Below are 102,532 nucleotides of genomic sequence, written 5' to 3' on the forward strand. Positions count from 1 at the left end.
ACTCCAAAGTGATATATATGCGGTGCCACGCCCTGACGACCCAGACATCGGCCCCACTACCCAAACGCCCAGCCGCCCAACTGCCCCACCGCCCCACTGCCCCACCACCCCACCGCCCAACCATCCAGCCCAGGGTCCCCTAAATGGCAATGTATTCAAACATTTCAGTTTCGGACTGGATGGCAGCTCGGTATCAGCCGTAATTGAAAGCACATCACCACCGCGCTAGGGATGGCAGCCCATGGCGATCTTAATCCTGCTGATTTCTCGCGGAGCACTATCAAGTTAAACACTGAAAATCACAACATGGCACATAGCCCCGCTTGAGAACCGGTAGTGCCGAACATGGCCTTCTAAGTCTCGGCACAATTTGATATTCTGATATAATAAGCAAGCAATACCCGTGGCCCGTCACGTTGTCATCTTTGGAGGAGCGAGAGAGAGAGGCGGGGCAGATTCAGATTCGCCCTGATAGATGGGGTCATATGCATGCGAGGACACCGAGGGACATGTGTAGTAAGCCATTTTCAGTTTAAGTGGCAATACGATTTGTATTCTTTATGAGCGGGGGGCGTGCGTGTGTGGGTGGATGGGTGCGCCAGGATAATGCCGTGAGTGTGTGTGTCTGTGTGTTAGTTAGCGATCCCTTGGGTAGTATTGGATTTGCTTGTTGATTGCTTTGCAGTTTTGCGCTCTGCCACTCTGCCACTTCTACACCCACTTTCCACTTCCCACTTCCCACCTCCCACTTCCATTTGTATTCCCATTTTCATTTTGTATGGCGCGCTGATTATCCTCGAGCCACACCCTGCCCATCGCCCCCCCAGCGGGGCAAAACGGTGGAAAAGTCTAGGATATCCTTCGCTCTCGGGGCAGCTGATGCTGGGAGTTTAGTTTCATTTTATTGCATATTTTTGGGAGCCGGCACATGAATGTTATGGCCTTGGCTGTAATTTGTGTGTCAGCAGCAGAAGCAACAGCAGCCGAGCAGCAAATTATGTAACTACACTTGAAATACAACTACACAATGGCCAGATATTACCCAAGCATGTGTGTGTGGGTGTGGGTGTGTGTGGCGAGGCATTGTGTGTGTGGATTATATTACCAGGGCGTATGTAGGGACTATTTCTTGGCCCAACAAAACGCAGTGGCTCTGAAAGAGCGATTTAGCCCAAGCGTCTAGATAATCCTCAGAGTCAACTGCCACCTGCGGATACCCTCTAAGAGGTGAAGCACTTCCCTAGCACTTTGAGTGATGAAATATGGCCCACTCTCATCGTCAAATCACAAACAGCGTGGATCTAGAGTCCACGATTTATCGAAATGGCGAGCAAACTAATATACCCAGAACCAATAGAGGGTATTCTGAGCTCGCCGACGGCATAAGAAGGCTAAAGGCAAAGCTAGGAGCCCGCATATGTTTGGAAGCTCAGGAGAGGCGAGTGGCGGAAAAGCGGGAAAAACGGGAAAAGCGGGAAAAGCGGGAAGGCGGGGAAAAGCGACAGCGACAACAGCTTGCATAAATTCGTATTGACAGAGTGCGGAATGGAATAACTGTTAACTTCCATTCGGCATTCTTTGGCTCACAGATTCATCGCCGATGTCTTTGTCAAAAAGTGGGAAAACTGAAAGGCAGCCCTTCAATTTTGCACTCCTCGATGATTTGTCATGTGAAAACGAGAGGAAAGCGTGGGGGAAAGCGAGGGGAAAACTCGAGAAGAGCTCAAGTTAAATGTATGGCGTTCGTAAGTAGCTCGCAAAAAGGTGATGGAGCATCCCACCAAAGTTTGTCGAGTGGCCCCAAAAGGGAGCAAAGTTTTTTCCAGGCGGCCTGCAGAATTGAGATTGAGATTTACACTGTTCTTGCGGTTCGGTTCGGTTCGGTTTACTTTACGTCTGCTGACTTATCAATGAGGTCAACAATTGTTCAGTGAAATTGAATTCGTATTTGTGTCTCACGCTCTCCTCCATCCGACTTCAACTTAGCTCAGCTCAGCTCAGTTTACGGGTAGTTTTATCCAGCGAATGGCGTAGTTTTTACTTCTGCTTCACCATTGTGGGCAAACAAAAGGTGCTTAAACGCGTTATGAATTAGCATAAGTGAGCTCAATGTCTTGGAATCTGCTGGCATTAGGCCAAACGATATAAATGCATATATCACGTGTACGCCACGTTGTCCTCTGACTCGCACGCCCCTGATGCATTGCTTCCGGTGGCCGCAGCTCGTGTGCTGGAGACTTTGCGTGCTCGGCACAAAGTTTAATTGCGATTTAATGTTTTTCGGAAGACATCTAAGCCAGTGAATTATGCAGATGGCTTTTAATGCGCGCTTAATATGCTTAAGTACACAAAAATCACACTCGCGCATAACGCGCTGCACGCATAAAAAATAATTTAATAACAATAATGAATGCGGAATAATAGCACTCGATACAACGGCAACAAAATGCCATAATGAAATGCATGCCGCTCTGCCAACAGCAAATAATTTTCAATAGTTTCCACGCCATAAAATGCAAACAAAATGAAGCCTTCAGCGACACACAAATCAGAATATACAGAATGCCAGAATACAGCATACAGAATACGCAGGGAAATATAGGGGGAAAACAAAGGGAGCGGTCTGAAACAACATGAACAACATCAACAACATACAGCAGCAGCGCTGCAGCGGCGAAATAAGAGCACAGTGAAATCAATAATAACCATTTATAAATGTTTATTTAATAATTTATATTACCACTCTCCGTCACTCCTCCTCTCTGCCCCTCGCTTTCGACGGCGCCAACAGGAAGTTTATCGGGTATGTGGACACAGGGGGTCAGTTGGCCAACGGATTAAGGGGCAAGTTATCTTTGGCCAGCATTAAGCGTTCGTTTTATTAAGCGTGAGTGCATGCCACGCAGGTGTCGAGGAAAATCCATTATGCAAAGCGAGTCACAAGGAAATCGCTAATTAGTCATGCCCTCAAAAATAAATCCAAATAAATCCACACGACGAAATCAATACGGCTTACAGCTAGTCGCCGAGTGGAGATTTCGATTGAATCCGATTCTTTCATTCTTCCGGATGCACAAATTGAATTCGGTTACTCCTAATCCCCATAGATTTTGCCATCTGAAAAGTTGCAACTGCAAGCTGCACGCTGTAAGCTGCAAGCTGGCTTAAAATAGTTGTAACAGCATGCATAAATAAATCCTTCGCAAATTTTCTGCTGATTAAGTTGCTCCGGAATATGCCGGGAATTCCATGCGTTTCTTTGCCAACCCATCCATTCCACAGTCTCCCGTCCAAGGAGGTCCAAGGGCATGGAAATGGGAAATGGGAAATGGGAAATGGAGTACGAATGCCAAAGCGACGAAGGGCTGTTGGCCTACTGGAGGATGTCTGAGGCTAATAATAGCCGAATACCTAATCAAATAACATTCGTGTGTGGCTCTGAAGTGCGCACGTGAATCGTTGAGGATTAGCGCTTAGAAAGGACAGCGATTTGGAATATTTGGTGAAGCACACTTTATACTTTTCGTTGGCTCTTCTTGTTGTGCTGATTCCGTTTACTGCTGAAATGTGTATTAGTACAGTAATGCGAAGTGATTTGTATGTGCGAAGCTTTCGAATAATTCAGCCAGCTATCTGGACAGCGTTTCTCGAATTTCACAAACACGGTTTGTCGTTTCTGGCCATTCATCGCAGGCATTTCCCTTAACAGGATATTCAACGGTCGCCATTCAAAAACTGTCAATTTTCCGTGGCCCATTTCGGCGTTTGTTCGCATTTTCCGCTGTCTACTTCTGCGCCTCTCTCTGCCCACATCACTCTTCTTCGCTGTCGCTTTATATAAATGCAATTTTTGCGATTCGCCTGCTATGCAAAAACAATTACGCGCTTAAATGGCATACAATTTCTAAATAAATATATTGGGCTCTGTGAGCCGAGTGCCAGCGAGATGGCGACATGGGCACATGGGGATATGGGGCGCACAAGGACTCGAGCGCCCAGTCCTGCGTCCTTCGTCCTTCGCGAAAACAGAGAGTGTGACTCTCCATGTCCCCGTGTTCCCGTGTTCCCAAGTCCCCAAGTCCCCAATTCCCCGCGCTTGGGAATGCGGATAAATCGAGTTAAAGTCGCTACAAAATCGATTGGCAACAAAAATGCTGCAAGTCGAGGGAGCAAAGGGGGTTTCAATGCTGTAAAACTAATTTTGTGCATCATAAAGTTTTATGACAAATATTACGCCACTTTTTCGGCAGTCTGCGGGAATGTCAAGAGCAGATCGTAACTGAAGTGAATGGAAAAATTGCTGTTTAAGCGGATTCCTTGCCATTATTCTCCACTCCCATCGCTCGTTTTCCGTTCCGTTCCATATTTTAATAACCAGGCCAAGAGGAGCAAGCCAGCCAGCCGCTGCTGCTCAAATTAAACGAAATGGAACAAAAATAATATTCGCAGAATGAGAAAAATTAATTTTCCCTCGCACTTCGGGCGAGGAATGCGACGACAAAAAAAGGGGAAGGAATTCGAGAATGCGGCAGGCCGCCTGTCACCGGATGACGTCACTGCAGGTACAGTGAGGCCTGTGCGCAGCAGATGCAGCCTCCTTTTAATTGGAGCCACCAGTTGCGGCAGTGGAATACCCTTGTTAAAGATCGGAACACAAAGGCAAGGAACCTGTGTGCGTATTTAAATAACTGAAGGTGTAGAGCCGACTTGAAGCAATTCATTGTGGTTCTGTGGCACACATCAAAGTCAGGCCGCTGATGAGGACATGAGTAGTGCCATCGGCAGGTGACAACTGATCATACAGCGGGCCAATTTCCGGCTTACACGCGAAGAAAGAGGGGCCAACTTGCCGCTTGAAGTGCCAAAGATGCGAACCCTTTCGCTTTCCTAATGTCCCCCTGGAAACCCAGTTGCATAGACTCGCCCAACGCGTCTGTCCCGGCAACTGTCGCTCCCTGAGTGTCCTGCGTCCTGCGTCCAGTGTCCTGGCTGAATGTCGTTTTCAGCCACTCCTCGGGCGTCCGGTATGAATAGTGAAAATAATTGCGAATACATGAGAGTGTCACATTTCACTTGAACAACATAATATTTTATCTTGCCTCTCCCTCGCTCGGTGGCGTTTTTTATGCTTCCCTGCCTGGAATCCTTGCAGCGCCAAGGATGTTCTGGACCCGCTGAAAACATGTAACAGGCTGAGCAACTTTATAAGTTGATAGATTGCTGGCCAGGATTGCCAGCCGATTCGAACTTTTAGTTGTCGATCCCATTCGCTACATAGACTTCTTTTGGAGTCGTACTTCCTCTTCAATGTTTTGGGTTGAAAAGACTTCGCGAGAACATAGAATTCCATTAGGGTAACTGATGGTCGAGTCCATCGGCTGGCTCCTCTTGTTTCCACATACATTGTATTATCTGTTTGCCACGTACGGCAGTTGTGCGTTGGCTCTGCGAGTGTGTGCGTGATTGTGGGTGTGAGTGTGAGTGTGAGTGTGCGTAATGAGGAAAAAGTTTGCGAATTACGCCGGAAACGCCAGCCGCCTCGACATTGTCGCCATTTGGAACGGAAAGGCGAAGCGGAATCGGAATCGGATTCCCAATCCTATGAGCTTCGAAAAGGCGTGGCCCTGTGGTCCGCTCACTTTTTTCACTTTTTTCGCCTGTTTGCACTGGGAAAAACGCATGGCTTCCAATTGCATCGAAATTACGACATTACGACATTTCTGTTCTAAATACAGCTTCATAATTTATGTAGTTTCAGGTATTTATGACCCAGTAACGATTGCTTTTTATTAACCAGTAATATTTGCCGTTAATCAGTTTTGATTAATTTTCAACTATTCCCGGTTAATTGGCTGCAGAGGCATAAATAATTGGCCGACCGAAGGACTTTCGCAAATGTTTTAGCTGCACACGTGCATAATAAATCAGTCGCTTTTTTGCGCATAGCTGAAACCTTTAATTAGACTCGACGACTTGGAAATCCAATTCATTCTCCTCCTGATATTATCATGCATTTTTAATGGCCGTGCGAGGCTTTGACCAACTTTTTTTTTGTCGTGCAGTGAGCTTTTGTTTTCGCTCCGACCTTGCAATTCATGCTCGCTAATTAATTTGTAATTATGTATGTTAATGTGTGTATAAGTGGCACTATCGCCGTCTCTATCGCCTTTCCTGCCCTTCTCTCTCTCTCTTCCCGCTCCCCGCTGCCCGCTGCCCGCTCCACATTCCTCGGCCAGTGGCGGCCACAAACAATGTTCTTAATTTAATGAAAGATTTCGATTATAAATGTCATTACATTTGCAGTCAGGCCATTAAGTGGGCGGCGCCGTGCAAGGGGGCTTAGGTTCGGGACTCCGGGCAGTTCCCCATGTCAATTCAGCCTGCAAAACGCTGATGATTCTTTCGTCCTTGTTCCTGGTTTCACCATGTGCTCCTTGAAAAATGGCCTTTTTACTGTGAGGCCCGAGCATTAATTCCAGTGGTGAGGTCCACTCCACCGCTAATTACATCGATATCTCCTGGCGGCGAGTCCAGCCACTTGGCCAGATGACAAAAAGTGTTTACGAACGAGCCATCTCGTGGCAAGTTAGCCGTGCAAACAGCGCCATTGAAGTGAAGTAAACAGTTCGTCTTAGTGCCACAGTTCCCCAGTTCCCTCGAAAGGAAGCTCCACGCTCCCCGAGAAACGCTGGAGAAACGGTCCACTGGAACGCACTCCTGGCACATCGGTACATCGGTACATCGGTAGAGCGGGCAAAAAGGATAATGGGCGGAGGACTCCGCTCCGAACATGTCCTCTGCATTATTAATGAGGCTCAGGACGAGGCGTGCGACAAATTTAATTAAACTGCCACAGAAGATGTCCGCCGAATGATGATGTGCGAGACTCGGCTAAGACACGCATACAGTTGCAGGCTCAGATTTAACCAGAAAATGAAAGGGGACGAGGGAAATTCATTTTGGATGGAAAAATGCAAATTGAATGAAAGGAACGGGGATGGAGATGGAGAGTCCTTCAGTTCGGTGGCAAAATGATCTTTGGGGAATGTTTCTTGAAATTAATAAGCGGCTTAATCCCCTTTGAAAGCAGTCTTGTGAAGTATTCAACTTCATTCGAGAACAAAGAGGCTGTATTGTCGCGCCCGAACTCAACATTCCCACTTGCTTTGAATGTGACGGGTGTTTAATACGAGTTGATCAGCAAATGTGTCTCAAGTTGTAAAATGTCCAGTGCAAACATTGTGTAGCTCGTTATTTGTGCGCTTAATAATTGATGTCTGTGCGGGGGAAATTGAAGTAACTTATTGAATGAAGCGTGGCCATAAAAGTTTTATGATTGACGTACTCCAGTTGAATTCGGGCTACCTGGCCCGCGTCTGCAATGGGTTAAGGTTAAGGCAGTTAACCGGCTTTAATGACTGCGATTCTGGGGATGGCTCGGCTTCGTTGGCCTGGCTTATGGTAAATGGCCATAAATTTGCCTGCATTCAATTGGCGTTCTTGTGTTTTTCTGCCCTTTTTCGACCTCGACCGGTTTTATGACCAATCAATAAGAAAAACTTTGTGAGTGCCTTGTTTTCAAGAGATTTTTCTTTGTTTCGCTCTGCACCGAAATCTGCCTTTAAAATGGCTCGATTATGACTTCCGTTTAGCTGATTTATGAAAAAATGCCATCAAGGCCATCTTGGCTGTTGGGTAAAAATATGTTTGATTATATTTTCGAGTGGCTGATTGTTATTTATGACGCAGGGTGGTGATGCTGGGTGATGTTGGTGGTGGTGACTCTGACCTTGTCTACTGTTTATTCTCCCTGAAGGGGAAACAGTTCATTAAATAAACATAACCTCTCATAATGATGGCAGCACGCTTACACGAGCAGGCACACACCCAGGCACACACATATGTGTGTGCCTACGCACCTCCCCATTACATTACACTGCGAGAAAACGCCACCAACTGGGCCGCCAGCCATTCGTCATTCAAATACGAGTGCGACTCAACTCTTAAATGCAATTCGAAAAACGTAGCTAGGCAACTGAAAGTGGTGCGTTGATTGGCGAGCTGAGCTGCGGAAGTTATGCAATCAATTATGAAATTAATTGTTTTGCATAAGAGGTGCTATATATGTAGGTATGTACATTACCAAGGACTTCCGGCGATAAAAATGATAAAGCTGATTTTTTGTTTCTCTGCACCACAAAAAATCCCTTTTCAGAGATCGTAAAGCCAACGGGTCGCGACCGGGGGGCGGGGTGCGGAGGGGCGTGGCATGTGGGGCTTCTTAGGGGCGGTAAGTGCGCATGGGACACGGAGGGGGTGTGCGGTGTGCGGGGTAGGAAGCTGTGCCAATTTATGAGTGAGCGCTGCCTAAAAGCATGCAACACTTCTTTACACTTGGTGCCCAGCGTGTGTTTGAGTTGTGTGCGTTGGGTGCCTTTGTGTGCGTCTGTGTGCGTGTGTGCGTGTGTGCGCAAGTGTGTATGAATCAATTTGGCGCTCTGCTTTTGTTTTCGTTTCTTTTATAATTAATTGCATTGCTTACGCTTGCCTGGGCCTCAGCTGCGGGCTGCCCTTCCGCTCCCCGCTACCCGCTCCCCGCTCTCCACCCGCTTGAACTCAACATCCTGCCGCCTTCCGCCATCCCAACCGATTCACTCACCTTTCAGCAGCTCGTGCCCCCAAAGCCCCCGGGGGCCCTGAAAACCGCCCATGGGCAATGGAAAAACGGATGGTGGGCAAACGAGAGGTGCTTTGGGAGGCGGGCTGCTTGTGATTATTGGATCAAATTGTGCAGAGGCTTGTTTACATACGCAGCACACCACACACAGCATCAGTGCTAGGTGTTTTTCACTTTTTGCAAGTGCTTTGGGATGTACAATTGAATTGCCGTCTTTAAGCACAGAAAAATATGGATATTCAAAATCGATATTACGATATTTCGATATATTCAGAATGGTAAATCTTCTCTTAAATCATCCACAAAATGCCGGGGCAAATGGGCCACAAAAAGTACTCGTTAATTCGTCCTTCTCAACTTCGAATTGCGTCCGCACACTTCTGTGTGAATGGCTGAAATCAAACTCCTGAAAACTGGTGAATAATTGATGTATTGTTTTTTGTTTTGAGAGAATGCAATTAATCAAGGTGTAAATTGTTTGCTTACCTGTGGGAATATTGTGTCAGCATCAATCTGCAAATCCACCTTGCCAACAATAATAAATAATTTTCATTAGTCCTTTCAACAAGAAGCCATTCTCGTCACGTATTTACGCAGCTGTTTCGTTTTGTTTGCCCAACACAATGCCCGAATTTCGGGGCCCAAACTGTTAGACAAATTACTCCAGTGATTATGACGCTGCTCTGACCTGAGCAGCAAACATTCCTGGCCGATTCGCTTCCGTTGAGGTTATCAATTAGTCCATTCCTGCGGCTCAACCATCGTTTGTGCAACAGTTGGATTGTCTTCGTGCCTGTGGGTGTGCAAGTGCACTGGGAAAGTGTGATGCAAATTGTATTTACGAAAAGTGGATCCGAAACGGCAGTCAAAACTAGTTTTCTGCCTGTTTTCAACTAATCCATTCGGAACTAAAGCTGACGAGCGTTGATTGAATTGACTTACTGGCACACAAACTCGACGAGCGTCCCTGGGGCGCCGTATTTTCTTCGAGTGTGCGCCTGTTTGTCTCTCCGTGTGGGTAAATACTTTGGAGGCTTTTGCGTGCGGTTTCTGCAACGGCTGGCAGCATTGATTAAATGTCGTTTAAATGCGCAAGCAAATCAGGAGATGCAAACAGGAGGCGGGGACTTGCAGGAGGCGTAGCAGAAGGCTTCCAGGATGAGAACGAGGACGAGGACGAGGACCAGGACCACGACGAGGACCCCGATGGAATGTTATTGTATGTGCGAGCACATGTGGGTTTCGCCCACCGTAGAATGGCACTGGCAGTGGCACTGGCACTGGCACTGGGCGAATGTAAACGCATTGAACTCGATGCGATTGATGGAACTACGCACACAAATACCAAATTCATTGAGTGCTATACGGCGGGGGAATGCATGCAGAAGGACGGACGTGTGGCAGCCGTGGTTCAGTTCACATGCTCACATACTCACATGTGCCAGCGGTAGATAGATAGACATCGACACGCAGCTGGTGGTAAAGCTTAAAGCAACTTGCTGAGCTGAGCTGAAGCACTCAACCTCAACCTCCTTCGCCCATACAATGCCATCGAATTGAATCGAATGGAATCGAAGCGAGCGAAATTAAATGTGTCCACAGTGGTGCAACAACCTCATTAAATAGTCCCAAACCGATCTGAATAAGACTATGTAAGTGCAGCAAGGTCCTGTTCAAAACAGGACATACATTCACTACTCAGGAAGTCCAAGATTCAAGCAAGCAGCAAACGAGTATCAACAAATCATTTGGCCCACAATTCATGTGCCACGTTGCCATCGCGAGCAAATTCAGCTCGGTGAGCGAACCCATAAACATGTCCGAAGCAATTGCATAAAAAGCCACACACGGTTAACAATGATTAGAGGGAAAATTGCGCTAATTAAAAATATATCAAAGGGGGGCTGCATTGGGGCTTACCCCACATCACTCAACCCACTTGGCCACCTGACGAGCTGGAGTTGCCCTCCAGGCATTTATTTATTCGATTTGCCTCTCGACTTTTGTTTCGCCTGGTGGCTTTTTTGACGCCGTGGATCAGAGACATTTGCAGGCACTTGCTCCATGGTGGTCAGCATTCAGTACAGTCAGTTCAGTCAGTCAGCAGGGTTGCCACCTGCCAGCGAGCAGAGAGACGCAGAGACTCGCACGTGTGGGTGGGCACCCTGAGGAGCGCAAATTTAATTAAAGTTGGGAAAACACTATTGACTCGAACGGTAAATTATGCAGCAGTCTACCCAGAACAAAGCAGCAGATGAACAACTGGAATGCCAGTGGGTGGAAAACGGTGCGTGGGGGGTGAATGATGCGAAGTGGGGAGTGGGGAGTGGGGAGCGGGGGGTGGCGGGAAATGGGCGAGTCGATATGGTTGTGCAGACAAATCGAGAAGAGAAGCGGATAGACAATCGCATAGATGGAGATAGATTGCCAAGCGTACTGCTTTCACACAGCGAAAACCTGGATAGCGACTATTTAATTCTATCCGAAATACGCTTTTATAGTGGCAAGTTTCACCCACTCAAATCTAGTTCATTAATCATCACATCAGCATATTGCCTAATATGCGTTCGACCAGTGCTTCAAGTACAGCTCCCTCCATATGGACAACTGTGTCCAGTATATGTATAATCGCATTTCTTCCAGTGCACCGCCTATAACTGAAAAGCAGAAGAAAAGAAGAAACGGCGTGTGCATTGCGGGAATGAAAGGGGGTAACCAAAGAGGCTTTAGCTATGCTTGCACATACGCTGGTTCAACTCCACTCCAGATGTGCATTCAAAACAAGCTGGGTGGGTATGGGTATAGGCGGAAAAGTCAGGAAAACCGGGAGAAGGAGGACGGGGGAAAAGGCAGAGGCACGAGTTTCCTCAAATTCGAAATCGAAATTGACGAAAAACGCCGTTCAAAATGCCAAATGAATCTCAGCTTGTGGCATGTGTGTTTTCGCCAAGCAACTGCAATCACCTGGCGAGGTTTATTTTGGGGTAGAAACAGGTGAAACCGGTAGCAAAGGACCCCCCCCCCATTCAAGGGGTTCGACGAGAGTGCCGGGAAAAGCGCAGGAGCCAGGGAAAGCAGTCGAGAGCGAATCATGAAATACGCTTGCAGATCACTACGATCGCCGTGAGTGGGACAAATTCGAATTACTTAAGTACGTTGCAAGTGGTGCAACCAAGGAAATCAGTAACAAATTGTATCATTTGTGACGGGTAACATGATGGAGTCTCCACCTGGTTGCACCTTTGGAAAGGGTATGTTTAGCCAAACGAGGTGGTGCCACGATTGCAAAGTTTTACGGCGGAATGAACATCGGACCGACGGTGTGCTTAGGGTGGCAGACACTTCAATTCCACTGCCACACTCCGATACCCTGTTTTCCGCCCCTTCCCACCTCCCGCCTCCCGGTTCTCCCCCGGTTCTCCCCTGCGCCCGCCCCTCTCAAATCGCGTGAAATTGCATCGAGAGTTGATTTCGCTGCGAGTGCCACTGCTTCTTTTTGCCTTTATTGCATTCGCGTTCGGTTGGCCTGATAAAAATGAATGACTGCATCAATGACAGTCGCAGGATGCGGCACCAGGGGACTGGGGACTGGGGGATGCAAGGACGCGAGGATGCACGGATGCAGGATGCAGGACATGAAATCAATGCAGTCGTGGTGGAAATCGAGGGGGGCAGGCGATCCGACATGCGACACTTGCTCATTTGCAGCGTTTAGGACTAAAGTGGCAGGAAGCAGAGCTTCTCCGCTGCGGGAGTGTGTGCACACACAGAGAAATGCGCTCCATTGCAAACTGATGTCCTCAGTTCACAAAGACACATCGGTTCTGTCGCAGAAATCTACGGGGACTGCCGTCCAATTTAAATGATTTTAAATTTCCAGCGTTCACTGGATACTTACCAAACCAAATTGATGTTTTGGGATTTATTTCGGGTGTCGCAATAAAAACCGTAAAGGATGTTGTTGAAATGTATTAATATGCGGCACTTTTTCTCAGTGTGCGTGGCGAAATGAAGTCAACAAGTTGAGCTCACGACCACTCTGACCGTTCTCTCACACAAACACACAAACACACATACCCACGCACACACGAATAGAGAAACACATTCGCATATCATATCTGTGTGCGTGTGTGTGTGTGCAAATCAGATACTTACAAAATCACATTATGCTAATGTCGTGTAATTTTGTGTGCACAAGGAGCGGCATTAGGGATGCGAAGGGGGCTTTCAGGGGGGTTCTCGGTGGGTAAAACCCATTTGAGGACGTATGCCAAGTGGTGGGTGGTTGGGTGGCTGTGGGCGGCTTCGGGTGGTGCAGCGACGGTGGTTTTGTAGAGAACCGTCTGTAATTACACGCATAAACCAGTCAAATGCTCGAGAGCTTAGAATTATTTGAAGAACTGCATCGGCAGGGGAAATCGATGGGAAATGTGGACACGATGTAGGGGGAACACACTCATCCGATTGAAGAAGGGCATAAACAACGTCAGCATTCGCCAACAATCCATGTACTAATGGCAAAGCACGCAAAACATTACTCATCAATATCAGCAATCGAGCGACGGAAAGCCAATTTGCAATCTACTGGCACATGATTGTAATTTTAAGAACGCAAGTCTCTTTAAACGGAAAGATAAGTAACCTTATTCGGGTGGACAAAGGTGGATGGCTGGGGATGGAAAAGGACAATAAAATTGGGAGAATATAATGGGCAAACTTGAATTGAAAGCACTCTATTACAAACCATTTGAAAATGAGTAGATTTTTGAGGGGGCAACGCAATCGGTAAATTGATGGTACATAGAATGGGATCGGCGCCTAATCATTTGTCAATTATACGTATTTGTCCAAGCCTTCCATCATCTGGACCCTCACCTCTTTGTGGCCAAATAACACGAGTAATCCATCAACCCCACATCCACCACATCCATCGAATCCCAAATCATACCTCTAAGCGTGCATGTCTAAGAATGTGATGAATCGAATGATAAGCTGTCGCATTTATCGCTTATCGATGGCTATAATTCAAAAAATCAGCGAGATACATAGTTAAGTATTCTGTGACAAAGACAAATGTCAAAGTTGAAGGCTGGTCGTCGACCCCTCGACGAGTCACAAGGACTCCGTTCTGCCATCCATAAGGACTCGCGGGGAATGTTGCCCCCGCCCACGCCCCCGCCCATCCAGTGAGCTGCCATATGTGTTCGGTTCGGATGCGCTCCCTACGCACATTCATGAAAATCTCATGGCATATAATCAGTGCCACATTCAGCGCAAATCTCCAGGTGCCGCGCCCACCCCTGCTTATCCCCCGGCTTATCCCCGCCCGCTAAGGCGGCAAACGCATTACATATGCCAATTTATTCATTATATTCATATTGTGCTGTCTCGCTCGTCCTTTCCCTCGTTTAGTCTTTTTCTTGATCCCGCTGCCTTGCCGAACTTTCTCCATTTGTTTTAATACTCTTTTTGAAGAGTACTCTGATCTGTGTCAGCACTTGAATGGGGAACGCAATGACTTTATAATATTTTCGTGGAGTTTTTCAGCTCAGATACATATTTACTAGCCCACGTGACGTATACGTTATCGAAGGTGAAAAATTAAGTATACGACCTGTGACGTATACGTTATCTAAGGTGGAAAATTAAGTATACGACCTGTGACGTATACGTTATCTAAGGGGAAAAATTAAGTATACGACCTGTGACGTATACGTTATCTAAGGGGAAAAATTAAGTATACGACCTGTGACGTATACGTTATCTAAGGTAAAAATTAAGTATACGACCTGTGACGTATACGTTATCTAAGGGGAAAAATTAAGTATACGACCTGTGACGTATACGTTATCTAAGATGAAAAATTAAGTATACGACCTGTATGGCGATATGACTACTATTGATTGCCATAGGCTTGCCTAATCCCTCCGAGGATTCCCTTTAATGTAAGAGCTGGAAATTATTATTAATATTTAGGGTATTCAAAGGCCAATCTGTTGGGGAAGTTTCCACTCTGCAGTGCCTCCGTTTCCTTGTTGTTTATCTGACTGCCTCGTTTTCTTGACTTGCCTGTCTCTGGGTGTGTGTGTGTGTGTGTCCTCCGTGTGTATGAGTGAGTGCTAGTGTCGCATTTTGTGTTTGTTTATTTGTTTATTTGCTTATTTGCTTGTTTGCTGTGCGTGGCTTGTCTCGGCGGTTTTAACTCCTTGGGAGGCTTGCCGCTTGGAGCTTGCCGCTTGGCAGGGACCCAACATAAGCAGCTGTCAATTTTGATGGGCCACTCACTCGTTTTGCCCATTTACCAACCGCGGGATGCCTGGAGACGCCCGTGCTATTTCGTGCTATTTACGTCAGCGTTTTCAATTAAGAATGTTCTGCGTGCAGCGAAGGAAATTAGCTGTTATTGTTGTCGAGCGCGACATCCTCCGCTCACGAGTTTCCCATTTCGCTGGTCATTCGCAAACTCGATTATTTCTGCACCTCCAGTTATGGCAGTTATGGCTGCAGCTCGACACCGACGTTGCAGGCGATAACCGACGTGCAAGCTACCCTGTGCCACAAGTACTTCGTGTTGACTGGTAATAGTTTGGTTCCGCGAAATAAGAAGGCTAGGGTGCAAGGAAAGAAGGTGGCATCCAATACTTATTTTAATGCTTAAATACTTTCATTAAATCCTGCCCAATCGATCTGAGCTCTGATTCTCTGATTCTCCTCCCTAACTCTCCGATTTGCGGGGCTGGCAGCGAAGTGAGCATAGGAAACGGCTGGCGGCAGTCGGAAATGGCTTTTTGCGCTGGGAACTGTTGCTGCCAGTGGCTGCAGCTGCTGCTGCAGCTGCACTTTCATTACGCATCACTCCCCTGGTGCCCCACTAGGTGCTCGCCGAAAGACTCAATCTCCCCTTGTGCAAGCCAAGGCCTGCGGGCGAGGAAGGGCGCAAGACGCGACTGGAATCAACGCAAGGCGCACTTTGAATTACAAATGATTTCGGGTGATTCTGGACCGGCAATGCCATATAAATGCCGATGCCATTGCCATAGCTATAGCCATGACCACGCCCACCGACCAGCCCGCAGTCCACGCCCCCGCCCTCGCCCTCGCCCTAGCAGTGGCAATTTGCTAATTTCGAATGCACTTCGAAATGTTTGCCCAATTTGGTTGGCCAACATTTTAAAACATGACTTGACAATCATGCCGCGGGCGATGCCGAGGAGGGGAGTACGAAGTGGTAGGGACTCCCCTGGAGCTGCAGGGGCTTAGAGGGGATTAGGGTTGGCGGACTGGTAACTGGTAACTGGCAACTTGTTAGGGGGCGTGGCAGGGACTTGTGACGTGACTGTGACTGCGCAGAAAGTTTTATTCATCAAGCTGATAGCGTCGAGCGTTGTTTAACAACAGTCAGGGGAGCTGGGCAGCAGGGAGAGGGCGGGGGCGGGGGCGCAGTAATGGAGGGGTGATGTTCCCGGAGAGGATGAAGCGACAACAATTCTTGGGCCAAGAGTTGTACACTGCGAGAGCAGCAGTTGCCAATGAATGCAGTTTATAATACACCTCTAGTGCAAAATCGGCGTAGTTTTCAAAACAACTTTTGACGGGTAAAAGTCTGGAGATCAGTGGAAATGCACACAAAATGCGCAGTCATGTGCAACTCAGCCTCGGCAGCTTTAGCTCTAATCCACACGTGTGATTTCTTCGAGTGTGCTTTATCGCACAGATATATTTTAATGGGGTCTCTGCTGGGAGTGAGCAGTCCCCTAAATACCTGCTGGTCAAGAGCGACAGAGACGGAGGCAGAGCGAGAGACAGAGACGGAGACAGGGCTTTGAAAGCAGATAGAGAAGGCAAAGTGGATACAGGATACAGGACGCCAGGAGGTTGGCGATAATTTACGCCTTAAAGTTTTGCATTTCTCTGATATTGTTGGAAATATAATTTTAATTAAATTCGAGAGTTTGCTCTCAGTCACCTTGACTGCCCATAGTGAGACCTCCGCCCCCTCAGCAACAACGAGAACAACAACACCAGCACCAACAGCTCTTTTTAAAGTAGTTTAAGGTGCTGAGCAGCGTGTTGCAGGTTGCAGGTTGCAGCTGCACACTGAACACTGAACACTGCACACTGTGCCCTGCAACTCATCTTCAACTTTAATTAAATGTATTGTTTTTCTATCCACCGTACAGAGATGTCTGCGTGTGTGTGCGTGTGTGCACGTATGTGTGTGAGTGTGCATTCTTTTCACACGCTTCATTTGCCTCCCCAACCACCACCACCCCCGCATCCGTTCTTCCTTCGGAGATCGCCGTAAAAGTTTGCCCAACTTTTGTGTTTGGGGCCACATGCTTGACGCACACTTCTCCAACCACATAGTTCGGCAAGCATGGGCGGGGGCAGGGGGGTTTCAGGGTACAGCCACAGCAGCTTTCAGGCAAATAGGTTCTTTCCCTCTAAGCTGCAGAAAGGCTTCTCGGGTGCAATGAACTAATGGGCACGAAGGCAGGTCCTAAACTGAAGACTGGCTAGCTAAAAACCTTGACCATATCTCGTGTACTAGAAACTGATGCAGTTCTACAGTTTTCTGCTGCCAGGAATCGCCTCAAGCCGTTCCTAGTAAGTTGACGCGTGCTGTACATCAAACACTTTGGTGCGCTTAAGAGTGCGCCATGCATCGCGATGAGTTTTACGGTAGTCAACATGCAATTGCGCGATGCTCTTCACTTTTGCTAACTAACAACTAACACAGAACATGGGAAATCCATTGGGTGCCCGGAAAAGGGGGCGGTCTCGGTCTCGGTCCAGAATGGGCGTGGCAGCACAGGAATAGGCTGCACGCTGTTTGGCAAAAGTTTGCCAGCTGCGCCAAGTTCTAATGAGCAAATTCTTTTGGGCAACAAAAGTGAGTTGAGTTTGGCCTGCAAATGAGAATGGAAAAGCGAAAGGCTTGGAGAATGTCGAGGAGAAACTCAAGGAGAAAGTGCGGAGAATTCCCTGGCAATCCGAGCTATTGCCAACGAACTTTTCTCTTTTGCAAGCTCATTTCTCTTGTATTCTGGCAATTTGTAAAGTGCTTCGAATGCTGCGCATTTTCAAAACATATTTCGTTTTATTAAAGGAATTATATTGGAATTATTTGTGGAATAGAATACTTGTTCGCTAATAGAAACTTGTTTGCTTTTCTCCGTGTATCTGAATCTGCAAAGGCGCAAATATGCGCACTCTTTTTCACATCAAGAACTAGATTTTGTTCTTAACCGCTTTAATTGCATTTCTCTGGTTTCTTTCTGCCATAATTTCCTCTGAAGCCGCCTTCTTCCCTTTCCTTATTCCAACTGTCATCGTGATTTCATCTTCTGTTTCATGTCGCTGGGCGATTTCCTTAAGTTTTAATCTATTCGTAACGCACAAAGAGTACGCACCACACCTTAACATTTCTTTAGCTTTCTTTTCCGGTTAATTTCCCATCATCTCATTGCCATTGCTTTCCTTTGCACTCTTTCTGCCGAGGGCGGTACTTTCTCATTTCTCATTTTCATTTCTTATATTTTTTTTTTGGCATCCCTTCATACATAAATTCCATCTGTAATCTGTCCTATCTATTCCATTTATCTCTATTTATTGCTCGCCTTCTTCTTGGCGTCCTTACCCTTTCGCCGCTTTCCTCTTCGATGGTCTTTAATCTGCTCCTTCATCACTGATAGTTTCGTTCATTCCATTTTAATTCGTTTCTCATATAAAATGTCTTACTTTAAATCCCACCCCAGTTCAGTTCTTCAGTTCTTCTGACTGCCGACTGCCGACTACCGACTCGCGATTTCCTTCTCCAGTGCAGCTGATTTTCCCCTAGCCAGTCGCCACGCCTCCCTACCTCTCTACCTCCCTGCCATCCGCGCTTTTCATTGTATCTGGATGAACTTCTTTACGGTTGCTTCTTCAACTTTCCTGCGCTTATCTCCATCGCAAGCCAAGCCACGGCTGCTCCACCATTCCATCTGGCCCCGTTTGCGGTGGCGAGCTGTTCGCCTCCGCCAGAAACGCCAGAGCCGCCACCACCTGGATCGCCTCGCACCACCCACATTCCACCCACGAACCGCCCACATTCCGCCCACGTACCGCCCCTCGTTGGCCTTTCATTCGCTTTCATTTCAGCTTGTCTAGCAGCAATCCACTCGAAGGATGCCACAATCTTTCGTCAGCTCCTGCTGATTCTGCTCTTGCTGATGCGTCTTCATCCTTGTACGCATCTCTGTGACGTCCCTGGTCCTCCGCCTCCTCCTCCTCCAAGTCCTTGTCTTGTTCTTGTTCTTGGTCCAGATCAGGAACAACATCAGCATCAGCATCAGCTCGCTGGGAAAATGCTGGAATCTATTAGCGAGTCTTTATCGGCCACATATTGATATCGTGTCTCACATCAGCCAGATACACTCACGTTTTATATCGCCACAAGGAAACTAATTTAATTTAATTTTAATTGGAAAAGAAACAATCTCGTTATCGATTCGAAGGTTTCTCCTTAAATGCCCACCACTTTTTAGCGCTTTTTTCGCTCAATGTGGCTCAAGAATAGCTCGCATCGGCATCAAACCACAACAAATTGCAAAAAGCATTTCCATGCGACTTACTTACATTTCTTTGTGGCTCCTGCGAGCTGCTTGATGTCGGTTGCCAGTGCTCCAGATCCTCCAGCGCCGGTCTTGTCTGCTCCTGCCGCACTTGTCTGCCCCACTTAATGCCTATTTATTGCCCCTTTAATCTGCTGCCTGCAAGGACTCCAGGGCGAACCGAAATCCGGGACGCATGTGGCACGGGGCATGCGGCATGAGGCACGAGGCATGAGGCATCGGCCATTCAAGTGAACGGACGACGCTGGAGATGGGAGCTGGGAGCGTCTTGCTTGGAATTGAATCTTCGGCATTCGGCATTCGGTGTTCGGTGTTCGGTGTTCGACAGTTTAACAATTATGCTAAGCACCAGCTCAGCAACGTCCTCAGCTCAGACAAGCTCACATGTGTTCACACAAGTGCAAACAATTATCTAATTGATTTTGGTATTACAAAATTTGCCCAGATATTCGATTTGAAATCATTTGAATTAACAGCTAAACGCTTGCATCTCTTTCCCAATTACACATGCAGAAATATGCACTTCTGGTACTTGTAGTACTTGGAAATGTAGGAATTTTATGCATTTTCCTCAAAACAAAAGAAAGTGATAATTATCATGCCTTTGTTTCATAATTAGTCATTGAGTTTTTGGAAGAAGAGGTAGCTTTTATAATATTTTTCATTTATTTTAACAATGTAAATGCCATTTTTGTATCTGTAAGTAAGTGCACTACATAAATGTATATCCACCGTACTTATACAACTGCGTAAATTTGCAAATGCATTTGCCTGACATTTATGTAATAGATTTCAGCGATTCCTCAATCCGATTCAAATCGACTTCAGTTGCAGTGGCAATTTCTTCGCCGACTTGCACTCATTGCTCGAGAAAATTCGACAATTTCATTAAAATGTTACACACAGCTCGAGTAAAAGGCGGCAAAAGGAGGCATTAAGGGGTTAAGAGGTTAGGGATTGGGGGTTGGGGGTTGCAGAGCCAAGGAAAAAACCAATATCAAATATTTAAGCACTTCAAACTGCTCGTTTGCACTTGCCAAAACAACTACGCAAAATTCAGGGCGACGACGATGGAGCTGCAGATGGAGCCTGACGATGCCGAGATGCGGAGATTCGGAAGGAGTTCAAGTGGAAGAGGCAGACAGGAGCAGGAGGAGGGGTTCCAGGACTGGCAGCAAGTGGAATGCCAGTGCGCTTACCTCTAATGCATATTTTTAGGCTAGATTGGGCAACTCTCCGCTCTGAGCTGACTAATTTCGAACGTAGAGCAGGTTTTTCTGGGCTTGGGATGCAATTTGATAATTATCGCCAGATCCTTGGACAAGGAATTTCAAAGCTTGGACTGCCAGCTGTAAGTGGAGTTTTATCTTAAATTATTTGCTCTTATCTATGTGGAATGGAAGAGGCATTGGCAAATAATATGAGACAGTTAATTCTAGGCATTCATGTAGACGGCACTTCGAGTTGCAAGTGGTAAGAGGATGACGGGGAACCAAGATATGGGCCCGCACACACATGTCGCGCGAAGGACGAAGGATAAGGGATGAAGGATGAAGGAGGAGCCTCTGTTTCTGGCTGCTGCTGCAACTTATTCTTTGGTGGTTGCCAAGCAGTTGACTCTGTTGCTGGCATTATCAAAAATTTTAAGTTTGCCATTATATTATATTTCCTTAAGTTGCAAATTAAACCCCTCAAGTGCAGTTGGCCTCTGAAGACGTATAGCTGCACTGCAAGAACCGATTAGTCACTTTCTCAGAATTATGTCAACTATTTGCAATTGTGATTGCGCCAAGCTGGACAAGTCCATGATTCCGAAACTGTCCCAAAAAGAAGTGAGACCAGAGATTAGAGACACCAAAAACAAAGGTCGTAACCTTTTCTTGACAACTAATCATTATACTAGTTTCACATTATTAATTAATTACTTGACTCGCCATGAAAACTTCGTTATAAAAACAATGGCTTGTCAAATTTCAAAACAAAAAAGTGCAAACATTTAAGGAGTACACGAGGGTACGCATTATTTTATTATTTTCCACGGTGTGCTGGTTTGTTTAACAAGAACAGGACTCAGAAGTCAGGCTCAGTCGGCTTGAGTTGCCGTCTCAGATGGAGCCAGAGAATTCGAGTCCTGCTCGTTGAAGTGACCCACTTTCTGGTCTTTGGCTAAGGCAGAACGTCGCCAGTAGAAAGTAGAAAGGACGGATGAAGCCCCCAAAGAAATCAAATGGAAGAGTTGGGCTACACAAAGCCAAAGGCATCAGCATCAGCATCAGCATCAGCATGAGATGAACCGACGACCAGATGAAATAAAGGCCAGCAGACGAGGGCCAAGCACGACGGCGCCCGAAGGTCCTCGGCTCTCCTCTCGGCTCTCCTGCCACTCACCGGCAGGATAACGTGAGTGTGCAGCAGCAAGGAGCGATGAGTGAAAGCTGCGCTGCAAGGACTCTGTGGTGAGTTCCGCTCTCGCTCGACGACGTCCTCTTTTGCACAGAAATGAATGCGAAGCTTCAAGCCAGGCTTAAAGCTGTGCTACTACAGTTATTAATTAAACCTGAAACCATGTTTTTCAAGTTCAGTGAGTCCTTGTGGAGATGGAACTTACATTTCGTGTTTCCCAAATGAGGAATTTGCGTAGTCTAGTGTCGTTCAAGCCCCAGAACTTGTTGGCTAATGCGAATGGAAACCGAAATAGAAATGAATTTAACAAGTCTTTAGTCCTTGGTGCGAATCACTTTAGTTATTCATCTTAGCTCTCGGTTTCGGGTCGAAACAGACTCGCCTCCGCTTTCGGGTTCTGAAGACATTTCAGCCCTTCTCAGACACTTTGTAAATCCCTTACGTTTTCGATATTTTAAGCTGCGTCGTCTGCCTGACTTCTCCACTTGGTTTTGCTGCGGATTTGGGCTCCAGCGGGGGATGATCCGAGTTGTCTTGCCTTGTCCCCTAGCCCCGTCGCCCGCCGCCCTTAACCCTTAAATGGTCGCCACTGGCACACGGACATGACAATTGTAAGCATCAGTGTGTGCGTTTGTATCCTGTGTGGGTGTGCGTTTGTATCCTGTGTGGGTGTGCGTTTGAATGTGGCTTTGTGTGCGTGCCAGCGAGTGTGGCTGTGTGGCGCGTGTTTGTTTTTCTAAGTTCGTTTGCTGCTGCTTCTGTTTCTTTGCACTCAGAAAAAGGGAGAATGCCTTTACTTCCAGCTGAGAAATACCTTTCCATTATTAGCACAAAAGTTGTTGAAGCTTCATCATTTTTCATACGTTCCTCAGCGCAACCAAATGTGTGCCTCTTTGACACTGCCCAGAACTCTCTTAGACATCTGTAGGTGACCAGCATTGTGAGGTCCTTAAAAGCGAATATTGTATCAATTCACATCGAAGACTTCGACTTCTCTGTCGTTTGATGATGCCTAAAGTTGACGCCCTCAAGTTGGAATATTCCTGGCGGAACCGCTTTTAAAAACGCTTTTAGCCTTCAAGTTGGCTTGGCAATTTTCTGGCGATTTTAGGAACATTTTTGCTGAGCGTACTCCCACTAACAACTCAGCGTTAAAGTTTTTGCGGTAATGGCGCTCTGGGACGTCGACGGATGGTCTGATGGACTGTCACGGGGAGGGCGGGGGCAGAAGTGGGCGGTACGGAGGGATTGTCCCAGGCATCTCTACAGCTCACCAACTCAGCACCCCGCTACCCACAACCCGCATACCACATCCCCGCACCCCGAAACAGCAGCCCATTAGGCGAGTGCGTATTACTTATGTAGCCTGTTAACTTGCCTCTCGATTGTTTGCCCCTTGCCGCAAGAGCTAGAAATGTACGCTTTTTTCCCTTTTCCCGCTTTCCCGGCTGTCTCGGGTGCGCCTCTCGTTATCCCCCGCTCGTGGAATAATTTTAATTGAAATTACGAAAAGGCGAAATTACACGCCGCCCCAAAAACCAGCAGGCATATCTATGAATTTATATGTATATCTATGCTACATATCTATGCTGGACTAGTCTGTTTGGGGATTGCGGGCCTAGGCTATAGACTCTCGCCTGAATTATCATTTTAAATCATTTTGTGTGCGACCACAAAAGTATGCAAATAAAATGCCGCAATACATTTGCGGGCCATTTACAGGGTACCACAAAATGGGAGTGACCAGCATATAAGCCACCAAAATCCGCTCATGGCGCCGACTGCATATTTGTTTTGGCGACACAAGGGCAAACAATTCAGGTCCCATATTCGCAATGGAGGAGGCTGAATGGCGCGGCTTTAAAACACTCGTGAAATTCGAGACTCCCTTTGCGTTTCGGTTTTGGCACCGCTGTTTCGAAAGCAAAAAAGCTAAAAAAAATGACAGTATTATTATTTCCTGTTTTGGTTTAATTAAAACATTAAAGAATATACTCGTATATCCTGCATGTTTATTTTTGGAGCTATTCTCCAGCCTCTCCTCTTCGTTGGGTCCTTTTTTCTAGAATGCCGTAGTTCCGCTGAGTGTCCGCAAGTCCACAAGTCCGCAAGTCCATCTGTCCGTTTTGTCCATTTTGTCCGTTTGTCTGCGCTGCTCCATCTTGCGCTTTGTTTTTATACGGCCGCTTTGTTTTGCTCTTTTTATGAAAATTATTTCGTGCATTCTGGCCTATAAAGCGAGAGGGCCGTAAAAAGCGGCACTCGGAATGAAAATCGCTTGGCAACTAGACCAGGGATCCTTCGCATTTCCAGTGCGGCTGTTGGGGATGGAGGGGATGGAGGGGCTGGTGGGGCTGCGGGAGAGCGAAAAATGAACAACTCGAAACTGAATAGAAAAAATGTATCACAAAATGGAAAGATAAAAATAAAATTAGTTTTAATAAAGTCAAAAAGCCACAGGAAGCGTACTGCTGGGGAAGATGCCACAATGGAAGTTAAATTTGAAAAGCAAATGAAACAGTGTGTGCATAGCAGGGGAATCGAATTAAATGTGGGCGATGAAAAACACACACACACACACACTGAAATTAAAGCAGAAAAACTAGGAAAAATGCGAAAAATGCCTGAGAAATTATTAAACATAACCAGAGGGGACCGAGTTTATAACCGACCAACGAGCTGCGAGAAGAGTCACCTCAAAGGCATTCACCAAAAGTCCCCAAAAAATCCAGGAAATGCAATAAATGTAGGCCAATCGATGAAGCAGAACTCTGGCACACAGCATGATAAACGATGCTTCGATTGAGCTCGAAGTGTTTACAGCGAGACATTAACTTCTTGGCCCCGAAACACACGAAACACACAGTGTCGGAGAAAGTGCTCTTACTTGAGCAGGCCGTTCCCTGTTTGAGCAACTCTTTATCACCAGCCATCGATTGTCTGGCTGCCAAAGTGAATGACCGACTTGGTGCGGGCGTGAGTTAGTGGATGAGACTAACTAACCGAAGCGAAGCCTCTGTGGACCCTCTTGTTCACATATTTGTATATAACTAACTAGCTACGCACACACCGCCGCACACATCAAGTCCGTGGAGTGCTCCACAAATAAGAAGGGAGCCATTTCGTTAAGCGTTGTTGTCTCGTTCCGCTGCTGAGCCCTCTGCTCCGAGGCTCCTCATCCTCATCCTCATCCTCATCCTTGCTCCACTCCTTGCTGACTCCCAGCCCATCGCAGCATCTCGCGTCCTGCACTCGAAAAATCTGGGCAGGTATCTGGATTGTGGATTCTGGAGTATGATATCTCAATTGATATGCCACGGGCACCATTCGATTGGCTACTCAGTGGAGTGGAGTGACAGGCAGAAAACCAAAACCCCAACTTACTTACTGGTCCACCAGCTTTCGGTTTTCACCAGTTTTCTCCAAGTGTGTGGAATATTTACCATTTTTTGGCTTTTCCCCGTTTCGGTGCCTGTTCCTGTTTGCCCAGCATGTTTGCATGCGTGTGTGCGTACGCTTTGTTACTCTTACTCCATATACGAAATACTAGTATGCTGGCAATTTCTAGGCCAGCATCGTCACCATTTGACAAGGCCTAGGGATCATGGCGACGAGATGTCAGGCGGAAGAGTTGAGTTATACTAATAAGACACACAACTGCCACAAGCAGCTCTAAAAGTCCAGGAACACCAAGGGAAATCCGCCGTCCAGAAAAAAGTGGGCGATGCCCAGTCAAGTGTTGAAAACCAAATGCACCCGGCGAAATCTCAATCGCAATCGCAATCGAATAATTGTGTAAAAAATTATAAAACGTCCACCGTGAAATGGATTACAATTGTAATTAAATATTTCAACAAATAGGGTCCGTTGAGCTAATTGTTTCTGCTAATTTCAGCATCAAATCGATTTAAAGTGCGTCAATAGAGCGCTTGCCTGGCAGAACACTTTGAAAAATGACTCGAAACCAAGGGGAAAGTTCCTGGTTCGTTATGTGCATAGCATGCAAATTTTCGCTCAGTGCAGCGCTGAATGGGTGCTTGGCATTTATGGTGTGACTGCTCTGGAAAAAGCTTTGTGCAACAATGGAGCAGGTCCGCAAGCTGGGGGCGAGGATCGGAAGGACTCGGCGGAGCGAAGTCCTGGCCACTTTGACTGCAGCACAAGCAGCACAAGCTGCTGCCGCGATTGTTGGCGGACTTAACGCAGTTCGCTTTATGGCACGCCAGTTGACTGCCGGAGTCGGGTTTCTGCCTCATCCGCTGTCGCCGCTGCACGGAGAGAAATACGGAGTGCGGAGTGCGGGTTAAAAACAAAAATGCGGGTTGAGCCCGAGGACATGTGGGAAAAAATGGCTGCTTCTGACTTATAGCACTGCTAGTTAACTTCGCCCCTCGGCGCCTTTCCTCTGCAACGGGGCAGACAAACAACGGAGGCCCATAATTCCGAGCCATATTTTGTTTCAAAATACTTATATATGAAAGCCTGCTGCTCTCTGATGCGGATGCCACTGCAATTATTTTCCAGTGCGATAGTTAATGCAAGTGCTGTGACCCAAGACGCCGAGGCGATGGCGATGGCAATGGCGATGGCGATGGCGATGGCGATGGCGAATCGGATTGGATCTGAAATGCTTAAGCTGAAAAGCTGAAACGGCTCTCGGCGGGCACTTGGCTCCCGCTCCTCGGCCCGTTGTCGCCGTCAGATGCAGTTAAGTATACAATTATTAATGGCTGCACTGCTCGTGCCCTGAACCCATTTACCTCTAAAAAATGAATCTAAGGCGATTTGACCCTTCAACCGGATCTAGAGCACTGGTGCTTAAGGAGCGTATTCTGCGAGAATGCTCAAACCAATTCGAAAGCTATACTTTGCGATGGCAACCTCTGTGGGTGACCCCAGTATGTATAATTCTTGAAAGCTGGACTGTTTTGCTTCTAATTCGCTTGGAAATGTTTCGTCTGAAACCCAAAATGGAGAACATCATTTCAAACTGGCTAGAGTTGTCACCAATTCTTCCCAGGCCTTGTGAGAGTTGGAAACCATCCATCGATAGAAGTTGCCTCGCTAATTATATCTGGTAACACTTTCAAAGCGAAAAATTCATTTGACAACCAGCCAGCTAAGCGAATCATTTATTTGACAACCAGCCAGCTAAGCAGAAGTAAGTCGCAAAATGTCTGGTGGAAGCAATATCGCGGGAATTAAACTCTCCAGTGGACCGACGCGTCTAAGGAGTAGGATCCTTGTGCGAAACCTACCGGCTTGCACCCGCCAGGAGCTGGCTAGGCTCTGCCATCCGTTCGGCCAAATCCTTGGCTCGCTGGTCCTCGGAAGCCACGGGTTTATCCAGTTTGCAAGGGAGAGCGAGGCCAAGACCGCCATAGAGATGCTTGACCAGTCCACCTTCAAATCGAAGCTCATTCTCGTCTCGAGTGCCAGCTTCCGTTCCCTCAGGGCCAGAAACCTTATCTAGGGCCCCTCGAGAAGGAGGAGCATGATCGAGTGGTCTGATGATGGCGTTGTCGTCGTGCCTCGGCACCAGCCCATGAGGACCGATGAGGACGAGCAGTAAGAATCGAAAGCGATGACGAGGAAGAAGAGGACGGGGTGACTCAGCAGAATCACGCAAGAGGAAGATTTAGAAGCAGGACAGCAACACGAAGAGAGAGAGAACGAGAGTCCGAACACAAGAACAACGACGAGGATGACAAGCAAAATCTCTCTCTCTCTTTCTAGAAGAAGAACACACCAACTCTACAAAAAAAAAAACACATCATCTCTCTCTAGAAGAAGAAGACACCAACTCTCTCCAAAAAAACACATCTCTCTCTCTAGAAGAAGAAGACACCAACTCTCTACAAAAAAAACACATCATCTCTCTCTAGAAGAAGAAGACACCAACTCTCTACAAACACACTCTCTACAGATTAACACACCAACTCTACAACTAGAACACACCAACTCTCTACAGGAAGAAAGCAGCAACTCTCTACAAAATGAACACACCAACTGTCTACAAGATGAACATAACAACTCTCGACAAGGAAAACACACCAACTCTACAAAGAGAACACATCAATAGGCCAAATAGTTTCGCCCAATTCACACAATCAAAAAATGCAAACAATAATAACAATTCTTAAAACTTTGCCCTCCAATCGGCCTTTTTGTTTAAAACTTCGTCACTGCCCTCAAAAATGGCGGGCGATGGATATCTCTTCTGTGCTCCGCGGACCAGATGCTATCTTTGCTGATCTATGGCGCTGGCGAGCATTGGATTGGATTCGCATTGCCCGCTGGCGAACTGGGGAACTGCCTAACTTTCAACTTTTCGGCCAACTCGCATTATACGCTTAATACGGTCACATAATTATGGAGATTTTCACGTGGCCCACAGCACAATTGCATTGACAGCGGGGAGGGGTGGGAAATGCGGAAAATGGGGAAATGGGGGAATGGGGAAAGCCGCTCCGAGCAAAATGATGATTATATATTTTGACGTAGTCTTAAGTGAAACAGGGAAGCCCCAGCTCCGTATAACTTAAGTCCGCTCCAAAGCGATTGCTACGTGCTCTGTGCAATGGATATTTCTGTTTTGCTCGTTGCGTTATTCCGCATTACTTTATTTTGCGCTCAATGAAAGTTTAGCTGCACCGAGCGAAATGGGGTGCGGTAATATCTTACTACAATAGCGATTAATGTGGCTGCCAAAAACCAGAGGTCACTGAGCTGCTTGAAGGCAGAACAAGCGCTTCCAAAGGCTACTCAAATTGGGCTTAGAAAAATAGAGTTTAAAATTAATGATAGATGAAAGACCTTTTTGGAACGCACTCTCTTTTTTGTGAGTGCACGCACATACACGGTGTGTGTGTGTGTGTTGGACTTGGCTATTAAATTTCCAGTTCAATGATTAACGAAATTTATGTTTCGGCTTATATATAACTAGGCGTCCCCGTGTGTGTTCCTCTGCCAGTGTGTGAGTGTGCAAGTGTGCTTGTGTGTGTGGGTGTAGGTGTGGCTGTGGGTGTGTAGGTGTAAGTGAGTGCGTGACGCCTCGAAGGTGCCGCTAACGATGCCCCAAGCGGAATGCCGAGTCGAGTTCATGGGCCACCGGCAACTGCGACTTGCCACTCCGCAATTAAATTGCTCGAAGGCGACTTATCCTGAAACCATATCCTGCCGCAGATATGTGTGTGTGATGTATGGCGCAGATAGCATATATGATAATTGAATTTGACTTTCGGATTCCGCGTTCGATTTCTGGCTGTAAATTGATCCTGTAGCTTTCTGGGCATCAAGCGAAATGTTTAATTATCCGTCATTAGGGAAGTAATTGTAATTGAAAAACAGCAAATTGAAGCGATTTCGCGAGCTGGAAGAAATGGCGCATCAGACTCATGCATCGTTAATTCCCTAGCAATTCGGGTAGTGGGTAGTTCCTGTAGTTCGCGCCGCATAAACGCTAAATGGGCGGTGCGTGCCTCGAAGGAGCCGAGAGGTGAGGGAAGGGAAGGGATGGGCTGCAAGGAGCGGAATGGACAGGAAAGGAAGGCACTGATGGCCTGACATCAGGCGGAGGAGCTGGCGAGGAGCTGGCGGAGGAGCAAGGATGCGGCTAGCAATGCGTCGCGACGTGTTGGTGGCTCATTAAATATGGATGTCTTGTACGGAGCAGCTGCGTGGCGAGGTCCTGAGCCCGAGCCCGAGCCATTCAATTAAGGCGCATTTTGTTGCCTCTCTAATCTGTTTGAAATATTGACCATGCGCAAAATGGTGTCAGCCAGGCCCAAACTGAAACTAAAAAGGAAAGCCTTCGCCGGAGGAGTTGAAGTGAAGTGAAGTGAAGTTTGAGTGGGTGCAGCGGCAAAGCAAATATGTTCAGGCATGCAAAATAATGAAGTTGAAGCGTAATTAATTTTCAGCTTGTGCTGTGCGCTGTGCGCTGTGCTGTGCTCGACCAAAACGGGTTCAAGATCCCTCTGGAACTAGTTCACACATTTAAGGCCAACATCCTGGGGCACTTCTGCTGAAGGGCTTCAAACAGGACCATCCAGGACCATCGTTACATGGAATATTCATGGATGTATTTAGTTTTCATGCATAACTTCATTTTGGAGTCTTCGGTGCAAGGGAGTTTGCAAATAGTCGCACCGCTTAAAGCTATTTGCACTCGTCTAATGCTCGAAATGAAACTCATTTCGGTTTGATTGCATCAAATTAGTTTTATTTGAAGATGCTCAGCTTAATCAATGAAATTAAACGTTTCCCATTTTTTTTGCTTGCATAAAACCAAGATGTATTTGCAATGCAGCACGATTTATTGTGCTCCTCCCTTTCTGCGCAAAATTGGCCAAAACTGAACATTAAACTTGGCCTAATAAAGCTTGCCTAATTTTAATGTGCATTATTAATCCGTAATTAAACCCTAAATGCATTGGCACACAGCGTACTCAGTGTATCAAAGGTTACTGCTAAATCATAATTAAGATTTGTTGTGCCACAGTTGATAAACACTATTATATATGTGGAAATTCGTATCGATATATTTGTCATCATTCCTGCCACATCACAAACTCCTAGTGTAACTTTATGGAATCCCATTTTGGGGAATTGTCAGCAAACAAATCTTGAAATGAATTTCAAGGAATTCCATTTCGTTAAATGCACAAAATACCTTGGTAAGCCGTTTTGCAACCGAGATTTTGCAATCTTTATTTTGGATTTTTAATTGACACACAACATCATGTGCACAGCTCACTCAGTAATATGTACAAATGCTTCTTTCAGTTAGCAGCGAATTCTTTGCGAAATTCCTTGCGTAAGTCGAATTCTGCAATTGAAAAATAAGACAAAGCACATTTTAATCTATAAAAGCTGAAATATTTCGTTTGACGGCACAGAATGCATCGAACTTTTGAAGGATAATAAACGTCGAAATGTTTGCCAAAACTTGAACAGCACTATTGCGGCTCTAATGAAAAACAAGATTATTTGCCACGTAAGTGCAAAGTTTCCGACTGGAAAGCAAGCCGACTTTTGGCATGCGGATTAGGCCAATTTTCTCCGCTTTTCCGGGGTAACCGGTACTTTTCACCTGGCTCGACGGTGCGTGTGGGATGTCAAACTGTTCGGACGGACAGAGGCTATAACCCGTTTAAATCTCAGTCCCCTCTCCTTTCTACACTCTATTTTTATTTTTTTTCGAGCAGTTGACTTACTTTGCTCAATGCCAAACAACCAAACAAACAGCAGGAACGGAACGAGGGAAAGCACAGAGAAAAGGAATTTTCTTGGCAGTAAGTTGAATGTTTTTGCTGCCGGACGGGGTCCACTGCATTGTGTGAGCACAAAAAAGAAGAGCCGGGCGACTTCATACAGCAACTAAGAGCAAGTCTGACTATATACTGTGTCCGGTATGTGCTGGGCGAGTTAGGGTGGCCCAACTGCAGCAGAAGTTAACACAACTCAAGGGTTAGCACATAACGATTGCCATGATGGGTCACAGTAAGGTGCTTCCTTTGATGTTATAGTTTAAATGGAAGAACTTAAAGTATGATGCCATTGCAAGAACCTTTTTCGCTTCGATAACAGCGGGCTCACCCTGCGGTACATGTATCTATATACTTTTACACAGATATGTGCTGGGTGCACATAAAAAGCCGTTTTTCTATGTCAGCTGCATTTCGGTGTGTGCCACAGTTGCGATGAGGGGCGCGGGACAGGTCGGAGGTCGGAGGTCGGGGGCGGAGATTGAGGTGCTCTATGACACCGACGACCCACAGAAAAGCCGGGGTCGCCCCCGCACCCGCCACCACCACCACCCCCACCCACCGAACGACAACGGACGACAAACCGAATTCGTTGTCGTTGTCGTTGTCGTTGTCGGTGGCGCGATAGGAAAAGCTTTTTTCAATTGTTTCCGTTTCGAGGTCATGACAAATGCATTCTCTTTATTTCTTCTCTCCAGCTGGTTAATTTTATCTCGGTCGCAGATTTTGCAGGCAAACAAGCGACACGCGGCAATGAACTGTAACCCCAAACCTCCCAGCGCGCCACGCCCATGCGGCGCACTGAATTCTGTTGGCCATATGCCACCTCCACCGCCACCGCCACCGTCACCGTCACTGCCACCTTTGTCTTTAATATCGAGACCTCAATAAAAAGTGCTTACCTTTTTGAAGAGACAGCGCAGGAAAGGCGAAAAGGAGCAAAGGAGCAAAGGAGTATAAGAGCATAGGATAAATAAAGTGGCAGAAAACAGGGACGACAACAATGCGTAATAAAACCAACAAGCATGCTTGAAAAGGCAAGAAACAATAACTTTGCTCCTTACTCCGCGTGGCAACATAAAAGCTGACAACAGTCAGTTGCCCCCGGAACAGTTGGCTAACCAGATCACTAATAGGTGGAAATGTAAGGGAAAACTTCTGCAGCAAATGTAATTACTTCATATTTTTAACAACACGAATATCCGGGCGGCGTGGATGGCATTTCAAAAGAGAGAAAAGTATGCAGTAAAAACTCGAAGTCAGCCAAAAAAGCGACCAGGCAAGTGATTTGCATTCGCTCTTGCGGATGCAGCCATCTCAACCATCTCAGCCATCGATGGGCTTCAAAGCACGTGCTTTACGGTGTCTGGACAATCAAAGAGTTCCGCCCACAGTCGCCGTCGATGACTCGGAAACTACCCAAATCATTCAACTTCTTTCATCGCCAAATGCGGAGGAAACTGATTTTTTACGGACCCAAAAGGGACAGATTCATCATGGAACACAGTTGTTAACACTACACTTGGAGGCTTCAATTGGTGCGCACCCTGATTCAAAAGAGAGCTCCTCGAAAATGTTCGAACATTGATTTTATGTTATGGTATGGACCAGAGAACTGCCACCCTAATCACACTCAACAAATTTGAGTGTCCGGTACTAACACACACCCGCTCAAAATATTCGGGTGTCTGCAAACACCCCTTTCCTCAAGCTCTTTCCACGTCAGAGCTGACAGCTGGTTGTAGCTCCTGGAAAATAGCTAGCTCAGGCACTTCCTCCAGTAGGTCGAAATCACATTATTGATATCCTCTGCTGCCATATATTACAAATCACTGCTCCACTCACTCACAATTAGTATTTAAAAAGAAAACATCGAAAAAGTGGTTTGCTTACGTAGGACTTTTGAGAAGCGCAGAGAAGGGCACCTATATTTTGGTATTATTTAGTATTAAGTATTTAGTATTATTTAGTATTAAGTATTTAGTATTATTTAGTATTAAGTATTTAGTATTATTTAGTATTAAGTATTTAGTATTATTTAGTATTAAGTATTTAGTATTATTTAGTATTAAGTATTTAGTATTATTTAGTATTTAGTACTTAGTATTATTTAGTATTTAGCATTTAGTATTATTTAGTATTTAGTATTATTAATTACATATTTCCTTTTAATGTAACGTAATACTTTCAGCTATCGTACTTATAATTTTATAATTTCACTTTGGATGCCAGATAGAACAATAGAAATAGAATAGTGTTAATTAAGTATCAATATTATTTAATAATATTATATATAATATTGTTTTTTGCACGACCTTTTTCTGGGATGTTCCCTTTCACCCTTCATTTGTGCAAGTAACAAAAAACACCCGGGTGTTTGATATTGCCGCAAATAGAGTGCCAACAAACAGCCGGGTGCTGAGACACTTAGAGTGCCGGTGGCTTGCTGCAGTCTGTCAGTCTCTGGTATGGACACGATTTCTCGCAGTGCTCTCGCAGCTAAAGTGCTACGCCGTTGTTGTCGCCAAACTGCTGACTTTTCCCCGGCTTTCCTTTGCTCAACTCAACTTTCCCGCGCGCGCTGGAAAAGCGCTTTGACTTTTGCCTCTTCTTCGAGTGGGGACGCTGGGGCGCTGGGCGCTGCTACTGCGGCTGGCAGTCGTAAAAAATGTAGTTTATATTCAAAATAAATGAGGTTGACTTTATTTACGCGCTTATGCTTTTTATGCGCTTTCCAGCAGCAGCCGCAGCAGCAGCGACAACGGCATGCCGGTGCAAAATGAAAATGAAATCATCGCAGCAGCGCAAATCAGTTAAATGCCTGTGGCCACAGCGGGTGGAAAATCGAGGGGCGGACGGGAAGCTCTGCGGATGGGCGGAAAATCCCATGGAAAGCGACTTTCGCTTTAGCGGCAGCCGTGTTGTAAGTTCGTGATTCCGTGCGGCCGTTGTTGCAACTAATTATTTGTATGTGCAAAATTGCAAAAGGAACCTCTGCCACGCCTACAGCCCACCGCCCACCGCCCAGCGTCCACTGTCGACACGCCCTCCACCGCCCAATATTTGGATAGCCGCAAAGTTATGCCGCATTGTTGTTGCCGGTGCGCAGTAGAATGTTCACCCATCTCTCGCTTTTGCAGCGTTTACAATGTGCATTGAAACTACATATAGACCATCCCTTCTACCCCTTTGCCGCCTGCTCTCATTTTCACAGGGTATTTCGAGGGTATTATAATGGTAATCAGGACCGAAAGCCCTGATTAATTCTAATGACATATACGTTTTGCTAGATGTGCAGAACGAACGTCGTTACACACGGCACTTCTACATTCAACCGTGTCGAAATGAAAATTAAAGTTCCTAAACAGAAATGCGTTCGGGAATTGCTCGCTGGATTATTTATATAAAAAAGTGGCAAAATCCCATTACATTACAGGCAATTGTTGTGTCTCGAAAAGTTTTTATTGAAAACTTCAACAGCTAAGCACACAAGCGAGCCACATTCACCCTTTATTTTTGTGGGCGAGATACACATTTTGGCCCTCCATTTTCCATTTTTCAGTTTCCACCCCACCACCCCCGTCCACAATGCCAAATTATTTCACTGAAAATTGCGAAAATTGCAGGCCAAAGTACTTCAAAGTTTGCTCTCCAACACTGCGCCTTAATTCGAATTCGTTTTTTGGTTATTTTTTGCAAAATTAATAGCGGCTAAAGTGTGTAACGTTTTGTCATTGTCCAAAGTCGTGGGTGGTGGCAGCGCCTCGGCAAAGTTGAAAGGGTTTCTTGGGGAGTCGGTTAGGGATTTGGGATTGGGGCTTGGGGCTTGGGGTTCGGGATCGAAATCCCTGCATTGTTCTCGCCCCGGGAGCTGTTGTTTCTGTTGTTACTGTTGCCGTTTTCATGGGTTTTCACGGGTTTTCCTGGGTTGTCACGGGTTTTTTGGGGCTTTCCGCTTTTATTTTTACCGCCTTGCGCCGGACGCATTTGTTTGTGATTAAACAGAGCATCGGTTTTGTTTAGTTTTTGCGGCGGGTCGCCATGCGGCATGCAGATAATGTTGTTTATCCAGCCGAGTCGGTTGCAGGCATCGAACGGATTGCTGCTGTTTTCCCTCGAATTTTCCGATGACCCTACTTTGCTTGCTCGCAGCGCATACACTGTGAAGTGAGTTGGACAGAAGGGCATATTTCACTCACTCATACAAATTATAGGTGGCTCGCGGATAGGTGCAAGTGTACTTCACACTTGAAATGTTGAGCTGGAGAATTTTAGAATTTCTGCCAGAAAAACCATTATGCTGCTACTCATGTTTCTCTGCCATGTCAGTGCATTTGCCTGGCCGCAGTTAGTCATTAGGCAATTATCTGGCGAAATGTGAAATGGAAAGGGCAGAGTGCAAAGTGCAAATTGCAAAGTGCAGGGGCTGGGAGAAAGTGATAATGGCTGCGTGGCCCGTTCGCCTGGAGGCATTTGGGGAATGCGAATCAATCATGGATCCATCATCATCCGTCGCCCTGAAAGGATGGCTCTACGGCTGCCACCTGCTGCTCCACTCATATGCAAGGTATTCCTCGTCATTAATCAATCTCCGATAAGCGGATGATATGCTCTCAAGGAGGGATTAAGTGTGAATTAGTGTTACAAATGCATTACTGTTAATCGCATATACATATCTTCCACTTGCAGTACATAAGCACGATTTAACTTTTAATCGACTAAATTGCCGCTTTCAACGTTTTATAAGTGCGCTTATGGGCATTGCTTTTAAATGTATATGCAAATCCTTTAAGTGCTTTCTACTTATGTGTGATTGATGCATTTTTTGTATTAAGGTTCCCCTTTACCGCATCATAGGAATCATATCATAGCGCCGTGTCGCCACCAATTTCCATCGCTGGCAATTGTATTCGCAATCGAATAAACAATTCAATTATCGAATCAAACACTCGACAAATCAATCACTCATTCACTCACTCACTCACTCACTGAATCGCGTGGTCTGGTCGAAACCAAAGCCAATTAAAATTATTTGGCCATCAATCAAAATGTCACCAATCGCAGCCTTAGTTTAAGTTGCCTGTGCATCCTTCTCCCCATCCCCATCCCCATCCTCAACCCCATCCTCATCCTCATCCTCATCCTGATCCCCTCGATGTCATGGGCATCAATTAGTCAATCCCCATGCTCTCCAACAAATACGGCGTCCCCATCATCAACTGCAGGACGAAGAAAAGCTGAGGCTGCACTCAGCCAAATACCTTTCACAAGTAAATGTGTACATAGATCATTAAGCTTATTCTCAGCCATCTCGTTTAGGAGTTTTATGCAAATCTGTTGAGGCATCTTTGAGTGGCAGCGCTTTTTTGCTTAGCAAGCTTCGCTTTTAGGTGGCCTTGGATTTCTTTCCATGTAATGCTGCTTGGACATGCTCATCTATTTCAATCAGCCCGGTCTGCCGACCTCTGAATTCCGAACTGCGACCTCTGCCCGAAATCCAGGCTATCGTCGCATCGTCATCGCATTCGCAGTCCCGAAAAACCCAATCTGCCCCATTAGCCATATAGCCCATAAGCCATAACCAGCAATCCGTGCCCCAAAATCCGTAGTCCGTAGTCCGTTGCCCGTTGCCCGTTGCCCGTATTCCGTATGCCGCAGCCCATAGTCCGTAACCCAGTTTCAATTGAACGCATTTTCGCATGCCATTGCACGGAGCCTTTTCTCCATTCGGAAGGGCATTTAACATGCATGTGCGGGGGTCAGGGGTCAAGCCCAGTTTTATGCCCGCCCATCTGACGACTTGGCTTATTATTTTTTGTGGCCAAGGCAATAACCGAACCAAATTGAAATCAAACACAGGCACCCACATCGGAAGTCATCATCAGACACTCGCATCGCATCGTACCGCACCGCACACGCACAACAACAGACGCGGTCAACTTGCTAGCTGCCTTTGTTAGCAAAGTGAGGAAGCCTGAATAAAACCACATTTAAGTGCTAGCTTTGGCAAACATCAAGGAAATGAAATGTATTGACATTTCCTCCTTATCCATAGACATTCAAGATTAAACACTATCAAATAGCGCTAATGTCTTGCACCCTAATCTTTTAATTTGTTTAAATTGAAGGATTTTTGGTTAACTAAATGGTTGGTCCCTATTATTTTGAGCCGCGTAGTAGATACTGCGAAGCTGTGACGATTCGAGTCCCGACTTTACGAGGCGACTTTAATTGCTTGGGCGGTGCAATCAAACGCGACCGAATGCGCCATCAAATCGCGCGGAAAACGCGTGTGCGCTTAAAATCACCTTAATCGCTGAATGGTCCGGAGTTTCGAAGTGGGCGCGTTTTTGGGTGGGACTTGGCGCTGCATGCGCTTTAAGTGCTACGCCGATGCGTTATCAAATGCTCCGCATGCCACATGCCACTGAGCCGCGGTTTATGCACCAAGCAGAACCGTGAATTGCTGGCGGGACGGTCAACCAGGCCCAAAACTCCGGGGCTCAATACAAAGGGGATGCTTGCAACGCCATAACAATGGTCCCACATGGCGGATACTCCTGAAATCACTGCTTGCCGTCAGCGGGCTTCCCTTTGCCATGCGGACAACGGTAGCGTGCGCCCTCGCGAAGGCTGATCCTTTGAGCAGCAGCCTACGCATAAACGCATTAATGTGTCCTTCTCCCCGCCCCCTCTCTCTCTCTCTCTGTGGCACTATTGGGAAACGCGGGGTGGTGGAAACCAGGCGGGGGGCGGGCAAAGTATGTAAGCTGCACTTTGTAGAAGTGTTTTGCCCATTTACGAGCCACTGAGCAGCGCAAGCAGTGCAGGCGAACGTTGGCAGCGACGTTGGCAGTTGCGCTGATTTTATGCCATGTTGTTTGATGTCGCCGCCAAAAGGGGAAAAGGGGAAAACGGGAAATCCCCTTTCTCTTTTCGAGTCTGTTACATTTTTGCTAGCTGCTTTGTCAATCAGCGTTGGCAAATGGGCGTGACAGCAAAAAACAAAAAAAACAAAAAACAGAAAGGAAGGCGTCACTTTTACAAGTGTTGTTTGCTGTACGTCTACTGCTTTCGCTGCCGTGCTTGTCGCCGCACTGCTTGCCTGTACTGCACTCGGAAAAATCAGTGGGGCTGTGCAATAAGTTTTCCCTTCTCTTTCCATTAATTGACTGACAAAGGCATTTTATGACCGCGTTATAGCCAAAACCAGCAAACTTAATGGCGTGTCACATAATTTTTGCCACGAAAAGAAGCTTGCGCCTAAGACTAAATAGTTACAATTATTCGCAGACAATTTGGTTACATTTTCATTTTGTTGCCAAACTCATAAAAATTACAGGCTACTAAAAACTACAAAGTTACCGCCGGAAAAATTGCGTTTTTCGAGTGTGTTGTTGTTGCTGTCGTTGCAACATTGCCAGAACTGCACACGCAGCAACCCCCATTCCCCAGCCAAACACCCCCACCCCCCACCGCCGTGCCGCTTGCATCTTGCCCCAAACCAACCAGCCCACCCCCCCCCCCCCCCCCCAGATATATGTTGACAGCTTGTGAAAATATGAGCAGCATTTTGCTGCTGCCAGCCAAATGTGTTGAAAAATTGAAAAATATTTCGCCATCGATGCGCTAAAATATGGTTCCCCTCACCCAGCCCAGCCCCCCGCCCCCTGCCACGCCCCACGCCTCTGAATCGAAAGCAAATCGCTGGCAAAATGCAAAAAGGTTGCTGGAAAACTGGGGGCAGACGGGTGGAAAACCGTTTTCTATGCCGAAAACTTTTTGGCTTCCTGCCAAAAGACGGAGGAGCCAAGGAACCGGGCAGCGTGTACTGCCCTGCATTTTACACCGAAAACAACTAGCTGCAGGTTACGGAACATCGATATCATAGCGGATAACCCCAGATATAAGATAGAGGTCCTCTTCAAACTCTTCAAGTGCGAGGACTGAGATGGTGGGCCGCCTATGTATACACTTCCGACAATTAAGAATTCAAATTGTTAACAAAATAGAGCCTCGGTGGCTGGATGGATAACCCTGTATTCTGTTTGCCCTTCCTGTCCGTTGCCAGCCAGACTCCCCTTCCTGTTTATGTCTTCTTGCGGCGTTTACTTTTGTCGGCAGCTTTTGTTATTTTTGCAGAGGCTCCGAAAAACGGGGCGAGTTGCGCGGTCCTCGGCCCAATGGCCCACACCCAACGAGCCAACTACCCAGTGCGGCTTTTACTTTGATTAACTGACGAGCGGCAGGCAATTGGCACAATTGACGGGGCGGAAAGCGGAAGGCGGTGGGCGGATGGCGGATGGCGGTGGGCGGTGGGCGGCAGCGGGTGGGAGGTCCAGTCATTGTTGTTGATTTAGGATAACGTCAGCCAGCGGCAAAAGGTTAACAAAAATTTATATTTTCATGGCCATGGGGCGGTGGCTGCCCCACCACCCACTGGAAAGCAAAAAGATGAGCAGCTGAAAATGAGCCTCCTCTTCAAAGGAGTGAGGCAGGAGATCTGCAGATTGTTGCCAATTTCCCTTTTCATCGAGTCCAAGGAGTGGAAAATTGAACAGGCGAAAGACCTAAGCCTGAAATGTATCCAAGTGCGTGCACTGCAAGAATCGGGTGTGTTCTATTATTAATTAATGCTAAGCAAAATATATTGTTACATACGTATGCAACAAGAATATATCTATTGGGTTTCGGAAGGTTCTTACAAAATGGCTAATATACGATTATTGGAGCCAACTTGCAAGCCATTAGGAGGCAGGGCAAAGGGCTCACAAGCCAGCAACTTGTTAACTTGGCTTTTTATTTTGACAACTCTCCACGGCTTTCGCCACCGCCACCGCCCCCGCCCACCCACATCTTGTACGAGTATCTCACAATCTGGTTAGCAGCTGTTGCGGCCCATGGCCCATTTGCCTTATTTATGGTTCGGGCCCAAAAGGCGCCATTTTCATAAAACCGGCTGTGAATGTGGCTGTGAATGTGGGTGTGAGTGGGGGTGTGCGTGTGGGTGTGCGTGTGGGTGTGGGTGTGTTTTGAAGCCGAATCCTCCTTCATCCTTCAGATCGCCACACTCGCCAGCTCGTTCTCATTTCACTTCAATTCAATCGAATCCAACTCAATGCATTCAACACAATCAAACGCACACACCTCCGCCAAATATGCAGCAGTTTGCACGTGGGATTGTGTGTGTCTTTCAAAGGGTAATGGTAATAGGGAAATATTATTTTTTGCGCACAGTGGGCAGCCATCTGATGCAGGTGCGATGCAGTTACCTGTATCTTCAACATAATGAGTAAAAACTGCTAATTTTGCACGTTAATATACATATATCTGCTCTGAAGTCTGAAACATTGAAAACATTGTGTATTCATGGCAGCTCAATTACTTTGTTCCACCATCAGCATTGTGTGGCCCATGGTGCACGGTGGAATAATAATAAGCATAGCTGCCACTGTGCAACATCCACGATAGCATCGATAACACCGGGGACTATGATAGCAACAACAAATAAACAGAACAGAACAGCACAGAACAGCACAGCACAGAGCAAATATCAATAATCTATTTTATATTAAAGTTGATTATTTTCGCGCACACACCAGGAAAAATCCACGAATTTGTTTACCCTTCGTGCAGGGCGGGGAAAACAAAACGAATTGTGAGCTCTGTTGGTTCCCGCCCCCAAAACGCCAGACCCAAAAGTGGGCAGCACCTGCTCCACTCGTCAGCACCTCGTCCAAGGACACCACCTCCTCACCCACATCCACATTCCCGCACCACACCCGCCGCCATGCCACGAGTTTCGTTTATAAATATTTAAGTGCTGCAAGCAAACTTTTGGTCCGCCAGCGAGGCGGCGGGGGAGAACAGCTTAAGCTAAGTAACGCGCCCACTTTGAGCTGTGCAACAAGCCAGCCACGCCCCCTGTGCCACGCCCCCAGCCGCGTACATGCACGGAAAAAAGAAACTGGCGTTGGTCTGGAAAGAAACAATTTCCAAAGGGGCATTTCAAGTAGGGATCAAAGCGAGCTACAACCTAATTTAGAAGAAAGTAATTCGAGAGCGAAACTGTTTACAGCCACACGGTATGCGATAGTCGATGCGTTTCCAAAGTTACAAAAAAATTTGCCCATAAAGCGATACTAATTTTGTGCCTTTGACTATTTTAAATGAGCCTCCATCGAGTCTGGATGGCTGCCTGTCTTCTGCACTTTTTCCTCCTGTGCAGACACTCTGTGGATGTGTTAATGAAAAGTTTCATGGGGGCTTCGGTGGGGTCTCAGTTTACATTTTGGGGCTTTGGGGCAACAAGCATAAGCCATGTCTGGATTCCGGTGGAGCTGGACTGGAATGGCAGCTGAGGGGTCGAGGGGTCAGAAATCTGTACTGCTGCTCATTATCGGAGGCATTTGGCACTCTGCTGGCATGGCAACTGGCTCTTTCCGAGATTCATCGTGCGAATCTCTGTGTGTGTCCCATTGTAGGACCCATTCGCACAGTGCTCATCGCTCATCTTCCACATGGCCACCGGGCTCATCAGAAGATGACAAATTGAATCTGGGTGCGGTGCGAGTGCCAAGACACAAGCTTCCTGCAATGCTGCTCTTAAGTTTGGCATCCTCTGCTTTGATAAACACGGTACCAGAACACAACATAGGGTATGTTGTGCTCGGCAGAAAAGCATCAAGCACTTGTCGTGTTCTTATTAATTCGCTTATAGACGCTCATGGACATCTGCATATGATATTGTGTGGTGAGGCATGTCGCGACAAACATCGCCTGTTTGGCTTGGGGGCTGCCTATCTTTAAGTATAAATACTCCAAGATACTGGAACCTTTGGGATTATTTTCATAATCAGATTACAAAGAATTGCATTCAGAATTGTATGCAGGAAGTCGCACAACCTACTTAGCAAAGTAAAAAAGCCTTTAAATGGCCAGCTCAGGAAAGCCACTTCTTGTCTTTGTTTTCGCAATCCCATTGTCGTGTTGACTTGTCCGAATCAAATGGAATTATTTACGACTTACGACTTAAGCACCTGCAAATGCCAGGTATCTGGATTCGTTTCAGCTTGCGACACTTTTCGGAACTTTAAAAAGTTGCTTGTTTTGTCACACTAATTGCAACAGTTTCGGCCAAACAATTCTTTCTCCTCCCCAACGCCACTTTCTCCCCTTTCTCCTCTCGCCCTCTCGGAGATCCATTCTCGGGTTTCTCTTGTCTGCTGGCTGGGACTGGTGCTGGTGCTGGTTCTGGTGCCATGTGCACAAATTGCTGCTTATTAATGTCAGAAATTCTAATTGCAAATTCTGCATACAAATTGGTTCAGCCAGAGCCACAGCAGCAGCGGTCATGGACTAATTTCCACAATAAATTTGAGTTATTTGAGCTGGTTGGGCGGAAAATCCGAACTCACGCTGTTCCTGAAGTGTTTATGTTTATGGGGCAGACTAAAAACTCCATCGCAATACACGCATTTCGATTGCCGCAAGGCATTGTAACAATCTAACAATCCAACAATCCAACAATCCCTTCTCGAGGCTGCGAGTTGAATGAAAGTGGGCCAGGAAGCTTGCGTGATAATTTAATCCTTGGCTGGCCAGGCAAACATAATCTTCGATTCGCTGTTTCCATTGCAATGGAACAACAGACGACGTACGACAGACGAGAGACTTAAAGCTGGCTTAGCCTTCACCTCCCAGAGAAACCGGAAGGAGCAAATTTCCTTGGCCATAATCAAGGGAGGCGAAAAAGAAATTTGCATTTCAGCAAACAGATGGCAGATTGGTAGGATGTGCTTTTCAGTCAGTTTTCGTTTCGCTTATTGCTCGCTTGCTCGCTAGCTTGCTTGCTGATTTATTACAGTTTGTCATTGAAGGACAATTAAATTGGCCGCTCTTCACTTGGGGCAGAGCAAAGTCTTCGAGGACCGGCTCGCAGTCTGTTTGGAAATATGTCGGAAAATTATAAAATCCATAACAGAGGCAAAAACAAGAGACAGGTGAACACAAAACAAAAACTTTCCGTACACAAACACGTAACCAGAACCCAATTTTGTGGCCAATGAAAGGACCCTGAAAAGTGGAGGAGGGCGCTTGGAGTGCTGGAGTCCAATAGGGGTATACAGATGGATATACAATCCACTCCACACAGGACATGCCGTACCGCACCGTACACGGCAAAAAAAGGGGCTGAAAATACAAACAGCAAGTAACCAACTCGATGCTCGCAGCTCAAAGAGATGTTTCAATTGTTCGTTTATTTGATATTACAATGACAATGAGAATTACAATGAGCATGAGGACGAAATACGCTCGGCCCGCTCATCGAATACTAATTTTAAAAAATTAAATTCGGGCTCTGATTCAATCGATAAGGTATTTTTGTAAGGTAAATGAACGATTCAAACGATTCAAACAGCCATATAAAGTGGCAAAGGTTTTTTCGCCTTCTGTATGAAGGGAGAGCATGGATTGACCATTTTGCATAATAATGATAAATTTTACATAAGCATCGAGCTGAAATAGTTTTTCCAAACGATCTCTCAGCAGCTGCGGGCTGCTGTCTGCTGGCCAAATGGAGAGAGAGAGATGGAGTTCAATTTTTTAGGGGCCCCAAAGTACACGTGTGGTGGTCGGTGGTCGGTGGTCGGTGCACGGTAATCTTATCAGAGCGTCCCGCCCCAAATCTCCTTAACTAGCAATTGGATATTATGTGAGATTTGCGACACCAAAATGGCAGAGAGATAAACTGCAAAATGAAATGCCAAACGACGAAAGGATGGCCAACAAGAATAACAAGAAGACCGGCTGACCGGCTGACCGGGTGACTGGGTGACCGGGTGGCCGGATGGCAGGATGGCCGGACACCCAAGCCGCATTCGAATGCACGGCACGCTCCACAGGATCCCGAACGGACCAATTTTTCGCCACACACACCCGGATACGAACAGCGGAGTGGGGTCATCATTGGGTCGGCAGCAAGGATGGAGGCGGGGGTAAAACTGCCAGCTGTGGGGAAAATTTGATTTACTTTAATTTGCCATCGACAGAGTCCCACTGCGATGGAGTGTTTATCGATGGCTTAATTATAAGTGCGGGGTTTAATCCGACATAAATTAGCCCCTCAACGGGAAGAATTGCCTAGAAAGAGTTAAGAGTTGAGAGTTGAGAGGCGGGGAGAACACTGACCACTGGCACATCTTCTTCAGTTGCGTTCTGCTCTGTTGCAAACTAAGAAGCCAACCGAAACCCCCTATCACTGCTCATTCCACTTGATTTAGTGTTCAAGGACCACCTGGTTAAGTCCAGCCCATTTGTATGGCCAGCAGTTGTTACAGACTACCAATAAGTACAACTCCGACGGTCCTTGAGCTTGAAAGACAAAATAAAAGTATGACAAGAATATGGCTCTTGAATGCTTATTTTGCAGCAGCAATTTTGCGAGCTTGTGGACGACGGGCTATGTGTCCCCTACATGCGGCGTATTCCTTGCCCCACTGTGCGGGGACTCGGACTCGACACTTGTGGCACGAGTGGGTAGCAACTGTGGCAGTTTGTTGTTTGCTGGCTGCTTGGTAGTGGGTGGTGTTGGGTGGTGGGTGGCGCTTGGCAGGCACGTACGCATGAAGAGCAGCGACAGGTGGAAAAAATGGGGGGAAAGGGAACAAATGCTTTTGGTTTGGTGCGCTCCGCTCTGCAATTGCAGTTTACCTTCTGATACATATTTTGTGCATTGGCTTTAGTTCTCGCTCTGTGTCCTGTTTTTTCTGTTCCCACCCATTTGCCCCGCTGCGTAGCTCCATCTCCATCTCCAACTCCATATTTTGTAGACTCCTTTCCCTCGCCCCCCGCCGACGGCCCTGCTGTCCTGCATCCCTGTTGCTCTTTATTACTGCTTACATATATTTAACAATTTCGTATGCTCGTGTCTGTTGCTGTTTGTGTGTGTGTGTGTGTGTCTGTTTCTCTGTATGTCTGTTTGTCTGTTTGTGTATGTCCTGAATGCTGTTTGTACTGCTCCGTTGTATCCTTTCCCCTTCGACAGAGCCCGTTCCTGTTTGCTCCTTTTTTCGGGGCTTTTGGCCGTTCTGCCGTTCTGCCTTTTGCCTCTGTGCTCTTTTCAGCTCTGCTCTGTTCTGTTCTGTTTTCTCTGTTTGCTGTCAGTAGGTAAAAATTCCAATAAATAATTGAAATGGCTGTTTGTTATAGCCCCTCCACAACCCCCTCCCTTTTAAGCCCCCCTCAAACGCACGCCCTTGTCCATTCGCCTTTTGTCCGCTTGATGTTTTTATATATCTTTTGTGACGCATCTCGCACATCGCATCTCCCATCTCGCATCTCCCATCTCGTATCTCCCATTTTGTATCTCGTATCTCGGTGGGTTCTGGTGTACGCGCTTGGCATTTTTATTGCTCTTCCAGCCCGACAGGAAGAGGAATCCCCACTCAAAAATGCATTGCAAAAATTATGGCCAAATTGCAATTATCATTTTTGGTCGCTGAATTAATAAATTGTTCGAAATTGTTTCTCAAAACCAACAGCTCCTTCCCTCCATATGCCACCAGCAACGTGGGTGCGCGAATTCTTGAGCCTCATTTACTCAACTACTTTATTTTATTTCGCCTCCTACTTAGTCAACAGCACCCTTGGCCTTTATGCACTCGCGCTTTTTAATAACAATACTATTGTGAAACTCTTTTGGTTTTGGGAGCTGCCACCTTCTGCATTTTCCCTGTTTTGCTTATAGAGACTGCGTTTTAGTCGCACTTTAGTCGACTTTTATGGATTGGAGGGGCGTTGTGGAACGTGATTTATCTGCTGGCTGAGAAAGCAAACGACGATAATTTTGATAGTCATGGCCCCAAAATGTTCGTTCAACGGGTAAAAAATGAAGAGCCATAGAATCGGGCTAGTTTACCCAACTTCAGTTGCACTTGCTATGCAACCCCATCCCACAACCCACAACCCACAGCCCACGACCCACAAAGAAGTGCGTTTTTAGTGCATAAGTTTGGCGCAATGATAAGTCGAAATGAAGCGAACGCATCTTGGAGATGGGAGATGGAGAGGGACTGAGGATGGGGTGGCTCCTCCGGATACGAGGGCTGATTTCGGGGGCTCCAACCTCCAACCGGCGAACGGAAAGCGAACCCGCTGATTTATGAAAGCATGGCGAAAGTTTTGCCCCGAGTCCTGGAGTTTAGCGCCTGGCAAGTGATAAACTGCAATGACTTTAAAGTTGCGGCGCCGCGGGCTGCGATTCGCTTATTAGATTGTATTTGATGACCGTTGGAGCCATCTCGCCCCACCACCCCCTCTCATTTCCAGCATCTAAGGAAGCAGGAATGGGGTCAACTGAAAAAGTTACCAGCCGTTGGAGTTGGAGTTTGGGCTGGAGTTGGGTGATTCAGCAGCGCGAAAAGTCGTGAGAAGTCGTTTTGCAGAAGATCAATTGAAAGCGGGGCCAGGCCAACACCCCTTTCCCATTTCCAGTGCCCAGGAAACTTGGCGTGCAGTCGTCTCCCTCGTTCCACTCGTGTCGCTCAGCCAACTAACCCCATCCAAAAGTGATAACCCGTAGTTTAAATAATTTACAAGCCATTAAGGAGCGTCCAGTTGGGCACTGTTTGCCGACAAAGTGCCCAAAGTAAGCAGCCCAAGTGCGTGGCACTTTGCAGCTGCTAAGATCGCCTCCAAGGGTGACCTCGAAACGCTGAACGGCGAACGGTGTACGGTGTACGGTGAACGGTGACCCCGAACCAGAGCAACTTTGCCAACTAGGAAATCTCATTAATTTAGTCATCTGGCTGCTTTTGTAGTGCAAATGAGGCGGCACGGCACAAAGTTCACGTTCCTGCGGTGCCAGCAAAAGCCTCGGGGAGCTTTTCTCGGACCATCCTATCACTAAAGTGCACTGCGAGAAATCGCGAACTGAATGAATTGCTAGGACGCAATAGCATGGCATCGGCCTAAAACAAACGTGGCCCTCACATCCCATTGGTTCACATAATTAAATAGTGTTTCTGGTCGGAATATGCTTTGGCCAAATATGTGGCTAATTTGATTGGCACAAAATCAGCAAATCAAATGAAAATGCGAACTATTCCATGTAGGCTTTATTTGTGTGCGGGGCAGAAATTAGCTCCAATTACTCTGTGTACATTCGGACACTTTTCAAATCATTTTGTCGCTTCGAAAATCGTAAAATAGTTTGGCCGCTCAAATAATATAGTACAACAGCTCCAAATGCACACCATTTCACCATTTCTACGTCCTAAATCAAACATAAGGCGGTATATACTTTACTGAGTCCTTGTTTCAACAACAGCCGTACTTTTTTCTCCCTCTGCACTCCCATTCCCGATGGAGCCTTGTCGCCATTTCGGCGACGGTGGCTAAGTGGGCGTGGGACTGCGTCTAGGCCCAGAACTCCAGGACTCCAGGACTCCCAGACTCTTGCGTCCTGGCATATGGGTTCTATGGCAACTCTGGGTTCAACGTCCGCCCACTTTTGCGGTGCGGAGAATACGTGACAGGTGGCAGTTGGAGCAGAATCCTCTGCGGGCACCGCGTTCCACTTGAATGCACTTTTCCGTGGCCCGTTTATGGAGGCGCTGTCAAATTAATTGGCTTTTCCGGCCTCGACTTGGACTTGAACAGGGACTGGGACTGGGTCTCAGTAATACTGCGTTTCTAGGGTCTGTAGTCTGTAGTCGGTAGTCTGTAGTCTGTAGTCTGGCCTGTGGTCGACTTCTGCGACTTTCTGGCCGACAACTCATTTCCTCGGGAGTCGCGGTCTTCGATTTGGCCGGATGCCGGCTAGTCGGCCAAGTTGGGGACCTTGTCGGACACGCTTTTCGGTCCTCTGACCGTTCGTTCGTTTGGGTTTTTTTACCAGGCCAGCTAAATTGGGGCAGACCGGGCCAGCAGAGTCGGTGGAGACTTTCGATCGCAGGTCCCTCGAAAGGACCATCCATCCATGTCCAAGTCTTGAGTGCTGCCGCTGCCAAGTACTTGAGTTGTTTTTAGACCGCCTCCAGCGTTTTGATGGCCCCTTTGGAGGGTGGGAAGGGGAGGGAAGGAAAGGGAAGGGAAAACGAGGAAAACGAGAAGCAGTGCTTGCCGGCAACGCCAGCGAAGTATTTGTTTTGAGTGAGTTTGTTCAGTAGTAAACTGAGTTTTACTCTATTTTTTCATTTTTTGTTTTTCCCCGAACAAGTTACTCACTTTGAGTTTGAGTAAGTCCCAAAAATTTCCCCTCCTTCTTGGGACCATTTTTTGGCAGACGCAAATGAAAACATTGGGAAATTCCTGCTGACTTCTGAAAGCGCTCTTATAAAGCATTGTAAACTAAGATACCATTTCAGCAATCAAAGTTGGTAAAATAAAAGAGCTTTAAAAGCAAATTGTAAACACATTCAATACTTACAAAAGCCCCACCTATTAGCAAAATATCTGTTATATGTGTCTATCCATAAAGAATGATCTAAATTGCGTAGATAAATATTTAACAATCTAGCAACGTACTAAGAAGTCGGGTTTGAGTCCGTGCTGCCACAAATGTGTTATATGAATCCTTAGATCCTTGCGCACTAAAAGGGGTAATTCATGGGTCGAGTCTGGGCTTGCGAAATACTGGGAATTTCAGATAAGCACAATAGCTTAGAACACTTTAGTATTTAAGAAATAGAGCTTTTAAAACCAAATTGATTGTGAAGAAGACACCAAGAACAGCTGTTTTAGAACCAAATCTACATTGTATACAGGCCCTGGAACTGTTAAAAATTGTAATAAATGATTATAATAATTATAAATTAGTGGCTGATTTTCCCACCGAACTTCCGTTCAGCATAATACCTAATGACCTACATAAGTTACCAAAATGAGAGATAATGTCCGTATATATTAGTTTTCTTGCCCCTGCCCTCCTTGTTCTTCAACAGAAGCACATGCGCCACTTGATTACCAGTGGGGAAGGTGAACCAGCCAGGAGGCAGCCTCCTCGCCTCCACCTTCGAATCGAAGCGGGAGAAGACCTTGAGTGCGTGGACTGTAGTTCCGGCGAGGTGGAGGTCCTGGTCTCGCCTCTGTCTGAACATGTGAGCCAGATGCCGAGGGCAAGGATAATATTTTCCTGCTTCCTGGCCGCCTTTTTGTTCTACATCCATGCCCCATCAGCACGGAAAAGGATGCGGAAGCAATACGCCCACACTGCGAATGCCAGGTGGCATTGAATCTAAGCTGGCAAGAGTAAGAGTTCATCAAGATTTCGCATTCCACTAACTGGGTCATGGGTTACCGCATTTGCGGTCGCGGTAAGTGTCTCCACAGTCTCCGCATCCGCATCTGCATCCGCATCCGAAAAGCCGGCATATTAAGTGCTGCTGATGTGAAGGTGGTCTGCGGCATGGAACTTTTTTAATTACAAGCGTTTTCCCCAGATAAGACCAAATAAATGAAAGACTTGAGGTTAGTTGCCAGCAACTTTCAGTGCGCTTTAATCGCTTTTTCCGAGGCAGGCGACGACTTTGACCGCATCGACCTGCAGAACCTCCTGCCCCTTGCGGAACTCCACATCCTTGAGGATCAGAGTCCACACATTGTCGCAGAACCTATAGGTCTGCAGTGTTCCGGCCGTAAAGTTGATCTTGCTCGTGACCTGTTTGCTCAAGGCATTCGTTACGCTCTTGTCGTACTTTTGCAGGACCGCATTGGCCAACTCGTAGGTTATATCGCCGCTCTGCAAGAGACACGTGTGAACCGATAATATAAATATATGGCTACCACTCACCTGAATCATCTCCTCCAAAGTCTCCTGGAGCGTAGTGCCCAACGTGGTGGCCCTGTAGTGTTGGTAGTTCATCGCGCAGTTGAAGATTTGGCTGAAGAGCTAAGAGAGTTGTACACAGGCGCAGTGGGTTTTCGCAAAGGAATAACTTTTGTGCGTGTCATTGACATGTGACACATTGACAGGCGATGCGATGTATTATCGATTTACTGGAAAGCACTGAAAATCGAACGCCAACTGGTTCAGAAAAGTCAAAATCGAAGTATACCGCTAATGTGGCCCTGAAATATACCGCTAGACCCCTGGGTATTCAAAATTGCCACAAGGACCGTTTGAAAGAAACACAGATTTCGCTGCTTAGTTTGCCATGATGAGAGTTACTCAGTTTAATGAATTCGTTTGCTAATTGCTTCTTCTTGACCATCGACTTTGTTGACGCACTTTCTCCACATTACCAGCGCCCATAATTTGAGTTTCACTTTATCTGGTGGCTCCACCGAAGATGACATCGCGCTCGTCTGGCTCCTCGTCCTGCGTGGCAACGCGTCGCGACTTCTTGACATATATATACAGATATACGAGAGTGGCAACGGCGCACAGGCCGACCACGAGCTGGTCCCTCAAATGATCATCTTTTTTCGGCTCCTCCTTCGGAGCACCAAACACAAAGTGTACGATATTTTCCAACATTTTGTCGATTGTAATTTAACTGGATCTTTTTTTGGAAGTGACTTCACTGCTACACATTTCCGAATAGAATGACTATTCCGGAGCTCGGTTCGGGCTAGTTGATCTGACACTGGGTGTCATAGATAGCTTGATCCGGCGTTTAGAATGATGTTTTGCTTTTAGGGTACATTTCAGAAGCTGCTAAAATAATGATATTTATATGGAGTTAAGAGGTTTTCTGAAACATAGCAGGCATCTCGAACTCGTTTGAGCACTCAGAAAGAGCGGCGATAGCTCCCCGAAAAACTTGTGAACAAGAAACTTTGAAAAATACCAGCAAACTCGAGCATGGGGGATCTGGTCAAGCAGAACTCGAACTCCGGCAGCGAAGAGAGGAGCGGGGAGGCCTCCAGGCTCGGACTCCTGGCCCGATTGGACCGCCTGCTCCGCCGCTGGCTGCCTGGCTACAGTTTCATTCGCGGCAGGCGTCACTCGCCGTCGGAAACGTCGATGATACAGGGCTGCTCCTTCGGCAGACAGGCGGTGCGTAGGCGTGGTGGCCGGAGGAGCGACAAGCAGGAGGTGTACCTGGACACGGGCATCGCCAAGTCGGAGTTCTGCGTCCAGCTGGAGACCTTGCTGCGCAACAAGCTGCTCAAGAAGCAGCAGGAACTGGCTCTGGCGCATCAGGAGGGAAATCGCGAGAAGGAGCGGGAACAGGAGCTCAACCAACCCGTCCAGCACTAGAAAAGCCCACTTAATGAGTTGTTTTTCACTTCAATTGAATATATATTTTTAAAACCATCATCAATCAACCGAGGCGCCTCATTAAAATTAATTAGAAATAATGAGCGGCGAAAACGATTTCCCCAGCAAAAGGGAATCCCCCAGGACACTTGCGGCATCAGGGAGCCTTTTCCGCTTCCCCCAAAGCCATTTCCATCATTTGCTAATAATTGCCAAGCTGATGGGGCGATGTAGCTGTGGACTGAAATTAGCTGGCTTACTATTAATTGCTAAGGTTCCACTTTCCATTGATCATCTATTATTCAAATGCCGCACACAAAAGTACAGTGTATTGATGGCACACAAACAGCGAGCCAGGTGGGTAGGCAGTGTAAATGTGCAATTGAAAAATAGGAAATGGGAAATGGAAAATTGCGAACTGACAACCACTTGTGTAGCCGCCTCGATGTCAATTGCGATGTCATTAGGCTCAACAGCAATTGTGTGTATGCCAAAGCCCTTCTAATGTTCCAATGTCCGCAGCATTAGCATAGGCTCTTTCACCACTGAACTCCAAGCCACTCATCGTGGCATCACGGGCTATTCCAGTCCATTTGAGGCCGTGACAAAGCCCCAACCAAAACATTGCGTATACGCAGAGTAGGCCCGTGTGTGCGAAGTGGATGTTAACATGTGTGGGACATGAGTGGGGGAGTGGGGCAGTGGGGAGTGTGGAGTGGTCCTCGGGGATGGCATCATAATTTTGCTGGCCAGGCACTTGAGCACTTGACCATTAACGCAACTTTTGTCTACGCAGCTTTCCCAAATGCACAGTGAAAAAAGCGAGGTATGTCTTGATAGTTTACGCATACAAAACTACGACTTCTTTAAGGCTGAATGAGCACCGTTGATATGCAAAATTAGTGTTTGCAAAAACACACTTTATAATGTAATATGCGCTCTTATTTCCGGATACTTTTCCTTTTTTTCTGTGCGCAAGAACTGATTTTGTTGACAGCAGCGGAGGAGCAGGACTCCTGGCCAGGGGATGGTCAAGTGGGGTGTGCCGGAAAGGAACCGCAGCTGGACCGCAATCTGTTCGCTTCAGTCCAGTCGTCCAGTCGTCCAGTCATTCCCAAGGGTTGGGGTTGGGTTTGGGGTCGGGGTCCCTTCCAATAATGCTGCTCGTTGGCAATCAGGAATGTCAACAGAAGTGTGGTCCTAAATGAAAACAACGCGTGGGAGTAAGTAAATGCCCAGCCCAGTAAGAGATGCTTGCGGGAGTATTTGAAATACATTATATTTATTTTAGGGATTTCGATTCAAAATTTGGATTAAAATGGCAAATTTTAAATTTCAGTAAATTGTCCGTTTAATACTTAGAAAATGAGCATAAGCTTGGTAATTTTATATTAATTAATATACTCGTATTGTTATGTTACGTTTTGGTATTAGTATTACGCCAGCAGCCGTAATTGAGCAAATACTCACTAAATAAATTGATTCGTTTTAGATGCTACAAGGAGAAAAGAAGGAAACAAGCAAGGAATGGAGAGCTAGGAGGAACTTCCACTTACGGGTGTATATTTATAAGGATCTAACGGGATTCAGTTGGATTTAAAAAACACATTTACAGAGGCGTCTTCAATGATATGTCTTGAAATATGTGTATTTGTGCTTCTAAGTTGGATAAGCCCACGGATATAGTAGATATGGTAAGTTATATTTATCGATTACACTCTAAGATTAGTTTTGATTTTGATTTGTAATTGGACTTGGACTTGGACTTGGGTGAAAAGGTAGAGCCAGCGATTTAAAATTGGAGTTAGTTTCCCTCAAAGATCGATGTAAAGTAAATCGTTTGTCGGTTAATTTGTCGTATTCGATTATTGAATAGCTATATATATATATATATAAATATATATATGAATGTATATGTTTATTTAATAACCTTTTCAATTTGATAAGCTGTGCGTTCATTCAATTAAAAGTTTTTAATTTGATAAGTTCTATTTAATTTGTTCGCCTAATACTGGTCAATCGACTCCTCCTCGATTAACTATGGCTTAGTAGTTGAAAAAAGTCGATAAGAAATAAACGACACCTTTCGAGTCTTTGCCGTTCGATTATTGATGAACATCCTTGTCGGTTCATATTATTGCAAGTCGGCAATTAACTTATTATGTGATTTAAACTCTGCACTCCCTCTCCTGACAATCAGCATGGACATGGAGCAAAGTCGGGTGGCCTTAGTCGTAGCTGAGGGAAATCGCCGATTTCGGTGTGGGCAGCGGCGACGTGGTGTTCTCCTCCTCATCGTCGTTTTCCTGCGAGTCCTCCGGTTCGCCCAGTGCATGAACAAACTCGTAGAAGTCGATGCGCCCGTCGCCGTCCACGTCCACCTCCTTGATCATGTCCTCAACTAGATGTGCATGGTTATGGGATTATGGAGCAATGCACTTGCTATGGTGTAATGGGCACTTACTGTCCTCCTCGTCCAGATCCTCGCCCAGGCACTGCAGCACGGCTCGCAAGTCGGAGGCTGTTATGTATCCCCGGTTGTGCTTGTCGAAGACGCGGAAGGCGTCGCGTAGTTCCCGCTCCTCCTGGTCGGCGGAGGATAGGCCCGACTTATCTTCGTACGTCATGTTGGACAGGATATCCACGAACTCCTCGAAACTGACGTTGCCGTCCCCTGAAAGTGAATTATGGCCAAAAAAAAAAAAACATTGCAAAAGAAGGTTTATAAGCCAAACACAAGTTAGTTCCTGTCGGAGTTGGAGCACTCACCGTCCACGTCGATCTCCTGCAGCATCTCCTGCAGCTCCTCCACTCTGGCAAACTGTCCCAGGGACCGCATCACTGTGCCCAGCTCCTCTTTGGTTATGCAGCCATCGCCGTCCTTGTCAAAGAGCCGGAACGCCTCCCGGAATTCGCGCATCTGTCCCTTGGAGATGCAGCGGCGCTTATCCAGGCTCTCGCCGTCGATTAGGTTGGCTCCGTCGCCGATTCCCAGCTCCAAGTCCGAGGAGGCATAGGAGATCTGACGGGTTTTCGTCTTTCGTCTGCTGCGGACGCTCAAGGCGGTTCGGCCAGCAGGTCGACGTCCTTCCGGTTTCGAGAACTGCTCGTAGTCGTCGTAGGATTCTTCCTCCTCTTCCTCCTCCTCCTCGCCGTCTTCCTCCCCCTCCTCGTCGTAGTCATAGTCGTCCATGTCATCCCCATGAAGATTTCTCTGCGCGTAGCTCACCCGCGTACTCCTCCGCTGACCCACTTTGATGCCTTCGCAGGAGCTGGAGTCTGTGTCCGCATCCGCCTGCTCTGGATGCGAATTGGCAGCACTTCGTTGTTGTTGCTTGTCCGTCAATTTTTTTCGCGGCCTCTGGCGACACTGCTCTGTCGATGGTTGCTGTTCGCTGCTGAGGTGGTGGCCCCCGTCTCCTGGCTGCTCGCCGTCCTGCATCGCCTGGTCCTGGCTCTCCTGATCCTCGCCTTCAGCGACTGCCGCTGACGCCTGCTCCTCGTCGGGTTCATCGCCACTCACCGCCGCGTTTCTCGTCTAGAAAAGATTCAAGAACACAAAATGAACGTGAGGAGTATGGAAGCCATTTTAATTCACTTTGCAGTCAAATTGAATCATTAAATTAAGGAAACAAGTTTTTAGCAAAGTGATAATCTTTAATCGCGTGTGTTTACAAATTCCATGTGCAAATAGAACACTAAATAACTAATCTCATTTTCATTTTGCTGCCTACACACAATTATACGAGTATATACTTGTATATTGGAATGTTTACCAAATTTGGCCCACAAACAGATTATTAAATATTTAAATTTAATTCTACGTTGCGTTTCCAAATTTTTTGTTAAAGGCAATGCTAATTACTTTTTACGTGAATATGTTAATGAGGTGAACTATATTTGCTCGGTTTTTCCTTTGGTCCACTAAATAGGTCTTTAAATATTTTAATAAAATATGCTCACCATTAGTTGGCGAAACTCGCGGGCAATTGTTGAACCAGTTAAAAATTTATTAACTGCCGTGAAAAGCCGTTTTCCTTCCAACGTGGCGGCCTTCCTCCCGCTTCAGGGGATTCAGGGGCGGAAAAGAGTCCTCCTGCTTCTCCTGTAATGGACCTGATCCTGTTCGTGGCGAGCGCTTTCGGTGTAAAGGATATGCAAATGCCAAATCGATTAGTATCTGAAAAACAGAGGAGCATGCGGGGCCACATGTTAATTAAGCAATTAATATTGAAAGCAATTTGCATATTGGACACGTTTGCAGATGTCAGCTGCAAAGCGCCAACGTGACCGACGCTACACAGCAACAAAATGTTAGTGAATTGATTAAACTGAATTATATAAGAACTATATACTTGAGACTTATCCTCCAAGACTTTCGTTGCAATTAATCAGATTTATGTCAAAAAACATGTTCAATTCAGAGTTGAAATTTTTATTCATAGAACCCACACTTAGCTCAGAGTTGGAACTTAAATGCTTTATTGACTTGGCACTGATTGTAGCAGTGCATTTCAAACGCAGCCGACGTGCAACACCCCAAATGGCATAACCAGCCTAATAATCCATTTGATTGGCACACATTCATGTCACTTTTCGATGGCAAAAGGGTGGGGCCAACAATAATGGCATGCATTGCAGTCAGCGGTCCGGAAAAGCGAAAATATGGAAAGCTGACTGCACGTGCGGAATTCGGAGGATGGAAGTTGCAAAACTATTTCTAATTTTGTGCAAGCAAAAATGCTCCAAATACCGAGTGCGAAAGTGGGAAAGCTTCAGCAAACATCCAAACTCGAGGCAATCCAATGTACGTATCCAAAATCCAATCCCATATACTTATGTACATATTGAATATGCATTTCTTTTATGGGGACTACATAATATGCACTGGAATTATGCATCATTTAAGTCGGGCCACGGAGAAATGAATTTTTTGAATTAAGTGGTGGCGTTTAAGGAAAATGTAAATAAGTCCACCAGCTCCGTGGGCAAAGAGGAAAAGCGGACAAGGCGCTTAATGGGCGGGCTGGGAAAAGGGGAAAAAAGGGAAAAAAGGGAAAAGGGGGAAATCCGATTATCACTGTGGCCAGAAGGATATCAACAGGACAGCCGGGGGATTCCTCTTTGGAGGCATTTTGTCCTTCTCTCGTTCGCTTTAAATTCCATTTCGATGGCTATCCTGGCGGTGTGCGTGGGCAATTTTTTAGCATATTTTTTCCCACTGCGAGCAAGCACCAATGGCCAGGAAGGATGTGGTCACATGCGGGTGAAAACCGCAATAAAAATGGCCGAAAAGGAAGTGCCCAGGCGAGCACAAGGACACCCCAGGTGGCCAAGGACACTTGACAGCGCATTTCCAGCAGAGAAGCATTTGAATTAAAGAGCCGTTCCCTAAATTCTTATTGCATTCTGCATTGCATACGTGCACACATTTAATTATAATTAACCAGTAACTTGTGCATTAAAATGCATGGTTGGACCAGGGAACAATGGCGGAAAAGCGGGGGAAGCTGCAATGAAACTGGGAAAACTGGGAAAAGCCATCCCATTAGTCCGTTCCACGTCAGCGGTTTATCGTCCTAGGTGTCGTTCCAATTTGCTTACTTCCCGAAACAAGGCGATGGTTCAAAAACAGACAGACGTACTGGGAGAACGGCCATGTACAAATATTTGACATCTTTCAACGAAAGATGAATAATTCGATGAATTTACGTTGGAACTTTAGGAAAACAGATATTCTAACTAGTACCTTCTGTTGGAGACACATTTTTCTCAGTGTTTCATCTCGGTCTCTATTCCCCAACATCTATTCACTGGCTGTTTCATTGCTCTGCATTCGCGTGCAAAGTTTCTGACATGAAATAAATGAAGACAACTTTCCACCCCCGTCTGTCTCTCTAATTTACCCATTTTCCCTATTTTCCCACATTGCCAACATTTTGCCATCCGTCCAGGCGACAAATGCGTTGCTCTGCATAACTTATTCCATGCCTGCAAGTTGGTCTTCGCTGCAGGGGTTTAAAATTTAAGCCACAGACTCGACTCTTCGCCGAAGAACCTTTCCGCTGGCTTGTCAACCTAAAGCTATAACCATGCACCGCTATTCGATTCGGATTGAAAGTTCGACGAAGTAGCTCTGAAGTTTTCACGGGAATAAAGTTCTACATTGCAGATTTGCCCGCATCACATTCCTTCACCAACCATTATGAGCTAACATTCAAGCACTTGTCCAACGCGAAAACACAAACCGCAAACGCTACGCTTCGCGTTTTATTGTTTAATTTAAATTGTTGGCTGCGTAAAATGGGGAGAGGGAGGTGGAGTGTGGGTGGTGGAATGTGGGTGGTGGGTTGTGGGTGGTGTCGGTGGACAGCGGTAACCGCGTGACCGCAGAGCCCGTAAATGGATAACAACGCCCCCACGCAATCAATTAAAGTGGACAAGGCACGAAAAAGTAAATATGATTTTGCAGGATGCGAAACACTCGCCCTGCAGCTTCGGACCCTTTTCCGAAATTGCCAACGCTGCGTATGCGTAATGTTTGCATTCCAATGAATGGGTGGGTGGGTGGTATGGTGGCACACATCCACGTGTACGGATGTTTTTTCTTGTTTCGTTTTTTGAGTGTGTGAAACGGTGGCTAAAGGAAGCACAATTCGTACATAAAAGCGGCAACAGAAAACTTTACGCATAAATCAAACAAAACAAAACAAACGAATAGGGGTCCCTCGTCCTACGGCCCCAATTTTCTTTTCTTTCTTTCGCTCTCTCCTTTCCTCCTTAATTTCGCCTGCACATAAATATTTCGTTAGCAATAAAAAATTTAACAACGCAAACAAGCCAACGCATTCTTTCAAATACGAGCAGCCAGGCAGGAAAGGCACTTTACAAAGCAGAATCGAATACAGAATAGATATTCCTGAAGAACTGGCGTTTAGTGCCAATACAATGTGGCGATGGTGTGGGCGATTTCAAATCGGTTACCATTTCTCTCTCGTCGATCTCCACTTACCACCGCGTTCGTGCCACAACTTTAGCTGTTGCCTCTTACATAATTCATGTGCCACCGCCACCTCCCACAGGCTGCTTGCCACATGTGCAAAAAGAGCAGCCAAAGTGCCATGAATGAATATGCATGATAATCAAGTGGCGACGTCGCGCTGCACCCCTAAACTCTTTTTCTCTCTCTCTCTGCCACAGTGGACACCCAAGTTAAGTGCACAAAACATAGCTTACTTTTCAGGGCCACTTCGTACTGTGCCGACTTTTAGAATGTACACTGAGTGCAAGAGAAAACGTCGAGTGCCGCGAATCAAAAACTGTGGCGGCTGTGTTTCTTATATTCGAATTGAAAATGCAAATTCTAAAAATCATCAGCAACATTGAATGTGCAACAATGAATTTGCGACATTGAAACATAGGTAACATCGAACGCAAAACATTAAACATACCAAAAGTTATTTTGCATACATTGTAACTTACTTAATTTACATAATTAATGTAATGTAAAAAAAATTACGTCTACCAATACTTCCAATTCCCAATCAGTTCTGACTCGATCCCCATGGGATAGCTGCTCTGACAGCCCATAAATCTTTTGACCGGAAGTTATGATGGGATAGTGAAAGTAGTAGTTTGTGTGTCGGTGTGTGTGATAGTGGTTCCAGAGGCCACGTGGGTATCCCCTCGTCATTCTGGATGCAGTGCATCATGGACCTGGTACGTTCCACACATAGGAGGATTAATGTAAAAAAATCTGAGTGCAATCGTTCAAGTTTTGAAAAGAGCAGCGCCTCCCGCAAGATATGTAATTAAATCAAAAGAGTTGGCTTGTTCTTTTGGTGTTTAAACTTTAAAACACGTATATGTGAAATCTGAATGCGGCTAACTCGCCTTCTCCAACGCATAAACGACTTCATCTCGCCCGTGGGCGTGGTGTTTGGTTCTTTGTTGGGTTCGTTAGTCACACAGAGCAAATCAAGAGCCCGCATTCACAGTCGCCTGTTTGTGACATTTGCATACGACTTATGAGCCTTTTGACCAGACCAAACCCCCATTCGCTCTTTTGCCTTTCCTGCAGTTGGCCAAAACTTGACCACTAGAGTGCCAAGTCTTGGCCCCCAAAACTTCGCCCCCTGAAAAAATTGGGCAAAGTAAGAGCAGTGAAAGGGAAATACAATTGATTCAAAGCAGAACTTTCGGAATGCGCAAACAATTAGCTACAAAGACGAAAGTTTAGGTCCAAAAAAGTTTGCCCCAGATGCTCGGCTGTCATATCAGAAAACTTGGGCTTTGTGGTGGCTGCGGAAAATCGGAGGAACATTACGAAAAAATTCAAGCAGGGGCGAAAACTTCTTCATTCCGTAGATCCAGATTGAGAATTGTTTTCGATCAGTGGCCTGCCGCGGAAACTGCCCATTTATAAGCTTACGTTTTAATTTAACTTTTACCATAAGCTTTAAGTACGGGACGCACCCACCAGCGATTTTTGAAATGATTGCTGTGGTTCAGTTCAGTTCAGATCAGTTTGCTTCAAGAGTAACTTTCCAAAGGAACATCAAGGTTTTGAACTTAAAGTTTATTTCATAACAAAAAAGGCGTATATTTTTGGTACAACGTGCAGATCTTTTCAGGACAAATAAAGCTGTAAACTTTTAAGGATGGCAAAGTGTTTCAAGGCGAATGCGAGACCAGTTGTTTGCGTGGTGTAGGTGGTGGTGACATAAATTATAGCAGAGCTACAATTTTGTCCAGCATCTCAAGACGCTTTGTGTAAACATGAAATGAGGAAAAAACTTAAATAAATTTATAGGGAAATATAAATGAAAAGCTGGAGTCGACTACCCGATGCCCTTTAACTGAGCTACTTCTGGTTCACCACTTCACTGTCTGTTAAACTATAGGGTATCGGGTATGGACTAATGCACATCGAAGATTCCGATGGTGTACCTAACTACGAGTAAGCAACGAAAATGCAAAATTGAGGACTGAAACGGAATATATGAATATCTGAGTGGTGATTTTGTTCGTGCAATCAAACGTGAACCAGACACAAAAGTGTTCATATATTGTTGTTGTCAGTATTGCCTTTTCGCCACTGTTCATGTGGGCTATGATCGGAAAGCAACCTGATTTGGGCGACAAGACTGCACAAGATCCTGGATCCTCTCGCTGAACGGCGACCATTTTATCACATCATGTACCATGGCATGTCTGTACTCCGGCCTCATGTCCTGGACACTCTTGCGTGGTGGGGGAGGAACTCGGATTCGAGTTTTTAATAGCGATTCTTGTTTTGGGGGCCGACAAGAACTCTGAGTTCGTTTAGCGGATGTGGATGTAGTCGGTTTAGGTCCGTTTGTGATGATCGTTGGACTGTGCCTTATCCCGTCATCTGATTTTAATAAGTTAGCAGTACCCATCGGTGGTGCACGTTGCTTTGGCTCCTCGTTAATAGCCTGATGTGTTTTGGTGAGAGCTAGAGGTTCACTGTGTTTTACACCATCACCTGATTCCAATAAATTATTATCAGTACCCATCTGTGGAGTACGTTCCTTGGGCTGTTCTTTAATAGGCGCATGTGTTTGGCTAAGCGTTGAGGGTTCACTGTGCCTCATCACATTCCCTGATTCCAATAAGTTAATAATACCCATTTGTGGTGCACGTTGCTTTGGCTCTTCTGTAATAGCCTCATGTGTATGGATGAGACTTGGGGGTTCACTGTGCCTCATCACATTCCCTGATTCCAATAAGTTAGCAGTACTCATCGGTGGTGCACGTTGCTTTGGCTCTTCTTGAATAGCCTCATGTGTATGGATGAGACCTGGGGGTTCACTGTGCTTTATCAAATTCCCTGATTTCAATAAGTTATCAACACTCCTCAGTGGTGTACGTTGCTTTGGCTCTTCTTGTTTAGCCTCAGGAGTTTGGTTGAAAATTACGGGTTCTGTCTTACGGGTCACCAACAAAATCTGGTCCGGAGTCTCGACAATATCAAAATTTTGCCCGGATGTTAGGCGCAAATTTCGCAGTGCTGGAAACTCTTCTGGAGGAGCGGAATCAGGAGAATTGTTCTCGTTCTCTTCGATGGGTTTGGGGAAACTAGTGCCTCTTTCCAGCAGCGAAAAGGTTCCATCCGGATTCCGTTTAAAAAATACTCCGGTACTCATTTTGATGCTAGAAAAACCCAATAAAATACGGCAATGATGAGGATGATGGAAATGATTAAAGCAAAACATGAAAATATAATTGGCAATAAGGAAAACACAATATTCAGCTGTGTAGTATGAACTGGATAATGAATGAGTTAACATAAGTGACGTAGTAGAAATATTAAAATACAAATTATTTTTGCTAGAACTCAACGTTTCGTTTCGTTTCGTTTCGTTTACCCCAACAGTAATTGCTGGGTACTCCCCGACATCCTCCAAACATTCTCACAATTGAATATACCCTGAGGACACAGCACAGTGCGAGGACGAGAAGGATCCCATGCATATGCATGTATGGAAGGCCAGGTCCTTTGCCCAGCCACCCCACCACCCTGTCACCCTGCCTCCCCTTTTTAGATGTTTATCCCCTGTTGTTGCTGCTGGCATTGTTGTTTTCACTGTAGCTGTTGCTTTTACAGCGTGGCTTTTTGGGTTTTTTATATGCTTTTCGGCAAGACAGACCTAAGCCCTTTATTCAGTGCTCCTTTTTGCAACGTCACCGGCCTCGACACTTAACCCCCGCCATTCGCCTTTTAGGGCCAAATTTACATTTCGTTCGCCTCATCTATTTTACGTATTCATCGCGCAAATTTATATGCGTTTGATTATCTTTTCTGCTCTCAACATGTTATTTGTTGCGTTTACATATTCAAGGATTACAAGGATTTTCCGGCAAGTGGATTTGCTTTGCCTTGCCGTGCCTGGCTGGCTGTTTTGGCCTTTTTTCGAGAGCGCCACTAACCAGATGTCTTTGGGCCCCCTTTTAGTCGTAAGAGTACGTCGCCCGCTCGTGCGGCTTATTTTAATATCAACATATTTATGATGTGTTTGAGCACAAAGGCAGCAGTCAGAGAAGTGGATGTGTGGCACTTGAAGACCGTAATCGGTGTGACAGCTTCAAAGGGGTGCAGGTGCAGGTGAAGGTGGATGTGGAGGCCAGAGGCAAAACTCGGGGAAAAATGACTTAAACTCCCCAATATTTTGGCTAAATTCCCGCTCAACGCTGGCTTACGTTGGACGGAAGTTCCGTGGAGATAAGACGCCGAGCAGTTTGCCTTTAAAGTTCCCCTTCGAAGGCACACTGACTTGACTCGGTGCGATTTAATTGTGGGGAAGTAGTAGTAGTAGTTGTCAGTAGCAGCACGTCCGAGTTACTCAAGGGAATTCTATTCTTGGTGAAGGGCTCATAAAACGCTGTTCCCTGGACGGCTATTATCATGTTTCCTAGGTTCATAACGATGCCTTGACAAACGCACAAGTTACTTGGGTTTATTTTTGGCCGGAGCCGACACTGAGACACTACTTTAACTACTACTTTAACTATCTGTCGCAGCTCCGCCTCCATTATTCATGCCAACAGGTGAGCAACTACTGGCCCAACATGTCAAGTGGGCATTCCTTATGCATGTAAATCTCCAAATCCCCAAGTACAGCCACTTGGCGCGGCCTTCTGCTCCTCCCCGTCTTGCCCCAGTCCTGGCACTCATAAATTATAAACAAGGAATTTCCATTTCCACGCCAAGTGGCTGACAACTTGTGACTTGACTCCGGACGAGTGACTGGCTGCCTGGCTGGCTGACTGATGAGCGGAGCAGCCCGAGTGGCGGAACACCTGACAGGCATTCTGGGCATTCTGGGTGTCCTGAGCGCTCTGGGGCGGAAATTGGCGACGGAAAACGGGCCATTAGGAGCCCATCGACGTTCGGCTTTGAGTTCCACTTTCACATCATCAACTTCGACCTCAGCGAGGATGGGCCAATTAATTTGTGCTCGCCTCAAAGTCAACAAGGATGCGAAGGAGTGGTATGTTGGATGGGCAAACATTGTGGCTGAAAACTCGGCCTTTCCGAGTGTGTGTGTGGGTGGGTGTGTGTGTGATTTGTGCTTGAACCTGGGATGCTTCGTATTTTGCTGATGCTTCTCGATAGGAACAGCAGTTTATGCCAGCCAATAAATAACCGGTTGCCTGGTGAATTGCTGCCGATTTGCCAATTTTCTCCGTACCCTAATAGACAATTTGGGATAGCGATTAAAGCAGGAAAACCAAAAGAAAGTCTTCGTCTTTAAAATGAAAGCAGAGGCCAATAATAAGAACCTCTGCACAACTAAGGTGTTCAGCAGTAGTTACTAGTTAAAGAGGTTCGAGTAGAGAGGCTAAAGTGCGGATTGCATATTGAAAATGTTGAAATCTCTTTTTGGATGGACGAGAACTTCCCTTCCGTTTTGAGACCTCTTGGCTGCTGGCTAATGCCATTAAAGGAAATCTCCGCATTCCCAGTTCACCCCTCCACTTTCCGCCCGTTTTTGGGGTAACCACTTGGATTATAGTTGGCCGAAAGAGATGTTTTATGTGTGTGCTCCTTCGCCTTTCCTCTGGCGTTTGTGCACTTCTTTGTCGCCGTCGGTTATTGTTGCCAGTTGCCCAGACAATGCAGCCCCAAAAGGACATCATGAAACATGGCGAGACCTTGTGGGGAGTGGGTGGTTGGGTGGTGGGTACACGGTGGTACACGAACGAGGACAAGCAAGGCCACCGTCAAACGCCCGTTATGGGATACACTTGTCATTGTGGTGCACTTTTTTGAGCCCTCACTCGGAAGCCGCTCACCTGAACGCCGGGCAGGAAATGGGTAACAGCTTATTGCATAACCCACAAGCAGGCCAATGCTGCCTGGGCGGGATTAGGCCCGGCCCACAGACATAGATGCTCAGAAGCCAACACAGCACTGAGCCAAATCGTGCACAGAGCACAGAACCCAGGGCTGAGATCAGTCATCAGTATCCAAGTTACTAAAGAGAACTCTGCACTTCTTTGACACGGAATACGAACAGTCTTGAAAAGATTCCAGAGGTTTAATTGCCCTTAAGACCTTCTGTATTCTCCCCCAGTTGTCACTGTGTTCATATTTTTCCATTCAATCTTCGCTGTCCTGTCCCTTGCGTTGGTTTTGCCGACTTCATTGCGGAATTCCTTGGCTAAGAGCTACGAGATGCTGTCGACCCAATCAACTTGATAAAGAAAATGGGGAGGCGGTGGCAAGTGAGGGGCCTGTGGAGCGCAGGGGCGTGGCAAGAAGACGACGAAGGCCAAGAGTTCCCTCTGCTGCATTGGCAAACTTTTTCGCACCAAGAGATTTTCACAAACTGCAAATTCTTCCACTTTGCTGCCTTGCGATTCAGTCAAGTAAAATATGCCATATATTTCATGTGTGCGCTTTTTGCGCAAATGTGTGTATGACACACACTCACCCACACTCACACACACCCAAACACACACAGGCACGCAACTGGGCTGACAAGTTGAAACATGATCCAATTCATTAAATGAAAATTATATTTTATGATTCAAATTGCATTTCCAAGGCATCCTGCATTGGTGTGTGTGGAGCGCAAGTGTGCGTACGTGTGCACGTATTGCCCTACACTGAGAGAAACTGTGGCCAAGCCACCTTGATCGGTTCCCCCACACGACATACGTATCTAGCCACTCAGGTGAAATCCTCACCATCATGAAATCAACTCCGATTCGTTCTCCACTGGCTGTGCAGATTCCCAAGCTAATTTTGCACATATGTCTTAATCCATTTTAATGCACTTGACACAGAGGTATTGATGTGTTTGGTAACCAGTGCCAACTTTCTTATGATGCAGGTTCCGAACTCCAAGTTTGGAAGCCCCAAATGAATTCCGAGAGCAGGCTCCTCTTCCGCCTTCATAGGAAAAGCCTGCGGGGAGTTAGTCATCAGGGGACTCTGGCGAAAGGAAAACCCAAAAACCACGTCTCCTGGGAGCTTCCCAATTTTTAACGAGTGGTGCACAGGAAATTTGAGGTTTCGCCGTACTTCACAATCCCTTCACCTTTTTCCGCCCATTTTTCCCTTCTGCCACATAAATTTGGCGAAAGTGCTGCTTTTGTACTCAGCGCAACAAGCCAATGCGGTAGCAGCAGGAGTAAGAAAATAATGAAAGCGGGAAAAGTCGAAAGAGGGCTTTGGAAAACGAAATGGAAATTGAAAAACCTTTTCAAGCTGCTTGGTTTAGTTTAGTGTGTGTGTGTGTGTGGTTGTCGTTTTGCGGTCGGAATTTAAATTAAGCGCAATTAGTCGGAGATGCAGCACTTTCAGGAAAACCCAGAAAAAGCCAGGAAAACGGAAAACTGTCTCTGCGGCGTCCGTGTTCATTTGTCATCGCTCACCCGAGTGAAAAGTGTCTTGTTTAAATATTTGCACTCAACTATTTGTTTACGTCTTCTCAGTGACTTTCGGCCAGCGAAACAAAGTTAGCCACTTCCGTTGCCGCTCCTGTAATTACTTCCGTTCGAATGCAATTGCATCCACCCAGCATCCAGCTGCCCACTTAATCGCCCAACTTTGGCGTCAACATGGCCGGGCTCCACTCCAAATTATATAAGCCCTGACAAATTGCTCAGTGTCTCCGCATTTTTCTTGTTTCCCTCGTTTCCCTGTTCCCCGTAGTTCCCGTGCTCCCGCGTGCCAGGCGACCCCAAAAAGTGTGCTACACAATTTGACAGACTGACAGCTGAGGCCACGTGGGCGCAGAGGGGGCGTGGTCGGGGGAGGCCAGTGAATATGGAATATAGAATCTAAAATCCTGAAACCACTGCCAGCAGAGATGAGCGCGTGTCCTGAATAGCAAAGGTCTGGCTTATCAGCAATATTATGCATAATAGTGATCCACTTCCTCGATCGCAGCAATCAAAGCACTGGTTTTATGTAGTTGGTAGTTTATAAGATGCGTGCACCAGATATTTCAAATGTTTTTGACTTCTCAAAAGTGGCTATAAAATAAATGTTTAGTGATTTCAAAGTATCTTTTTTGTCGTCGCTGCCAAGTTTTGGGAACCGCAACAGCATTGGGCCAAAACCGGAGTCTTGGCCCGTAATTAACGCAGCTCGACTCGCTGACCCTCCTTCAATTTCTTCACTTTCTTGACCCGCCCCCGTGATTCTATTTGGCGTAATTTTTAATTAGACTTCTCGCCCTCTTCCGTTTTCCCCCTCTCTTCACCGCCTTGAAGCGGTCTAATTGGCTTCCCTTTGTTCTCAGGGGATATCGACATGAGTCCGAGCAGAGTAACGATTTTAATTTAATACATGCTGCCACACTGCCCAATTGACCATAGACCATAGACCAAAGCGCGAAGATAGCCCATAATTCATACGTATGTGACGCCCCGAAGCCGATTTTCCCATTAATCCAGGACTGCTTTTATCTGCAGTCCCGCCTCGTGTCAATACATTTAAATATTTGCATTTTGGTGTTTGGCTCTCCGGGACGGCGGGTAATTCCCATTGAAATACTGCCCCTGACATTTGAGCTTGATTAAATTTGAATATATGAATATGCATATTCCGCAGAGGGCCAAAAATCGAGCGTTTTGTTCGGGACATTGCTAGAATGTTTCAAACCATTGAAGATATTTTGGAACAAGTGCGCAGGGATTTTTGAATAATAACTAACGTTCGAAACTCATTCATTATCTTGTTTATGCTTTGAAATGCCAATAAAGCCATACAATTTAAGATATAACCGAGTTTTCTCCGCGTGGTTGATTATTTAAATACTACAAAAATACCATATGAAGAATGTAAATCGAGATAAATAAGGAAATACCTGGTGAATACGGAAATGTCGTTTCAAAAGTTCACACAATTATTTTTTTAATTTGTATGTGTGTGGTACTATTTACACACAGATCTCTACAGAAATGCGTTTGTGGTTTCACAAGAATTCAGCAACCACACCGAAAGTGTGCATGTTTCGACTTGTAAACTGAAAAAGGCAGCGACTAGTTTCGCTCCACTTTTATGTTCTTTCGTTGGAGCTACTGTACCACATACGCGATTCTCAGAATCTCAGAATTGAGAAGTTAGCCTGGAATAGTCGGGGATTTCAGGGATCTAAGCTCGCAGAAATTGAAACACCGGAATTCTCCGAAACTCCAGCAAGCCGAATGAGACTTGCAAGGAGATACGGATAAAGAACGGATGAAAGGGAAAGCGTGAAATCAGAAATGACTCTTCTCTTACACACACACACACACACGGACACGCACCTTCACTCGAAAAAAATGGCGTTCCTGGTGTTTCCTCGTTCGGCTCGCACGAGAATCCGCAATCCAGTTAACTTCACAGCTCGAAATTCGGACTTAACCAGACGCTCGGTACGTGAGGGCCTCCGGATCTTCCCCAACCAAGAACCAGTCGCGGCTAAATCGGCCAAGAAACTAACTGTAAAGTTATGGCGGCGGGCCAGGCGCAGCCACTAAAGCTGTCAACCATCGACGCCGATACTGCGCGATAGTATCGATAGCCACGAATGCGATAGTACCACCGCCGTGACCCCAAATAAATACCAAATCCGAACAACGGCGAGGCACTGCGGTCTCACTAAAAGCACATCAGCTGTTTCTGCCGCAAAAAAACAGCTGTCTGTGTAACGTGCGTCACATAACTTTGAAGTTATTCTCCTGCCCACTTAGCCGAATGATCCGCAACGTAGTGGTGGGCGTGTCGGGGGGCGTGGACAGCGCCGTTTCCGCCCACCTGTTGGCGGAGCGCGGATTCAATGTGCTGGGCGTGTTCATGCGCAACTGGGATGAAGTGGACGAAGTGGGTCGTTGCAGCGGGGAGGCGGACCTGAAGGACGCCGAGTGGGCGTGCCGGCAGCTGGGCGTGGAGCTGCGACAGGTGAACTACGTGCGCGAGTACTGGACGGCGGTGTTTAGCCAATTCCTGGACGATTACCAACTGGGACTGACACCAAACCCAGACATCCTGTGCAATCGCCACATTAAGTTCGACCTTTTCCACAAGCACGCCCTGGAGAATCTCGGTTACGATGCCGTGGCCACGGGGCACTATGCCCGCAATAGTCTGGGCAACTTCCTGGAGGGGATTGCCTCCAACAACGAGGCCCACCTGCTAATACCCGCCGATACATTCAAGGATCAGACATTCTTTCTGGCAGGCATTCCCCAAAAGGCGCTGCAACGCACCATGTTTCCGTTGGGAGATTTCCAGAAGAGCCAGGTCAAGGACCTGGCCAAGAAGATTGGACTCCAGCGACTGGCCAACAAGAAGGAAAGCACTGGCATTTGCTTCGTTGGCAAACGCAACTTCAAGGACTTTATCCAGGAGGTAACACACTTGCCGCGCTTACACATCGCATGGCAACATTTCTTGATATCTCCACGGACTCAAACTTGGTTCCCCTCCACTTGCAGTACATCACCTCCAAGACTGGACCCTTCCTAGACATAGATAGTGGAGCTGTGGTTGGCCACCACGAGGGCATCCATCAGTGGACTGTGGGCCAGCGGTGCCGTCTGAGTTCATTCCTCCAGCCCTATTTTGTGGCCAGAAAGGAGGCCGCCAGCAATACCATCTATGTGGCTGCTGGCCACAACCACCCCGCCCTTCTGAGCACCCACATAAACGTCGATCCACCCAACTGGCTGTGTTCCAAGTCCCAAAAGATTCTCACGGACACTGGCAGCTTGAGATGTCGCTTTCGTTTCCAGCACACCAAACCCTTAGTGGGCTGCCACCTGCGGCTCTCTCCAGAAAACAGCTTCCATGTCGAGTTGGAGGCTCCCTTAAGAGCTATAACCCCAGGACAGTATGCTGTGTTTTATAGCGACACTGCCTGTTTGGGTTCAGCCCGCATCCTCAGCGCCAATCCCCTAACGAAAGACGCACAGACACAGCAGGCTCAAGCTGCAAATCTGGTTAGTTGATGTCTCCTCTGGGGAAATAACTTTTTATAGGCCAGTAAATAAACCAAATGTAAGAATGCAGTCCAACTGCGTAGCATAATTAGTAGATTTTCGTAGATTCGGACGCCGAGTTAAAGATTAAAGATGTGAATCGACACACTTAATTCCATAGTGAACACTTTAATTTAAATTTATTCTAGGTCAAATTTACAAGTAGTTGTTGAAAAAAAGGACATTTCTTAAGCTGTACTTTGTGATTTTGTGGTCCTGGTTAACACATAATCGCACATAAATAGGGTTCGGTAAAATCTTAAACTAGGTGTACAAATGAGGTCTCTCGCCTTAAAAACTAGCTTAGCACGTAAAATGATTGAGCAGGGATGTCGGTAGCAGGTATACTAAGGATGTGTGGATCAGGTCAGCAGAACCGTGAGCGAGTCCAGGAAGCGGGTGAGGTCGCTTTGCCGCAGCTGCACCACCGCAGGCTCAAAGAAGTCCTGCAGCAGAGCAACCCCACTCTTTTGCGCCGCCTGCTCGAAGGCCTTGCCAAAGAAGTTTCGCGGCGAATCCTCCCTCACCGGGACAATGCCCACCAGCAAGCACATGCCCTCCGCGGCGTCCAGGGGACAACTTGCGATCAGCGGCAGATCCGGAGCCTGTCTGGCTCTACTCGTGGCCACATGTCCGCGCAACAGGAAGCGGGCCAGCAGTCCTAGGGCGTAGGGGTATGAGAAGAACGCGTGTTCCTCCTGCAGCACGTAGTAGAAGAAGGAGCCCGCTGAGTGGACTTGGCGTGCTTCCAAGCTGCTCTGGACCTGCCGAAAAACAGCAGCGTGCAAAAGCTTCGCCTGGTCGATTCCCGCAGACAGCAGCTGCTTGTGCTGACGACTCAGAGCATCGGAGGCCTCCAGAAAGCAGTCCTCCGGAGTCTTGTGCTTCTTCACAGACTCCATGATGGCGAGCAGGGCATATACGTAGTCCGCCGCAGCATATCTACTGCGGTAGCCGTAGCTCAGCGTGAAGGTGCCATAGACTATGTCCGCTATGTCGTACTTCTCCGCCAGGCGCTCCACCATCGAGAAGAACTCCTTGCGCAGCACCAAATCCATGGCTCCGTACGTTTGGCGGGCGTGCACCAAGGGCAGTCCCATCTCGAGCAGCAGCTCGTGTAATCTCTTCTCGCCGCGCAGTGTCCACAGTTTCAGCTGGCATGAGGAGTAGCGGGAATACCTTACGGGGTATAATGGTTTAATCACATGATTGGAATTGGAATACACTGTCAATGCTCACCTCATGGACTCAGTGACGGGCCAGTGGCGGTACAAAACCAGATGCAAATCGTTCTCAAAGGTAATCTTGGATGCACTCATCGTGTTCTGATCGTTCGTTTTGTTCGTCAGACGTGACACATGCGACTGGATCTGCTCCAGCTCCAAAGTGTACGATCCACTTTCGATCTTGCCCAGCAGCAGCTGCTCCGTGATACCCACAATGGCCCACCAGAGGAGGTCCATGTTGTCCTTCGAGAGCTTCCAGGCCAACTCAAACACCATCAAGGCGGCGGACCTGCCGTAGTAGCTAAACTGTGTGTACTCGAACATAATCCTGTCGCGCTCGGACTCCCACTGTCGGCGGGCTCGCTGCTTCAAGACGCGCTGCTCGTGCCGCTCCAGGCGACTAAGCTTGCGGCTCCTTGGCGCCTCATCCTCCTGATCCGATTCGCCGGCACCGCTGTCGTTGTGCTGCTGCTCGGGGTCAGAGGACTCGTCCTCTTCGTCGTCTTCCCCATCAGAGTCATAGAAAATGGTCTCGAAGGCCGGAATATTCTCCTCCAAGGAGGCATCGCCCAAGATGCACACCTGCCGATCGCTGTAGATGTTACACACATCCAACGGGCGATGTGAGTCGCAGATGAAGAAGGTCACGTCCTCCGCCGGCTGCAGCAGCTCCACAATATCCACGCAGCCGCCGCAGTTCACCAGCACCACGTACTTAACATCGCCCTGGTGCTCTCCATAGGCCCTCTTCAGACCCGTGACGCCCATGATGGGCACCACGGTGTACAGCATGTGATCGTACTTGAACAGGGCCTGCAGGATGCGACTGGCGCAGATGGCATCGATGTCGTAGTTGACCACAATCAGGATGCGCTTGCCAACCAGCTGGCGGTAGAAGTCGTTGCGCAGATCCTGGATAAACATGCTGAATAGTTCTGGCGGGAGTCGTCCCAATCGGCGGCTGGAATCAGTCTCCCTTCGGCACTACCAATCTCGTTGCCAAACGCTTGCGGAACAAAGTGCGAATTCTACGTGAGCGGAGTGCGCTGCATTGTGAGGGTTTCCCTGCGGCTTGCGCTATTTTCCAGCTTTCCGCTGCCGCTGCACTTCTGCCAATTGCAATTCGCGAATCAAAAACGCGGGAAACAGCTGGCTTCACCAGTGTGACCAGTCGCGCGGAGCTGCCAAATTCTTCGCGTGAGTTAGTATTCGCGCGGAAATACTATCGCTGCTAGGTGTCTATTTTGAAATTGGAACTTTATTCAAAAAGAATGCTGAGCTGCCGAAAACTCAGTTTAAATTATCAGCAAAGGATGCCAAGACCCGTAATCGGAACTGTTGGATCAACGATTTTTTGGCAAAGAGAATTGCGCTTAAAACAGTAACTGACATATTCAAATATTCAGTATTTCAATGCTGGTAGTGAGCAGGCAGTATATTTTGGCGCTCAAGATATGGTCACACCGCGACGCCCATGTGTTTTGAAATGCAACAAAAGCGAAAAAGTCCGTAAATCTACAAGCTTTGTGCAACGAAACCCGGAGAATATGAGCAAGGACAACAAGAAGAAGCACCTGACCCAGCGGGACGTCGCCTCACGCATGAACTTCCTGTTCCAGGCCTCGAATCTAATGGCAGCCGGCAATCAAGCCAAACTAGCCGCCTACTACGGCAAACTCTGCCGGAATGTGGGCACCAAGGCGGTTATGCACATGTAAGTGGCTCCTCCGGAAGAGTATTCGACATTAATTCATCGCCTTAACTACTTTCAAGGGCCCCGGCCTTGAAGCGTTCCCTGTGCAGGCGCTGTTCCCTTCCCCTGATTCCCGGAGTGAATACAGAGCTCCGTGTGGCCGGAGAACCCAAGGAGGCGACTGCTCCGGATGCTCCCTCGAACGCGGATGCCAAAACGAAGAAAAAGCGCCATCGCCGGCAGCGTAAGAAGCCCAAAAGCAAGAACACAGGGAACGCCCAGGAATCTGAGGCCCAAATCCACGAAAGTACTGAACGCGTCTCTCTGTTCTTAGAGTGCTCACTCTGCTTAGGCCGGCGAAGCTTCGCGGCGAACAGTGAAAGAGACTGCTGGTTGGAGCAGCCGCAGTCGGTGGTGCAAGTGGTGTCTCTCCCCGAAGAGAAAGACCAGCGATAAGCTGAAGCTTTGCTTATCAGCCAGCCTGCCTCTTGTTCCATCGTCCGATTGTTCGGCAGTTGAGCCCGGAATGCTGAGCTGTAGGCAACTGATTTCTCGGCTGCTCCCTCTTCGGAAAACGAGCACATTTGCTCGTGTGCGAGCCACCGACTATGTGGAAGTGCAGGAGGAGCAGGGCAGTCTCCTGAAGTACCCACAAGTTTGGCTTAGGGACAACTGTCAGTGTGCCGAGTGCTTCCACGCAGCCACAAGAGCCAGGAAAAGTCACTGGGAGCGTGGACCGCTGAACATCCCGGTGTCTCAAGTGGCTTACAACCAGGAGAGCAAGCAGTTGGAGATCGTCTGGCAGGACAAGCACAAGAGCACCTTCGACCTGGGCTGGCTCAGAGAAAGGGACTTTGGAGAGGCTGCCAGAAAGAGATACTTGGAGGAGGTTTACAAGCCACCCACACAGCTGTGGGGAAAATCGGAGTTCGAGGATGTGAGAAGAGAATTCCAATACCAGGATGTGCTGCAGCAAGATGCAGCCCTAAGGGATTGGCTGGAGGCACTGGCCGTCCAAGGATTCGCTATTCTGAAAGGGGCTCCCAACGACACAAATGTGGCCAAGAACTTGGCCAAAAGGATTGGCTACATAAAACGCACCACCTACGGGTAAATATTAACCACTAGAGCACATACTCCACCGGTACTGTACCAAGGGTCATGAAACTCACATTTGCCGAGAGCGTTGAGGGTATTATCTACCAACCGACCAAATATTATCACAATCGGTTGATTATTACAGCCAGAATCAGGCAATATTGGGTTGTGTTTTGGTTTTCAGACAGGTGTCCATTTACTTTGCTGTTTTCTGCTCAAGATAAAGATTTGCAGATAGTGCGCAAGTGGGAAAAAAATCGCTCTTCTTTAGTTTCATTAATTCGATTATCAGTAGCTCCACAAGATACAGAATGTGCCAGCCACATTACAAGAATTAGAGAGTAAACCCTTTAGTTTCATTACTCAACTCCAGCTACATCCCGTATCTCCTAGCGACGTTTTCGAGGTGAAATCCAAGCCAAATGCGGGCAACTACGCCTATCTGATGACTCCCCTGCCGCTCCACACCGACATGCCCTACTACGAGTACAAGGCGGGCATCAACATCCTGCACACACTCGTCCAGTCGGAGTCAAAGGGCGGAGCAAACACCCTGACAGACGGCTTCAACGTGGCCTCTCAGCTGCAGAAACTGCATCCGGAGGACTTCGAGGTGCTCAAGTCGGTGCCCGTGAATTGGTTCGACATTGGACACGACGGCGACGACTCCAAGCCCTTCCACAGTCTCTGGAGGGCGCCCGTGATTTGCTTGGATGTGGATGGCCGGTTCACGAGGATCAACCAGAACACCACCAAGCGGGACAGCCGCTTCTCCGTTCCCCTCGAGCAGGCCGTGTCCTGGTACAAGGCCTACGATAAATTCCTTGAGATCGCCCAGTCCGAGACGGTGGAGTTCAAGACTCAAGCCGGCGATGTGTTCGTATTCAACAACCTGCGCATGTTGCACGGAAGAACCGCCTACGAGGATGCGCCAGGCAACAAGCGTCATTTGGTGGGCGCCTATGTCGACTGGGACATTATCTACTCCAAGCTGCGAACCCTGAAGTTCCCCAATGCCAAGGACTGACTGAGAAATTGCCGGGATTCAGTTGGGCTATAACTATAAATACTAATAAAATGGTTGGGCTTTTCTATATTCAAGTTTACAACTAAGACATTTGGCTTACATATGTGTGTACACTGTAAATATATCTGATTGCATTTTGGCAGATTAATGGATATTGAATGCTTCACAATTTGCAAATGAATTTTATTCAAACTGAGTTTAAATCCTACGATGAACCGCGCCGGTACTATCGATGAAAGCCTGCTGAGCGAGCACTTGGCGATACTATCGTGAGTGGGTAACGCCGCCCTGGAAAAGCGATAACATCGATGATACTTCCACCTCTAGCATAGCGTATATGTGCTACATATATACAAATATAAATATAATGGAAATATAAGAATTTAACCAAACTCCGGCCGTAAAATGAGATCCTCTGAGCCCAGAGCCTAGCCAACGATCTCTGCAGAAAGTGAGTGAGCCGCCAGCGACGGAGGGAGCGAGAGAGGAAGTGGATTGCACACAAATTGCACATTTTGGTACTTGGTGCCGTTCGTCCGCGGCAATGATGCCCTACAATGTGCGAAACGCCGGTGGCGGAAGCGTTGGCGGAATCCTGCGGCGCACTGGCCAAGGATCGGCAGCCGGCGGCGCGGTGCTGAGCAATGGAAACAGCGCGGGCGGACAAGGAGCCGGAGCGGTGGGCTCCTCGAGCGTGGAGAACCACAGACAAACGCCGTTGGAACTCCTCGTGTTTGGCTACGCCTGCAAGATTTTCCGGGATGACGAGAAGGCGCGGGAAATGGACCACGGCAAGCAGTTGATTCCCTGGATGGGCGATGTAAATCTCAAGATAGACAGGTTAATAATTGGGACTAACCCGAGCATTAATTATACGATTAATCAGTACGCACACCACTGCCACACCACACACACACACACACAGCCACATGCCCACCCATATCGTGTCCCGTTAGGACCACACTCCCACACACAGCAGCGGTCAAAAAATTAGCGAAGGTAGCTGAATAATAGTCAATACAATAGTTTTGAGCAAAGAAACCATTCGTCGCCACTTGTAGCTCTATTTTGGATAAGTCCAAACAGAACTGAGTCAATTTTATTTGATAAAATCAAAAACAGGCTTTTTTATTCCGTTTCAAGCTGATCGTCTGAGTAGCAATTGTCCAATATTTTGTATTAATTCCAAACGGCGAAGTGCTGACACACACACTCACCCACCCACACAACCAAGATACACACACACACACACACACACACCATTGTAATAACAGCTCTTTTCAGTGCTTCTCAAACTGTAATCTCTATCCATATACAATTTGAAAACTGTAATTCTTTGCCCATTTTAAATGTAATCCGATTAACTTTTTAGCCACCGGAGCGGTATGTATATGAACGATCTCTAGCCTTAAAACCTAATCTAATCTGAAACTGCATTATATATATACTATATACCGTATGATATCGATATTGTGTAAATGCGCGCGAGTGTGCGAAGCAAATGGGGAGAATTCCAAAGGAGCGGCCCTGCCCCCCGTTTGTTTCGCCCGCCCCGTTTCGCGTCGCCCCTCAAAATTGCCACGCCCACTGATAATGCTTCTCTCTCCTCTCTGTTTATATTTCTCTGCTTGCTTTCTTTCGGCTCCACGAACACCAATCATCAATTCCAATACCAACCATTTCCTGCGACCACCAAACGACCACAGATACGACGTGCGTGGAGCCCTCTGCGAACTGGCGCCGCACGAGGCGCCACCAGGCGGATACGGCAACCGGCTGGAGTACTTGAGCGCCGAGGAGCAGCGCGCCGAGCAGCTGTGCGAGGAGGAGCGCTACCTGTTTCTGTACAATAACGAGGAGGAGCTGCGACTGCGACAAGGTGAGCACCACGGTGGTCTGGTAGTACCTCCAGATCCAACGATCCGGGCAGGGGTGTCGATATACTTGAATTGGTGTCGGAACCCCAGAGATCTCCATTCTGAATGTGGACGGATGAGATTTCTGGAGCGCAGCCAAAACGTGGCAAGTGGGCGGTTGCAATACTCTATTCCTATACAAGTATAGTTGAAAACTAGTTGCTGTCAAATAGAGTTGGCTTAGGACCTGGCTCTTTATGTTGCATGACATCCGATTGCCAACACGTGTGTATGTACATATCGACACCCCCAATCCCGAACTCCTCAAATTGTAAATTGTAAATTACAAGTACTGCAAGTATCAAGAAACGCAAAGTAACAAACCCAAATAGCAAATCGCAATCGCAAATCGAATATCGAATATCGCAAATCGAAAATAACTTGAAACAAATCAGTACCAAACTCACATCAAATCCAACCACCGATAAAACCGATAAGATACCACCGACATCCCCTCGATAATTCCAGAGATAATTCCGTCCTTGGAGCAGGTAAATACGTAATCCTCACTACCTGACAGATTAAATCGTTTCTTCCAGGTTGTATTAGCTGATTAGCTGTTAGCTGGAGCGCCTTCTTGGGCGTGGGTTGTTGTCAGGGATCCAGATCCAGATCCAGATTCAGATTCTGATCCCCAGATCCAGATCCACATCCAGGAAGCCAGTGGAAGGCTCTGTGAAAGCGATTCTTGTTATCCAGCCAACCTTCCTCTCTCTGTCTCTCTCACTTCCTCTCGTTCGCCTCTCTCGTTCGCATCAACTCGAATACGTTCCTCTCGCTCTGATTCGAATTAGTTATTGCTCTCTCACTCCGCCCGTACTAAAATCGCACCACTTTGTGTGTTCTCTGCTCTTATTTTGGCCCGATTCGCGGATCCTGCAGAGGAGGACCTCAAGCGACTGCAGCAGGAAACCTCCGGCGGCAGCTACAGCCAGGTGGGCTTTCAGTACGATGGCCAGTCGGCAGCCTCCTCCACTTCCTCCACGGCGCCCTCCCAGCTCTCGCCGAACTCCGAGGAGAGCGAGCTGCCCTTCGTCCTGCCCTACACCCTGATGATGGCTCCGCCCCTGGACATGCAGCTGGTGAGTGAAAGACGAAGATCGAACGATTAAGATTGTGATTAAACCATTCTCAATTGCCGTTTCAGCCGGAAACGATGAAGCAGCACGCTATTATAGAGAAGACTGCGCGCTTCATCGCCACGCAGGGCGCCCAGATGGAAATTCTGATCAAGGCCAAGCAGGCGAACAACACGCAGTTCGACTTCCTGACCCAAGGCGGATACCTGCAGCCCTACTACCGTCACCTCCTGGCTGCCATCAAGGCGGCCAAGTTCCCGCCCGCGCCAGAAACTCCGTTGGATCAGCAGAATGCCGACAAGGAAGCACACTCGGCGGACGACAACAACGAGGATGTCGCGGGTGGCAGGCGGAACCCCAACCAAGTGGTCATCACGGTGCCCACCATCAAGTACAAGCCCTCGGCCAACTGCGCCTACACCCAGCTAATCAGCAAGATCAAGGGCGTGCCCCTCCAAGCGGTCCTGCTGGAGGACGAATCGAGCAATCCGGGAAACTCGCAGCACTCGGGCGGCACGGCCTCGCCCGCGCTCAGCTGTCGATCCGAAGGTCACAACAGCCAGGGTGGGGAGTTCACACCCGTGCTGCTCCAGTACAACGGGAGTACCTTCACACACGAGGAGGAATCGACGAACCGGGAGCAGCCGGATGAGACCGATGGCGGCAGTGGCGAGCCCCCGCAGGTGGAGCTGCTCAAGAATACGAGTGCGCTGGCGTTGGCCCAAAACTACAGTTCCGAAAGTGAGGAGGAGGACGATCAGGTTCAGCCAGAAAAGGAGGCGGAAAAGGTAGGCGTTCTCGCAATCAGCTGTCCATTTATATAATCTGTTTCTTTTGTATGCCAGAAACCGGAGCCCGTGCTAACGTTCCCCGTTCCGGAGGAGAGTCTCAGGCACATAATCGACAAGACGGCCACGTACGTAATCAAGAACGGACGCCAGTTCGAGGAGACCCTTCGCACGAAGAGCGTGGAGAGGTTCAGTTTCCTGCTGCCGGCCAATGAGTACTATCCATACTACCTGTACAAAGTGACGGGCGATGTGGATGCGGCTTCCAAGGAGGAGAAGACCAGGAAAGCAGCAGCCGTAGCAGCCGCCCTGATGTCCAAGAAGGGCCTAAGTTTTGGAGGAGCGGCAGCGAGCGCAAATAATGTGGATAAGGGTGAGTGCAGGAGCAAGGGATTTCCCGGAATCGGTGTTTAACTTGTACTTGTTTTGCCAGCTCCTGTAAGTTTCTCCATACGGGCTCGAGATGACCAAGGTCCATTGAAACACACTTTATCGCAGGAGGCCAGCGACGAGGAGGCCAGTTCGAACGCCGCGGTGGAGCACGTGCGACCGGGTATGCCAGATAGTGTGCAACGGGCGATCAAACAAGTAGAGACGCAGTTGCTGGCCAGGACCGCCGGGCAGAAGGCCAACGCCACGGCATCCTCCTCCTGTTCCTCACCGCAAAAAGAGCAGCGGCAAGGTACGATGTAGCTTTGTACTCTGTTAGCTTTGTATTAATAATGATGCAACTTTTTCTTGAAGCTGAGGAGCGCGTGAAGGACAAGCTGGCGCAGATTGCACGCGAGAAGCTGAACGGCATGATTTCCCGCGAGAAGCAGTTGCAGTTGGAACGCAAGCGCAAGGCCATGGCCTTTCTAAATCAGATAAAAGGTGAGCACACCGTAAATCAAATGCGTCATGTGTATAATCTCAAATAATGTATATTTTCCACCAGGTGAAGGTGCCACTGTGGGCTCTGCTGCGCCTGTTGTTGGTCCCAATCCTCCAGAGTCCGCAGCGGGAGCTGCGACCGCCGACAGTGATGAAGAGTCTGGCGACTCTGTCCGCTCCATACCAATTACCTACTTTGGGCCCGACGACGATGACGAAGTTGCTGATCAGAAGCCTGAGGTGCGGCTCAAAGGGAGCGCGCGGGAGGATGAGGAGGACGACGATGAAGAGGATGGCGGCGATCTGGAGAAGTACAACCTGCTCAATGATGACAGCACAAACACCTTCACCAGCAAACCCGTGCTTCCTCCCACCGCTGCTCCACCTCCTCCTGCCGTTCTTCTTTCCGACGACGACGACGTCCAGCTTGTGGCAACTACCTCATCGCGGTCCTCCAGCTCGCGCCATCGCAAAACCCACCGCCGAAGCAGAAGTCGCAGCAAGAACGACCGCAGCAGTGGCAGCAGCGCTTCTAGTCGAGAGTCCTCGCACCGACGGCGGCAGAAGAGCAGCAGGCGTTCCAGGGAGCCATCATCGATCCCGCCACGTAAGTCGCAGCAGCCGTCAACGCAGCGAACGAAGACCCCCAAAAGGAGGAGGCGGAGCAAGAGTAGAAGCCGCTCCAAGAGCATGCGGCGCAGTAGGAGCAGAAGCATACTAAGAACCAAACGGCGCAGCAGATCGCGCAGCTCCAGCGGCCGCAATGCGGAACAGCGACGCCAGCAGGAACGACGGCGCACGCCCACCAAGAAGTCCCACAAGCGGCACAAGCGACGCAGGCGCAGCAGCTCCCCCTGAGAATCTTCCGGCAGCTCCGCAGCAGCATCCGCATCCGCATCCACCTCTACATTTCAAAGTTTTTTGTAGTTCACAAGTTGTATCAAATAAACCACCAAGATATTTTTGTAAACCAGCGCTGTGGTTCCCACAACGGCGATGGGACTACGTGGAAGTGAATCCCCCATTCATGGTTCATCTTCTGCGAAGTCGACTGTGGGATGCCCTGCACGCTACTTTTACGTTATGTATGTATATGTATAAGTTCAACCAATTGTTTGTCAAATCGAGCCTCTACATCTTGGACCTACAAAATAAGCGATTCGTGCATTTTGCACCCCAACTTCCCTTCTGCACTTCGAGCGGGCAAGTCCGAAATGTAGGAGTTCGATGCTTTATTGCTGATTTGTATTTTAATGTATTTTGTGTCCTGTTGACTAAGTGTAAAGTAAACTAATGAGCCGTGCAAGCTGTACGATCCGCAAGTCCCAGCGCCAATACGCCAATGATCAGAAGCACGGTGTACCCTTCCTGCCCACTCTGCACAGTGGGTGGCTATAAAAGTCCGGTGGCAGTGAGCTCATCGATTCAGTTTACTTTGGCTGCTCCGCAAGTCTCGACGATGCTCCGCTCGAACTTTTCACTGCTGATCATCGGCTGTAGCTGCCTGCTCTTCGCCGTCGCAACCCGGACGCCCAGCAGTAAGTGCATCCTTCCCCTGGAGAAGCCCCCGTCCCTGGCCCACGCCCCTTTAACAAGCTTCTAACACTCCCTAGCGCCACGCAATTGCCCGGAGAACGAGACCTATCTGACCTGCGGTCCCGACTGCCAAACGGAGTGTGCCACGCTGGGAGAGCCCTGCCTGATCAGGCACATCCGATGCCCCGATGCGTGCTACTGCAACGAGGGCTTCGCCAGGAACGCCGGTGGCACGTGCATTCCCATTCGGCGGTGCGGCGCAGGCGGCTATGGAAACTGAGTCGGCTCTCAATAACTAATTAAAAGCAGCTGAATCACTGAAATACTGAAACACTGAGGCAACGGCAAGACAATAAAACTCAATGGCATTGTGTATGGCGCTTACAATGATAATGAGGCCACCGCATGGCTGGAAACGGAGCAGCCATTTCGGGTTCGATTCTGGTGAGCGTGCAAGACCAGGCTGCGCAGGTGGTGCTAATGTTTTCATTTCTGGTTGTGCCAGTTGCGGGCTTTTTGATCCACCTGTCATTGCAGTCAAGAGAGAGCAAGCTCCATCAGTGAGTCAGCTTGAATCTGAGTTCTTATCTCTCCATCGAAAGCGCTGCGTGTGGTAAGTGTGTGAGTTTCAGCACTGCCGAAGTACAAAGTGTGCTAACTCTGTTCTATTGTAGCGTGTGTATTGTTAAAACTGAGAACAAAGTGTTAATGTAAATGTGCGTTTCTTGGAATGCCGCTAAGTGACGGACTTCTGAATGGCTGACGAGCTGGTTGTGTCAAGTAAGGTTAGTGCTGAACAGTAGTACTTCTAGAAAGTAAGCGATATTGGTGGGAACTGGGAGCTTAAAGCACACTCACTAGCCGTAGGCAATCGCAGGATGAAATCCGACGGTGGGAATCAGGTGGGGGATCAGGATATCAGGGAGCCGGACTCTCGATGGCCGTCACCTAAGCCGCGTGGCGCAAGCGAGCCACCGATGACAACAACGGCAAGCTGAATGCGAGATGTAAATGCAAATGCAAATGTTTGCCGTCATCGAGTCGAAAATGTTGGCGGGAGCCCGTGCCAAACGTTAATAAACTCCCCTCCAGTGGGCGGGAGGAGCTGTGGGCGGGGCGGTCTGCTCGATTTACATGAGCAAACATTTGAAACTACCGCGCCCACTTTCCCTGCCACTGCGTTCGCCGTGCGATTTTAGCGGCGCGTGTGGCAAAAAACAAGGACGCAACCCAACTCGACTATCGGCTACCCTTGCTTAAGTACGTGCACTGCACGTCTGGTCAGAAACTCCACTTCTACTTGTTAGTTTCATAGAATGCATAGAATTCATTCGAATTGGTAACCACCAGGTGCTCAGTGCTATCAACGTTCTGTCCCAATCCCGATGCCTATACGACCCGGGTTTCTAGGCGTAAAAGGGGAGGGGGTATCAAAATGTTGGTTGGGTTTTGGATTTGCCATGCAAACATGTGTGTGAGTGGGTTCGTGGGTGCCACCAATGGCCACCGCACCGCAGCGTCCCTTTTGTTTGTCGAAGACGCTGCGAAATATTGCTCAAATTCATTGAATCCCGCATCGCACCGTGATCAGAAGGAAAAAGGAGCGGAGCGCCTGCTGTGCAGACCTGCGGAAATTCAAACGGAATCAAAGTGAAAAGTTCGGTAAAAAATCATCGACTCACGCGACGCAGTGTGTACGTGTGTGTGCGAGTGTGTGCGAGTGTGTGCCCTCGCATTGCTGATTCCAACTCCTGCGGCAGGATATCATCGGCAGCAGCAAGAATAACACGGCGACTGTCAGTCAATCCTCGAGTGCTCCAAAGGATGCGAGCTGGCGAAAAGTAAAGTGAGGTGAGGTGAGGAGTGCGTGGCAGAAGGAAAGAGTTTCTCTTTGGCAATGTAGAGAGCCAGGAACCCGGGGAAAGCAAACAAACAAACAAACAAACACCATGAAGGAAAAACAAACAAACACGAGCAAACAGAGCACGAATAATTTGACTTTATCTAAGCGCCAGTCAACCAATTCGCATTACCCACAAAAGGAGTTGAAGAGGGTGCCCTACCCTTTTGCCGCCCTCCCTTTTCCTCATACCATTGTTTATTGGCTTATGCTCAGGGTTAACAGATTTATCCTTCAGCCAGAAGGACCCACTTCCTCGGGGACCTCCAGTCGAGTACTCAAACCAAGGGACCGGCCAGCAGCTATCCAAACATTCCTCCGTTGCTCTCCCAAATATCCATCCAAGTATCTATATTCGAGCGGGCCAAAGGCAAGCCACACATATCACAGTCTGAGTTCGAAGTGTGTTTTATTAACATTGGAGTTTAGCCATCTTGGCTTGATATTATGCGCATCCTTGTTCCGGCATTCGATCCACAGATCCACAAATGCTTGCCATTGCACAGCCCTTTGTTTGGAGTTAAATGCTAAATGTTAAATGCCTAATGGATTCCGTTGCCCCTTTCGGCTGCTGCGGCTGGCAAAAGTTTGTTTGCGGCTTGTTGTATTTATTGCACTTCTTTCGCCACTGTTCTGCTGTTGTCTCCCATGGAGCGGGAATGGTGGCTCCTGGGACACGAAGTGGCCCAAAGTCTCTCTCAAGGCCCAAAGTTGGCACTCGATAAACTGAACTCTCGCTGCATTTCTCATTGTGTTTGCGGCTGCACTCGATTTAATTGTGCCACTGGGCGCCGCACAACTGGGCTCCCAAAAACGCGCTCCGAAACTGGGTGGTGAATCCATTTATGGCCGGGAAACTTGGAGCACTTATCAGCTTTCCGTACACTCGCATTGATAACAACTTGAGTCACGAGTCGTTCAGCTGTCGGGGGGAAGGAATTCCAACTTAAATTTAGCAATTCAGGCACAAATGTCCTGATTGCGACACTGTCGAAACTGTCCACATGACAGAGAAACGTTCGTTCGTTTGTTCGTTTGCTTGGGATCCTGCTGCCGGCAATAAATATCCTTAAGCTAATTATCATTGGACAAACGCATCGCATTGCATCGCATCGCATTGCACACACACATGAGCGAACGGCAAAGCGGAAACGGAAGCGATGGCAAAGCAATTGGCAAATGGCATCCGCTTCTCCTCCCCGCGCCCCACTCCGTTGACCCCTCCGCTTATTGGAAGCTGCAATTAGGCGGTGGCCAAACATCCGCTGCAGTGCGCCACCCACTTGTGCCGCCCGCAAGCAGCAAGTGCCACAAGTGTCCCTCCGCATGGCCCGATTTCGTGTGTCATTTATTTAAAATGCAGCGATTTAGCAGCTTACATTAGATTTGCGGCCCAAATTGATTCAGTGGCAACAACAACCATTTCGTGGCACTTCATAAAACGCGCAGTGAAAGCAATTGTTTAATTAGAACGAAATTGATAGATTAATTAGCCCGAGTCAACTGGGGATCCCTGCTACCTGGGACAAATGCAGAAGTGCCAGCTCATTGCAGCCAGCTAGTGCTGCCACGCCCACCGCCTGTCGCCTAAGTGCTGCCCCTGCCCGCCACGCCCACCAGCGGAACAGTGAGCAGCAATTAATTGTGCTCATTTTTTAGGAATCCCTGCCACGCGCTTCATTTCAATTTGCACTGAATTCCCTCCCCCCCCTCGCCACTTTCCCCGCTTTCCCCGCTTTCACCCCTCCGCTGACTGCAATTTTCGGTATAATTTTGAACCGAAAATTCGCTGTGCCAGGCGCCCTATGCTGGCCACGCCCCTCCCGCCGCCCGCCCCCTTCCGATGTTGTTTATTGCGCTTGCAACTTCCGCAACAAACGAAGATAAATTGTTACTTTCTTGCTCGCCGTTCGCTGTTCGCTGCTGCTGTTTTCTGTTTTTAGTTGCGTCGCTGTTTTTTGCTGGGGCTGCAAGTGTTGCTATATTTCTGCCCCGCATAGTGGGGCAGGGGACCTTTGAATGAGGATTGCTGCGTGTAAGAAAGCGTATTAATGCGCACTTTCGAGTGATTTGGGGAGCAATAAATAGCCAATAGATGCTGCCAGCCAGCAGCTGCTAAATGTTAAAGAGCTCGACATCGCAATTACTTAAATCGATTATGAATCCATCCGATTAGGCTCACTAAACATTAGGCGATAGGCGATAGGGCTTATCTGCACACCAACGAGTGTTAGATTGCCTTCTGCATGGCTACCTCACAACTCTCCAACTCAGAAAGTCTTTGCTTCCCCTCCCCCAAGTGCCCAAAATGAACTCCCTTGATAACGAAGCGAAGTCAGCTTCAAGTTATTATCAAAGGGCCTGTTTGAACTGCAGTCAAGTGTCAGCAGCCAGGCTTATCGTCCAACGTGTATGTGTGTTTTCAGTTTTCAGTATTCAGTTTTCGGTAATCAATACAATCGATCAGTAATCACAACTTAAGCCGTTTTGGGCCAGACAGCCCCGAGACTTTGATTGGCCGAGTCCATTGCAACTGCTATAATCTGTGTAATTTCACACCCTGGACATGGACAAAGGAACTTCGATGTTCACCTTACGTATGTGCTTGCTGCAATGGAAAGTTTGTGGATAGTTTCGTCGATAAGTGTCTGCCACCGATGGAGCTTCTTCCAGTTTGCTGCCACTTGGGATGTGGCATTCCAATGCGGAATACTGATTCGATGGCTGTTTGCCCCGACTGATTGCCGATACACAAACACACGAGTACTCGAATTAGGCGCGAGATTGCCTTTGTGGGTCGCCGTAATCTCAGACATTGACCCCTCCGTCGCCCCAGCGGATCGGCAGATAGTGGTGCTGCCCACACCACACCACACCACACACCACACACACTCCACACACACCACACAGCAGAGATAAGAAGCCACGGCTGCGAGCTACAGCTCTCCGCACTTTGCAGCCAGTCAGCGCGAGAATGTCGAGCTGGTCGCTTTGTGCGCTTTTTCTGGCCTTCGCGGTGCACGCCGTGCTTGGATCCGTGGACTTGGCTGGTTCCCTGGACCCCTCGCTGCTCGAGAACGTGGACGTGGACCAGCTGAAGGCCAGCTACCTGCCGCCGGGGCTGCAGAACGCCAATGTCACCTTGGCGGACTTCCAGAAGCTGCTGCAGTCGAAGTGCGAGAAGGCCAATGCCCATTTGCCGCAGGGCTCGGTGAACGGCACCGCGCTGAGCAAGTCCATCGAGGAGGCGGGCCTGCAGCTGGTCGAATGCCTCTCCGGACTGGCCAACGTGACGGAGATCCAGGCGGAGATCGAGCAGGCGAGTCCCAAGGGCGACCTGGACGTGGTCTTCGAGAAGTACTGCCTGCGCCTGCCGCAGGCCAAGAGCTGCCTCAAGAACTTCAACGACGCCCTGCTGCCCTGCCTGACCACCGACGAGAAGGCGCACAACGCGGTGCTGCAGCGGATCACGGACAAGCTGCTGGAGTTCATTTGCTACAAGAACGGCGACCAGATCGCCCTCTTCATCGCCGAGGAGGGCCCCGAGTGCCTGCAGCAGAGTCGCGACGGCATCGCCAACTGCCTGAACTCCTCCTTCGCCGGCTACCTGCCCAAGGCGTTCAGCCCGGAGTGGGATCTGCCCCAGCTGGTCCTGGGCCCGAAGCAGTGCGTCGATCTCTACGCCTTCGAGACGTGCACCGTCAGTCTGCTCGAGAAGTGCCGCACGATCACGCCCAGCAACATCGTGGAGTCCATGTTCCGGTACGTGCGGAAGGAGTCCTCCTGCCAGCCCCACATCGACAGGGTCAAGCAGCAGCACCGCCGCGCCCTGCCCCTGACCAGTGGCTCCCAGGCCGCGTCCGGATTATCTGTATCATCCGCATCCCTGCATCTCACCTGGACCTCCGCTGCGAGCCTGCTAATGGCCACTTTGCTCTCCCGACTCTCCTAGCTGCGCCCTTGCCGCTCCCTGGCCTCTTTTTTTTGATACTTTATAATTATGTTTAATAAACTTTGCAAAGTCGGGAACGGAGTGGAGTCCCTGCTCCGCAGCAGGACGGGACGGACTGCCGCCCGGCGTAAGCCGCTTAACGGATTCCCTTTTCCACTCCGGGCAACTGGGCAACTGGGCAGACAGGCAGTGGGTTTCGGAAAGAGGGTTAAGGCGGCGGGCCCCTGGTGTTAAGCTGCATAAACACAAGCCTGAAATATGAACGGGGGCGGGGGTCATGCCAGCTGCACTGCGCGAAACTGGCTCGACTTCAGTGGCCGAGAAGTGGGTGGAATCCACATCGTTATCACCACATTTGGCTGGCGTTTCTCCCAGTGCAGTCGCACCATATTGCGCTTATCGGACAGCAGCAGCTACAGAAGCTACAGCTGTGGCAACCGAAACTGTGCAATATACAGAGCAACACAATCCCAATCCCAATCCGGAGCAGCAGCAGCAGCAGCAGCAGAAGCTGAAGCAGAAGCTAAAGCCGCGCCGGTTGAAGGGTCACTCGAACGCGTCTCTTATCGCCAGAGCCAAAGACAAAGACAAAGGGATTGCAGGCTGGAAGGCCTTACTGGGTGGAAGGGGGGAAAGGAGGGAGAAGGAGGGAGAAGACAGTGGGAGAAAGTAGGAGAAATGGGGCTTAGCTGGGAACGGAGAAGGGGGAACGGAGGAGGGAGAAGTGGAGCAGTGGCTGGACTCAGTTTCAAACGTGGCAGCGAGATAAGCGAATTGATTTGCGACGAATTCTGTCCTATTTCATGGCCCCCCACTTCCTGCGTCTCTCTGCGCTCTAACAACTAATATGAATCACACGGCATTAGTCTCAAGTCGAGTCACAACGCCGAAATACTCTAGCTTATGCTCTGAGTTGAGCGGGAGCAATTCCAGTTTAGGTTCTGGTACCTCAATTGCAGATGAGGACCAGCCCAAACGTTCAACTCAGGATGGCTGACCAAGTAACAAATCGGTCAAGCAATTGCCGAGCTTCAGCTGCCGAGTCTCTTGAGCCACGGCACGGTTACCATCCGTGAGTGGGGCATGCCCCATTCCACCGCTTACTGTGGCGACTTGGGGAAGTCTTGGCCGGACGGCAAAAAGTGAAACCGCAACTGTCATCATTTCACAGGCGACTGCAGCCCGGGGCGACTTTTTTCAAGCAACTGGCAAACGGGGAAACTGAGGACAAGAAACTCATCCTTGGCTCCTGGAGGCCAGTTTCAAGGTAGACGAAGCGTGAAATGAAATAGACGGGCTCTGGTTTGGCTCAGTTCGGTAATCCCTCCTTGCGATATTCCTCCCAAGTACCGGGCATAATTTAAACCATAGCTCCACGATATTGGAACTTGTATTCGAGTATATAAGTTATATCCCTGAAAATCACATCCTGCCTGCCTTCAATTAGCACTTAACCCATTCGCAGCCAGATTATCGGCGACTTTGACTAGTTAACCCGTCGCCAGTCCGCGGCTAACAAGTCATAAATGTTGCAAACTTAATTAGGACTGCAGTTCGCCAAGTCCGCCAAGTTGCGAGTGGCAAGTTGCGAGTGGCAAGTTGCGAGTTGCGAGTCGTGAGTCGCCCCTCCGTCGTCCGCAGTCCATTATTGATGTGAAAAATGCGGAAAATGAATGCGTTTCCGGTACTTTTCGCAAGTTGGCAGCTAAATTGCAGCGGCCATGAATCATTCGCGACTTTCCCGCTGCCATTTTCCACTCTCCCAGCATTTCTCACATTCGGCGATTCGCAGTTCGCAAGGAGCAGACAAACTTTGTACGTGCCACGCGAACTACTGCTAAAAAGCAGCGGCGCCGAGGGGTTAAGGGGTTCGGGGGCTAAGGGCCACGGCAAGTTGGCTGGCAAATAATTGCACGTCATTGGCCAAATTATTGGCCCCTCTATTTGGGTGCAGATAAATGCGAAGGGTGTCCAGCGGGCGGGCAGCCAAGTGGCAAGTGGCATACCCTGTAGTGCTGCAACGCAAACTGTGATCTTTGTGCATATCTCTTGTATATACATTTGTGCATCTCAGTCAAATGCGAGTTGTGGTGTGCGGTCTATGGCTAATTTCAATTTCCCCTTCCAAAATGACCCACTTTCATTCATTCAGCCTTCATTCAGTGCGGAAAACTAAGGAATTAAGAAATTAAGAAAGCAAATGCGGCGCAAGACAAAGAGAAGAAGTGCCGCCTGCCGCTGCACCTGTCAAATTTAATTAAATATTTCAATTTCGGCCCGGCCAAAGCTGCCACTGCCACTGCCACCGCAACTATCTCTAATTGTGCACGCGTTTTCCATGCCGACTGCCCCTCCCTTTCGCTGGGAAATGGAAAAGCTTGGAAAGGGGGGAAGCGGATAAAGGGGGAAAGAGTGGAGGAGAGACGGGTGGAGTTTCCACCTGAGGCGGAGGCGGCGGCGGGGGCTGCTGGTGTTCCACGCTTCAACGCTCATTTGCAAATGTTTGGCTACGTGGGGCGGTGTGAAAAGCGCGCAGAGGGGTGGGGGTTGGGAGGGGGAAGGGGGGAAGTGCGGGGCAGGGGCGTTGAAAGGGTTGCAGGGAAAGCGCAGACACGAGCCCATGGGGAAACTGCAGCTGCAGTTGGAGCTGCTGACAGATTGAATGCATCTTTGTTTAGGGGTGATGTGAGCGCTCAAAAGCGGTTAAAGGGGGTTAAGGGGGTTAAGGGGGTTAAGGGGGTTTAAGGGGGTTTAAAGGGGTTAAAGGGGTCAACTGGGGGCAGGATGCGTGCACGCTTGCAGAGACTTTACTGTATCTGAACTCCACTGTAGCGGACATCGGCATGGAAACTGGCAAAATCCACTGCAATGAAGCTTGATAACCTGGATGGATGACACTGTTCCCAGTGATCTCATCTCCGGGATGCTTTTCTTGTGTGCTTGCCATGCGACCTAATGTTGTGTATATCAATAGTAAATAGTAAAACCGCCAACAGCTGCAGCCTTCAATTAGCCACCAAATGCTGCGACTAATTGATTTTGAATTCAATTGGGCCAGCTGTCGCCATGTCGAAGGAGTCGATAAAGGAATCCAGGCACCCCGCCCACTTCCCACATTCCCACGCACTTTCATTTAATTGCCATGGGGCTCTTCGCCTCCCCCCTTCCCCCTCCCCGCTTCACCCCTCTTCAGGCTTTCCACTTCAAGTTTGCAACACTCTCCAGTGTGCTTTGTCTCCTTGACTTTCACCTTTCTCCTCTCCTCCGCTCCGCTCCGTCCGCTGTCCTCCGTCCTCTGTCTTCTGTGCTCATGTTGGTTTTACGCATGAATGTGTGTGTGCCAATGCGTGTGCGTGCGTGCAAGTGTGCATGTGTGTGGTGGTGTGAGCGGTGGCTGAAGGAAAGGGGTGAACCGCAGGAGAACTCCGGGGAATATTTGGCATCCACAAGTACGTATACTTTGGGGTCTAATTTGCGGTTGCTGGCGCAGCTCAATTTACAAGTGAGAAATTAAGATGTCGGCGAAACTTTCTCTGCAAACACCTCTGCTCACGCCGGAGAAAGTGCGACGGGGGTGCGGAAGAAGGGGAAGCTAGAGATTTAGAGAAACTCCTATGTCTCAGAGCGCCACAAAGTCGGCGGTGTTGGGTGGGGGGCATGCAACCAATGCAATTTGTACATCTTTCTTGTAACATATCCCTTCTTCGCCAAGACCAAACGCTTTTTCCCTCACTTTTTTCCCCAGAATCCCCAGAATTGCACTCTTTCCCCCTTTGGGAGCAAAGTCTAATCGGTTCATGTCCTTCAGCACTGCAAACACTCTTCGATGTTTAGCCATCTGGACGCACAAAGGTGATTGTTTCATCAAGTGCTTAAGGCTGTTCTCTCCTCAATTTGCATGTTCGGTGTCCCTTAAAGGGCCGCATGCTCCCAGTTTGCCACTCGCATGCGAGAATAGCGCGTCTAACCAGAGTAACTGGCGTAACTAGCCTAACTGGAGTAACTATCCTAACCATCCTAACTAGCCTGATGTAAATTTGATTAAAACTGCGCATTAAATCCGCTGACAGCTGTCGCAAGTCGTCGGCATTTCGGCGTTCGGGCTTTCGGCTCTCTGTGGCGGCTGCGCTGCGGAGGAATGCGGCCAAAACCGCTGATGACATTAAAGTCGCCCTCGTGCGGTTGTCTAAAAATTATGCAAAGACACTCCACGTCCAGCGGGGGAGTGCGGGGGTCTGCGGCTGCCGCTGCTGCTGATGCTGCTGCTGCTGCTGCTGCTGCTGTCACACACGCTGCGTCAGCGATTTTCGCTTTAAATTGCGAAACTGTAAACTGTAAACACACTGGCATTTCCGTGGCTCCTTTGCGCGCAGTACAGGGTATATCACGGTATTCAGGGCCATATTCAGCATGCCGCTTTCAGCAGGGTGCCTCTCAGCATGCAGCTCACTGAACAGGGTCAACTAAAAAAGGTCCATCTGCTGCAGCTCCACGTGAAAGCGCAATTGGTGTCCTTGGTTCGAGTTGAAGTAGCTCATGCTCGCATTCAATGGGTATCAAAGTGTCCTGTGATTACTTTCGATCTACATTTTGATCACATTAGGGACGATGCTATGCTCGTAACTTATCGTTCGATTAGTTGAGTAGCACACAGTGCGGCTGGGCAGTCCTCGCACACTGTGTTTGGAGTCAAAGGTATCGATTCCTCACTCAGGCACCACGCCCAGGAGTCAATTAGGGCCAATCAGCATCAGCAGCAGCAGCAGCAGCAGCAGAGTAAGTCCGCCCGAGATGAAAGGGGATGTGGAGGCACAGGGAATCTAGACCCGATTCGAGGCAGGCGGCGTGTGGGTGTGGGCGGCTTCAATTAAACCGCATTATGAGCAGATAAAATGTCAATTTCCATAATTGCTCAATCAGTGGAGCACTATTTACTATTTTTCGAAGTCGCCCCCACTCGCCGAAAGCAAGGACCAAACAAAGATGCTTGATATGCATAAATTGACAGAATTGTTGCGACAGCTCCGCCTGATTGTGTGTGTGCGTGTGTTTGGGTGTGTGGCCAGGAACTTTGTGCACCCCAGCACAAGGATTCCCACATTATTTGCTCTGCGGAGGACGTGTTCCAAGAATTTGGCAAGAAAATAAACCAATTTGGCTGCAGGAGCCGGATTAGGACCAAGTTTCCAATAGTTGCAATTAAGTGCAACATTTTGGGGTTTTGTTTGCATGTGCCACTGCCACTGCCACAGCTTCCCCCCGCGCGCGCCCCTTACTCCTGCGTGTGTGTGAGTGTGAGTGTTTCCGTTTCCGGTGGGGGAATTCGAGGGAAAACTTTGGCTTGGCTTAACTGGCAGGCTTAGTTTTTCAATTAGTTGGATGGCAACGGTGGTCTCATAAATTGTTGTCAAGTGTGGAGAGCCCGCAGAAAGTGTAAGGGGGCAAGGGGAAAGTAGAGAGGGGGAAGCAAGAGGGGGGAAAAGCGTGCCACAAAAAAGATAGAAGGGGAAAAATGAAAAATGGAAACTGGAATTTATTGAAAGGCTTCCAATTCATTCGTTTTTTCGGTCGCCATGCCACTTGTCACTCGCCTCGATTGCCAGTCAAACTGGCTGATGCGACGTCCCTAACCCGCGTGACCAGCGTCATCCAGACTCCTCCCGCCACATCCTGGCACATCCTGGCATCGCTGGGCATCGCCCACTGACTGAGTGACTCGCAGGAGGAGGCATCGAGGCATCTGAAAAGTTGTCCTGCTTTAATTGCTTTTCGCTGTAGCTGCGGTCGAAGGTTCGATGTTCGAGGTACGAGGTTCGGGGTTCGAGGTTCGGCCCGGAATAACAATGGCATTGTGTCAGAGGTCACGCGCTGCTTTGGCGCCTTTTACTGCTCCAATCATTTGCCATTTGCCATTGGCCATTTCCATTTCCACTTCCGTTTGCCAGGTGGAAAGCGCCCTGCGAAGCCAGCCGAATATAATTCAAATATAAACGTAAACTGAGGCAGCGGCAGAGGCGGGACTAATAAGCAAATGCATTTGTGCAGAGCTCCTGGCCCGGAAAGTGCCCAAATGCCAAATGGTCCTCGTTTTTTCACTTTGCCACCGAGTACCGAATACTGAGTACTGAGTAGTGACTACTGACTACTGAGTACCGAGTGCCGAGTGGCGAGTGTCTGTCTATGTGCGGCGCTTGCCAAATAGCTGCCAGTGCAAATAGCTCACGAAACTACTCAGATACTCGGATACTCGGATCTCAGATATATGCCACATGCACACAGCCTTTATACGCATATATATGCATGGGAATGGCAGCTGCACGACACCTAAGTAGAGAGAAGAGACTGGAGAGCAGAGAGCAGAGACTAGCAGCAAAAGGATAAAAAGCGAGAGGGCCGTGGGGCACTTGTCTCAAGTCGTGTCGGATTGAAGAGCAAGCCCCCGTTCAGCACCTTCAGCACATCCTTGCCGCCCCTGGCTGACTGGCTGCCTGGCTGGCATTTAACAGTTCCAGGATCAGGAGCAGAAAAGGACCAAGTCTCGGCCTGCGAGTCCTTGGAGTCCTCGGAGGTCTTTGTGCGCCAACTGAAGACTCAGCGCCAGCTCTCAGTTAAATTATGCGTTAGCTAAGCTTCAGCGGGCGCAAAGGCGCCTCCCCAAATGTATTTAAATACTTTTCACAGACGCATGTCGTTTGACTTGGTCAACGCTGCAATTAAGACGTTCACTTGGGGCAAAGGACATGAGATGTGTGGGCGTGGCTTAAAGGTACTACGGCAGTCGAGCATGAGTGTGACAGGAGCTTAGTCTTTTGCTGTGAATGCACAGAGCTTGCAATCCCATCGAGCTGGCACGCGTGGCGTGTGGCGCGCACTAAATGACTTCGGCGCAAACAAATAAAATATCAATAGCGTCAAAAGTGCAATAAATCATCGGTGCAGCTCCTGGTTGTGCTGAATGGCAGTTGGGAGTTGGGAGTGGGCCACTCCACCGAGGAGAGGGGAGCAGCCGCATCCGGAGCTGCCGGCCAGTCGGGCGCATTTCATTTGACGCTGAAATGGAAAATGGAAAATGCAAATTGTTTGCGCGTCGCACAAAAGTATGCAAAAATAGCTCCGGTCAGAGGTGGTCACGCTGCGGGAGATGGGGGACGTGGGCAGTGTTGGGTGTGGTGCGAGCCAGGTGAGCGGCAGGAGGCGGATGGAGGGGCGGGGCAGGGCGAGACGGCGTCCAATGAAGTTAGCTCCCGATGGCTCTATAAGGTGCCCGCTGAATTACAAACCCCAAGAAACACAATACTTTATTCGACTTGTCGAACTTTCCCATCTTCTGGTATCTTGTGCAGCTTCGCAACTTATTAAGTTACGGCAATCCCATCGATTCGATTTAAATTCAAATTGCATTTTTTGATGCCATTAACTCTCCAGCAAGGCTAATTGCATTGTAAATCCATCCACCAGCCACCATCCAACATGGCTGATAATAAAATTCAAATTAAAATTGTGCAAAAACAGTGCTCGCTCTTGCGGCTGCACTGCATACTGCATCCAGTGTGTGCATGTCCGCAGGCTAAGCAGCTGGCAGCGCTTCGCAGCAGTGTGCACACATCTCCAGGCATAGTAATTATTTGTGTCCGCAGGGCGGGGATTTTCATCTCAATCATCGCCATCGAATTTCCCACTGGGCAGCGCACTTTCCCACTGCCGAAAAGAACCTGGCATTCTTCACTCTCCATTCTCCGTTCTCCATTCGGGGTATCCTTGTGCTCTTTTTCCCCGCTCGCAGCTTTCGTTTTTGATTGCGAGCAACAAACATTTTCGCTGGCATAAATTTGTCCATATAGCAGACATATATATGTATATGGTATGGATATACATATGTACATATATGCACATCTATATGCATGCTTCGTAAGTACTTATCCAGATATATGTTCGTGGGAAAATGCTATGCATTTTTGGCTCCTCTGCTGGCTTTCGGTGGCGTTGACAATTTGCATTTATAAATTTCGTTTTCAATTTGGACAGTGACCGCAATGCCCGTCCACCCGAAAAAGCAAGAAAAAAAACACAGAAAGAGAGAGTGCGTTGTGCGGAAAAGAGACGACGATGCCGGCGATTGTTTAGTCCACTGATTGTTGATTTTAATTTATTATTGTTTATTGATAAAATGTTCGCTGCAAATTTGCATAAATCGATAAATAATGGCCTGGCGGCAACAGGGGAAATTTAGATATTTATTGCATTTCGCCTGCCCCTTTGACCTCTGCTTGCCCCTGCAACCCCCTTTTCGCCACCCATGCGTGCTGCTATGCTTTTGCTTTCAATTTCCGCCGAGCATTTTACCCAATTAACTCGCTTTTGTTGCCTTTGTTTGCATGCCGATTGGCGATTGGCAATTGGCAGCATCATGGCCAGGATATGGGCTAAAAAGGATGATTTGGAACAACAGGGCATCCTTCTTTCCCGTTACCCGTTGCTCGATGCCCGTTGCCATTTTCCATTTCCCATTTCCCAGCTGGCACTTGGCACTTGGCAGTTGGCACTTGGCGGAAATCGTGTGGCTGCGATCGCCCAGAAGTCTGCTTAAATTTAAAACCCCTGGCCGCAGCTGACAGGCGCACAAAGGAAGTTGAGATGAGGCATGTGGAGGCGGCATAGTCCTCGATTCTGTAAATCTGTACCTCTCTATGCCAGGTCTATGCGTTGACTGTCACGAACTGGAAAATATCTCTGCTGGGAGCCAAGTTGTCAGTGATATTATACGCTTTTAGACCTCCCTTGAAGTCGGAGATACACAGGTCTGCGAGCAAGTTTTTGCTCCATTCAAGCGACACCAATATCACTAGTTTACAGGAGCATTGCGAAGTCGCAGTATCGGAACTATTAAAGTGTTGCTCCTGCTCGTGTTGTCCGGAGCTCGTGTCCGTGTGGCCCTGTTACGGACAACTTTTGTTTAGTTTCCCCGCCACGGACCTCGCCCCATTTGCGTCTTGAAACAAATGGCATGCCGCCCCCTCCTCGGCCCCTTTAGCCGCCTAGTCCTGCGAGGGACTCTCTCATCTCTTCTGGCTTCAACGCTCGCCTTTTGTCTTGCTGCGTTTTCCGATTTCCGTTTTGTGTCTTGTGTCTTGTGCTTGGCTTTCCGGCGAGGAGGGGGTGGCATTCTGGCCACTCCCGCCATACCCATCACTTATCGCCCCCTATATACCCCTTTTCCCGCCCCACTGGACTGGGACTGTCTGCATTTGTGTGCTTTGCAGGTGTTTGCCCGCCACAGGGAGAAAATAGTGGGTTTTCCTATAAATAGAGCTTTTGATTGAAGGTCGTGGCGAAACCATAGCCAACAGCCAGCCTTTAATGCCAAGGTCTTTTGGTGGCACATCCCATGAGTTATTTGCTGTTGTGCAGCTTATACTGCGATTTTGGAATGGCAATGAAGCACTTAAGGCCTGTGCTTTCGCTTCCCCATTAAAATGAGGTCTGCTGGGACTTGGCCATTAAAGAGCCTCGAAAATGATCGCTTGTTTCTCTGTTTTTCTCTGACTAGTTTTCCGCTTGCCACTTCTCGACATCACGGGCATCCGTTTTCCCTGCAGTGGGCAGCTTTTTTCTTTGGCTTGCTGCTGTTTTTCGCATTTCTTTTTTTCAATTTCTCTGTGTGGCTTGTGGTTTCCTCTCGCCCAGCCCCCCTTCCCCCATCCCCACATCCCCGCTGATTCCGGACCCGGACCGGCCCGTGGCTCCTTTCTCGCCTTTGTGTTGGACCCTGTTGGACTACCCTTCCCGTTCCCTGCGCTCCTGCGCCCCTGCTGTTGCCTATGCATAATTCTTTTATCTCAACCAGGCCGCTTGCTGAGCTTTCTCCCCTGTCAGCCGGACTCCCCTTCTCCCATTCTCCCATTCTCCCGTTCTCCGATTCTCCCGTTCTCCGTTTCGCCCTTTCTCCGCACTTTCCCCAGCCGTTCGTTCGCCTGCACTTCTGCTGCTATTGATGGCTTGTTTACATTGTACCGCGCTCGCAACTCCCAGGCCATTTGTCTATAATTGACTAATCGACAGGGCGGGCGAGAAAAGGAGCACAGGATCTGGATCTGGATCTGGGGACCCTGCTGCGAAGGCTGCCAGTGTGAGTGGTATACTGCAATGGCGGATGGTAAATGGTAAATGGTGGATGTAGCCAAAGGAAGTGTGTCATTGGAGCTGCAGACTGCGATAGTTGGAGTTCATAGGAGCGCCACAAGGAAGCTGCCACACTAGTACTTAAAGTTGCAAAGATGGCTTTAAATGATTAAGCCAGCTGTGCGCAACATTTTTGAGTAGCCTTCTCATGACTGCCTAAGCTGCGTACTGTGGCTGCTTGGCTGCCCAGAAGAGCTGCCAAAAGTCAGGGCAGGATTGCGGGCAAATAGAGATGGAGATGGAGGTGGTGGTGGAGGCGGAAGCGAATTGAATTAGCGCTGAATTCCGTTCTCAATTAAGCGTATAATTTCCATTGTGTGTGTGTGGGTATGTGTAGGTGTGCAAGCGCTGGTGTGTGTGTGGCCATTTTGATATGACCAGTTGGCGCAAATATTGGCCAGGTGAATGTGTGGGCGGGCGGTCCTGTGGGTCCTGTGGGTGCTGGGTGCGCTGGTCTCGCTGTGCGGTTAATTAGATTGCGAGCAATAATATTGCATGAGCCGGCAATCGGGCGACTTTGCTACCCGTGGGCGGAATAGGGGCGAAGAAGGGGCGTGGCTGGGCGTGCGGCGGCTGCGGGGGGAGGGGGAGAGTGAAAGTGGCCCACACACACACACTTCCGCTCACGCAAACACTCATGCGCTGTGCTGTGCTGTGTACACTTACATGTAATTAGCATTTCCTGTTTGGTTTGCCAATCTTGCACGCACACACCAGCACAATTGCAACTGTGCGTGTTTGTGAATGTGTGTGTGAGGGGGGGTGAATGGTAAAAGGCACAAGAGCACGCGGCAGAGACGAACATAATTAGGCTAGCCAAAAATCAAACGCCATCTGCATTCAAATTCAAATTGAGATTGCTGTGCAGATTCTGTTGCATTCGGCATTACGGATACACTGGTAAAAATACATATATCAAATAAGGAATATGGGAAAATATGTGCATATGTGTTTATAGTCCCTCCACTGTTAATTAAGAATTTTATTTGTTAAAAATATTAATTATACCATTAATTTCTTCTAGAAAGACGATATACGCCACGACTGACCTTGCCCCATGGAAAGAGAGTACTCCACATAATCTAAAATTATATTCCAAAACATGTTCCTAAATGTTCTTTTGTAGTATAAGCGTTTTAGACAAGAAATAAAATACTTTGTATAAATTAATTCAAGCGCATATAAAAGTATGCAGTGGTTTGATTTCTGGTTTTCATCTGGCCTAGGTCGGTCGAATGCTCATTTATTGTGTAGCATACTTTTAGGCAGCACATTCAACAAAACATATTGCCTACTTTTGGGAGGTGATGGATATTCATTTGGTGCAACCACCTCCTGCCATTTCTGTTCGCCTGGTACTTCGAAATTGAAAAGTGGCCAATTCCCCTCGTTTCCGAAGCGACAAACACTGCCGAATGGCACAAGTTTTGGGTTTCAGACACCAGGCGAACAGAATCCGTAGAAAGTGGCAGCTGGTCGCTTAAATTTTAATTAAAACAGCTGATCCTCTTGCATGATGGCCGCCCTTTTTCATGATGGCTGCCCTTTCGATTTCTCCATTCGCCATTAGACCAATAGAAAGCCAGCATTGGAGGGATAACCGTTAGTTTTTTCATAAGGACCGCCCTACACTTTTTCCAGTCAGCAGGCAACGATCATGTCAGCCTGCCCCCTACACAAATTTATGTTCGCCTGGTGTTAAGCCACCGAGAATTCACAAATCTCGCACAAAATTTCCGACCCGGCATCATTTTTCCCAGTCAAATTGCCACTTTTTGGGATCCCAGATACCAGGCGAACAGAAATCTCAGAAGGTGTCATCAGGTGGCAGCAGGTATCATAGAATGAGACAACTAGCTGATATTTCCATGATGGCCATCCCTTTCATGCTTTCAGGCGCCCCTTGACAAGCTTAAACCGTTACTTTACCACTGAAGGCAGATCAGAGATGCTCAGTCACATTGTGCACTTGGTGCTTCACGCGTTTTTCACGAAATTTGCACGACAATCACGACATAATTAAAATATCCTATGTGGTTGTTGGGAGCGTGACAAAAAATCTGTTACACGCGGGCATATCTATTTTAGGCAAAAAAAGGGATAGTTGGCTACCTACTAGGATTTTTGTTCGCCTGGTATTTAAAATCGGAAATCTCTTGAATTTCTTTAAAATTTCAGCCGCCCGGGAATCATTTTCGCTGCTAAATCGGCCAGTTTTTCGTTTCGCACACCAGGCGAACAGAAATCGCAGAAGGTGGCGTCAGGTGGCAGCAGGTATCATAGAATGAGACAACTAGCTGATATTTCCATGATGGCCATCCCTTTCATGCTTTCAGGCGCCCCTTGACAAGCTTAAACCGTTACTTTACCACTGAAGGCAGATCAGAGATGCTCAGTCACATTGTGCACTTGGTGCTTCACGCGTTTTTCACGAAATTTGCACGACAATCACGACATAATTAAAATATCCTATGTGGTTGTTGGGAGCGTGACAAAAAATCTGTTACACGCGGGCATATCTATTTTAGGCAAAAAAAGGGATCGTTGGCTACCTACTAGGATTTTTGTTCGCCTGGTATTTAAAATCGGAAATCTCTTGAATTTCTTTAAAATTTCAGCCGCCCGGGAATCATTTTCGCTGCTAAATCGGCCAGTTTTTCGTTTCGCACACCAGGCGAACAGAAATCGCAGAAGGTGGCAGCAGGTATCATAGAATGAGACAACTAGCTGATATTTCCATGATGGCCATCCCTTTCATGCTTTCAGGCGCCCCTTGACAAGCTTAAACCGTTACTTTACCACTGAAGGCAGATCAGAGATGCTCAGTCACATTGTGCACTTGGTGCTTCACGCGTTTTTCACGAAATTTGCACGACAATCACGACATAATTAAAATATCCTATGTGGTTGTTGGGAGCGTGACAAAAAATCTGTTACACGCGGGCATCTCTATTTTAGGCAAAAAAAGGGATCGTTGGCTACCTACTAGGATTTTTGTTCGCCTGGTATTTAAAATCGGAAATCTCTTGAATTTCTTTAAAATTTCAGCCGCCCGGGAATCATTTTCGCTGCTAAATCGGCCAGTTTTTCGTTTCGCACACCAGGCGAACAGAAATCGCAGAAGGTGGCAGCAGGTATCATAGAATGAGACAACTAGCTGATATTTCCATGATGGCCATCCCTTTCATGCTTTCAGGCGCCCCTTGACAAGCTTAAACCGTTACTTTACCACTGAAGGCAGATCAGAGATGCTCAGTCACATTGTGCACTTGGTGCCTCACGCGTTTTTCACGAAATTTGCACGACAATCACGACATAATTAAAATATCCTATGTGGTTGTTGGGAGCGTGACAAAAAATCTGTTACACGCGGGCATCTCTATTTTAGGCAAAAAAAGGGATCGTTGGCTACCTACTAGGATTTTTGTTCGCCTGGTATTTAAAATCGGAAATCTCTTGAATTTCTTTAAAATTTCAGCCGCCCGGGAATCATTTTCGCTGCTAAATCGGCCAGTTTTTCGTTTCGCACACCAGGCGAACAGAAATCGCAGAAGGTGGCAGCAGGTATCATAGAATGAGACAACTAGCTGATATTTCCATGATGGCCATCCCTTTCATGCTTTCAGGCGCCCCTTGACAAGCTTAAACCGTTACTTTACCACTGAAGGCAGATCAGAGATGCTCAGTCACATTGTGCACTTGGTGCTTCACGCGTTTTTCACGAAATTTGCACGACAATCACGACATAATTAAAATATCCTATGTGGTTGTTGGGAGCGTGACAAAAAATCTGTTACACGCGGGCATCTCTATTTTAGGCAAAAAAAGGGATCGTTGGCTACCTACTAGGATTTTTGTTCGCCTGGTATTTAAAATCGGAAATCTCTTGAATTTCTTTAAAATTTCAGCCGCCCGGGAATCATTTTCGCTGCTAAATCGGCCAGTTTTTCGTTTCGCACACCAGGCGAACAGAAATCGCAGAAGGTGGCGTCAGGTGGCAGCAGGTATCATAGAATGAGACAACTAGCTGATATTTCCATGATGGCCATCCCTTTCATGCTTTCAGGCGCCCCTTGACAAGCTTAAACCGTTACTTTACCACTGAAGGCAGATCAGAGATGCTCAGTCACATTGTGCACTTGGTGCTTCACGCGTTTTTCACGAAATTTGCACGACAATCACGACATAATTAAAATATCCTATGTGGTTGTTGGGAGCGTGACAAAAAATCTGTTACACGCGGGCATATCTATTTTAGGCAAAAAAAGGGATAGTTGGCTACCTACTAGGATTTTTGTTCGCCTGGTATTTAAAATCGGAAATCTCTTGAATTTCTTTAAAATTTCAGCCGCCCGGGAATCATTTTCGCTGCTAAATCGGCCAGTTTTTCGTTTCGCACACCAGGCGAACAGAAATCGCAGAAGGTGGCGTCAGGTGGCAGCAGGTATCATAGAATGAGACAACTAGCTGATATTTCCATGATGGCCATCCCTTTCATGCTTTCAGGCGCCCCTTGACAAGCTTAAACCGTTACTTTACCACTGAAGGCAGATCAGAGATGCTCAGTCACATTGTGCACTTGGTGCTTCACGCGTTTTTCACGAAATTTGCACGACAATCACGACATAATTAAAATATCCTATGTGGTTGTTGGGAGCGTGACAAAAAATCTGTTACACGCGGGCATCTCTATTTTAGGCAAAAAAAGGGATCGTTGGCTACCTACTAGGATTTTTGTTCGCCTGGTATTTAAAATCGGAAATCTCTTGAATTTCTTTAAAATTTCAGCCGCCCGGGAATCATTTTCGCTGCTAAATCGGCCAGTTTTTCGTTTCGCACACCAGGCGAACAGAAATCGCAGAAGGTGGCAGCAGGTATCATAGAATGAGACAACTAGCTGATATTTCCATGATGGCCATCCCTTTCATGCTTTCAGGCGCCCCTTGACAAGCTTACAGGAGTAAACCGTTACTTTACCACTGAAGGCAGATCAGAGATGCTCAGTCACATTGTGCACTTGGTGCTTCACGCGTTTTTCACGAAATTTGCACGACAATCACGACATAATTAAAATATCCCATGTGGTTGTTGGGAGCGTGACAAGAAATCTGTTACACGCGGGCATCTCTATTTTAGGCAAAAAAAGGGATCGTTGGCTACCTACTAGGATTTTTTCGCCCACCGTAATCGTCTCGCCCGGAGATTACAGGGGGCTATCCCAATTCGCAGGCTCAAAAGAAGACATTTTGGGCTGCTTCTAAGATGTTAGTATGAATATATTATTTACCTGAAACCTCACTACTCGAAATTTGACCTATTCCTATATATTAAGATGAAAACAAATTATATTTTATAATTAAGAGATTATTTACTTAAGACAACATTTAGGTTAAAGGCTTTAATTGACCTGTTCCTGAATAATATTAAATAAAGATGTTAATTAATTAAAAACAAATTATTTTAACATAGATTATTGATGTAAAGGTGAATATGGACGGATTAACATAATGTGTATGTTATGTTATACGTATGACTTGCTCCTAGAACGTAAGTCACAGGAGTGTTTTCCAGTGCATTGTCACCGCTTCAGTGACAATGGCCTTTGGGTTGGGTTGACTGGTGGCCAGTCAGTCTTCAGTCAGTCAGGTGCGGGATGTTTCGACCTGGTTCCGCGGCAAGGTAACGAAATACAAATTCATCCAGCTGACCGGACGACGAATGTCCGAGAGCATGGACACAGTTGGGACAAGGAATACACGGAAATACACGGAAATTGCGCGGAACACGGAATAGAAAGCAGACTTTCGGGCGGAGGGCCAACCGAAAAATCAACCAGACGACGACCGACTACTGAACTGGCCGACCGCAGGGTATGAATTCTATGCGGTTTCGGAGTTGCAACATCATCACCTGGGGCTGTCGTGTAATTGCGGATTTTCATTTTTAAGCAGCGCTCTTTATTCGCGGATTTATGCGCTTGCATTATGAATGGAACGCATGTGCCACGGAATAGCTTTGGGAATAGGAATTTTAATTAGTTTGCCGCATTTCGAATTCCCATTTTTTTTTCCGGGTAGCTGGTAGCTAGGAGCGG

At 47.8% G+C, this 102,532-nt stretch overlaps 11 protein-coding genes across 19 annotated transcripts; 8 read left to right on the top strand and 3 right to left on the bottom strand.

Annotated features, from left to right (window-relative positions):
* Positions 1–26,793: 26,793 nt before the first annotated feature.
* Positions 26,794–27,845, top strand: LOC122624572. The gene has a single exon (XM_043804211.1). The coding sequence runs from the start codon at positions 26,870–26,872 to the stop codon at positions 27,167–27,169; it is 300 nt and encodes a 99-aa protein (XP_043660146.1). The 5' UTR covers positions 26,794–26,869; the 3' UTR covers positions 27,170–27,845.
* Positions 27,846–49,437: 21,592 nt separating this feature from the next.
* On the bottom strand, positions 49,438–49,950 carry LOC122624721 (transcription initiation factor IIA subunit 2-2). Its single transcript, XM_043804403.1, has 2 exons — positions 49,759–49,950; positions 49,438–49,707 (listed from the first exon to the last, which is right to left on the bottom strand). The coding sequence occupies exons 1-2, from the start codon at positions 49,828–49,830 to the stop codon at positions 49,465–49,467; spliced, it is 315 nt and encodes a 104-aa protein (XP_043660338.1). The 5' UTR covers positions 49,831–49,950; the 3' UTR covers positions 49,438–49,464.
* Positions 49,951–50,655: 705 nt separating this feature from the next.
* Positions 50,656–51,214, top strand: LOC122624618. Its single transcript, XM_043804273.1, has one exon. It carries the CDS (start codon positions 50,773–50,775, stop codon positions 51,169–51,171), a length of 399 nt encoding a protein of 132 aa, XP_043660208.1. The 5' UTR covers positions 50,656–50,772; the 3' UTR covers positions 51,172–51,214.
* Positions 51,215–52,503: 1,289 nt separating this feature from the next.
* Positions 52,504–67,682, bottom strand: LOC122623707 (probable calcium-binding protein CML12). 2 transcript variants are annotated; one of them, XM_043803005.1, is made up of 5 exons: positions 67,459–67,682; positions 55,135–55,351; positions 53,941–54,709; positions 53,636–53,845; positions 52,504–53,572 (listed from the first exon to the last, which is right to left on the bottom strand). In XM_043803005.1, the coding sequence occupies exons 2-5, from the start codon at positions 55,135–55,137 to the stop codon at positions 53,400–53,402; spliced, it is 1,155 nt and encodes a 384-aa protein (XP_043658940.1). In that variant the 5' UTR covers positions 55,138–55,351; positions 67,459–67,682; the 3' UTR covers positions 52,504–53,399. The 2 variants fall into 2 exon arrangements, with proteins under 2 accessions (XP_043658940.1, XP_043658941.1); XM_043803006.1 differs by lacking the exons at positions 52,504–53,572; positions 53,636–53,845; positions 53,941–54,709; positions 55,135–55,351 and adding exons at positions 59,777–59,937; positions 60,300–61,347.
* Positions 67,683–67,814: 132 nt separating this feature from the next.
* LOC122624360 (mitochondrial tRNA-specific 2-thiouridylase 1) lies at positions 67,815–69,251 on the top strand. Its single transcript, XM_043803869.1, has 2 exons — positions 67,815–68,542; positions 68,629–69,251. The coding sequence occupies exons 1-2, from the start codon at positions 67,889–67,891 to the stop codon at positions 69,139–69,141; spliced, it is 1,167 nt and encodes a 388-aa protein (XP_043659804.1). The 5' UTR covers positions 67,815–67,888; the 3' UTR covers positions 69,142–69,251.
* A 33-nt stretch (positions 69,252–69,284) lies between these two features.
* LOC122623778 (cell division control protein 45 homolog) lies at positions 69,285–71,610 on the bottom strand. The gene is made up of 2 exons (XM_043803108.1): positions 70,411–71,610; positions 69,285–70,350 (listed from the first exon to the last, which is right to left on the bottom strand). The coding sequence occupies exons 1-2, from the start codon at positions 71,319–71,321 to the stop codon at positions 69,534–69,536; spliced, it is 1,728 nt and encodes a 575-aa protein (XP_043659043.1). The 5' UTR covers positions 71,322–71,610; the 3' UTR covers positions 69,285–69,533.
* Positions 71,611–71,864: 254 nt separating this feature from the next.
* Positions 71,865–72,546, top strand: LOC122625071. The gene is made up of 2 exons (XM_043804936.1): positions 71,865–72,111; positions 72,171–72,546. Exons 1-2 carry the CDS (start codon positions 71,945–71,947, stop codon positions 72,544–72,546), a joined length of 543 nt encoding a protein of 180 aa, XP_043660871.1. The 5' UTR covers positions 71,865–71,944.
* Positions 72,547–72,577: 31 nt separating this feature from the next.
* Positions 72,578–74,396, top strand: LOC122625069 (gamma-butyrobetaine dioxygenase). The gene is made up of 2 exons (XM_043804934.1): positions 72,578–73,200; positions 73,582–74,396. The coding sequence occupies exons 1-2, from the start codon at positions 72,617–72,619 to the stop codon at positions 74,213–74,215; spliced, it is 1,218 nt and encodes a 405-aa protein (XP_043660869.1). The 5' UTR covers positions 72,578–72,616; the 3' UTR covers positions 74,216–74,396.
* Positions 74,397–74,512: 116 nt separating this feature from the next.
* On the top strand, positions 74,513–79,844 carry LOC122625068 (protein suppressor of white apricot). 7 transcript variants are annotated; one of them, XM_043804928.1, is made up of 9 exons: positions 74,537–75,055; positions 75,922–76,094; positions 77,014–77,213; positions 77,279–77,998; positions 78,056–78,371; positions 78,432–78,436; positions 78,497–78,680; positions 78,743–78,871; positions 78,936–79,844. In XM_043804928.1, the coding sequence occupies exons 1-9, from the start codon at positions 74,760–74,762 to the stop codon at positions 79,727–79,729; spliced, it is 2,817 nt and encodes a 938-aa protein (XP_043660863.1). In that variant the 5' UTR covers positions 74,537–74,759; the 3' UTR covers positions 79,730–79,844. The 7 variants fall into 7 exon arrangements, 6 of the variants coding, with proteins under 6 accessions (XP_043660864.1, XP_043660868.1, XP_043660866.1 ...); XM_043804927.1 differs by having other exon boundaries at positions 74,538–75,055; positions 78,432–78,680; XR_006326531.1 differs by lacking the exons at positions 77,279–77,998; positions 78,056–78,371; positions 78,432–78,436; ... (1 more) ...; positions 78,743–78,871; positions 78,936–79,844 and adding an exon at positions 76,464–76,622 and having other exon boundaries at positions 74,513–75,055; positions 77,014–77,148.
* A 260-nt stretch (positions 79,845–80,104) lies between these two features.
* On the top strand, positions 80,105–97,608 carry LOC122625072 (chymotrypsin inhibitor Ani s 6). Of its 2 annotated transcripts, none has more exons than XM_043804937.1 (5): positions 80,105–80,409; positions 80,485–80,851; positions 80,913–81,020; positions 81,082–81,192; positions 97,463–97,608. In XM_043804937.1, the coding sequence occupies exons 1-2, from the start codon at positions 80,214–80,216 to the stop codon at positions 80,685–80,687; spliced, it is 399 nt and encodes a 132-aa protein (XP_043660872.1). In that variant the 5' UTR covers positions 80,105–80,213; the 3' UTR covers positions 80,688–80,851; positions 80,913–81,020; positions 81,082–81,192; positions 97,463–97,608. The 2 variants fall into 2 exon arrangements, with proteins under 2 accessions (XP_043660872.1, XP_043660873.1); XM_043804938.1 differs by having other exon boundaries at positions 97,467–97,608.
* LOC122625070 (27 kDa hemolymph protein) lies at positions 85,251–86,399 on the top strand. Its single transcript, XM_043804935.1, has one exon. It carries the CDS (start codon positions 85,282–85,284, stop codon positions 86,257–86,259), a length of 978 nt encoding a protein of 325 aa, XP_043660870.1. The 5' UTR covers positions 85,251–85,281; the 3' UTR covers positions 86,260–86,399.
* Positions 97,609–102,532: the final 4,924 nt, after the last annotated feature.

The sequence above is a fragment of the Drosophila teissieri genome, chromosome X, assembly GCF_016746235.2.
Source record: "Drosophila teissieri strain GT53w chromosome X, Prin_Dtei_1.1, whole genome shotgun sequence".
Lineage (NCBI taxonomy): Eukaryota > Metazoa > Arthropoda > Insecta > Diptera > Drosophilidae > Drosophila > Drosophila teissieri.

Coding starts and splice junctions, on each gene's coding strand:
- LOC122625068 (XM_043804927.1), top strand. CDS start 74,760: ATGATGCCCTACAATGTGCGAAACGCCGGTGGCGGAAGCGTTGGCGGA. Junction 77,214..77,278: donor CGCCCCTGGACATGCAGCTG/GTGAGTGAAAGA, acceptor TTGCCGTTTCAG/CCGGAAACGATGAAGCAGCA. Junction 77,999..78,055: donor CAGAAAAGGAGGCGGAAAAG/GTAGGCGTTCTC, acceptor TTTGTATGCCAG/AAACCGGAGCCCGTGCTAAC.
- LOC122624360 (XM_043803869.1), top strand. CDS start 67,889: ATGATCCGCAACGTAGTGGTGGGCGTGTCGGGGGGCGTGGACAGCGCC. Junction 68,543..68,628: donor TCAAGGACTTTATCCAGGAG/GTAACACACTTG, acceptor CTCCACTTGCAG/TACATCACCTCCAAGACTGG.
- LOC122624721 (XM_043804403.1), bottom strand. CDS start 49,830: ATGAACTACCAACACTACAGGGCCACCACGTTGGGCACTACGCTCCAG. Junction 49,708..49,758: donor CTTTGGAGGAGATGATTCAG/GTGAGTGGTAGC, acceptor TGTCTCTTGCAG/AGCGGCGATATAACCTACGA.
- LOC122623778 (XM_043803108.1), bottom strand. CDS start 71,321: ATGTTTATCCAGGATCTGCGCAACGACTTCTACCGCCAGCTGGTTGGC. Junction 70,351..70,410: donor CCCGTCACTGAGTCCATGAG/GTGAGCATTGAC, acceptor ATACCCCGTAAG/GTATTCCCGCTACTCCTCAT.
- LOC122625069 (XM_043804934.1), top strand. CDS start 72,617: ATGCTGAGCTGTAGGCAACTGATTTCTCGGCTGCTCCCTCTTCGGAAA. Junction 73,201..73,581: donor ATAAAACGCACCACCTACGG/GTAAATATTAAC, acceptor CGTATCTCCTAG/CGACGTTTTCGAGGTGAAAT.
- LOC122624572 (XM_043804211.1), top strand. CDS start 26,870: ATGTCTGGTGGAAGCAATATCGCGGGAATTAAACTCTCCAGTGGACCG.
- LOC122625072 (XM_043804937.1), top strand. CDS start 80,214: ATGATCAGAAGCACGGTGTACCCTTCCTGCCCACTCTGCACAGTGGGT. Junction 80,410..80,484: donor CGCAACCCGGACGCCCAGCA/GTAAGTGCATCC, acceptor AACACTCCCTAG/CGCCACGCAATTGCCCGGAG.
- LOC122625070 (XM_043804935.1), top strand. CDS start 85,282: ATGTCGAGCTGGTCGCTTTGTGCGCTTTTTCTGGCCTTCGCGGTGCAC.
- LOC122624618 (XM_043804273.1), top strand. CDS start 50,773: ATGGGGGATCTGGTCAAGCAGAACTCGAACTCCGGCAGCGAAGAGAGG.
- LOC122625071 (XM_043804936.1), top strand. CDS start 71,945: ATGAGCAAGGACAACAAGAAGAAGCACCTGACCCAGCGGGACGTCGCC. Junction 72,112..72,170: donor ACCAAGGCGGTTATGCACAT/GTAAGTGGCTCC, acceptor ACTACTTTCAAG/GGCCCCGGCCTTGAAGCGTT.
- LOC122623707 (XM_043803005.1), bottom strand. Junction 53,846..53,940: donor GCAGGAGATCGACGTGGACG/GTGAGTGCTCCA, acceptor ATTCACTTTCAG/GGGACGGCAACGTCAGTTTC. Junction 53,573..53,635: donor GGATCTGGACGAGGAGGACA/GTAAGTGCCCAT, acceptor ATGCACATCTAG/TTGAGGACATGATCAAGGAG.